General features: G+C 38.3%; 10 protein-coding genes, 1 long non-coding RNA gene and 1 pseudogene across 28 annotated transcripts in view; 8 read left to right on the top strand and 4 right to left on the bottom strand.

The window, feature by feature from the left end:
* LOC149768408 (AMSH-like ubiquitin thioesterase 3) overlaps positions 1 to 10,798 on the top strand; it is a 12,596-nt pseudogene extending 1,798 nt beyond the window's left edge.
* Positions 10,799 to 16,228: 5,430 nt separating this feature from the next.
* LOC103712448 (uncharacterized) lies at positions 16,229 to 19,824 on the top strand. The gene is made up of 3 exons (XM_008798970.6): positions 16,229 to 16,873; positions 17,126 to 17,255; positions 18,867 to 19,824. The coding sequence occupies exons 1-3, from the start codon at positions 16,741 to 16,743 to the stop codon at positions 19,549 to 19,551; spliced, it is 948 nt and encodes a 315-aa protein (XP_008797192.3). The 5' UTR covers positions 16,229 to 16,740; the 3' UTR covers positions 19,552 to 19,824.
* Positions 19,825 to 23,840: 4,016 nt separating this feature from the next.
* On the top strand, positions 23,841 to 31,644 carry LOC103712449 (sucrose-phosphatase-like protein). 9 transcript variants are annotated; one of them, XR_015975845.2, is made up of 9 exons: positions 23,841 to 23,977; positions 24,069 to 24,141; positions 26,233 to 26,458; positions 26,716 to 27,087; positions 27,186 to 27,445; positions 27,744 to 27,981; positions 28,675 to 28,737; positions 29,662 to 29,723; positions 29,971 to 30,321. XR_015975845.2 is itself a non-coding variant. In XM_088716998.2 (7 exons), the coding sequence occupies exons 1-6, from the start codon at positions 23,923 to 23,925 to the stop codon at positions 27,979 to 27,981; spliced, it is 1,224 nt and encodes a 407-aa protein (XP_088573124.2). In that variant the 5' UTR covers positions 23,841 to 23,922; the 3' UTR covers positions 31,511 to 31,644. The 9 variants fall into 9 exon arrangements, 5 of the variants coding, with proteins under 5 accessions (XP_088573124.2, XP_026662495.4, XP_017699609.4 ...); XR_015975843.2 differs by lacking the exon at positions 28,675 to 28,737; XR_015975844.2 differs by lacking the exon at positions 29,662 to 29,723.
* On the top strand, positions 31,371 to 45,085 carry LOC103712447 (protein disulfide isomerase-like 2-2). The gene is made up of 11 exons (XM_088717000.2): positions 31,371 to 31,802; positions 33,225 to 33,309; positions 33,534 to 33,631; positions 33,726 to 33,781; positions 39,082 to 39,199; positions 39,296 to 39,323; positions 39,452 to 39,543; positions 40,962 to 41,118; positions 41,205 to 41,329; positions 44,501 to 44,600; positions 44,727 to 45,085. Exons 1-11 carry the CDS (start codon positions 31,639 to 31,641, stop codon positions 44,793 to 44,795), a joined length of 1,092 nt encoding a protein of 363 aa, XP_088573126.1. The 5' UTR covers positions 31,371 to 31,638; the 3' UTR covers positions 44,796 to 45,085.
* An 11,025-nt stretch (positions 45,086 to 56,110) lies between these two features.
* On the top strand, positions 56,111 to 59,617 carry LOC103712446 (replication protein A 14 kDa subunit-like). Its single transcript, XM_088716992.1, has 3 exons — positions 56,111 to 56,330; positions 58,167 to 58,425; positions 59,306 to 59,617. Exons 2-3 carry the CDS (start codon positions 58,170 to 58,172, stop codon positions 59,368 to 59,370), a joined length of 321 nt encoding a protein of 106 aa, XP_088573118.1. The 5' UTR covers positions 56,111 to 56,330; positions 58,167 to 58,169; the 3' UTR covers positions 59,371 to 59,617.
* Positions 59,618 to 60,653: 1,036 nt separating this feature from the next.
* LOC103712444 (uncharacterized) lies at positions 60,654 to 75,189 on the bottom strand. Its single transcript, XM_017844128.5, has 3 exons — positions 74,489 to 75,189; positions 66,716 to 66,813; positions 60,654 to 61,466 (listed from the first exon to the last, which is right to left on the bottom strand). The coding sequence occupies exons 1-3, from the start codon at positions 74,642 to 74,644 to the stop codon at positions 60,923 to 60,925; spliced, it is 798 nt and encodes a 265-aa protein (XP_017699617.3). The 5' UTR covers positions 74,645 to 75,189; the 3' UTR covers positions 60,654 to 60,922.
* On the top strand, positions 67,246 to 70,530 carry LOC148714926 (uncharacterized). The gene is made up of 2 exons (XR_015975839.2): positions 67,246 to 70,183; positions 70,291 to 70,530. It is a non-coding gene; the product is annotated as an uncharacterized LOC148714926 (long non-coding RNA).
* A 1,557-nt stretch (positions 75,190 to 76,746) lies between the features above and the next one.
* Positions 76,747 to 85,237, bottom strand: LOC103712442 (protein transport protein SEC13 homolog B-like). Of its 5 annotated transcripts, none has more exons than XM_088716988.2 (3): positions 85,082 to 85,237; positions 83,158 to 84,120; positions 76,747 to 78,894 (listed from the first exon to the last, which is right to left on the bottom strand). In XM_088716988.2, the coding sequence occupies exon 2, from the start codon at positions 84,073 to 84,075 to the stop codon at positions 83,167 to 83,169; it is 909 nt and encodes a 302-aa protein (XP_088573114.1). In that variant the 5' UTR covers positions 84,076 to 84,120; positions 85,082 to 85,237; the 3' UTR covers positions 76,747 to 78,894; positions 83,158 to 83,166. The 5 variants fall into 5 exon arrangements, with proteins under 5 accessions (XP_088573114.1, XP_088573115.1, XP_088573116.1 ...); XM_088716989.2 differs by having other exon boundaries at positions 76,747 to 78,071; XM_088716990.2 differs by having other exon boundaries at positions 76,747 to 77,262.
* A 10,175-nt stretch (positions 85,238 to 95,412) lies between these two features.
* On the bottom strand, positions 95,413 to 96,892 carry LOC120110186 (stress response NST1-like protein (DUF1645)). Its single transcript, XM_039124485.3, has one exon. It carries the CDS (start codon positions 96,768 to 96,770, stop codon positions 95,571 to 95,573), a length of 1,200 nt encoding a protein of 399 aa, XP_038980413.1. The 5' UTR covers positions 96,771 to 96,892; the 3' UTR covers positions 95,413 to 95,570.
* Positions 96,893 to 100,815: 3,923 nt separating this feature from the next.
* LOC120109154 (uncharacterized) lies at positions 100,816 to 109,724 on the bottom strand. Of its 6 annotated transcripts, none has more exons than XR_015975838.2 (8): positions 109,224 to 109,589; positions 108,511 to 108,667; positions 108,346 to 108,404; positions 106,498 to 108,276; positions 102,957 to 103,098; positions 102,186 to 102,747; positions 101,610 to 101,692; positions 100,816 to 101,518 (listed from the first exon to the last, which is right to left on the bottom strand). XR_015975838.2 is itself a non-coding variant. In XM_088716985.2 (7 exons), exons 2-6 carry the CDS (start codon positions 108,608 to 108,610, stop codon positions 102,209 to 102,211), a joined length of 2,742 nt encoding a protein of 913 aa, XP_088573111.1. In that variant the 5' UTR covers positions 108,611 to 108,667; positions 109,224 to 109,547; the 3' UTR covers positions 100,816 to 101,692; positions 102,186 to 102,208. The 6 variants fall into 6 exon arrangements, 4 of the variants coding, with proteins under 4 accessions (XP_088573111.1, XP_038978830.2, XP_038978831.2 ...); XR_015975837.2 differs by having other exon boundaries at positions 102,186 to 102,870; positions 109,268 to 109,476; XM_088716985.2 differs by having other exon boundaries at positions 100,816 to 101,692; positions 102,186 to 102,870; positions 109,224 to 109,547.
* A 13,683-nt stretch (positions 109,725 to 123,407) lies between these two features.
* On the top strand, positions 123,408 to 128,358 carry LOC120110191 (phosphoribosylformylglycinamidine cyclo-ligase, chloroplastic/mitochondrial-like). The gene is made up of 8 exons (XM_039124508.2): positions 123,408 to 123,975; positions 126,581 to 126,675; positions 126,755 to 126,856; positions 127,010 to 127,069; positions 127,187 to 127,359; positions 127,512 to 127,623; positions 127,718 to 127,876; positions 128,017 to 128,358. Exons 1-8 carry the CDS (start codon positions 123,636 to 123,638, stop codon positions 128,185 to 128,187), a joined length of 1,212 nt encoding a protein of 403 aa, XP_038980436.2. The 5' UTR covers positions 123,408 to 123,635; the 3' UTR covers positions 128,188 to 128,358.
* A 13,173-nt stretch (positions 128,359 to 141,531) lies between these two features.
* The window catches only part of LOC120108365 (phosphoribosylformylglycinamidine cyclo-ligase, chloroplastic/mitochondrial), a 4,870-nt gene continuing 3,444 nt past the window's right edge, over positions 141,532 to 142,957 (top strand). Inside the window, exon 1 of the mRNA XM_039121952.2 lies at positions 141,532 to 142,017. Coding sequence (XP_038977880.2) covers positions 141,678 to 142,017 — 340 coding nt within the window. The 5' untranslated portion in view covers positions 141,532 to 141,677. The remainder of the gene's footprint in view (positions 142,018 to 142,957) is intronic.

Raw genomic sequence — 142,957 nt, 5'->3', positions numbered from 1 at the left:
TTCACAGTTTAGACCCGGTTCAAAGTCTGGTTCACCATTAAGGCACACATTTCAAAGCAAGGAAAAACACCCAGGCCGAATGAAGAAGAAGAAGAAGAAAGAGAAGAAGAAGAAGGAAGAGAAGAAGAAGAAGAAGAAGAAGAAGAAGAAAGGAAAAGGAAGAAGGGGGGGTGGCTGGTGGCTCCGGTCGGCCCTCGGCGGCCGACCGTGGCCCTCGGCGGCGGCGCTCGGCCCGCCGCCGTCGGCCATCCCACTGTCACAAGCCGAGCGGAGGAAGAAGAAGAGAAGAAGGAGAGGAAGAAAGGGAGGAAAGAGAGGGAGACCGGGGCTGGAAGCCCGGCCCCCGTTCACCCACCTCCGACCGAACCCATTTCGGCCGGATTGACCCCGGCCGGCCACCGTCGGCCGGCTGAATCCCACAAGGATTTCATCTCCGAAATAGGGAAATGAAAACGAAGACCTACTCCCATTCCTTTCCCCTTAAATTCATAAAAACAATAGTAAGAGGTTATCTTCCTCACCTCCGGTCGCCGACGAGTGGGTTCCCGGCGGCGATGGCGGCGGCGGTGCTCCGGCAATCCTCTCACGAAGGGGGAAAAAGAGGGAATGAAGGGTTAGATTTTTAGAGGGATGGGAAGGGATAGGGTCCCTCTGAGGGTTTCCCAACCCTCTTTTTAACGAGAAGAGGGGGAGAGAGAATAGGGGGCGGGGCTTTCGCTGGCCGTTCGGCTGGCGTGGTCGTCGTGGGGATGACCACGATGAACCCACTGAAGTCGGCAAGGAGTGCCGACTTCAGTTCGTTGGGCCCTAGGACGGGCCCAATTCGGGTCTTCACACTCTAACCAACTAAAAAGAAATTTCGTCCTCGAAATTAAAACATACCTCAATCCAAGAACAAGGCAGGAAACTTCTCTCTCATCTCCTCTTCCAGCTCCCAGGTAGCTTCTCTCTCACTGTGATTGCTCCACTGCACTTTTACATAAGGAATCGTGCGCCTCCTCAAAACTTGGTCCTTTCTATTTACCACACGTATTAAGTTCTTTTGATCTCCTTCAAAAGAATTCCAAATTCCCAACGTTGGATTAAACTGTCATAATTATATCCCAAAGAAATTAATTTCTCTTAATTCTACCCAGAGATCATAATTGGCTTAATAGAAATAGGAGAAATCTTTAGTATCAAATCCTCTTAATATTCTATAATCATTTTTTTTTCTTTTCTTTCTCCCACATCATTCCAACAAATAAGAGATCCATGTTAAAACATTCCAAGTCTAAGACCAACCAAAGAATCATCATCCGTAAATGCTAAATTTAACATGCCCAAGATTCTCCCAAAAGTTGTCAACAATAGAAGAATCCACTGGTGAGAATTACATAGCTACCTTTAGATCATCCATAGAATCAACAACGGTCAATATTGCTAACACATATTGCTAATAATGAATCAATAAATCAACATATGCAAGATACATGTTAGAATTCTACTTTAAAGCAACGGTCACCTACCTGGGTTCGCTTAAAAATCCCTGTCACAGATATCACGAACCCCTGATTAAACATAAATATTAATTATTTAATTAATTTAGAAACATAATTTAAACTAATTCCAATCCCTTAAATTCCTAAGTTCAAAGATCCAAGAATAAATAGACTAAATCCCAAAAATCAGAATCCTTTAACCCAAAACCAATTGTGGCCCAACACAGATTAGGCCCAACTGAACCAAACCAGATTATAGGTCCAGATCAGATCTCGGGCCCAAACCAACCCAGCCCACAGATCCAATCAGGCCCAACTCAGCCCAAAAACAGTTCCCTAGCCCAACCCAAACCAGGTCTGATCAGACCATAACAAAACCCATTCATGAAATAGGTGGAACCGGTTCACAATATAAACCCGGTTCAAGATCTGGTTCCCAAATAAAGCACGGATTTCAAAGCGAGGAAAAACACTCAGGCCGAATAAAGAAGAAGAAGAAGAAGAAGAAGAAGAGAAGAAGAAAGAAGGAAGAGAAGAAGAAGAAGAAGAAGAAGAGGGAAAGGAAGAAGGGGGGGTGGCTGGTGGCTCCGGTCGGCCCTCGGCGGCGGCGCTCGGCCAGCCGCCGTCGGCCATCCCACCTTCACGGGCGGCGCCGGACGGGAAGAAGAAGAGAAGGAGAGAGAGAGAGAGGAAGAAAAGGGAGGAAAGAGAGGGAGACCGGGGCTGGAAGCCCGGCCCCCGTTCACCCACCTCCGGCCGAACCCATTTCGGCCGGATGGACCCCGGCCGGCCACTGTCGGCCGGCCAACTTCACAAAAAAAAAATCTTCAGAAACAGGGGAAGATAAAACCGGTTGATATCCCTCATTTTCCCCCTTAAATCCATAAAAAGTGATAACAAAAAAAATATCTTCCTCACCTCCGGTCGTCAGCGGATGAATCCCCCGCGGCTCCGGCGGTGACGGGGCTCCGGCGACGGCAGCGGCAGCGGCTCTCAAGGAAGGGGAAAGAGTTAGAGGAGGAAATGTTAGATTTTTTAGAGGAATAGGGAGGGGTTCCTCTGATAGTTCACGAAGGGAGAGAGAGAGAGAGGGAGGGAGAGGGAAGAGGGGGGGCTTGCAGTGATTTCGCTGGCCGTTCGGCCGGCGTGGTCATCGTGGTCACCCCCACGACGACCCAACTAAAGTCGGCATCCCTTGCCGACTTCAGTTTGTTGGGCCCTAGGATGGGCCCAATTCAGGTCTTCACACTCTAACCAACTAAAAAGAAATTTCGTCCTCGAAATTAAAACATACCTCAATCCGAGAACAAGGCAGAAAACTTCTCCCTCATCTCCTCCAGCTCCCAAGTAGCTTCTCTCTCACTGTGATTGCTCCACTGCACCTTTACATAAGGAATCGTGCGCCTCCTCAAAACTTGGTCCTTCCTATCCACTATACAGATAGGCTGCTTAACATAAGAAAGATCTGCTCGGAGTTGCAAAGGTGCCACTTCGATCACATGACTGGGATCAGCAATATACTTCCTCAACATAGAGATATGGAAAACAGAATGAACCCTCGATAAAGCAGGTGGAAGTGCCAGCTTATAAGCAACAGCTCCAACTCTCTCGAGGATCTCGAATGGTCCCACATATCTCGGGCTGAGCTTACCCCGAACTCCAAATCGCATCACCCCTTTAGAAGGGGACACTCTGAGAAAAACATGTCTCCGATTTGGAATTCCAGTTCCCGCCTCCTAATATCAGCATAACTCTACTGTCTGCTTTGAGCTGTCCGGAGGCGTTCCCTGATCAGCTGGATCTTCTCTACTGTTTGTTGCACAATCTCGGGGCCCATAATTTTTCTTTCACCAACATCATCCCAACAGATAGGTGATCTACACTTTCTTCCATATAGAGCCTCATAAGGTACCATTTGAATACTTGCCTGGTAACTATTATTATATGCAAACTCAACCAAAGGCAAGTGACAGTCCCAAGAACCTTTCATATTCATTACACAAGCTCTTAGCGTATCTTCCAAGGTCTGAATGGTTCTTTCTGATTGGCCATCAGTCTGAGGGTGGAAAGCTGTGCTGAAGCTCAGAGTGGTCCCCAAAGCTTTGTGCAGACTACCCCAAAAGTGAGATACAAACCGCGAGTCCCTATCGGAAACAATGGATACGGGTACTCCATGCAACCTTACTATTTGTTCAATGTAGAGCTCTGCAAATTTTTTCCAAGGTCATTCCTACTTTCGCTGTGCAACTCTGATCAATATTCTCCAAAATTTCTTAATGATCCCAGATCATCAACATTTTTTTATATATATATATATAATATCCAAGCAAAATTTTATCCTTGCTTCCCAAGTACACTAGGTCATGATTAACCCTTGAGATAGTTGCCGTATTTGTACCATCACATTATCAAGTAATCATATTCTAGATCCAAATTTGAACTAAGCCAATTCTAGTTTTCCTTGGCAATTCCATTATACAAGTTGATATTTATTCTAAGCTTTGATAATTAAAAGATTCTAGATTAACTTACTCAGGAGCTTACTCAATCATCCCGAATCTTTTCTTTTAGGCTAAACTTATTTGGGCCTCTAATGAAATCCCACTTGCATTTCTCATATGGTGATACAAAATCCACAATCAACTCACAGCCTTGATTAATAAATATTTAACTCACACAAATCTAATAATCTGGTTCAAAGATTTACAAGAAATTCCTCCAAGATATAAGCTCTATGATTTTACATTGAGATCAATTCCTTAAATAAGTAAAATATTTTTTATTTGCAATACTGCAAATATTTCGGAATCTTGTAAACTACTAGACTTAGAGAATCTATTCAAAACACCACAAACTCATTAACTATTTTATCCCTTTAGTAATAGTTCCCATTTTTTTTTAAATATATATATTGCAGATAAAAGAATCTACTAATAACTCAATGATATCCATATTGATCAAAATCAAAAACACTATACTTTACAACGAAATTTTTCATTAACAAAAAAAACCATCAAGAACTTTTCCAAATCAAAGAGGACCTATTTTCGACCAACCCAAAAATATTTTAATACTCTAATATTCTCAAGACGTACTAATTGACTTCCCATCATAATACCAATCTTAATTGTAAAACGAAAAGATATAAAATTTCAAGTCCCAAGTAGAGCCAAAGAAGAACTCTTGAGTCTCATCCTTAAATATATTTTACTTATATATAACAATTTCATGTTTGATCCGACTACATATTTTAACCTCGAAGAATATCATAAAATCTCTCCTAGTTCAAGCATTAGACAACTTCCTATGAACGAAACTTAACTTGCCACCAAATAATTAACTTCAAACTAGAAGTAATATCCACAATACCTGATATCAAGTTGAACTTCCAAAATAATTACATTGCACGATAATATTCCATGATTAACATTCCTTCACTTAATTTAATCAAAATCTAATTAATCATAACTTGAAATACAAATTGTTCTACCAAGAATACTCTCGGAATAGCTTATTCACACTTCGGTTACGACCATAATTAGGTTGCATTCTAATTTTAGCACTTCAAAATTATGATAAAATAACTCAAATTTATCAATAACAAAAGCAAATAAATGCCTTCGTCTAATGGCCTAATGTCTACCCATCTCTCAAACTTTCCGATGAATCCTAAAGATCCTAAAACTTAAGCTCCATTTGACTATTTCAAACACAATCCCTAGGAATCTGAAACCTGAGCTCTGATACCAATAAATTTGTCACGCCCCGAACCCGGGGGCTCGGGGCGCGAGCAGACGCCGCGCACCTGCAGGGCGGACCCCGCAGGCACGCAAGGCAGATAAATCAGATTCCACATCAATAGCTAAACAAAGATAAATTCCAACTTTCAATTCAAATGTCCATATATACATAAGTCAAAAGAAAGTCCATATCTACTAACTAATTACATCATGATCACTCTATCCCGTAATCCCCATAATCATATATCATCACCTGCAAAAATGTAAATGGTAGGAGTGAGCTAACAGCTCAGTAGGCGACATCATGCAATCAAGTCGTCATATAACATGTCATAATGCATATAAAAGCAGCTAAACACATAAATCCAAAAATCCACACAATAATCTGTAAACCCAATCCGAGACTCAAAATAACTCAACCGCATGACTACGGCCACATCACCCAGTGGCATGGTTACACCGAAGTGCCAATACAACTCTCCGAAGAGCCGCTCCACTGAGCCAACGCACCACTGTGCCGCACCCCCTGGTGCCAAACTCACGCTCCACCGAGCCGCTCCGAAGAGCAAAATGCACCCCTGTGCCGCCACTATTCTATCACCGGTGGTCGCGGTGTCAGAACTAGTTCCTCAGTACAAGTCGACAGGGCCAACGTATCATCCCATTGGCGGGGTCTAGACTATAGTCACGCGGATTTTGAAAATCAATAAATCAACTTTCTATATCAAAATCATAATCATACTCCCCACAGTAAAGCGCATAACAATTTATGAAATTAAATATTTAATTTTAATTCTAACACATATTGCTAATAATGAATCAATAAATCAACATATGCAAGATACATGTTAGAATTCTACTTTAAAGCAACGGTCACCTACCTGGGTTCGCTTAAAAATCCCTGTCACAGATATCACGAACCCCTGATTAAACATAAATATTAATTATTTAATTAATTTAGAAACATAATTTAAACTAATTCCAATCCCTTAAATTCCTAAGTTCAAAGATCCAAGAATAAATAGACTAAATCCCAAAAATCAGAATCCTTTAACCCAAAACCAATTGTGGCCCAACACATATTAGGCCCAACTGAACCAAACCAGATTATAGGTCCAGATCAGATCTCGGGCCCAAACCAACCCAGCCCACAGATCCAATCAGGCCCAACTCAGCCCAAAAACAGTTCCCTAGCCCAACCCAAACCAGGTCTGATCAGACCATAACAAAACCCATTCATGAAATAGGTGGAACCGGTTCACAATATAAACCCGGTTCAAGATCTGGTTCCCAAATAAAGCACGGATTTCAAAGCGAGGAAAAACACTCGGGCCGAATAAAGAAGAAGAAGAAGAAGAAGAAGAAGAGAAGAAGAAAGAAGGAAGAGAAGAAGAAGAAGAAGAAGAAGAAGAAGAAGAAGAAGAGGGAAAGGAAGAAGGGGGGGTGGCTGGTGGCTCCGATCGGCCCTCGGCGGCCGACCGTGGCCCTCGGCGGCGGCGCTCGGCCAGCCGCCGTCGGCCATCCCACCTTCACGGGCGGCGCCGGACGGGAAGAAGAAGAGAAGAAGGAGAGAGAGAGAGAGGAAGAAAAGGGAGGAAAGAGAGGGAGACCGGGGCTGGAAGCCCGGCCCCCGTTCACCCACCTCCGGCCGAACCCATTTCGGCCGGATTGACCCCGGCCGGCCACTGTCGGCCGGCCAACTTCACAAAAAAAAAATCTTCAGAAACAGGGGAAGATAAAACCGGTTGATATCCCTCATTTTCCCCCTTAAATCCATAAAAAGTGATAACAAAAAAAATATCTTCCTCACCTCCGGTCCTCAGCGGATGAATCCCCCGCGGCTCCGGCGGTGACGGGGCTCCGGCGACGGCAGCGGCAGCGGCTCTCAAGGAAGGGGAAAGAGTTAGAGGAGGAAATGTTAGATTTTTTAGAGGAATAGGGAGGGGTTCCTCTGATAGTTCACGAAGGGAGAGAGAGAGAGAGAGGGAGGGAGAGGGAAGAGGGGGGGCTTGCGGTGATTTCGCTGGCCGTTCGGCCGGCGTGGTCATCGTGGTCACCCCCACGACGACCCAACTAAAGTCGGCATCCCTTGCCGACTTCAGTTTGTTGGGCCCTAGGATGGGCCCAATTCAGGTCTTCACAACACAGTGGACTGTCACTCACAAATGGTTAATTAATTTTTTGAGCAACTACTGGGCAGTATTATCTTGCCAATATTGCAATGCATTAATCCATGTTTCTCAAAATCCTTAGATAGAGTCTTATATGGAGTCTAAGGTTGTGTTTTATCATATATCTATTTTAGGTTTCCGGTTCCTTCTGTATATACATAATCTCTCTGGAGTAGGTAGTGCTGCTGGCATGGGACACATGTTGTGCTGCAACAAAAATAATGTAGCACTACAGAAAAAAAGACCATTCCCGATGCTTTCTAATGCATATACCAACGCTTATAAGCGTCGGTATTTTTATTACCGATGCTTTCTAAAGTGTCACAAAAGCGTCGGAAATGTTAGCGTGGAAATTTTATTTGCCGACGCTTTTAAAAAGCTTCTTTTGGCTGAACTGTATTGACCTATGCTAAACCAGCATGAATTGATGCTTGCCAAAGTGTCCAGTGCATGGTACTGACCTAGTGAGGGCACTAGTCTGGCACAGGTCACTGGAATTCATGGTAGTTGTATGTTTTTAGAATTCTAAGATCTGTTCTGAAATGCTCATACTTTCATTCTTCTTATGCATAATTTTTCTGAAGATAACTATTTATTGGCAAAGGGAAAAGATGGAGGGCACATGATGCTACTATAAGTATTTCTAGTATGAAATTCATAGTAATATTAAAGAATTTCATGTAAATGATCAATGCTTAAGACATTTGATGAGACGTGTCACCTCTCATTTGTGAAGGAAATAAAATTAACTGTTTCCAGCTACATGTTTATATTAGAACTTGAGGAAAGAAGCTAGTCAGGGAAAAAGCTGAAATAACTGTTTGCAGATTATTATGCATTTTTGGTTTTTTCAATGTATATAGGCCAGTCTGTTTTGTTATTGTGATAGCATAAAATCTTCAACAAAATCCTTTTTCTAATACTGAAACTCATTTTGGTCATATTCTGTTTTTCCAGACACATCCAACATAGACCTGCTTCATGTCATCAATTGATCTTCACACTCATTATTCATATCAGGTAATATGTGATCGCTATAATCTATCGCTACCTTTGTCTGTTTTGAAGATGGCATTGTTGCAGTACTCTTAAACTTTATAAATAACTTTTGGAGTTCATTCATTGTAATATAATGTCTCAGTATGACTTTTTAGTTGGTCTATTTTGGAGTAAAAATGCAAGATATAAAATGGTATCCCGCCCTTGTCTGCCATTTGTCATCAGCGACAAGAACTTAGCTACTGGTTTCTGTTAAAATAAGCAGGTTTTTGTTATCTCAAGAACTGTTTTCAGTTATTCTGCCATTTTTGTGCAAATATTCTTAAATTGCGTGTAAAATTTAATCTAGTAAATTTGTAGTTATTATGATTTTTTTTGTTGAGTTAAATCATTTGTTTCAGCTAGTGATTTTCATATGTTTTGGTTTTTCAGGGAATTGGAGAAAGCAAAAAAAAACCCAAATTCCATGTCATGAAAAGCATGCAACTCTGCTTATTTGAGATTCATTTCTGTTAATTTTGCTTCAAGTACTATTCATTGTAAAAACTTATTGTATATCTTTAAAGATCTTCTGGACTCTGCTGGTTCTTTACAGGTTATGTTACCGGAAGCAGTTGCAATTGTTATGGCACCAACTGACACATCTAGGTATGTTCTGTTTCTTACTTGATCAAAATTTAATTGACAGTGACTTGTTGGTTGCGTCAAGGAAAAAATTAACAAAGCTCTTAAAAAATACTAATATATCTGAAGGGTGGGCCTGAGGAGGAATATGTGAAGAAAACTGCACCAAAGTAAGGGATGCAATTAGGTGACTGTATGAAAACTATTAGAAACATTCACATTTCTCTGCTACTGCCACCCATTATGTTGTTGGCTATCAAATATCATCAGTCGAGGACAGCTCAACAGGCCAGAAGGAAAATTGTCATTTTATTTCCAACATCTATGTTTGGATGACTATGCAAAGTGATGACTGTGCTTTTATGTTTTAATAAATGTTTTTTGAGGTGCTTATTTTTTTGAGCATTGGTGAAATGGAGGAGAATATTTGACCATTTGGGACAATTGCTCACAGCTTGATCAAAAGTATGAATACAACAGGAAATCCACAGATCATGGTTTGATGCCTCATCTGCTAGTTTGTTTTTGACTGATTAGTTTGAAATAAAACATGAAATTAGTATCTGCAATTTTGTCAACTTGGAATGTGATATAAAAGCATTTATTTTTGGTTGAAAGGATCTTCACAACCTGATTTCTGCATGCAGAACCCATGGCATATTCCATCTGATGGATCCAAATGGTGTTTCTGTGATACGTTGGCAGCCCGACCTATGAACACTGTTTGCATGTTTACATGAACCCCAATCTTAAGTTTGTTGTCATTGACCTTCATAACTCATAATCACCCATTGCACTGAAGGTACATGTTCAGTTTCAGCAGGCAAGAGATTGTAAGGTGGCATATGGCATAGCATCAAACTTCCAGGATCTTGCTTTAGGTTTGCCCCATTTATTTGGGACTCAACTGATCTACAAGTGTTAAGAATTGTTGATCATTTCAATCTACCAAATTAAATGCTGAGGCTCCACCGAGGGTTCAATGGAGCTGAACATACTAGGATGCCTTGGTGGTTTCTTCAACTTCACAAATGGTGAGCATATAGAGGTCATCTAGTATTCATGTTTGTTTGTATAAAAGAAATATGGTCTTCGGACGCCATTCATACAACCATAAGAGTTCATGCTAGATGTAGCCACTGTGGAAGAGGCCTCTTCGCAGGTATTTATTGTAGAATGGTTCCAGTCATTTCTGGACATGTAGTAGTTGTTGTGGAATCAATCTGTCTTTGCTGTTGTTTCTCATTTGCCTGTAGTTTATTGTGGTTTCTTTCTTAGCAATCTATTTGTTTTATCATTTTGTATTTGTATTTCTCTTCCAGTTATGTTTGAACTAGTTATTATTCCATATGAATCATAGGTTTTCTTTCTACCCTCATTTACTTGTTTGTTCATCTCTTTGTTGGTCTATAAATGATGCAATGAGCCGATGCATTTGCATGTAGAAAGCCAGTGATTAAAACATCTATGCGGTATTTATGTGTAGATGCATATGGTTATGTGCTAGTTCTACCAAACTTGGTAGAGGTTTTGATGACAGGTGCCATGGAGATCCAATCTTTTAAACCAAATTGTCTTTGCTAACATATTATTTTAATATACTCTCCCCGTTCAAGCCCTGATATCCTCGTCAGGTTAAGAGTTCCAATCAATTCAAATCTAATCACAAACACTACGATCGGTGTGTGGTCGGTCCCAATGGATCCATGCTACTGTGACTTCTAGTCCACATAGGTTATGGGCTAGATTCGCTCTTATATCATTTATAATAATTTAGAATTTTATCCAAAATGGCTAGCTGAAAAGTATTATTTGGGTTCATTGATTCTGTACAAGTATCCAAAATCTATCCAGTAAATAATCGATGTGGGACTAAATGCATGTCCGCACGGGTTCAGATCCACCGCTTAGTTAGTGGACCAATCCAACTGTAAAGTAACATGCACAATGATGGGTTGAAAAAGGACAACAATGCAAGATATGCGTGCTTATGCGTGTTGCTTTACGGTTGGACTGATCCACCAACTTAGCGCGGTAGATAGGTGGATGGAAAGTAAAGAGGAAGAGAGAGGGGATTGAGATTGAGATGGAAAATGGTGACCTCAAAGACATAGGACAGATGGAGGGATAGAGAAAGAAAGAGCGATAAGGATTATCTTAGCAAGCATAAGAATTTGATGGAGGCATCCAAAGACCATCCATTTCAACTCGTTGCAATTAGGTTATAATCCCCTCAGCTAAAATGAAATTTGACCTATTTCATCTTAGTGACCAAAATTTGGCCTCCTTTGGTTCTTTTTATTTTCAATAGCGGAATGGTGGAAAGAATACTTTATGTCCTTGAATGTGTTAGCATCATTAGAAGTACTTGGACGGTAATGGTGAGGAATTCATGCATGACAAGGGCCATCTAGGGATGGCAATCAAGTCGAGTTGGATGCAGATTGGGTCAAGAATTCATCAACCCAAATTCGACATATTTATTAAACAGATCAAAATTTCAAATTTGAATCCAACCTGTTTATTAAATAGGTAACCCGATCTAACCCATATACTCATTTATTAAATAGATCAACTCAGGTTAAACGAGTTAAACATGTTACAGATTTTTAATAGGTTAAATAAATTTAAATAAGTTAAACAAGTTAAATGGATCGAGTTAAACAGGCTAGAAATAGGTTAAACAGATTTTAAATAGATTAAACGGATTGGATATGATCCAATCCAATTATTAAACGGGTCAAAACAAGTTAAATGGGTCAAAAATTTAAATCTGAATCTAATTCATTTAATAAATAGATTTAGATATATTATCTTTACGATCTAAAATTATTTATGTCAAACTCAAATTCACTTATAGTATGTTGTTTGCGGATTAGATTAGTAGATCGGATCATAAATTATCACTAACATCACTGACAGAGACACCATTATAATATATATATATATATATATATATATATATATATATATATATATATATATATATATATATATATATCTTAAAAAACTCTCCTCTAATCTTTTCCGTGTGTTGCTTCCTAACTGGTGGAAGCCCGGTCGAAACATGTTTTACTTTCACCAAGCCAAGCCAGAGTCACCAAGTTTTAAAATTAGTTAGAATTTTAAAATCAAATTGCTGGAAAGAAAGCCATCTTGGATCCATGCATTTAAGTCGAGAGACTAATCGACATCGCATCAATTGATTGATAGGAATCGATTGATAGGAAGTGCCAGATGAAACGACAAATTGACCAACTGACTATAAATATTAAGCTTCCTCGTTCGGCACCTGCGTTAAATAAAATGACAAGAAATGCACGCATTACGCGAAGAGTGCACAGGAAATGCATTCATTGCATAAAATGACAAGCGAAGTAGAAACCGAGATGCTGACCCAGGCATTAAATGATCACTGTAAGTGCATGGCATTTAAATCAGAGCTACGAACTATCCCTGCCTGCACTGAGAGTTTATATGCTGCAGATGGTAACGCCTATCATGTATGTGTCGCAGAAGAGGCGAAACATCATACTAATTATAAAAAAAGATTGGATTCAACAGTGCTTGTTGAGTCTTGGGTGCTGACTGGATGGAAGGGTAAAGTTTTTGACTAGTTGAATGGTAATCTGGGTTCAACTCTGCCCACAAAAAAAAAAAAAAAAGGGTCACAATGGTCGATGCAAATTGACCAGTCCACTCTTCCCTTCAACTTTCTCGTCGATCCTTCTACCCTTGGCCACCTAAAGGTAAATTTTAATGGTAATCTGCTAAATGATAGAGGTTGTACTAAAATTGCATTTGTGATCAAAGATCATGATTTCAAACTGATTGCTGTAGGAGGATGGCGTTTCTTCGAGACATCGGTTTCTGAAGGCATCATTCTAGAGAAAAATTCAGCAAAGATAATCGAGCAGATTCTACAGAAGAGGCTGAGAGAGACAGATCATCCGCTTTTAAATGACATCTGGAGGCTGCTGAGAGAGTGTGATGTCTTTTAAATTGTATATATATTTCAGGAGGCGAATAGAGCTGTTGATTAGGTCGCCTTCTTTGCCGCTCACCATTCCGAAGAAATCTTCTGAATCATTTTGTATATGTTCCTCCACCTCTGTGGGGTATTCTTTTTCTTGATTCAGATAGCAGTGCTCACATGAGATTAGTGTGAGCAGCCGAGGTACAAATAAAAATAAATAAAATAAATGTCATGTTGTTTTTCTTTATTATTTTTTGGTAAGGATTTTTTTTTTCAAGCCATGATGTAGGCTGTTGGAGTATTTTATATTTTTTTGATTTTTTATGATTTTGAAAAAGGTTCAAACCTTAAAAACTTTGATGTTTTTAATAATTTCGTATTAGATAATTTAATGCAAATAAACATGCATTTCATGAAATCCAATATGACCTAATATGGTTTTGTGAGTTTTGGGTTGGTGACCTCGGTCCCTCGGCGTGGCTGGCCGATTAGTCGTGTTATGCTCGAGATAGGCACATTCTTAACATTTTTGCCTACACTCCTATTTGATTCAAATTATAAACTCTAATTTGATTTAAATTTGAGCTGCCAACCATTTTGATTTTACTTTATATTTTGCGCTTGCATGTATAACACTAAGACTATCGACCTTTATAAGAATTTATGGCATTCATGAATCATGAGGTAGTCGTTAATGGCCTGCATAAGGAAGCTAGGCTTTGCAAGCCACCATCATAGGCTGGTTTTAATGGCCTCTCTGGAGGTAACCTAGACTTGATGTCTTTACCTTGGAATAAAGCAGTAAGCTTTGCATCTCTATGAGAATATTATTCTTCTCCTTCCCTTCTAGGTAATTAAAAGAGTATTTCGGGTCAGAACTCCACATTCTGCTTATGATTGGAGGATTCAGACTGAGCTAAGTTGTTATACCTCGAAGATGATAATATCATGAATACTGCAAAATTCATTCTCGAAGCAATATTTCTACTTACCATGATTCTGGCTACACCTTATGATATTAATTTTAGCGAAGTTTTAGAGTTGACTATTTCAATTATTGTCGGTCTAAGAAAAAATTTCACTATTTAGTAGTTGCTAATATTTGCATGCTTCAAAGGTCTAAAATAAAGTTCTATTGTTGATTTAAAATCTGAAATTTATAAACTCTGTAATATTGCAGCATCTAATTTCCAATATATATATGCTGCTCTGAAATCTTTGCATAAAGATAGTACCAATTTTATATTTCTGTTTTATAACTTATTTCTGCTGCTCTAAAAAATAGCACAGAATCTTTTGTTGTTCTCTTATCTCATACGTGCGAAAATCTTTTTCAGTTTTTACATTCTGTCAGGAAAGTTCTTTTTTTAAAAAAAAAAAATAAACCTCTTTTATATATTCTGTTCTGAAAAACAACACAGAAAATTCAGTTAGTTTTCAATCAAACCCCTTTGATTCTGCTGTTCAGCCCATTTGCAAAAAAATAAATTGGTTTTAACTTAATTCAGTGTTTTTGAATAAAATTCCTTTTAAAACCTGCTGTTCTGAAATTCTGCGCAGAAAAGTGTAATCTAGTTTTTAGATCAAAGTTCCTCAAAACCTGCTGCTTTCATGTCTGTGCTGGCATTACTTAGAAATAATTAATTTTTCAATGAAACCTACTTTTTGAAAGATCAGAGATGACCACATCTCTGAAAAAAAAACAAAGCATTATTGAGAAACCTAACTCCTCCCTTTGCTCGTGTTTTGTGTACAGCAAGAACAAAAGAGAGAGAGTCGTTTAATGCGAGCAGTGAGAGTGACAGTGACAATATCGCATGAAGGAAGGGCAGAGAAAGCGGATTCAAGAGATGAGACAACTTCACCTCAATTCATGGAGTGACCTGGTCCCTCAATTCATGGACTTTCCTGCTCTCCTCCTGGCTTGCCTCTCTTATCAATGCTCTGTTCCATATCTCCAATAATTTTGTTTTATTAACAGCCATAGATTTGAGCCATTGATGGCCAGATATATCTATTATGAGACGAAAAATGCTGCCGATCGAGTTACCTCATCATATGTGGTGAAATATTATAAAAAAGTTTTTTAGATCGCTCTGTCAGCTGTCTCAATTATATTATGTGTTATTTTACTTTTTAATTTTATTGAATATATTCATGCTAGATATATAAAATTCATCCGTTTAATTAAAAAAAAAGTATATAGCAAATTTAGGTAAACTTGGAGAACTCTCTTGGATCCAATACTGTGTAGCGTGACAGATAGAGGAGCAAGCCAAAAGTTGGACACTGAGTGAGTGACTTCCAAGTAAAATTGTGTTAGCAAGAAGTTCATAAAAAACTGGAAATATAAAAGTCTTTTCTTTTCCTCAGAAAGAATTATTTATATGTTTTCTTTTTCTCAGAAAGAAAAAGATTTATGTGGTGTTCCTTTCATTTATGTGTATAGAAGCCAACCCCAAATAATTATACTCGTCTTTAAATTGTTGAGAAAAAAAAGCCAACCCCAAATTGTTGAGATAGAAAGTTTTAGTATGCCCCCACTCATCTTCAAATAGTGGTTGCCAATATGGATAGCAGAAACTCTGGATCTTCTATAGTGTATGGTGAATAAGTTAATCCAAATAAGTAATACATGAAAGCAAATAAAAAAATCCTGAAGAATCAAGGTTAGCTCCTAAGAATTGTTCCTTCTAGAGGGTATCACCCATGCACCCCCCTAAGTATGTGCTCACTATGGTCCTCTATTTTCATCATGGTCCTCTATTTTCATCTTAGGTAGAATGTTTCAATATGAGTAGAGTAAAAATTAGAGAAGAAAATTAAAAGTGAGCCCATTTTTTCCTGTAGGGTCTTATTACCCATTTTTTCCAGGAAAACCAGATTGGAGTAAGCTAGCTAAGAGGTACATAAAAGCATTTCCCTTTGGCAAATTAGTGATCTTTTTTTTTTGAAATGTAATGGAGGCAGATGGTTATGAGCCATGTCACTTGAAACTTCAGGTTATTTACTTCTTTTTTTTTTTCAAAACCAATATAGCTATTCTCTTACATGAATTTATAACATATGCATCAGGCTTGGCTATGAGACTTGTCATTTGTTAAAAATGAGAATCCAACCTACATCCTGACGCATGTCGTACATCTTGCTGATGCACTAAAAAAAAAACAAACATGATGCTGTTAGCCTAGTTGCATTTATCCTGCATTCACTCATGGATCATTATTTGGACCAAAAAACAACTTAATGGCATCTCTTGTCACTGCAAATTGGTACGATTAAAGCGCCGAGCTGGCTAAGTTGCTGGAGAGCTTGGCGATCGTTTATTCGAATTATAGAGGTCGGTAGAAGGTCGTGATACCATCACTGTTCTTCAAGAGTCTGTCCAATTTAAGTACTGAAGAATTTCCAGTCCGATATTTTCCGACAGAAAAACTTTTTTATTTTACTATTTCAGGTCGAATCTAGTGCCGAAACGAAAGTCTGAATACGATCTCTCTTTTCTAGCGCCATCAAGCACATTGCGACCTTCTACCGATCTCTACTGTCTGAATGGTTAATTATCGAGCCCTTGGACAACTTAGCTAGTTGAGTACCTCGACCGTACTGATTTCCACCGGCAGCAGCTTCTATTCTCCTTTTCCAGTGCTTCATAAGACAAGTAGAACCCCAGTGCACGCCCTCGGTGTCAAGTCACAAGTCACACGGTAAGCTTAGAAGGGAGGGAGAAATCTAATTCTCTGGAGAAGATGGGAAGAGCGCCGTGCTGTGAAAAGGTGGGGCTGAAGAAAGGGAGGTGGTCGGCAGAGGAAGATGAGCTATTAGTGAAGTACATCAAAGCTCATGGAGAAGGCTCTTGGAGGTCACTGCCAAAGAATGCAGGTATCTCCTAAGAAGCATGATCATTCTTTCTTCTTTTATTGTGCAGAATCTTTATATATATATATATAGATATGGATCTTTGCTCTACTTTCTCATATCCAAATGGTCTTCTACTTCAAATTTTCTACATGCTACTCTTCACATCAATACTACATTGTTTCCTTGAATGCAGCCATCTTCTATTTACTTCGTATATGCTTGGCTATGTGTCATCCTTGAGTTTTTCTCTTGGTTTTCTGGTGTTTATGGAAGGCTTGTCGAGGTGTGGAAAGAGTTGTAGACTGAGATGGGTGAATTATCTGAGGACTGACCTGAAGAGGGGCAACATCACTCAAGAAGAAGAGGAAACCATGATCAAGCTTCATGCTTCCTTGGGAAACAGGTAGTAGAAGGTTTTGTGAGTCTACTGACTCTCTTCTTCCATCTATCCATCCTTGATAACTTTTTTCCCTCCCTTCTCTGTAGTTAGTATATCTATGTATAGCTTCTTTCTGCAACTTCTATTCTCTTATCTCTCCTCCTTTTTTGCCTCTTGTTCTACTGTAAAATTGTTTCCTACATTGGGATGTAGAAGAAGAAGAATCACCTAGATGTCTTTGGATCTATCAAAATGTGGCATGAATCCAAGTTGCGGGAAATTTTGTACCTTTTTTGTGTTTATGGAGACTCTGCTGCTAATAGATGTATCCACCTCTTTCTTTGGAATGGTTATGACAAGCTCTCTTTTTTTATTTCTTTTTTTAAGGTATGAATATGTGTGTGTGGTGGTTAAACAACTTCATGCCACTAGTCCAACAGTTATGGAATCTCAGCTCAGGTATCTCAAAACTCTAGGTGTAATAACCTTAAATTCCTATAAACTAGTTTAGTTGGTAAGGTTGATGAGTGTTTGCATCTGTGATATCTGTTTGCATTCTCTCATCCAAGTTCTTTGGAAAAGAAGAAAAAATTTTAAAATATATCAATAAAACATGTGAACTAATGGCTACCTATGATGAAAAGATGATCATCATTTGGACTAAGCCTAAGTTTGATCGTAACACAAGGTTATAAAAGCCTCTTTACTTTTGTAGAAATGTTCAAATCATTTTCCCATCAAACACAAGGTGCCCTTTGTGTATGAGAAATGGTGTGCCCAAAAGAAACTTCATGAATCATGAAGGTGCCCTTCTTTTTTCTTTTTTTTTGAGTAGTCACAAGTATGACAGTAAACATAGCTATCAAGACTTGTCCTGCTGTCATCACCATGAGTCCATATTGTCAAACCGACAGCAACATCCTATTTCTTGTGACAAGATTAATTAAAATTTCATCAGCAACTAGCTTAGGTGGGAAAATTCAAATTTTAAGGGAAAATGATAAGGCCTATAGGAACTCAGAAAATTATGTACATACATTATATAGGAGAAAGCTGGTTAACTATGACTTTACTTGTTCATTAAATTCTACTGAGTAAATTTACAATCGGCACAATCCATCTTTGCATAAGTATGCACTATATGATATCATAAACATGAAACAAATCAATACATATTTACGAGATTTGTTTCAGCAATGTGTTTCCACAATTTTTATTATAATTTATGTCTAAACTAATAATTTGGTATTTCATGAGTTCTGCAATCGTATAGATTGTAAGAAGATAATAAATTAAGTTGGCCTCATTGAGGAACAGAAAAAGAATGCTGCATTGAATTTTTTTCATTGTAGACCTAGACTTAAATATGTTCCTAAAATTGTGATGCCTAAGTTGTACTGAAGGTCATCAAATGATACATGCTCCACCGCCTGTGTCAAAGTTCCAACTATAATGCATTTAATGCCAAATATCTGACTTACCTCCAATTCAGGTGAATATGATTACATAAATTTGTTCTTGTTTCCCCTGCAACTAGATATTGCTTTAACATGAATTTGTGCATGTATGCAATTTTAGAAGTTATATTAAGTAATCTATAAGAAAATTCATGGGTCCCTTTTTGTTCTATGATAGGTGGTCAGCAATAGCCGAGCATCTCCCTGGAAGAACTGATAATGAGATCAAAAACTACTGGAACTCCCACATCAGCAGGAAAATCCACACCTTTCAGACTGCTGATGGCACCAGAGTGACTGCTGCCCTCAGCAGGATCGGCAGCGGCGGAGAGCGAAAGGGTGGCAGAACAAGGAGATCAGCAATGAAGATCAGCACCACTTGTCGGAGCAAGAGGAAGGAAAGCCATGAGAGAAACGGTGGACATCCAATTTCCTTTGTCCATGGCAAGGAAAGGGAGAACATGGCTTATAACTTGGACCATTACAAGACTAGTTCTACAGAATTGGTTAATCTTAATGAAGGGGTGGCGTTGGAAAGTGGTTTAATGTGCTTCAATGAGCAGTTAAGCCCAAGCCTTTTTGTGGGAAGTGGATTTTGTACAAATAATGTGTTTGAGGGGGGGCTTTTTGGTGCAAGTGATGAGAGTGGGACCATGAACTCAAGTGAAGAGAGAGATGGTAAGGACAATATCCTTAATGATGACGGGGAGGGTGTTGAACTTGGTTCAAAGGAAGGGAGGGGAGGGGAAGTGGTGGCTTTAGATTGGGAGGAGATGATGTGTTTGGAAGTGGATAATTTGTTGAATTGGGAGGGGATGTGGGATGGACCAAGAGAAGATGTGGACATGTTTATTGGAGTGTGATAGTGGGAAGTCTGATTGCCAAGAGGTGTGATGTGTGCCATTTTTTCCTAGGAGGCTTCTTTCAAATGTCGCATAAATGGCTTGTGGACCAGAGACTGCCTAGGGAGCTTGAGAAGATCTTATTTCAAAACTTTACCTAATGTCTTATTGTATGTTTTGTTCAAGTGGTCTGTCTAGTTGGTTCCATTATCCACCAACAAAAAAAAGGGGAATTGTAAACAGCTAGCAATGCTAGAGACTAAGAACTTTTATATCTAGCAAGCATTGAAGCAATAATTGTGCTATTTTTTTCGCTTAAATCTTTGGATGTTATTTGTCCCAGTGACAATTTATATTATTCCCTTAGGTAGATCTTTTAGTGATTCTAGCCTCACTAACAATTATGAATCATCATATAAATACAGTTAGTAGGTGTGCTTCTTAAACAAATTATCTTGCTTCTCTATCTCTGAAATTATATTCCATCTGATCAAAGGATTAATCTACATCAAAAAAAGAAAAAGAAAAGAAAGAAAAGAAACATTATTGATCTATTACAAAAGTCTGCCTGAACTACGAATCGATCAGAAGCAAGATGCAATGCAAGGATACTACACAGGTTGCGACACGCCTGTTGCTTTCTTTGAACCAGAAATTGCAAGTGAATTATGCATGGTCACAACCCCACTTAGTAAGCTCAAGACTAGCTAGCAACTTTAGGCTTTTCTCCCACTATCATTAGATCAATAAAATTAGATAAGCATATAGGGATTTTTTTGAGGGAAAAAAGCCTACACAGGTGCATTTTATGACTACTGCCATTTAATTATTAATCCTCAAACAATTAGCTAGATTTTTTGTTGGGTCACTAAATGTTGTTAGACCTATTTTTACATCGATCTGGAAGCACAAGGGATAGAGACAGAATAAACAGTGAACGAAATAATATTTCATTTAATCTTTTCTCTGTTAACTATATTACAGAGGACTCTCTCTCTATATTCAAGCTATGACTCAAAGCCAACTCAAGCAACCATGTGGAACTGCTACCTCTGTAGGTCTATATTACTATAAAACAACAACCAAACTATAAAATATATTACTATATTAACTAAAGGCAGATATGGAGGGAGTCTATCAGTGCATAGATATAGTTGATTCATTAAAAGAAAAAGGGAGGCCAGTGAATTAGATTTAAGACCAATGCTTTTAGACATCCATAATCCACAAAGAGCAGGATGATCAGGTAATGCCATTCACCTCAGCTGTGAGAGTGTATCTTATTACCCAGAGTGAGTAGTTGCAGTGTTACTGTAAATTTAATATGTGAAGGAAAATATTCTGAAATTTTTATCTTTTCTAGTTATTGGTTCACATATTTAATGCCATGCCCCCATGAAAGTTGGAATGCACCCTTTTTCCCTGTTGAACATGGCTGCTTGAAATAGTGGTTCCTTGCATTGAATATTTCATATGTGACATCTAATTGGTGGTACATGAAACAGTTGAGAGCTTTCAAAGCAATCTTAAAGTAGAGAGCACAAATTCAATTGAGCAAAGCTTTGGCAATGCTTTCTTATCTAGTTACAAATGCTAGATGCTTCTTGATTTGGTAGAACATCAGCAAAGAGTCCATTCCAGGGACTTCTTCTTTCCTATGAAGCCTTTCAGAACCATCCCCTTTAATGCGAGTCACCTGATCAGCAGTTACCATCATTTGTCATTGATGTCAATCTTTGCGCTACTTGGTTTTGCCACATACAAATCTTCATGAATGGGAACCAACCCCACCACAAATAAATAAACAAATAATGGGATTCACCCATAAATGAGTATGAAAAAGATTAGGGTTTTTTCACTGCTTTTGAAAGTAAGTTCTTGTCCGATATGTTTATAAACCAAGAAGAAGGATACAGACTGGGATTGCTAGGAATGGAATAAAAAACTGAAGTATGTGGAATTATGAAATATTATTAGGCCATGATTGATATTTTAATGCATATATCAATAGAAACTTTTTAAAATCACTTTTACGACTTGTATCTTATGATAAAATTGTACGAAAATCAAGTTTCATGGACAAAATTCTTTCTATGAAAAAAAATGCTAAATAGAAACACTAATATAAGGAGATTTTTGACTTTTTCTTTATGCGCGCTATGTAGCAATATAACATTACAAGATGGGGTGGGTATAGGTTGAAGTGGACTTCACCTAACAAGATAGCAGCATGAATGCTACACTTCTAAGGGCACACTCAACTTGCTTAAGACTGCAAGTCATTTCAGTTTTATTTTTAAGATGTTGATTTTAAGCGGATCTTAATAAGCTAGGTTTTTTTTCTAGACAATAACTTTAAGATATCGATAGAGCACCGAATATGAAGCTCATAGTAATGAACAAATATCATAGATCGATGAATACATTTCCTTTAACAACTAAATGCTTACTCGTGAGGTATCACCCTTTGCCCTTACAAGGGGAAGGAGGTTAGATTCTGGCTCGAGACAGTCACAAGGGTAGGTGGATATAGTGTAGCAAAGCTGGGGATTAGCCCCTAGCCTAAAAATTGGATGATGAAGAAGAAGAAGAAGAATAGTAAAAGTGAGGACTAGAAGAATACTTTCCTTTTAGAAGTTGGGGGCAGAGAGGAGGGGGGTTAATTTGGGAATCTAGCTATCCAATGCCAATTCATATATTGTCAATGTAAAACATGCATAATAACAAAACATCAAACCATAACAGACTTGCTTGTGTTGTATGAGTGTAAGCAGAATAATTCCTTACTTAATAACTTGGATGGTGCTGTGATTTTATAAACAGAATAATTTCTTATTTAGTAAACCTTGTTTGGTGATATTCTAAGAATCATGATATCACCTGACACACAATTCCTAAAAATTTTGGACCAAATTCTTCGTAACCATGCATGGGATTAGGAAGGGAGGATTAGCCCCTCCTGCCCTAAAAATTAGAAGAAGAAGAAGAAGAAGAAGGGGAGGAGCGTAATATTGTGTTATATGATCATAAACAACATAATTTCGTACTTGGTAACCTTATATGATGACGGGCTATGACCCATGATATCACTTTACATTCTATTCTCAAAAGTTTGGGACCAAATTACATTAAATATATTAATCATGAAAATTAACCTCAAACCATACGACCAAATTTTTGATTGAGTTTGGTCCAGTATCAATCAACCTGGTTGTGTTTTCTTGCACGTTAACATATTCCTATGCCATGCCTCAATTAGACCATGGACAAGTCCATGGCTTTGTCATAGGGCTCATCTATCTTCTATCCAAAATTTCAAATATTGAAGAGAAGACCCTGGCAGTAGTGCTGAGCTTAGCCAATAATGCTCGGGGATTTTAGACCAGAGACCAAGGCTACAATCTATTTAGTGATAGGAGTAGCCCTTCTCAAATACCTCTCATCCTTTTTTTTTTTTTTTTTTTTTTCCTGGGTACATCAGCGCCTCACACAACACAAGTGAGTACAACCAATAAAGTCAGAAAAAATAAGTTGGCGAAGAGAGTAAAAATTATCCGCTTGGTTCCCCTAGAGAAATTCATCAGAATGATCCGCTGCAAAGGATGCCGCTCAGTCAGTCGCACTATTCACCTCCCGATAAATATGGGTGGCCCAGAAGGAGCCACATCCTCTCACAAGTCTCCGGATATCGTGGAGCAGCGACTGCTCGTCCGTAACAATATGTCAGCCTCGAACCTACTCGATCACCGTAGTCGACTCTCCTTCAAGATAGATGCAGGCCACATCTAGAGTCTGCCTTGCATAGAAGATATCATCCCATACCGCTCTCAGCTCAGCTCCAATGATAAAGATGTCAAAGATCCATCGTCCCCCGGCCGCTCTCACTCTTCGAACTCCAATACAACAACTACAATGGGGCTCCACCAAGTTGGTACCATCTCAATTTGTGTTTTCTTAATTCTAAAAAATTCACACACTTTATGCAATGACTATAAGGCTTGAAGGCTAAGGTCTAAGAAACAAATGTTATAATGCTATAATTCATGATTATGGAGTAGGGACTTATAATGGAAGATTAGGAGATAACCTTTAAAAAAAAAAGCCAACTTGATCCACCTTGCTCGGATTGGAAATCTTGCAACCAAGATGGAAATCAAGTGCAAATAATTTTATTTCCTGAGCTGCGTTGCATCAAATCACGATAATATATTTTGTTATCTAATATAGATTTGATCAGCATTGAGATCAAAAAAATGGCCGTTACTTCTGTTGCAATCTACAGTTTCTGGAAAGGCCGTTACCATGGCGTCTGATAACGGCGTTACTAAAACCCTGGTTAAAACGCGCCCCCTCTGGCATCCGTGGCTCCGGTTTTTGCCGCCGTCGCCGAAAATGCTCAGGAGATTGGTCGGATTCAAAGCTTCGCTTCCAGCCCTCTCCTCCTCCGGTGAGAGGCCTCCCAAACCTTAACCCTAACCCTAACCCTAATTTCATGGCTCGTAATCTCTTAAAACTCTCTGCTTCCCGAATCTTCGCAGGTGGGAGGAGGGATGTTTCCGAAATCGCGTCCAATTTCCCCTTCGCGAATGGTAGGGAGGGCTCCAAGACTAAGTACAGATTCTTTCTAGGGTTTCTTTCCTTCAATATTTTCCATCCTGGATCTTTCTGAGCCTAAATTTGGTGTTCTATTTGGGTTCCCTACGGATTTGTCGAAGCACTTAGGATTTTGGCGCTGTTTTTTAGGGTTTTTGGGAAATGGAGAACTGAAATTTGTGGAGGAGACATTTGAGGTTTCATTAACAATTTTGTCCGTCTTAGCATGGGCTTCTCACTAGAATTTGGATTCTTACATTTTTTGTGCTCTGTTTTTTGTTTCTAGGGTGTAATATAAGCTATTCTATGGCTTCAAAATCCATACTTTATAGTTCCTTGTAGGCAGTTGCAAGTCTATCAGAATGGAAGGATGCTTGAACGTTGCCTAGAGTTTAATCTGGCTTTTGTTAGTTTATACAAGTATCCATAGACCATTTAAACTCAGCGGTTTTGAATGGTGTAAAGAAGATAACATTTTTGCAAAAACTGATATATTAATCTCTGTTGAAGATGAGAACAGCAAGATGTGTTAAAAAACATGATCAAACGCTAGTTGCTATCCGTCAGTGGGATGGTTTCGTCATTACGTTCTTTATCAGGGTTTAACAGTATTTAGGATGTTTAGTTTCTGGAATTATATTGATCTCTTCTGATAAGTGTTACGGTATATATTTTGTGAACATGAGATTAGCATTAGTGGAAGAAGAGGGGACAAGGAAATATTTGATATAATATGAACATGTTTGATATGGGTCAAAGATGAGCTCTGCCAAGGGTGGTAAAGAAGAGGGGAAAGAAAGGAACAAAATAAGAATCAGGCCAAGCAGTATGAAATGATTTAATGTCCCATTATTTCAGACGAATAGGCTTCACATCGAAACTAATGATGGAAAAGAAATCATAGAGCCAGCCTTGAAGATTTGACTATATCATGGTTACCCTGCTTAAGATTTTGATTAACATTAACTGTATGATCAACGGCATTATCCATTCACATGAGAGGCTATTGCATCCAGTAGCATTGTTGGTCCCATACATGGTGCATTTGGATTCTCTTACATCACATTTATTTTGTCTCTGATATTACACTGTTATCTTGTGCTGATACTGATGCCATCAAGGGTGGGAGCTCAGTTATTTCACCTTTTTACTGTTGGTCCCATATATGGTCCAGCTGCATTCTTTAATATCAGTTGTTTTTGTCTCAGATTTTCTGTAAAATGTTGACACTGTTGTGTTGTGCTAATATTGATGCTATCAAGGATTACATTTACATAAGCACACTGCACCATTTCACCCAATCTGAATCATATGACTTGTTGATGGCTCTTATATGATGGTAAATGCAGAGGTAGCCAATCCAATCTATATTTGTGTTGGTCCCTATTTCATTTTCCTTATCATGACTCTTAAATTTCCCCCTGCATAACAGTACTTTCTTTCCCATTCATGTTATGGATAAGCTTTATTTTAACTTTTCCCCTTTACGGCCATTTTGTAAAAATCTCCACTGTATTTGTCAGGGGAAGTTTATCTCCTCTATGGTCTACGTTCAAACTCACTATTTATCCTATTTTTATTCTCGCCTTTGGTTTCTTACCCAAGCATCTTGTTTCAATGACTCCATTTTTCATGCTATAAGCAAAATGCTTAATGTCTAGTTGGTCTCTATTTGACATGTAAAGTTTCACACTGGAAGTGTCAAATTATTCTCCTTACACATTGAAAAGGCCTTCCACTTTGTTGGCTTTCTTATGAATGTTTCGTACATAATCATTTCTTTTTTCTTCCAAGTTCAAATTTTTATACACTTTGATGGTCGTTTTGGTTTCAACATCTCGATTTCCTTGGGAACAATCTGAGGCTTTGATTTTTATCAATAGTCACATGTTTCTGTGAGTAAGGTCCTGAAATTTATTGCAATGGTGATTGTGGAGAATTTGCCATCTACCATTCTAAGTTTCTTGTTCACAACATGACCGCACTGACTCTAATATCCCTATATATACCAAAAAACAACACTGAGGATGATATATATATATAAGTGGATTCTAAATTAATGCTCTCTGGTGGGATTAGTTATTATAGTGGAGTTAACCATTTTGTCAGCTCTTCTTTTGAGAGAATTCATAATACGGGACCATGGAGGAAGCTGCGCACTGCCATGTCTTCAACAAATCAGTCAGCTTCTCCAAGACATGAAGTTGAAGTGGCTGAAAATCTGAAGCCTTCACCACCAAATTCCGTTGGAGATGAAGATGCCTTTGCTGAATTGGGTCCATCAATATCAGAAAGTGATGAGTTGGGCTTTGGATTGACAAAACAAATGCATAAGGTATCTTCAATATGCCTACCACATCGGAAGGTCAATTTTGCCACCTTTATCATGTTTTAGTCTATATTTTTTATGTCAATTCTCCTCTGGCATTGACTTTTCTTTGTCACAAAGAGGATGTGGCAAATAGTTTCCAAAGAGGCCTACTTGTTTTTATGCACGACAGATTGTGAGATCCACTGAGATTCACACATCCTGCCTGCTATGCATGTTCCACTTATGTTGACTTCTGACTTCAGAATTGCCATCTCATTCAGTCTGCAGGACCTCTAAGCATACTCTCAGCTAATGAATCTCAGAAATCCACTGTAACTTCACAAAGGCATGATATTCCTAGGAAGATGCCTTACATTAGGACTTCCCTAAACCAGGAAAGTAATCATCCAGGTACAAGTTCCAACCTCGAAGGCTGTAAGAATTTTTTAAGAAACAAAATTGAAGCTGAAAAGGGGAAATTTGCAGCTGAGAGTACTGAAAAACACACAAGCTCATCCTCGATAATTGTTGATAAGGTACCCTCAAATATCAGTCTCCTAGATTTGAGGAAAGCAGTCTCAGTGTATGGAGAGATTCTGAGTGCTTCTGTGAGAACTAGACAAGATCTTACCAGCTGCCATGTTAAATTTAATGTATGTGCATTTTTTTTTTGCAATTTAACTGCCAAATTTTATTAATTTAACTGCAGATTTGTTGTTATATTAAAAGATGAACCATCAAAATTTTTCAGGATGTGGAATCTAAGAAGAGAGCACTTGCAGCTGGGTGGATCACTGTAAAGAACTGTCACTTACCAGTCCGAGGTGTTCAATCCCCAGAAAATATTGCAATTAGAATAACCAACATTAGCATGGAGACAGCTGAGCCGGCTATACATTCAACATGCATGTCATGCGGGCACGTTTGTGGTCTTGCAAGGACAAAAGAGGGTGCTGTTGATGTCGTGTTCAGAGTTAAGGATAACTCGACTGCACAAACCATAGTGGAGCGGTAGGAAACCTGACCATCATTACTTTTTCTTTCCCCCATTAATGTTAAATTTCTCTACTTAAGCCTTATTTTGTCGATACATGCAATTTTCTACAGCGTACTGCTGTATTTGCTGCATCTCTTTTCTAGTCACACATATAGATGCACACAGACGCAACCACCCCCTGAACATTTAGTTTTTTATTCTGTTCTTCCCGGAAATTTGTGCTTCTCTCCCTTGTATACACATGTATAGATGTATGTAATTGCTGCCCTAATTTGCTGTTCGTTGACCTTTCCTTTTTTTCTCCTTTTCCAGTCTGAATGATGTTTGCCTCGATAATTGTCAATGGTTGGCTCAGTTGCTACCGGAATTTGGTCAGAATTTAAGGAGCAATGTATCTGGTTCTCAGTGGTCTGTTGGGTCACAGATTAGCAATTTCATTGGGACCTTTCGAAAGCAGCTCCGCATGAAGCAGATCTATTTGGAAGACCTAGAAGAGCTTCATCATGCTATATTACACCTCAGGGATAAACCTGTTGATATGAACTCATAGGTTTGTCGAATCTCTAATGTACTTTCCTCCACATTTTCTGTCTGCTTAGGATTCTGCTCTCAGAATAAAGCACCCTTCTAATTGAATTTACTTATGAAGGAAAGCAAATACCAATTTTATACCCTTGAAATTGAATCTACTTTGAACTCTTGATCTTGCACTTTTAAGTTTAAAAGTACATCACTGTTTTTAAGTTTAAAAGTATATCTCTGTTAACCTGTGTTTGCAGAAAATTCAGGAATGAGACCCAAAGATTGCTATCGTAACACAAGTTTAATATCACCATTAAACTAACTTGCTAATCATGACAAACTTTTCAAATTGAGGCCTAAAATTCTAGTTCTTAAGCATTTGTACAGGGTGCTGCCTCACTGTTATGGTCATGTTATAAAGCTCCGTCTTTTCCACAGAATTTAATCCTCTTATTGCGAAATATCAATAGCTTGCATGCATTTGGCTGCCCCTGTTATCTGAATGCTTCGATTGCCACATACATTCACGCATATGTATACATATGCACGCATTTATATATGTACGTACGTGCATATGTATGCATGTTTATTTACCACATGCAACATGCATATGCGTTAAATGCTAAATAAGAAATAAATTAGGGGAGATGCATTTTTTATTTTTAATCTAGTTTAATTTAATTTAATTTAATTGTTTTTTGGCCTCTGGGATGGGATCAAGTGGAGTCTGAAACTGGAGGGGTGAGAGGATGTCAATTTTTTCCCGAGACTCTGATATAATCTGGTGAGGCTTGCCATCTCTCTCTCTCTCTCTCTCTCTCTCTCTCTCTCTCTCTGTCTCTGTGGGAGAGAGGCTTCAGGCTGGCTGCGCCGTTTTAAAATTTAGCAGTTTTTTCATATAAAAAATTTTATGAATATAATATAACCAAAAGATTTTTTTTAAAAAGTAGTACCATCAAATCTATCATACCTCTAGAAAAATGATTAAGAATCCGAAGTGTTGATATATCTATCAATTTGTATAACAGCATAGTATCTTTTTATTACCATCTTTCGTCTAATGTATGATAAAATTAGAAAGGATGGGATGAAAAGCAGGTATATCTAAATAATCTATAAAAAGTTGTAAAAATTAAGAATAAAGTTATGGAGAATTGATTGAGATACTATAGGGATTCTGCTAAGAAGATATTTTCCAATCTGTATTGAAGGATGTAGTAAGAAAAGAAAACATGAGATATTAAGGTTAATAAAACCGAAAAAGTTTGAAATAACAGTGGAGATGATTTTACATAAAAATTTCTAGTAAACGAGGTTTCATAGAAAGCGTCCTAAATAGATGTGATAAGGCTTGATATTTTAGGGTTATGCTCTCGCTTAATTATGGTGGAAGGACAAAAAGGATTTTTTGCATGTATATCCTTACAAATATCCAATGTTGTATGAATACCTTTTAAAAGATAGTAGTATGTATGCTCAAAACCTTTTCAACTTGCATATATACCTCTCATGTCACAATTCCTTGGTCTATAGGTTAATCAGGATTTACTTGAGTTATAAAAAATTAATAAGACTTGCAATTTGACTGTTTTGTCCTTAGTTAAATTGTTAAGCGCTCAAGTATTTTATCATTGGATCAAGGGAATTTAAACCTTTTTATTGTTAAACATCTAATTTTTGACAATATTGGGTGGTTGGTTAATTATAGGGCATATCAGCAAATAGGAAAAGGATTCGAAAGGTACATCGACAAATTGTGCTATTGGAAAGGTATCTATGCAAAATAGCATATTTATGAGAATATACATGCAAAAACCTTTAAAAGGATGAAATCTTTCTATCTCTTTGATGTCTGGGAGTGTCTAAGACATTGGTGGAGAAGCAAATTCGGTGTCTTAAAGTCATATGCATTTTTGTGTGAGAAGATAGTTCAGCAATGTCCGGAAAAAAAAAAGGCAGAGAAAAAGAGAGAGAGAGCTCATATACCGTATACTGAATTCAAGGTAATTGAGTGCAGATAGAGGAAGGTCAGTATGTCTGAATTCTAGCATGTTAGAGCTCGGAAGTGCGCATTCCAATCTTGGTTCCGGCGATCAACGGAGGAGAAGAACAAGACGAACCCGAACCAATGCACCTTTCTCACAGCGACGGCTGGGTTTTGTGCTCCTTTATGGGATTGTCACTGATGACAACAACAAGGTTTTAGGCTTGGCTGAATGGCCGGTGCTGGAAAATGGACATTTTTCATAAACGAGTCATTTGAGTATCAGGGCCCAACTCCAGCTCAGTCCCGTCATTTTTTTTATTTTTCTTATATTATTTGTTTATATTTGATGGACATGAAGATTTAATTGGTAATTATTGTTGATATATGAATTTAATAGGATAGTTGATATATTATACAATATTTAAGTATTTATATCCAGTATTTTCTTTAAAATATTTTTTGATATTTTTTAGTATTAAAAAAATAAAAATGATCATGAAGCTTGAAGTTTGACCTAAAGTCGCACGTTTAGATCTATAATGTAGGCCTGAAGGCTAGGTTAGGTCGGGCTCATGCCTGAGTAAATTATGATGATCTTTAAGCAAAACCGATCAGAGCTGACTTGGCTCGACCCATGAGCAAGTTTAGTACATTTTAATAGACGTGTTGTATATATAAACAATTGCCTATTCTATTTATATATATTTAAAATAAAGCTCAATCTATACATAATATGGGGATTAATGGTGCTGATATTAATGTATTGGCTATTATTAAAGTTCATTACTTAACATGTAATAAATATTAATGCTATTGGTATTAACACAATTATACATCATTAAAATTTATTAGCAACATAAATTTAACTATCAAAACGTTTTATGAATTATAATTTATGATATTATTGTATTGTATTTTGAAAACTGCAGGAAAAAAATGAAAAAATATACCCACAGGGGCAATATTAATAATGCAATGCAGGATCGTTATTAATGATTCCGGTATTATTGATGAAGTCTTAACTTGTGCAAAGTTCGTATATTAATGTTAGTAATTTTTGTTCGACCATCATTAAAATTCATTACTTAAATATAATAACAATTTAGTTATTAAAATTTTATATTTATTATTATTTATTATATGGCTATGTTGTTATATGCCAATATGATACAATATTATAATAAATTTTTTGTCTTTTTTTTCATAATTGTTTTCAAGTTTATATTTTTCTTGGCATTTCTCAAGTGTACTACTGCCCCCTAAATCAAACTCTATAATTTTTTACATGAAGATGTTAGAGAAATACTTTGTCAAAATGAAAGAAATGCCAATAGACCAATCAATTAACCTCATTGCTCACGTTTCCAATATGAGTTATCCGGGCTGGGTCTATTATTAGAGCATCATAAAAATTTCACACAAAATAATTACTTAATAAATGTGTAGCTTTCTGAAAGCGCTGACTTATAATTTCAGATAATTTAGTTTCCTTTTTCTTGATAATTATAATTAGCTTAAAACTCCTTCATCAACCCTATCTAATCCAAGAAGGTAAGCTCACCGGGTGCAGGGCTCGTCGGTTGGGATTTGATGAGCCCGTCCTCGCCCTTCCTCGCCGTCATTCTTTTCGCACCGGGATAAAAAGAGGAGGAAAGAAAAAAACATTTGGAGGGAAGAAGAGATCCGAAAGAGCGAGAGATGGAGAGATCTCAGATTTTGGTATTGTTCTTCGGAACCCTAACCCTAGCTCTCCTGTTCGTATCCGCCCTCGCCGACGACGACGTCATCGTGCTCACCGAGGCCAACTTCGAGGAGGAGGTCGGCCAAGATCGCGGCGCCCTCGTCGAGTTCTACGCCCCTTGGTAGCCTCTGATCTCATCTTTTCTTTGAGAACATGGAAATTATTGTCCGATCTCGTGAATCTGCTTTTGTTTTGTTACTTTCCCCGCGTAGTGGTTGCTTTTCGTGATCGGATTCTTTAGGAGTTGGCATTAGGATTTGCAGATTTAGGGGTTTGACGTGTAGGTCTTGATGTCTTTGAGCTGGATGAGTGGGTGTTGACTTGGATTTGGATGTAAATTTATCATTTTCTTCTTTTTATAAATTCATGTGAATGGATTATTTTTGGACCTATTTGGATGAAACGTCAACTTATTGTGCCATCTAATTGGTGCAATTTCTGAAACTTGAGATTTATATTTGTTGGATTTGTCACTTTTCTTGATTGGGATTTGTACTTGTAGAAAACAGCTCGATTAGAAGGTTAGAATCTTTGAGATCGTTTTTATATAACGTCATATTGTTTCATATCGAGTGTGCGGATGCTGTTGAAATTCTCCAGGGGATCCGATCTTTTAAATTTGTCAGGTGATGTGGCTAGAATTTGTGCTTGTAGGTGACAACTTTGGCAAAAAGATTAAATCTTTGAGATGGTTTTTTTTAGCTTTATGTTGTCTCATGTCTAATCTGTGAAGTTGAAGTCGCTCAAGGATCGAATCTTATATATTTAGCCTAAGCATTTCACAGATTGGCGTTTCATAGATTGGCATGTATTAGGCTTTGCACCATGTAAATGGTCTATATCGGCAGCTTGCCTGGCCGGTCGTATGTCATTGTAACCTCAATCCCATGTGTAATCAGAGCAGTACCTCTCTTTCAGTAAATTGTTGAAAAACGCCTTTTGTAGTTGGTTTATTAATGTTTCATTATTGAATACTGCTGTTGTGAGGTATTACTGGGTAGTGTTGCTCTGGCAGTGGTACTGTAGTTTTCTTCTTCTCTTGTTCTTGATGTTCCAAGCCACTTTTAACAATATAAGGACAAAATTAGCTGATTTTGGTAGTTTGCATAGCACAAATAATACTGATTTAGCCAGTGAAAACTCTTATGGTAATGCTTTCTGTCTAGTTCTAGGTAGTTTTTTTTCCAGGCAGACGTCCTAACGCAATTGCAATTAGCTGATTTTGGTAGTTTGCATGGCACAAATAATGCTGATTTAGCCAGTGAAAACTCTTATGGTAATGCTTTCTGTCTAGTTCTAGGTAGTTTGTTTTCCAGTCAGACATCCTAACGCAATTGCAATTAGCTGATTTTGGTAGTTTGCATAGCACAAATAATGCTGATTTAGCCAGTGAAGACTCTTATGGTAATGCTTTCTGTCTAGTTCTAGGTAGTTTTTTTCTAGGCAGATGTCCTAATGCAATGGCAGTCTCTTTTAATAAAACTTTTCAACATTCTTCACTATGGAAGCGGCACCATTTACTTACTTGTTTTCTTGATGGCAGGTGTGGGCATTGTAAGAAGCTTGCCCCTGAGTATGAAAAGCTCGGCTCAAATTTTAAAAAGGCTAAATCTATTTTGATTGGAAAGGTCAGTCTTGTTTCTAATTGCGTGTACATGTTGTTTCTCTGTCCAGTTGACAGCCTGTCAAATGTGCTGGAATTAAACAAAAACAGAATAAAAATAGAAAGATTTAGCCTTTTCTTGATTAGATTGGACAAACGAAACCTGGCTGCTCTAGTGAATCTTTACAAAACACTTCTGAGTGTATATCAAATTGTTGGTGTCACTTTAACTTCTGTTTGTCCTTATAGGTGGACTGTGATGAGCACAAGAGCTTATGTAGCAAATATGGGGTTTCAGGATACCCAACAATCCAATGGTTTCCAAAAGGCTCCTTAGAACCAAAAAAGTGAGCATAACATTTATTATGGCTCTTTGTATTTCTTTCATTTAAGTATTTATGGATTTATATGTGACACTAACAAATTGATATGATTATGGAGGTATGAAGGCCCACGGACTGCAGAAGCCCTTGCTGAATTTGTAAATAATGAAGGAGGTAATGTTTTGTTCTGTGATGCGCAAGGGATGTATTAGATTTCCATTCTTGCAACTTATGGCTATCGTATATGTTATGTCTTTAGCATATCCAGAGTTGTGGTGTAGAGACTGATTATTATTAACAATCTTGCTTTTATACAGAAGATTTGATGCTTTTGTCAAAAGGAAAGTGATTGGGTCTCCGTTCCGAACCCTGTAGGTAGATCTTACTGGCATGGGTCAGGTAGGTATAGTACACCCCTGTACCAATGCATGATATGCTGTTGGAAGAGAGGCTGCAGCTGTACCATGCTCTGTTATAGTATTGTATCGAGCCCTCATACCATACGGTACCTTATCAGGTCAGTATGGTAGGCCTGTTACCGCACAAGTTGGTATAGAAAATTTTGGTCTCATTGATGTTAAAATTGAATGAAAAGGGGCACAGGCACTTGGCAAAAACTTATGTGATGGAAACTCAAGATTGTGTTCTCATTCTTCTTGTCCTATTGGTACAGTTGAGGGGCTGTATATTAACCATTTTAGTTGGACTTCTAGGGAAGGAGCCATGGTGAATGAAAGACTATTAACATGCTGTCATTTGTTGCAAATGAAACTGAACGTGCCTTAGTTTGCGAAACATTAAGCAGAAGTGAAAACTGCTAAGCGGATGTGCGATGAATGAAAATGGCATTTAATTAGGCACGAATATTCAAGTGATATACTTTGCTGACATTTAAAAATGGTAGTATTTTGGACGTGCATTATATGTGATTTATTCAAGAGAAATACAAAAACATATGATGGACGGCAGTGATCCCACTGATTAGGATTTTTTAGACTATGTTGACAAGCAGACTGCCTGTTTACCCTCATGTGCCTACTGATTTTCTCTTAATTATTTGAAAGGAAGTTTAGAAAGATGTAGATGCTAAAAAGGGTATCCATCGAAAATGAGGAAAGGAAGAAGAGAGGAATCCAAGGAGTCCACTCATGAAATTTCTTCTTGGAGATGGATATGTCAATGTGGATGCGGAGATGAATAAGCAAGGGGTAGAGACGCATGTGCCCCACACCAGGAATTTGCGTTGTAATAGGGAATATGGTGAGATTTGTAGATCTTAACGAGGAGGTCTGATTGCTTTATAGTTTTTAAAGCTTTGAGAGATTTCTTTCATGTGAACAACTGGAATGTCGTAGTTTGCTTTTTTGTCAACATAGAAAGCTGCTTGTTATCTGATCTTCATTTGACACATGAGAGGTCACAAGCTATCTAACAACATCTAGTGTATATATTATTAGGACTCCATTGGCCAACATACACTGGTAAGATTCTGTCAAGTCTGAAAAGATTTTCAGTTATCTTTCTGTTTCAATCTACAACAGACATCTGAAGCAGTTACACAAGACTCAGAAGTCTTTTGTCAAATTGGATCTGACTGGCTGTGTTTTCAGACTCGCCGCTTAACCTTTGCGTACCAGTGCTGGCACTACATGAAAACTATGGGTATGGAATATGAGTTGGCCCCATTGTAAATACTCTCGGACATCTGAGAGCAGAGATGGACAGGGAAGAGCAGAGATGGAGGGGAGAAAAGAGGAAGCAAGGATCTCTGATGAGAGAGAGCGAGAGAGAGAGAGAGAGAGGGCTTTCATATCACCCACCTCTGATGAGGCCGGCTGCCACTGGGCTCAATTAGGATGATTGTGTAGCTGGTGGATGGTGGAGAATGGCCGTCAATCATTCTGCTTGTTGAACAGGATATCCAAGGAGGTTGCAGGCAGCCGAGTTTGAGCCATCAAGAGAGATGAGAAAGGGAAAAGGCTTAAGGTTAGCTCACTTTATTAGTAAGCTGATGGCACATGAGATGCACTCTATTTAATAATAGAAATAAGGTGAATGGTTGTGATGCCATCCACTTAAATTAGAAGTTTATATTTCTGTCGCTGTTTCACCTACAGTTTACTATTTAGATCTACCCTTCTTTTGATGCAAATTTGCTTTTTAATTCCTGACTTATGTATAAAGAAAAATAAGTTTCTATCAATTAAATATAATTATGTATGCCACAACCAAAAAATTTCAAAATATGCATCATGGTCTAAAACATGATATGATGGAGATAACATGTCCACATACTCCTATCCATTTTTGGTTCCTTTTTAAAGCAAGTCCTCATATCCTAAGGGATATGATGGATCTGACCCCTAAACACATACCCACACCCGACACCCATACCCGAACCCATGTAACATAGCTGACTGGGGACTGACTTGAATGTGACCATCAAAATGGGTCCATTTGACCTAATACACAATTCTAGTTAAAAAAACTTTGCTTGGTGCAAGCTGAGCTGTTCAAAATGTATATGTGCTAATGATTCAGATCAAATCCAACTTTGTGCTATTCAGAGATGGAACTGCTTAAAACATACAAAAAAAAATGCATTCGAAAACAAGCATATGTAAACATAACACCAGTAAAAAAACTCATAATCACAAGAAAAAGATACTAGTATGATAAATATAGTTATGCTCACATCTGACTTCATTTCATTATCTAAATCATACTTGCATTTAGTACATCAGTATTAATTTTGTATTGTTTTTTTGTATGTTCATAAACTTAATCCAGAAGTATGCATGTCAACTTATCTTATTACATAGTATAGAGAGAAGTTTATAGCTCATCAAGTGAAATATGATCATAGCTTTCTTTTTAAAAATATTTTTTCCTGTTTTCCCTACTAATTGAAAAATGATTGCAAAATTTGCTATTCTTTAAGTTACAATTTTTGAAGGGTTTCTGAAGGGCTGTAATTATCCATCTTAAATGCAGGAACTAGACTGCTCTTTATGAGATAAATGAATTCAGCTTGTTCTATCTGTATTAGGTGTAGCTGGCACATATAATGTTGCATATAGTTTATCATACTGTATGCTGCGATCAATCTGATGTTATATATGATAAATAGTACATTATATATATCTGGACTGCCAGGGATTGTAAGTGACGAAGAAATAGATGTGAATGAAACTTCTTGCTTGATCTTTCAATTATTCGCTGACTAGTATATGCATGTGTCATTCACGTGCTTTGTTACTACTTTGGCCTGCTTACATTTTTCTTTCCTTCTCATTTTCATTAGCAATTATGAAAAGATGAACTATCTTGCTGGATGCCAGCCGCATCCAAAATATTAAATAAATGTTAGGTAAAAGCTTCAGAGTCTAGCATATTGCTGGACTATGAGGCCTTTTCCCCTTCTAATATAGCAGACAGTAGATTTTCTAGGATAGGAAGGTGCATCTCCTGCTCAAATTCCTGCTTGGTTGTGTCTTTCCTGCATGTAATGTTGAAAGTGGATTTTGCCTTGCGACAGTCAGTAAGGCCCTGTTTGGGGGAGCTTTTGGAGGGCCAGAAAGCACTTTCTGGCCCTCCAAAAGTACTTTTAGATTAAAAACTGTGTTTGGTAAATTTTTCAAAAAGCTGTTTCAGCTTTTGCGGGAAGCTGAAAACAGCTTTTGGGAGGAAGCTCCAATTTGGAGCTTTTGGGGGAAAGCTGTTTCAGCTTTTTCGGAAAGCTGTATTTTTGACAAAAATGCCCATATTAAAATAACATAATTACATAGTTTGTCCCTTTATAAACCTAAATATCTGCCGGAGCCAAGAACCCTAGCCGTCAGACTCCCTTCCATAAGAAAATGTATTTTTCTTTTCAATTTTTGTATGCATCTCTTGAACCACATTTTAGAAGAAAAAAATTTTAATCCTTTTCCATACCTTCCAAAATCAATCTATTGTTTTTTTTTTTAAACATCAACCTCGCGGCCCACGCTGAGGTCCTCCTCGTGCGTGGACCACGAAGAAGAGCCCCTGGACCGCGGAAAATTATTTTATGGAAAATTATTTTATACTAATAATTATAATATTTTATACCTTTATTTTTGTGTTATACTATAAATATAATATCATATTATATTATATCATAATACATTAATATGTTATGTTAAATAATTTAATATTATGTTATATTATGGAAAATTAATTTATACTAATAATTATAATATTTTATACCTTTATTTTTGTATTATACTATAAATATAATATCATATTATATTATATCATAATACATTAATATGTTATTTTAAATAATTTAATATTATGTTATATTATCGAAAATTAATTTATACTAATAATTATAATATTTTATAACTTTATTATTGTATTATACTATAAATATTATATTATATTACATTACATTATAATATATTAATATGTTATTTTAAATAATTTAATATTATGTTATATTATAAAAAATTAATTTATAATAATAATTATAATATTTTATACCTTTATTATTGTATTATACTATAAATATTGTATTATATTACATTACATTATAATACATTAATATGTTATTTTAAATAATTTAATATTATGTTATATTATGAGAAATTAATTTATACTAATAATTATAATATTTTATACTTTTATTATTGTATTATACTATAAATATAATATATATTATATTATATCATAATACATTAATATGTTATGTTAAATAATTTAATATTATGTTATATTACCAAATATTAATTTACTCTAATAATTATATTACTATTATGCTATATTAACATAATATTATTTTATATTACAATAATATTATACTATATCGTATATTTATGTATTAATTTATATTATGTTTTATTATGTTCTGTTGTATAATACTATGCAATGTTCTTTATGGTAATTTTGTCATACAAAAGTACTTTCTCAGTTTGTTTACCAAATACAAAACAAAGTACCACAGCACTTTACGAATGTAGTTACCAAACAGCAAACAGCTTTTTATAACAGCTCTACTTCAGACAGCTCTACTTCCAACAGCTCTACTTCTAACAGCTCTACTGCCAACAGCTCTCCCAAACAGGGCCTAAGTATACTTGAGTTGTCTTTATTTTGGTACTTTTCATGTTTTCCCTGGATTCTTATGCTACTTGTGGCTTAAAAGGTTCAAAGAAGTTCTGTCCATTACTACTCACCCTGTTATAGTTAGTTGCTGAATGAGACATGACATTACTGCGTATGACTGCATTGGCATATTAATACCTTCTGTTTTCCTTCTATCCAACATTTGAAGCAAGATGGTTCCCATGAGTTTGTACATTTAAATATCTGTTTTCATATTATCCAGTTTCATGAGCTGAAAAGTTCCATATATCATCTTGTCCTTGATGAGATAGTTCATGCATGTCAACAAGTGGATTAAAAAAGAGTTGATGTTACCTAACAGATTTATTGGTCTATGATTACAGGGACCAATGTGAAGGTGGCAGCTCTTCCTTCTAGTGTAGTAGTACTGACACCAGATAACTTCGACCAGGTTGTCCTTGATGAAACTAAGGATGTCATTGTGGAGTTTTATGCACCATGGTTAGTTTAGCTTCACGGCTGTTTGGCCCTAGCTATGTTTGCTTCATTGGATTTTTTACTTGTTGACATATAATCTTATGATTGTTTTCCCAACAGGTGTGGCCACTGCAAAAACCTTGCTCCTGTAAGTAAATAAATATAACCAGGAAACATTGGAAAAAAAATGGCCCACTATGATGAGTAATAGCATTGTCATGTACTTCATCTTTTTGTAGCTTTACTAGTTTTTAATCATCTTTTGTTTCTTTATAGACATACGAGAAGGTAGCTACTGCATACAAGTTGGAAGAGGATGTTGTAATTGCTAACATTGATGCTGACAAATACAGAGATTTGGCTGAAAAGTGAGTTCAGAATTTGTAATTATGTTTACAAGTCCCCAAAATTTTAAGACCATTAGATATCACAATTATATTTGTCTTGTTTCTTATGCTTAGTATTTAAAAATAAATTTGGTTCCCCAGTTCAGTTTTGTTACGTTATCAGTAATAAAGGGACATGAGAGTTATACCTGCTGACTGTAGTCAGAAATAAAGTTGCTAACCTAATATTGCATTTCAGTGTTTCCATTGCAGCCCTACAGACTAGGATATGATCATGATTCATGATTCATTATATTGTTGATTTTCCAATTTTCAATGGGATTTAGGTTCTTTCCCATGTGCCCATCAAGAGAGCTTCCTAATAAAATTTATAATGTCTACTTTGCATTCAAAGGAAGCATGACTTTCACTTTATTTGCTCTCCTTCAATGAAGTCATTGGATTTCAGCTTTAATATATAGTTTTTGTGGACAAAGAAAAATTCTAAATGCACAGCAACAATTCGGACAAGCTTTATTCACTTAGATAGCATTGATTTTGCACATACTGTTTTGCATTTCATTCGGAAAAGGCTGTTTTCTTCATGTTTGTGTTTTAATGAAAGTTTTTTTTTTCAGTTCCTCTTTTTCAGACACTATGATCCAAGATCTGTGCCCATTTTTTGACTTTCATTTAGATGGCTAAACTATTTCATCTGGTTCTCTATTGTCTGATCTTTATTATTCTTGTGGACAGGTTTGTTGATTGTATTAATTTCTTGCTCGTTACTCCTGTGCTGCTTCAAGCTCCTTATTTTCTTTTTCCCTGGAAAACAATTCATGCAACAGCAATTGCATGTCAAATATTGGCATGACATCCTTTTAAGTTCAATACCTTGACATATATGATACAATTGATATTATTGCAGATAGAAACATAATTTAGTGTTATCCTATTGAGGATTTCTGTACTCCACTTGTTGGTTCCTATTCAATGCCATGGCCTCCAAAATATAAATATTAAAAAAAATAGGTCCTATATTTTCTTTCGAAATCTCATTTGCCCCTGATTTTTCCACAACTGAGTATTCATTTCTTTTTTAATTTCCAGCTGTTGCTGTATTCGGCCATTTGGATGTGTTTCTTTACCTTGTTGTGCAGTGCAGAATTAACAACCCTTGCTTGTTTTATATTTTGAGTTTACCATTGATCGCACTGTTTTGCATCTTATATTGGTGCATTATTGATGGATGCTGTAGGTAGATTTCTTGAAAATCCATACAGTGAAGCAATGATGATTAGTTGTTAAAAATTTTACCAAATAATAGAGTTTATGCGGAAATATTTCACACATCATAGTATGGCAATGTTGTCATTATTTTTGGTTTTTATATTTCAATTTAAATTGCTAAGACTATATGACTTTTTTTTAACACTGGTATGCATGCGATGTAATTTCAGATATGGAGTTGGTGGTTTTCCTACACTAAAGTTTTTCCCAAAGGGCAACAAAGCTGGTGAAGACTACGATGGTGGCCGGGACTTGGATGACTTTGTTATGTTCATCAATGAGAAGTGTGGCACAAACCGTGATGCGAAAGGAAAACTTACTTCACAAGTTTGTAGTAGATACGAATTTGCAAACCTACATTTTTTGTATTTTGTTAATGAATTTGCTTTAATAGTCAAGTTTGATTACTGTAGGCTGGTATTGTAGCGGGCTTGGATGCTTTGGTGAAGGAATTTGTGAGCGCCAGTAATGATGAGCGGAAATCAATCCTATCTCGGATGGAAGAGGAGGTTGAGAAACTCAAGGGTTCTTCTGCAAGGTAACATCTTTCTTCAGTTGAATCTTCAATACTAATTGGATTGATAAATATTATTAACAAATTTGAAATTTATTCTCAATTGGATTTTGCAACTCTTGTCCTGATTTTTTTCTTTTTTTCTATCCTTCCTGTAAATGTTGTATTACTGTCTCCATTTTCGCTGGCCAAGAAATGAATAAGCCATCACTGTTCTGACAAGCATGTTTATTTATCCGGTTTTTGTGTTATCATTAAAAACAAAATAGGACCTTATTCATATGGCTTGCAGTATTGTTGGAATGATGTATGTTGTACACAAAATTGAAGGGCTGATACATTCTTGTCACTTCTGGTTTTCTTCTTCCATGTCCTTCGTATTCTAGTGAGAGTAGGACTTTTTTTGGTTTCTTAGCCATGCTGCTAAGCCGGTCATCACTAAGTCAGAAAGGTGTTTACTAGGAAATGATTTAACCCAATTGGTAAAGGAATGTATTCCATGGATGCCGAAATAAATCACTTGATGCAGAACAGTGTTTGTGTCTTTTCTTCTTGCAAATAGATGCATATTATGGAGAAAACTTGTTTTTCTTAGGGGATGGTCAATGGTAAAAATTTTGACACAAGCTGGCCTCGTGGGCTCCATTGGTCTGCATAATAGGTGTCTTATGTCTAGGGAATTTCATTTCCTATTTTACTTAATAGTATCAATAAAAATAGCATTTCACCAATTATTTGAATAGTACAATCCTTGTATAAGGAAATCCTCATGAATATGAGAAACAGAAGTTAACTCTCTGATTTTAGTTTGTGATTTTTTGTTATTATATGTGTGGTATGAACGTCATTGGTCATCTCAAACTACCCCGATCTCCCAGACTTCCAGAGTACAACCAGCCTTCACCAAAGTTAAGCACAAGTTCATTAGAAGTCTTCACAAAATAATGATCTTAAATTTAATTAAATATGTACCTATAGCTGTAGATTTTTCTTGATTATTAATCTCCAGATTTCTACCAGAACACCCAATATTAAAATATTTGTCCTTCTGCTTAAGTCAAAAGAAATTGCTCCTCATTCGTTCTTTGCAGAATCTGTCTCCACAATGCTCCCTACAGTTATTTATTTACAGTCATGTATCTCCTCAATCTCTCTTCATCGTGGACCAAGCGTACCACTGTACACATTGTATTGCTGCACGTGTGAGGAAGCGAGCTTACTGCGGTACATAATGTACTGGACTATGTACCACCTTGTATTGCATGTTGTACCACATTGTACTGGCAAATCATGAGCAAATATGGGGGTGGGGGCGTACCACAGTACACACTGTACTCCTTGAATAGAGTCAGTTTAGGTCTGGGCACCATGTTTCCATGGGTTGAGTAGGTGTATCTTTGACCGCAATGTAGCCCTTGGCCCTTTTATCTTCTAGTCAAATGAGAAAAAAATATATATGTTACATTTCCTCCTCATGTGCCTGGTATGGATGAGATGGTAGCTTGATATCGGAACATTTCCTAGTGGGAATCATTTGACATCATCTCTTCAGGGACCTGAAGTGGAAATAGGGTGTCGGTCGTTGAGTTTGTACTGCATTTCTGGTTGTTGGGAGGTAGGGTATGTGGCCCCAGTATTGCTTTTTTTGTTGCTTTGGACTAGGCATTGGGAAATGCAGGATGCATCGATTTTCAAAAAAGAACTTTTTATATTTATTTCTAATGGGAAATTTTCTATATTAATTGTTCATGCAATTGAATTGTATTAAAACGTCTGCAGTATCTTGTAATAAAAAATACATCAAGTTATTACTAAGTTTGGTAGGCATTTGTTTTTTCTCTCTCTTAATAATGGAGCTTAAAATTAGTTCTGTATTTGCTTTCACTGTGGATGCACATAAGGTCTTGATCTCCGTTGACTAAACCAAGCAACAACATTACATCCAAGGTTTGAAAACTGATAATGGATCGGTTTTGGCAGAGATTGGTCCCAAACTGATTGAAATTTCCAATTTTATGGTTTCAGCTGGTTTTGACTGGTTTCACCACTTCTAGTAGGGCAAAACTTATATTTTTTAATCTTTTCCTTTTCATTTAATAGGTATAAATGTTCAATATTTTTGTTTTGTTTGTAGTATTTGTTAATGGTTTTCAATTTCATATGCATTTAAGGCTCTAATGATCAAATTTATGTTATTCTTGGCTATGCTTTATTATTGTAGTGTGCAAAATGCAATCTTGATGTGTATCTTTACTAGTCAGGGCCTGTAGGATTTTTCTATAGGATTGGGCTGAAAATTATATAGGATTCGTGGATTGGACTGCTCATTTAAGCATAGCTCTATCAACCAAACATCTCCTAGCTCAAATTCTGTGGGACCCATGGAGGTTCTTTTTTCTTTCTGCAGTCCAAAGGTTGAGATTTGTGTAGGCTTTTAGAACATGCATGCTAGATGGGCTAATAGGCCCGAATCCTGTAGGATTTTCAGCTCAATCCTATAGGAATATCCAAATAGGCCCCTAGAAAGTATTGTGTACTCTTATAGATCTTTTTCTACTTAAGCAAATTTTCTTTTTTCTTGTTTTAGAATAATATGTTGTATGAAATGAAATAGTGAAATATTTTTTTTTTGGATGGATCATTTTATTTTTGGCTTAATTTGGCTGTTAATGAAATATGCTTAAATGGTTTCTCTCTTGCTTAGATGAGTCTCTAAAATGAGATAAATGAAATATGCTTAGATAAGAGTCAAATGTTAGAAACGAAGAAAATATGCACAAATCAGGAAAATAAAATGTTCAGAATTTATTCAAATTAGAGAAAGTGTGGGATAGTTATATAAAAATTAGAGAAGGTATAAATATATTTAATATAGTAAGCTTTAAAACAGTTTAGTTTTTACTTAAAGTTGTCTAACCTACACATACGATTCTAAATAACTCAAAATATAATGGAATGACATGAAGTAACTCTTCTTCTTCTTTTTTTTTTGTTCTGATATTTTTTTGACTGTTTTTCCCCACTGAAGCTTTGAAAGTCAGTGTGGAAATTGAAACTCACCTGAAGGGATGAAATGAAAATCGAATTAGTGCCTTAAAAACCTCGATTACATCCATTTGCAGCCATGTTTCCAGATGCACTGCTAATTAATTGATTCTTAGTTTACTTGGAAATTTGACTTGCCGTCTATGTCAGGTATGGTAAGACCTATCTGAAGGCTGCAAAAAGCTGCATTGCAAAAGGTTCTGAGTATGCCAAAAATGAAATTGAGCGGCTCCAACGCATGCTGGATAAGGTGGGTGGCACAATTTTCCTTTTCCTTTTAGTTTGTCCGGAAATGAATCTCAAACATATTAGATATTTCTAAGCTGTTATATATTGTTCTAAGACGGAGAAATATTTACTATTTGTCTGATGGCAGTCGATCAGCCCGTCCAAGGCAGATGAGTTCATCATTAAGAAGAACATTCTATCAACTTTTGCTGCTTAGGGACATGCAGGCTTCTTTTATAATTTAATGTTTTAGAGAAACATTTTGGGGTTAATATGACTGGGACCAAGTGAGTTATAATCGATCAGCCCATCCGAGGCAGACGAGCTCATCATTAAGAAGAACATCCTATCAGCTTGGGGAGATGCAGGCTTCTTTTATAATTTAATGCTTTAGAGAAACATTTTGAGGTTAATATTACTGTAACCAAGTGAGTTTATGTGTAGCAGGGCCTCATGTTAGACGTTAAAGTTTGCATAATTATTGGCAATTACCAGGGATTTTAATTACGTTGTTTTTAAATGATTTAATCATAACTTACAGAGATTGGCTTACCTTAAAACAAGCAGGGCGGATCCTTGTGTTATTTTCTTGAGAGCAGTTTTAAGTGTTCCCCGCCTCGTGTATGGTAGATTACGAAAGCATTTCATTTGAGCATCCATGGACTGGTTCTCTCTGGACCGGAAGATCCTGGCTGTCCCGGTTGGTGCCGGCCTGGAAAGACGGGAACGGTTGCATCCTAACATTTTAGATAGCTTGGTGTCATGCAACATAATTTTCTAAATTTTTTTTCTCTTCGTACTTGTTATTAATGGCCATTGTCTTCCTTCTGTTGTTCCCTGATGATCACACCAACGAGGGACGGATGGACCAAGCCAGAACCGTTACTAATGCCGGATTAGTACCGATTCTGGCTCTTGGATTGAAAATATGGTGGAAAAGTGACAAAGTTCGCTCGCCATTGAAACAGTGTGTGGAGTAAGAAAGGAGCAATGAAGAAATTCTTTGTCTGGATTACCTTATTTCTCTCTCTCTCTCTCTCTCTCTCTCGCCCACCACCGGGGACTCCACCATTGCCTCCCATCTCTGCTCCACCACGCCGTTGTCACCCCACCATCACCAATCCGTCTCCGGCCAACCTTTCTTCCACCTCCTCCCATCCCTAATCCACACCACCTCTCCATCCTCATTGTCGATGCTGTCTGCCGCCATTCTGGCGAGAACAACCCCCAGAGCTGTCGCTCAATCACTCCGCTGCCTCTCTCTCCCAACGCCGTCCTGAAGAGCCTCAGGATCGACGACCTTTGTGCCCTCCTCTTCTTCTTCTACTTCCTCCTCCACCTCTTCTCGTTCCACCACACCGGCTTTGTCGAGGCATCCACCGCCTCCTCTCCCTCCGTTGCTGTCTCGACTTGCCTTCTCCTCCCTCGCCCCCCCCCCCCCCCCCCCCCCACCTTTGCCATCATCGCCTGACACCACCTCGCCATTGGCAAGCTCGGGATTACCATCCACTCCTTCCTCTCCATGCCTCGCCTCGGCTGTCCCCATAACCTCCCTCGCCTTCAACTCCCTCCGGTGCGTCGAGAAGGGATTAGGGCGATGCAGGGATTAGCGTCGTTCGGTTTGAATAAATAAATAAATAAGAAAAGATAGGTGATTGGTTGGAAACCAGATGAAATGAATAAGGGTATAATAGGAATTACACATAACTTTTTTAGGAAGGTGGATGGTCAACCAAACATAAGCACTTTGGAAATCTGTCACTTTTCCATGATTAACCAAACATATCAAAAGTACTTTCCCAGGCATCCTCTTTTTAGGAATCTGCTTCACAGGAATCATATTCCTAGGAGGGAAAATGCTTCCCGCGAGCCAAACGAGCCCTAAATGCAAGGAGTGGAGCCTTTTATGATCGGTTTCGGTTTCGCACCTGGCAACGGCATTACAATTTGCTATCGTAAATTAAAAGGAAGCCACCATTGCTCAGCTCCGGGATGCAGACGTTGATTCTTGGAATGGAGCAGCTTCGTAGAAAACGGTGGAGTTACCTGCCAAGTCAATCTGGAAGGCAGCAATTCATCAAAAGATCCAAATCTTTGCCATGGTTTAAAAGCCAAGAGTACTGGATTCCTGAGCTTTATCCCACTTCGTTGCTGCTACTGCTTCAAGTCGGTTTTTATTTCGTTCTCTGTTACATGCTACATCTTTTTTTTGTTTTGTTTTGTTTTGTTTTGTTTGTTTGTTTTCATGGTTACTGTCATCTAATTATCTTTGCCACTATTGAATGTAACATTACTTCATCGCTATCATTGTGTTCATATGATATCTGCCATTGGTGAGTCCTCATCCCCCTTTTTTTTCAAAAAAAAAAAAGGAAACGAGTGGTTGTTTTTTTAAGCTACCACTGGGATATAGAACGGCATGAAAGATTACAAGATTTTCCTTTATAATTGTTACAAGAAATCTATATTCATGATGTCATGTCCCTCATCTAGCTGCCATTTTAAATAAGATAGAAGTGGTGCAATTGAAGTGCTGCTCTGCTCCTGGAATCTATTTATAAAAGCTAAAGCAGATGGAATATGGATGCTGGAAAAGTTTAGATAACCACTTCCCTCTTGAGGAAAGCTGAAGGAAATAGCAAACCAGAGTGAGTGCAGCCACCATGGCATCAAGTGAACTGGGCCCATCACCTCTGGAGCTCAGGCTTGACTCTTCAAGTGGCAGGTACAGAAATCAGTTCAATTAGAGAATAGGGTAAGCAAAACTGAGTTTCTAAAGTTGAATCAATTAGAGATTATGAAGGCTTAGCAAAGTCTAACATCCCATAGCTTCTCATTGAATCAAAAAATATGAAATTTGTCAGGATATTGTTCAAATGAAAAGGAAGTTACAATATTGTTTGAGTCCCTCTATGACGCCTTTAATGGTAAAGTTTAACAATAAGGCCCTCCAGTATTCATCAATTAATGGTGATCCAAAAAAAAAAGGGGTAATTAATTCCCCACCCTCCAAAAGACCGCGTTATAACAAAAAGTTCCCGTTGACCAGTGTTAAAATGTTCCGTCCAATATCTCCACCAAGTTTAAGGGGGGTTCTATATACACCCCCCTATTGCTAAGGACACCCCCCAAAAACCAAAAAAAAAATACCCAAACTAACCTTTAGTGTAATTACCATATTGCCCTTGAAATTTTCTCAGTACACCCCCCCTTCCTCCTCCTCCGTTTCGTTTTGAAAAGAAAAAAAAAAAACACCCCTCAAACCCCCCTTAAACCCCTCGATCCATTTACATTGTTTAGGCGATCTTTGAAGGAGATTTAAGCCCCATTCGAAGCATGGACAAGCAACTAGTGATTTGGGATGAAGAATCGGCCGCAAAGGTACGTGTTCCACCTTGTTTCGAAATTTTTTTTTTTCACGGTTCGTGCTCCGTTCGGCACTGGATCGCCGAACAAAAGGCTTCTGTTCGGCTGAACAGTGCCGAACAGAAGCCTTCTGTTCGGCAACCCTCAACCGAACAGAAGCCTTCTGTTCGGCTGCACAGTGCCGAACAGAAGGCTTCTGTCCGGCACTGTGCAGCCGAACAGAAGGCTTCTGTTCGGCTGCACAGAGCTGAACAGAACCCTTCTGTTCGGCACTGTGCAGCCGAACAGAAGGCTTCTGGTGCCAAATCGCGTGCCGTGCTGAATTTTGTGCCGAACAGATCCTCTGATTCATTAATTCTTGGTGATAAATTATTTTATATGTAGGGCTATGCTACAACCGAATCGAGTATAATTGGATCAGAATTTGTACTGGATTACACAAGCGAATTTACAACTTACGAGGTATTATAATGTATTGTGCAATTTTGTATTAGTTTAGCGAGCTATTTTTACAACTGTGTACTTACATAAATTGTTTAATGTGTAGATCTTCAAGAGTAGAGAGGACTTGTGTAATTGGTGTCGTGAAGCTGGGAGGCGAAATGGTTTTGTTGTTGTAATCAAATCATCCGATGCAGGTACCATTTCTAAGAAACCCAGAATTACGTTAGGTTGTGAGAGGGGTGGGACGTACCGAACCAAAAAAGAAAAGCGAATAAAGACTGCCTGTGGGACAAAGAAGTGTGGATGCCCTTTTGCATTAAGAGGAAAGAAATTGGATACTGCGGATGATTGGATATTACTGGTCGTATGTGGAGTGCACAATCATCCCGCTGCAGAGAATCTGGAGGGGCACTCATATGCAGGGAGATTATCTGAGCAGGAGACGGAATTGTTAGTGGATATGTCGAAGAGTTTGGTTCGTCCAAAGGACATATTATCCACATTGAAGGAAAGAGATGCCCTCAATGTTACGACTATCAAGACTATCTACAATGTACGTCAACGATTTAAGGTTGTAGAGAAAGCCGGGAGGTCTGAAATGCAACATATATTAGGTAAATTATCAGAGGCTAAATATATTGAGTGGCATAGGAATTGTACTAATACGGATGTTGTGCATGACTTATTTTGGGCACACCCTGGCAGCATTGATTTGTTCCGTGCATTTCCCCGTGTGTTGATAATGGATTGCACGTACAAGACGAATAGGTATCGTCTTCCGCTCTTAGAGATTGTGGGGGTGACATCTACTGACATGACATTTTCAATTGCTTTTGTATACTTAAATTCTGAGCGGGAAGAAAGCTATACTTGTGCTCACCCTATCCAGATCCCGCAGTAAACACAGATACGCTATAGGCACCCTGGTCCCACTCTTATCAGCAAAGAGTGTGCAACCTAACAAAAATAACAAATAGGCTCGTGCTGCACACTCTATCCTCTGCTGGCTGTCTCTATCAGATACAGAGTGAAACTGAGTCCTCAGCCACTCCATCCTCACAGACTGACCGCGCGATGACAGTACCTCCTGACGCGCGTCTCCAGCTGACACCCCCAACAACTCCACAAGTAGCTCCTCAGCATCCCGATCACTCATCCTCTCAGGAGAAACTGCTACTGAGGCACCTGCGACAGGAATCCCTAAAATGGCGGATACATCATCCAACGTGATAGTGATCTCGCCAAATGGTATATGGAAGGTGTTCGTCTCGGGCTGCCATCTCTCTACGAAGCCCGAAATCAGAATCTTATCGGTGAATCGATAAGAGCACTGTACTAACTCTATGAGGCCCGACTGCCTCAATAGTGCTTTGAACCTGGTATTTGGTTGGTTTGAAGACCACCACTTCCATTCACCAACCTTGGCAGTATGGTTCATGCACTTTAGTGGAGCCCGTTTCTGTAATATAAATGTATAATTACTACTACTTTATAAAACATCAATAAACAATCCTAGCACGACGTCTCCTAGCTGACGCCGTAGGTCTAACTCTGGAGGGACCGGGATCCATGTCTGAAAATATAGAAATTCAATGTTAGGCTATATCAAAGAAAATAATTCAATTGCATACATAAATGATAAATGATAAAACAAGCCAAAAAAGAAACAAGTTACTTCTTGGAATCTACATGATTGGGTTTTGTGATAAATAATTCAATGTTACTTCAATTGCATACATAAATGATAATTCAAAAGTATACGACTCGTAAACTCAAGACATAACTCAATAATAGACTTTACCTAAAACTATGCCGCAGTTCTTAGTTTTTGTTTTTAGTTTTTGTTCGTTAACTAATGTTGTGGTTTTATTATTTGATAGAGCATTTGATATGAGATAATCATTCCAAGATCAAGAATGACATCGATGAAGGTAACAAGATCATCATATTTGGATGCACCATGTTAATGCTATATGATAATGATTCTAAATTATCCCTACTTCTCAAATTACTATCTAATCTAGTAATGAAAAACTTGTCCTTGATGTTGGGTATCCAATTCACCCTAAGGACGTGATCTAGGCTAAAATTTGGGAATAAAAATAATCCTTAGTCTAGCAACAGAAAAAAAAAAAAAATTGGATTCGGCCCCATGGGGACCAAGATACATTGGGTCGGCCCCATGGGGCCGAACCAATGTATTTTGGTCGGCCCCATGGGGCCGACCCAATTGCAGCGGGTCGGCCCCATGGGGCCGAACCGAAGGCACTGGTTCAAAGAACCAGTGCCGAACGATTTGGGGAGGCGGGGGGGGGGGGGGGGGGGGAGCTACCTCGAGGTGGTCGTGGAGGCGCCGGCGAGGTGCTCGTTGCTCGGGAGATGGCCAGGGAGGTGGTTCCGGGAGAAGCCGGCGAGGTGGTCGGAGATCGGGAGAATGCCGGCGACGAGAGGGAGAAGGGGGAACGGGGGGGTTTTGGGCGTTGGCGAGGTGCTTTGGGCGGAACAGTTCAAAGGGAGCAATTTAGGTGAGGGGGTGGGGAGGGTGGGGGGTAATTTAGGAATTTTTAATTTTTTAGGGGTGTCCTTAGCAAATGGGGGGGTGTAGAGAGTATTTAATTTTTTTTTTAATTTTTGGGGGGTGTCCTGAGCAATAGGGGGGGGTGTATATAGAACCACCCCAAGTTTAATTCCCGTTCCCTGAGCCTCTTTTATTTTTTCAAAAAATGCCGAAAATACCCCTGCCCCTCTTGATCTCCTATTCCAAGAAGAAGAAGGAGGAGGAGGAGGAGGAGGTACGGACCGGTTGACCATGGCCCGTCCCTGCCCAAGCTCCCTCCCGCGGCCGCGACCGGCCCCGGCTCGCCCCCTCCCGTGCCCCTGCCCCTCCTGATCTTCCGTTCCTAGAAGAAAAAGAAGAAGAAAAAGGCCTGGCCGCCGCTGACCGCGGCCCGCCCCCGCCCGAGCCCCCTCCCGCGGCCTCGCCCCCTCCCCCTCCGAGCCCCCTCCCACGGCCTCGCCCCCTCCCGAGCCCCCTCCCACGGCCTGCCCCTGCCCGAGCTCCCTCCCACAGCCGCCGCCCGCCTCGGCTAGCTCCCTCCCACAGCCGCCGCCCGCCTCGGCTAGCCCCATCCTACGGCCGCGCCGCTAGGAATGCCCCCGCCCCCGCCCCTTCACGAGCCCCCTCCTGCGGCCATCGCCGGCCACGACTCGTCCTCCTCCCGCGTCCGCCGCGGCTTGGCCCATTTCTGGAGCCGCCGACCTTGCGGGAGGAGAGGCGTTCTCCACTGGCCAGCAGCGGCCGTCGCCGCCGGCGGCCACGCCCCCTCCCGCGGCTCCCTCTAACGGCCGCCACGGCCCGGCCCCCTTCCGGCATCGCCGGCTTATGAGAGGAGAAGAAAGAAGAAAGAAGAAGAAGGGAAGAAGAGAAGAAAAAGAAAAAAAAGGAAAGAGAAAGAAAAAGAAGAAAAAAAAAGAAAGAAATATATATATATAAATCAACGAATAAATGAATAATATATTTTAATAAAATAAAATAATTATAAAATAAATAAATAAATAAAGCCACCACGGTCAAGCCCTCTCCTGCTGCCCCCTTTCGGCGCCGCCAGCTCGCGGGAGGAGAAGAAAGAAGAAGAAAGGAAGAAGAGAAGAAAAAAAAGAAAAAAAAGAAGAAAAGGAAAGAAAAAGAAAAAAGAAAAGAAAAGAAAAAAAAGAAGAAAAGAAAAGAAAAAAAGATTTAAGTGTATGCAAAGAAGACTTAATTGTGTATAGAGAACACTTAACTGTGTGATCTACATAGTTAAGTGTTCTCTCTATATAATTAAGTTTTCTCTACACACTTAAATATATGATGCATAGAATATTTAACTGTATGCAGAGAAGATTTAAGTGTGTGCAGAGAAGACTTAATTGTGTACATAAATTATTTAGTTTAACTATGTGATGTATAGAATACTTAACTATGTTGAGAAAAGATTTAAGTGTGTGTAGAGAAGACTTAACTGTGTACATGTGCAGAGAAGGGAAAGAAAAAGAAAAAGAAAAGAAAAAGAAGAGAAGGAAAGAAAAAGAAAAAGAAAGAAAGGGAAAGAAAAAAAAGGAAAGAAAAAGAAAAAAAAGGAAAGAAAAAGAAGGAAAGAAAAGAAAATGAAAGAAAATGAAAGAAAAAGAAGAAAAGGAAAAGAAAAGAAAAGAAAAAAAAGAAAAAGAAAAAGGAAAGAAAAAGAAAACAAGGAAAGAAAAAGAAAAAAAGGGAAAGAAAAAGAAGAATAGGAAAAGAAAAAGAAGAAAAAGAAAAAAAGAAGAAGAAGAAAAAGGAAAGAAAAAGAAGAGAAGGAAAGAAAAAGAAAAAAAAGGAAAGAAAAGAAGAAAAGGAAAGAAAAAGAAAAAAAAGAAAAAAAAAAGAAAAAGGAAAGAAAAAGAAAAGAAAGAAAGAAAAAGAGCACTTAACTGTGTGATGCATAAAACACTTAACTGTGTACAAAGAAGATTTAAGTGTGTGTAGAAAAAATTTAATTGTATATAGAGAATACTTAACTTAACTGTGTGATGCATAAAATACTTAACTATGTGCAGAGAAGATTTAAGTGTATGCAGAGAAGATTTAATTGTGTACAGAAAAACTTAACTGTGTGGTGCACACAGTTAAGTATTATCTGTACACAATTAAGTATTCTCTGCACATACTTAACTATGTGATGGAGAGAACACTTAACTATGTGCAAAGAAGAAAAAAAGAAGAAAAGGAAAGAAATAGAAGAAGAAAAAGGAAAGAAAAAGAAAAAAGGGAAAGAAAAAGAAGAAAAGAAAAGAAAAAGAAGAAAAGGAAAAAAAGAAAAAAAGAAAAGAAAAAAGAGAAAGAAAAAGGAAATAAAAAGAAGAAAAAGGAAAGAAAAAGGAGAGAAGGAAAGAAAAAGAACACTTAACTCTGTGATGCACGCAGTTAAGTATTTTCTGTACATAATTAAGTATGTGCAAAGAACATTTTTAAGTGTGTGCAAAGAAGACTTAATTGTATGCAGAAAATATTTAACTTAACTGTGTGATGTATAGAACATTTAACTGTGTGCAGAGAAGATTTAAGTGTATGCAGAGAATACTTAATTGTGTACAGAGAATACATAACTATGTCCAGAGAAGATTTAAGTGTGTGCAGAGAAGGCTTAATTATGTACAGAAAATACTTAACTTAATTGTGTGATGCATAGAATACTTAACTGTGCGCAGAAAAGAATTAATTGTCTACAAGAAACACTTAACTGTGTGATGCACGCAGTTAAGTATTCTCTGTACACAATTAAGTTTTTTCTGCACATACTTAACTATGTAATGCAAAAAATACTTAATTGTGTGCAGAGAAGGAAAGAAAAAGAAGAAAAAAAAGAAAAAAAGGAAAGAAAAAGCAAATAAGGAAAGAAAAAGAAGAATAGGAAAAAAAGGAAAGAAAAAAAAAAGGAAGGAAAAGGAAAAAAAGGAAAGAAGAAGAAGAAGATAAAAGAAAAAGGAAGAAAAGGAAAAAAAAAAGAAGAAAAAGGAAAGAAAAGGAAGAAAAGAAAAAAAGAAAAGAAAAGAATAAGAAAAAGGAAAGAAAACGAAGAGACGAAAAGAAAAAGAACACTTAACTGTGTGATGCATATAACACTTAACTGTGTGCAGAGAAGATTTAAGTGCGTGCAAAAAAGACTTAATTGTGTACAAATAATACTTAACTTAACTATGTGATGTATAGAATACTTAACTATACGCAGAAAAGATTTAAGTGTGTGCAGAAAAGCTTGGCACATAGGTAATATACCATAGCACATATTTAAGTAAGCTTGGCACACAGTTAGTCAATGTTTGAACACTTAATCTAGCCTGATACATAGTTAAATCTTCTCGGCACACAGTTAAGTAGGATTTAACTATGCGCTAGGCTGGATTAAGTGTTCAAATATTTACTAACTGTGTGCCAAGCTTATTTAAATATGTGCCATACTATATTATATGTGTACCAAACTTACTAACCTAACTGTCACTCACTAATCTTTTTTTTCTTCATTTTTCTTTTCTTTTCTTCTTTTTCTTTCCTTCTCTTCTTTTTCTTTCCTTTTTATTTTTTTCTTTTCTTCTTTTTCTTTCTTTTTTTTCCTTTTCTTTCCTTTTCTTTCTTTCTTTACTTTTCTTTTTTCTTCTATTCTTCTCCTCCCTTCTTATTTATTTATTTTTATTTTATTTCATTGAAATATATTTAGTTATTATCTTAATTATTTATCTATTTATTTATTCATTCATTCATAGATATAATTATTTATACATTTATTTATTTATTTATTTATTTTCTTCTTTTCTTCCTTTTTCTTCTTTTTTTTCTTTTCTTTTTTCTTCTCTTCCTCTCCTCCCTTCTTATTTATTTATTTATTAGTTTATTTCATTGAGATATATTTAGTTATTATCTTAATTATTTATTTTTTTATTCATTCATCGTAAATATATTTATTTATTTATTTATTTATTTATTTCTTCTTTTCTCTCTTTTTTTTCTTTCCTTCTTTTTCTTTCCTTCTTTTTCTTTTTTTTCTTTTCTTTTTTCTTCTCTTCTTTCCGAAGCTTCTTCTTCTTTCTTCCTTCTTCTCCTTCCCTCCTTTCTTCTCCTCCCGCGAGGCCGGTGACGCCGGAAGAGTGCTGGTCGTTATTTATTTATTTACTTATTTATTTATTTATTATTTTATTTTATTGAAATATATTTATTTATTATCTTATTTATTTATTTATTTATTTGTTCATTCATATATATATATATACATTTATTTATTTATTTTTATTTTCCTTTTTCTTTCTTTTTCTTTCCTTTTCTTTTCTTTTCTTTTTTCTTCTCTTCTTCCCGATGCCTCTTCTTCTTTCTTCTTTCTTCTCCTCCCTCCTCCTCCCACAAGGCTAGCGGCGCCGGAAGAGTGCCGAGGCCGGTGGTGGCTCGGCGACGTGGCCGGTGGAGTACGGCCGAGATCCTTTCTTCTCCGGATTCTCTCGCGGGCGGCGACGGTGGGGAAGAAGCACGGGTGGAGGTCGAGGGCAAGGGAGGCGGCGGCGGAGACGGCGGCCGAGAGGGAGTCGCATTTAGCCTGGAGATCGGAGCCGATGATGCGGAAATGGAACGGGCACACGCGGACCTTACGGGATGGCTTGGAAGGAATAGGATTCAAAACAGGGGAAGAAAAAGGGGAAATGAAGATGAAGAAGGTGAAGGGCATTATGGTCTTTTTTATGAAAATTTATTATGCATTGGAAATGGGTATGGACCGGTTGTTAAAGTTATGTTCAACAGGGATTAAATATTACAGTCCGGTCAAAGAATGGATCGGACATTAGTTTTCCCAAAAAAAAATTCACTTTTTCATGTGGTGATCTCAAAACTATTCTAGGATAACCATATAACATCGAATAATTTGATAATTCAAAAAATTCATGTTTCCATATGGTGGCTCCAAAACTATTTAAGGTTACCATACGTACAACTTCTTTATGAAATTCAGCAATAAATCCCTGAATTATTTATGAATTAGATGGCGGCTAAAAAATTAGTGTTTTCATGCGGTTTATCTTATAAAAATTGAGTGAAGTTTCTAAAACAACATTTTATAACCTCAACTATATGCGGCCAGGGTGATTAACTCAGTCTACTCAAAAAAAAAAAAAAAAAAACTCAGTCTTCCTTCCATCATCAAGCCAGAGCGTATCTTGATGCGGTGGGGTGGTTGATGGCCGACCGCGCGAAAGCCATATTATGGCGCGAAACCCGAACCCTAGGCGGACCAAGCGGCGCCGAATGACGAAAACCTTTCGATTTGATTCCCTGGCTGCATTTCGCGGCGCAAACGTCAAAACCTAACTTCATCAAAAGTTCAAAACCCTTCTCCGCTCTTTTCTTCCGATCGCTGCTTGAGGGTTTCGACCCATCTACAAGGTATTGATCTGTTTCTCCCCCATTGCAGCTTTCTAATTTTGGTCTTCTATCGAAATTTGAGCATCTTTCCTTCTCTCCGTGAAACATTTTACAATCTCTAAATTGTTCCTTTTAGAGGAAAAAAAATGTTTTCTTGGTACCAAAACATATCTATTTAGGTCAGTTTCTTGTGGATTTTTTTTTTCTTTTCTTTGTTTTATCCCTGGATTGGACCCATTTATATGTGATGTGATGTGCCATAACCGCTCCTTTTTTTCTTATAATACGTGTTGTTAAACATTTTGTTTTGTTGATTTTAGTATTTGTTGTGGTTTAAGAACGGGATATGTTGCTGTTCTTTCATTGAATTAAAACTCTCTGATGCCAAAAATTTTGATGAAAAAAGATCTATACGTTATATTTCTCTTGATCTGACTGTTTGAAGAAATTTAGAATAACAGTCATTATTCATTACTTTGTATGTGTATACATGATGGATAATATAAATGGCTGGAAGTTAGCTGCTATCCTGTTACAATGGCTGTTATATGGCATGAATAGTGACTATTTTTGGATATTTTCTGTGTTCCTCCACTTGAAACATTGTTTCTTATATTCAAATCATCTTTTTGGTTCTCATCCTTCTCAAAAAAATCTCCATATCAGCTCTGGAAGGAATATTTGATTTTCTAAGCAGTGAAATAATCAAATAATGCCATTATTTTACTATCATTGGACATCATTTGCTGCCAGGCGATGTCAACTTCACTGCAACATTGCAGTAGACTAGTTGATGCTGCCCGGTGCTTCTGATACAAATATTAATTTTGGTGGAGGTTGAGCTTGCAATTATAAGAGCAACAGAATGCCATTATAAGTGTATTTAACATGGTCATCCTACACGATTATATATTATCAAATTGCATGTGTAAAAAGAATTATATGAGCTTGTTGAAATGTTAAGGACATTGTCACTCCACTTTGCAGTTTGTTCATATTCATAACATAGCTGTAAATTTTACAAGGTGATGTCTCGAGTTTATTTTATATGGTTACATTAATTAACTATAATGTTCCATTATTGTCTTTATAATTTGGGCATTAGAGAGAACTATTAGTTAGAAGAAGTGTGGTGATCTTTAGCTGTTCTTGCAACAATCCCTTAGCAGTTGAGTGACAATTGCTGTATAGGACTGTCCAGGTTATCAAATTTTGTGGTGATATGTTTTCACAACATAAGGGTAATGTTTCATTACAGTCTTCATGTTTCGGGCATTAGAGAGAAATATTAGTTAGGATAAGTGTAGTGATTTTTAGCAAATCTCACAATAACTCCTCTGCAATTGAGTGACCATTGCTGTATAGGTCTGTCAACTGTCAAGGGAATCATATTTTGCAGTGTTATGTTATGCATCGCGACACAAGGGTCAGAACACTTTATCTGAGAATGATATGCATCGCGACACAAGGGTCAGAACACTTTTATCTGTGAATGAATAGAACATTAATCTAGTTCTTTCACAGAAGGAATCTTTATGACTAGCTTCTAAGTATATCTATGAAAAGTGATCAAACATCTGTTATTGACTTGAATTCTTAGTGTCCGTATAAGGATTTTTATCTGAGAGTGCTTTTTTATTAGCAATGTGTTTTTCTGTCCTTTGCTTTAGCTATCTCTGCAAGCTGCCTTGTCTATCTCAGTGATTTATTCTTTTTGTTTCTTTACTGTTACTAAATATATTCCAGTAAGGGGACTTAAAGTTACTGACATCAAGCATTTGGTATGCAATTGTTGAGCATCAAAATTTAATACCTGAAGTTTGAAGCATTTTCAATTTTGCCTAACATGCTTTGCAGATAATGGATACATCCAGCCCTGCCGTTTTCGTGAATGCAGAGCTTCTGAAGATGTACCAGGGACGGAGAGTTCGGGCAGTGGTTCAAGTTATGCGAAATGAAGGTGGGCTCACCATAGGGCAATCAACTGATGGGGGTCAGTTAACTGTAAAGGTTTCTCAAGCCTTCCCTCTGTCACATTTTGTCGAGGTTATTGGTATTGCTGATGGAAATCAATCAATTCGTGCTGAAATTTGCACTGACTTCGGTGATACATTTGGTAATTTACTTTGAGCTGCTCTTTTAATGTTTTATTTGCTTACTCTGTCCCTCTTTTTTTTATCCCTCTGTGCTCCTGAAACCTTCAAATCCTTGGTATGTCAACATTATTGTTTATTATTTCTACTGACATTTTCCACATTATTCTGATTGGGATGAGAAATGAGCATAGGTTGATTATTGAAAGAGAAGGAAAATAAAAAGAACAAAGAAATGACCAATTGTTAATCTTACTAGGTACCTTTGGTCCTATATATTGAATTCGTTTTATGAAAACAACAAAGTGGCATTCATCCATGGTGGTTGCTGGAACTTTTTCTTAGTCAACTGTTTGTTTAAAATTAACTGATATATGAAGGTTCCCTTTACATGACATCTATCTATAGAAAATAGACTTATTAGTTAGTTTTCCATATGAATTTTCGTATTGGTCCCTTTAACATATGCCTTCTTCTTTCTAAATTAACAGCTATGAGAGCAACCTTACATCTTCATCCTTAACTGGAGCATGGATTTTCTTATACTATATATTTTTCAAAATTATCTTGCTTAATGGAGATAAGCAAGGAGCTAAGTACTTCCATAAAATTTTAAAATAAAAATAATAAGGAAATGTCCTTTTCTACATACTATTGGATCTCTTATGTTGGTTGCAGCTACGATCAGATACTTTGTTCAGAATTAGTATCTGTTTGGTTAAAAAGTCATTGTGATTTCTTAGTCTTTACTTGCTATTCAGGCAGTGAAAATTCACCAAAATTTAAACTTTGCTTACACTATAGATCATTCTCTTAGCATATGAGTTATCTTAATTTTTTTTTAAAAAAAAATCTCGTGTTATTTTTTCTGTCTCAAAAAGTTTTTTTTTCTCTCTCTTGCAGATACCTTAGCATATAATGGGCTATGCCAGCTTGCAAATGGCAAATTCAAGAACCTGTTCCTTTGATGCATCGGGGCTGGACTTGATCCAAGAAGATAGAAATATGTAGTCATTCTGGCCTCCTAATGATGTATATTTCCTTTTAACAAGGGATGGCATCAACAGCCTAATTTTGCATGGAAGAACCTTAAATGACTTGGTTTTTTCGAGGCCTCTAGCCATCTTACTGTGGCAAAGATTGCACTCTGGTCCTAGCCTGTGCATACTGATATTAAAGTTCAATTGAACTCTTTCTAGGTTTTCACTGTTTTCACTGAATGAAAGCTTGTTGATACTGAAAATGTTTGCGGACATGGTGGTTGGTGCTGAAAGAAAGTTTAGATGGCATGGTTGTTGATAAATGACCTGCTCATACAACTTGTTGATATGCTTACTTATGGTTTAGTCACCATGATTCCACCTCCCCCAAGAGTCCAGATATTGTTGGTGACACAATAGATGGAGAACATGTGAAGTGGGTAATCAAGTAAAAGGAAACAAAAGGGAAAAATTTCTCACCATGGTGACCGAACCAATTTGTTAATTGCGGGTGATCTTAGAAGTTTTCGATGTGTAATAAAAGAGATTATTGAAGATTGTTGACATCTTGGATCTTTGTTTCTGCTGGTGCCAGATCCTTGCAAGTCCAGATGAATACTTCCCAGCGAGGTGGACAATAATAAGGTAATGGTAGTACCCAAGCACAGTGCTGTTAGGCCTCTAGTCAATATGAGGTGTATCAAGTTACTTCAGAGAGAAGGAAAAGAAAAGCACCTCATTCAATCCAATGCTCTAAAGCAATGCTGAAGCTGGAAAAAAATTGTAATATTCTTCAAAATCCATTTAGAAGTATCATCTGAAGTTGCTGGGACTTGTGACATGGGATTCCAAAACTTCACGTATACCAAAATATAGCCCCCACCGGCGAACCGAAATTATCACTAGTGCAAGCTGTTATGACTTGGATGAGTCACCTACCAGAAGCTCTCTAAATTAACCAGATGCACTTCCAGACACACAAGGCTTTTGGCTTGTACTAAATTAATACTTCGATTGGCAAGCTTAAATGGACAAATAAAACAAAATTTATAAAATAATGACACTAGATACATAATATTGCCACCAAATTCACAAATGATGAACCACTTGGGGACATTTGATATTCATGCTCTAAAAACAGCAAAACCTACACAAGCCAGCAAACCTGAATATTTTGTTCAAGTGATATCAGAACTAACTTGCATCTGAATTTTAAAGGGCAGTGGCACCTCATAAAGGAATACTTGACCTAGTTCCTGCATGTCGAGCAATTTTAACAATCAAGCAAAGTTCAAGAGCATTCCTTTGGCTCCAAAAGTTAGCATGTAGATTTGTACAAATAAAAAAGAAAAAGGATCAACACGCCTCCCTCCAGATGTACAAGAGAATTCTGGCGAGTCCATGAGTCCAAGAGAAATATCTGCATCATCTCTTGGAACAAGCTGAACTGTTGATCCATTTTACGACACCATTTTCCTTCAGTGCCTTCTCTTCCACATACTCTCTAAACTTCCCATGCCTGAATAACACCACATGATATTTACACTTGGCTAAGCTTCGACTCTGAGAGACCCTCCATCGATGAGCAATCCTCAATGAAATCTGCTTCAGGTTCCGGGCTTTGATAACCAGTTTCATCATCTAGAGTTTTAATACATGAGAAGGACCGGTCTTCCCCATCTTCTACACTCTGAATATTCTCTTGCCCGCCATTAAAAGGCAACTCATATGCAGGTGGGCAATGAGGCTGTGCTCTCATCTGCACCGATCTCAACAGCGCAGCCCGTCTGAGGTCTGCTGTGTGGCACACATCATTTGGTGAAGATGGGAAGCGACCTTCTGAGTCTGATCCACGTTGGTGGCGTGGATGGGAGCAGACAACAGAGGCAAGGGTGCAGCTAGGAAGAGGGTAAGGATTGGAAGAAGAGAACACCGTCACTTTCTGATGCCTGTGGGGAGAAACTGGACTGGTAGGGTTACTCATGACATCAGACTGGATGGCGGTGGTGTTTAATGGGGTTTCGCAGTATCGGGAATCATCTGAATCTTCTGACATTGGAGAGTACTGTGAGGCAAACTCATCCCTGAAGTAGAGGATAAGTCAGTCATATGTGCAGGAATTCATATAAAGCTACTGTAACTGCAGTAGGCTGCTTCTGTTGAGGACTATCAAGACTAGATAACATAAAATTAGCGGAGTCAAAATGGTCCATCATTGTGAGATGGATTGAAGCTTTTCCTGAAAACCTTAGGATACAACTTTTAGCAGTAGATAACATGAAATTATCATAGTCCAAATCGTCCACCACTGTATGCAAAATTGAAGCTTTTCCTGAAAATCTTAGGACACAAACTTTAGCTACCATCTGCTTCAGCAAAATCATATATTAGCCCAACTTAACCAAGACTTATTCCCAAAGAATTGTCCATAAAAATATTAAGAACAAAAAGGAAAAAAATTGCATGTTTACTGAGCATGGTATGCAACATTCTACAATTAAAAATAACAAAAATTGAGAAGTATACACACAACAACATCATACAATATAGATTGTCTAAAAGGCAACTAAATAAGAATTGTAATGAGAATATAACTGAAAGAAATACCAAAAATCTAACAGCCTCCATGATATTGCAACTCCAATATTCTTTTTGAAGATCAAAACAATTTCCCCAAAAACATCTTTTCCAGACAAACAAAATAGTGGACTGCAAAAAACTGATTGACTGAGACTCAACAGTCAACATGATTCCCTTAATTGTAACTAGAAACAAGCCTTCCATTTCAATTACAGCTATAACCTATTCTATTACAATAAGTATGAATTTACTTCTCTTACTTAAGACATACACAAATAAGAACGTTTCCTCAATGAGTACTCCAGACTCTAATGCACAAAACAGTATCATCTGAAATAATCTCTCTCCGTTATCTTGTTCTCCATTAGGATGACTATAAAACTTGAACCATGTGCTCGTTTTACTGAATGAAGAAAAATCTATCTTACTGATGCCAAGACCATGTGCACAAGCCATCTTTATGGCTCATCCTTCGGCTCCAATTCATAAAACATCCTATGAGACTTTACCTCAAACTGTAGTAGCTCATGATAAAGCTACTGAAACATACATCTTATAAATGTAAACCAACAATGAGATCATTATGCAACTAATTCCATGATCAAATATTAACGACTTTTTCACATCATCAAACCCTTCATTTTGCAAACATTACGTGATGCTTAAAGTTATTTCATCTTTGTCATGGCCTCTAGAAGCGACAAATAGTGAGGTGGTCATCATTAATAAACATATAAACTTGAGTATAGTCCTCACATTCTCCAAGGATAGACACTATGGCCCATTATAAAAATATTCTGTAGAGAAGGTCCACAGGTACCCTTTCACCAATAGGGACTCCATATAAAGATACATCACAAACCAAGGCTTTTTATGTCTAATCATGCTAGCATCATATATACACTGTATTATACCATGTTGACATTCACATGCTGACAAAAAAAAAAATACATAACACTGCCCAGCATATGCCAAAGGAAAAATATCTGCCAAAAAGGCTAAAACTTTGTTTGCTTTAAGTTGTTATCTAGGAGGAGTTAGAAATTTTTCAGACTTTAAGATAAGAAGTTTTGACCCCACAACTTACATAAAATTAAACATAACTTGAAGTGTTGATGAAGTATAAGACATGAAGTTCTATCACTTAAAGAAATCTAACCCAAACCAACGCAATTAACATTGCATAGAACTAACCAGTCCAAAAGTAAAATAAAGAACAAGCATTTAAAGATGAAATCTTATTAATATGTCTGGCCTTATTTTATTAATCAATACTTTATGTAAAAATTATATACATTAATGGAGTCTGCAGACAACCCATCAAGCAATTATATTTCACAAACAATTGGATGACTTTACACAAGGTCAATCTACAGAATTGTGGAATTTTAAGGTAAAAAGAAGGAAAAAATGTTCATCTAAAATTCCTAAACCCTGTCCATGATTTGACCATTAATCCATGGACTTATTGAAGAGTATAAGAATGAAGGCTTATTCAACATGTTTTCTTGATTCTAGGAATAAAAACCCTAGCATTTTCATGTGACAGAACACAAAATCTATGTGCAGTCTTGAACCTTAAGAGAATCCTCTCTCTCTCTCTCTCTCTCTCTCTCTCTCTCTCTCTGTAGCTTGTTCAATGACTTTCAGATATGTCTCAGGGAGTAAAGGTGGAAAGTTGAACCTAACTTGACAAATTACTAATTCACGACGACCACCAAATATTTTAGTGATAAAAGCAGGAACAATCTATAGTTACCAACAGGTATTGGCCAATACATGATAAAGAACCCTGCATCATGCAAGTAGACTTGCAAAATGCCTCCAGAGGGTATGATATGGGTGGTCACATAATTTTTCAACAGAATATATTCTGCACCTTCGTTATTGTAGAAACAAGTATATTTCTCCATGATCTTTTCCCCATATTGATGTAGAAGCACTCATATTCAATAAATATTGTTTTATGGTCAATAAAGTCGATCACCTTTCTTAACTATTTGAACAGCTAACCTGTTTGCATCCTTTACTATGATGTATTAACGCTCTAAATGAGAACAACGCTCCCAAATCTCAAGAGAAGAAAATGAAAACCGGGCAGCTCATCACCATGCCAAACTTTTAGACATTAGCTATATATATAAGTAGTTCTGGATTCTGATTCCACAATGTTTACACTATTCTTAACTCCATACTCTTATTAATCATATATAGTTCCATTCTTTTAACCTCCTTCCTAGGTACTCTTACCAAATGTCTCACTTTGGGCATTTAACCACAATTGGCAAAGCCATCCAAATTCTCATTAAATGCAAAAGAATCAGCAATACTGAAAATGCATTCCTGTAGATAACCAAGCAACCCAAACATGCAGACGACCAATAAATTGTTTCTTAAAATAGTTACAGACTTTCCCGCAATGACCTTAAATCAAATGCAGATACCATACGAGATTATCAATTTCATTGAAGGAAATATGATCAATGTGGGTATCATTTCCTCTCAACCCAGAACTCAACCACCTCTTGCTACCCAAGATATCAACAATCTAATTGTCAGAATCTCAAATAAATGACGACTGTGCAGGTTTCCAATAAGAGTGCTAATGGACCAGGCAGGCTTGATCCACCAAAAGACCCAATCTGAAAAATTTGAGCTTGGGGCCAAGATTCAAAAGGCTTATGGCTGAGCTTGGGACTGAAAATTAAGGCTTGAAAGTTTTGCATCCAAATGCTAAACATATTTTCACTCTCAAACAAACCCTATAAATAGCCCTAGCAGATCTCATGTTGAAAATAATACTAACAAGGGTGTTATTGCCGATCCTCGAACCACTTATGTGGATCGCCTCTGTGGATCTGCAAGACAGTAGCTTGGGACTGTTGGTGGGAAAGCGGATGAAAAGCCATGCCACATAGAAGGAGAAACCTCCCTGACATGTCTCCCATTACGTCCCATGGTTCCCAGAGGGAATCCAACCTCCCCAATCACGATTGTCAACACCACTGTTGTCGTCGTCGTTCCGAGCGCCGGTGACTATCAAGCAATTCAACTGGCTCAAGTAGCAAGTCTAGGCCTTGACCGACTTGGTTAGGGGTCTGGTCCCGGAATGGAGGGAATCTACATCAACAATCCGAGGATCGGCAACAAGAAAGGGTACATAAATATCATTCTATATGTAAAACCCTAAAGCAAAACCTAATATGAAAAGACCTCTTATCTCCCTCCGTCTCCCTCTCTAACTCTACAACAGTCCATTCTCCCACAAAGCACCATTCATTTCTCTCTAGACATTACATGAAGACTCAAAGAGGTGCATGCATGGATACACCAACTCCCCATGGTTTCTTTTGGATCCAAAAATCCAATTTCACCAATTGACATGCATACTCACATTCCTGTCCTCTTATTTTCCATCTCTTCCTCTTTTTGAACAAGCCAGATTCAGAAATCTATTGTGATCATTGCTTTAACATCATGTAAGGCTTTTAAAAAATGAGATGACAGTCATCTTGGTGGATGACCGAGACCGACATGAACCGAGATCGTAGTTTATCTTGACCAAGATGGATGTTGGAGAGTTTGGAAAGATCCAAGATTTTCCGAGATCCCAACCAATATTTTAGAACCTAGATATTGAAAAATCAATTAATATGGTAAATCCAAGATTAGCAATCCTTTTTAAGCATTGATTTTGAAATTTACTAATTAAATAACCTGAGGCAAAATGCATTTAAAAAATCAGCCAATATGTTTATATTGTCTTGGCCATTACCATGAAATTTATTCGTTTATATTGTCCAAGATAATAGGGGCCGCAATTTTTTCTCTATTATATTGGCTGCTTGGCTGGAATGAAAACCTTGATGTCATGGAGGGGAGGATGAATCCAAGAAATTGGGAAACATTTTGTGTTTTAGAGTTCAGATTCTAGGATTAGAAGTAATGGGCCCTTGTATTCAGCCGCAACCTGAACAGCAAAGAAAACGATTAAGATCAAGCATAAATAATAGGAAATTAATAGAGATGCCACAAATACACGTGCATATGTACCTAAAATGATCGAACATATACATACATACAGAGCAAAAAAACTATTGCCCAACTTAAGATTATATAAGATGCAGATCAGTTCACATTGTATTGCAAAACAGCTATATATAATAAATTAAAATACTAATGTTGCTCCATAGAAGTGGAAGAAGCAGTGTGAAGGGGGGCTTTGATTTGCTGTAAGTGCTCTCAAGGCTGAAGAAAAGAGTGGTGCACTGGTTAGAAATTTGATAAATCCATCCCTTTGTGGGGTACATATTGTCAGAGTTAAGACAATAAATTTATTAGCTATGCAAGTCAATGGCTTCTATAATGTAATTAAATCATGTCTGCTGGGTACATGGAGAAGAAATAAATTATACATCAGAAGTGGAAAAAGAAAAGGAAAGAAAACAAAGAACAAGACTTGTTCATGTGATGGAAAAAAAGAGATGAGAACGACAGCCTATATCTTATTTCCGTACATTTATTTACGATGGTATATACAATATCAATCAAGAAGATAATGAACAACAGCTTCCATGAAATTACAGTAATTGTTCTTGTTGTACCCTTATATACTCTGACATTATGACACCGTTCATAAAGTAAGAGATAATGTTTAGATATTCTTTTTATATATTCTTGGACTTGGAAGCCTTGGTATGGAAAAGAATATAGAATAGCCAACTAAATATGAAGGATAAAATATTAAGCATACCTGGGGTAACATATGCTTTCAGATCTTGCTGGGGATTCCATGAGATTCTCAGGGAGGGAATCCCCCACTGACAATCCATTCATACTGGAAGCCATTATCTAAACCACAATAAAATAACCAATCATCATCATCCAACTATGAATTAACAGGTCCAAAAGACGATCTCTTCGAAGTAAAAAAGATAAAACTTTTATAGGAAACAGAATATAATTAATTAATTAATTAATTAAGCTCATCAACTTCTCTCTCTTATTCCTTCAGGTAATATATTCTACATTGAGTGAAATAGAAGAGAGGCAAAATACTGAACTTGGACAATGAAGAAAACCAAAATGTTGAAGCAAACATAATCGATCTACCATGGTCGACAGGGGAAGTAAGAACAAACCTACAAGCACTAAAGCATTAATTTTATACTCTACCAAAGATCAATTTTTTTTAAAACATTCGTAGATCATCCATCAACCAAACAAAACTCTAAACCACATAAGAGAAAAAGAAAAAAAGCTTCGCGGCTGTAGAATGATATATATGTTGGGTTTTGACCCACATGACCACAACGTGGTCAGTTACAGAATGAATCCCGTAACTGACTCCTAGAGAAGTGGAAACTCCCTTAATCCTTGATGGAAGGATAAGGCTTATGGGTCTCACCCTCTGCCTATTGATCGACATAGAACCAGCCATCGTGGGTGTCATTAACGCAGGGCCAAGAGGGAGATACGAAGAAGGACTTGATCGTTCATCAGATTGCTTATGGATCCAGGTATGCTTCCTTTCATGATTGGTTCATGATCCTATTTATAGATGTTTCTACATGTGGTATCAGAGCCTGGTTCATCCTAGAACCAGATCACTGTAAAGGGTAGAACTAGATCATGGTAAAAGGCCCATTTTTGACAGTCTATGGATAGTCCTCCACGGCCGCAGGGACTTGGCAATGGGATGGTCCGACCCTGTGATGGCCGGCAAAACTTCCCATTCCAATGCCGGATCTGGTCGGCATATGGCATATGGCTTCCTTCCCATCCCAATGCCGGATCTGGCCGGCATGTGGCGCCGAGAGCCATCAAAGGATCCGGCGCAACCGCCGGCCATGGCCTCCATTACACACACACAAAAAAAAAAAGGATGACAAACTTACCGGATGATCACCGTCGGGCGGCGGATTCCTGCGGGCGACTCGATCGCCCGGGTAGTCGTCGTCGGGCGGCGTTGCATCCGGCGGCAGGCGGCATGAACGCCGATCGCCGCTCCTCACCGCTCCTAAGGGCCGACGAGTTGGGTTCGGCGGAACCCCAACCCGTCGGCGTGCCCCTGCTGGCGTGCGACCGTCGGTGGGCTCGCCATCGGGCGGCGAGTCCACCGGAAGGAGGCGGCGCGCTCGCCGCCCGGAGACCGGAGGCAGGCGGGCTGGGTTCGGCGGAACCCTAGCCCGCCGCTAAAAGAGGAAGAAGACGGGTCGGGCCGACCCGTCTCCTCTTCCCATTTAAAAAAAAAAAAAGGGTTAATTTATGCTCTAACGGGTTTCGGGCATGGGTTTCGACCCGAACCCGGAATAGGTAACCCGTCTGCATATTTAAAAGGGGCATAACAGGCATAACGGGTTCGGGTGTTTGGGTTTCGATCCGAAACCCGAATTCGTTTGACCAATAAAAGAGGAATTTTCAGTTAAGCCCCTATGGAACATTTTATTTATGCATACAGCCCTTCCAGGATGTTAAAAAAGAATGAAAATGTTTCTGTTAAGTACCTGTAAAACATTCTATTTATATTGAAGTCTTAGAGGGCTGTTAAAAGATGAAAATGTTTCTATTAAGTCCCTGTTAAATATTTTATTTATACTGAAATCCTTAGAGGGCTGTTAAAAGATGAAATTGTCTCTGTTAAGACCCTGTAAAACATTTTATTTATGCTGACATCCTTCCAGGGCTATAAGAAACAAAATATTTTGATTTAGTCCCTGTAAAGCATATCACTTATTTAGAGGTCCTCAAAATATGTTAATTTAGTCCCTATAAAACATATTATTTATGCAGAGGTCCTTGTAGGGTAATGTGATAAAAAATTGTCATTTATTTTACATTTTAGTATACTTGATAGCATGATATGGCATATGTACTGATTGTATAGATTAGTAAAATATTAAATACATGTTTTATTTTAATTTGTCATATTATGAATTGTCAATTATGTGCAATGTCATTATTTTAATTTGATGTCTATATTATGAAATAGTTTGGTAGTTGCCAAAGTAACCCAACTAGAATGTTTAATAGACATCAAGTCATCAAATACTCTAATCCCAGGTATTAAGATAATGACTTTGCAAATTATGACTTACAGTTTTTCAATCATGAGATATTATGGATTGGCCCAAAGGTGCACCACTTTCAAATGATTGATTTGCTGAGTTAGGATAATTAATGAGTATTCTTGATTTAATAGGTTTTGGATGCTCAAAGGCAACAGACCTATTTGAATTTTGGACCTATATCATTAATTATTCCTAGGTGAATTGGGAATCACCATAATAGTAATTTAGTGTTTCATAATTACAACCCAAAGGTGTATTATGGTAATACTGTTTATGTTATTCATCATTATTGCTAACTCAAAGTGTTAATGTTGTAAGCATTTTCTTATTGTTAATTTTCTTATTGCAGTATCTATTCCTGTTTCGCTTCATTCGCAAGCTTCATCTGTTACGATCTTTAATGGATCTAATTTCTCAGAGTGGAATGAACAAGTCCAGTTTCACCTAGGTGTTCTGGATCTTGATTTAGCACTCCGATCTGAGAAACCGGCTGACATTACTGATTTGAGCAGCTCGGAAGAAAGATCTTTTTATAAGACTTGGGAAAGATCGAACAGATTGAGCATTATGTTTATGCGGATGAGTATAGCGAACAATATCAAGTCAACGCTTCCTGAATGTGACAGTGCTCAAGCATTATTGAAAACTGTGGAAGAACGTTTCCGATCTGCTGATAAGTCTCTGGCTGGGACATTAATGGCTAAACTTACCACCATGAAATTTGATGGTACTTGTGGGATGCATGAGCATATCCTTGAAATGACAAATATAGCTGCTAAGCTGAAGGCTCTTGGGATGGATGTGAATGAATCCTTTTTAGTTCAATTTATTTTGAACTCCTTGCCTCCTCAATTTGGATCATTTCAAATTCACTATAACACTATTAAGGATAAGTGGAATGTGAATGAATTGACCAGTATGCTTGTACAAGAGGAGACAAGACTTAAGCAACAAGGATATCATTCTGTCAATCTTGTAAGTCATGGAGCCAAGAAAGGGCATGAAGAGTGGACCATCCAAGGGTAAAGAGCCTCATCATGATACTGAGGTTCATAAGAAGAAACAAAACAAAGATAGATGCCATTTTTGCAAGAAATTGGGACACTATCAGAAGGACTGCCATAAACGCAAGGCATGGTTTGAAAAGAAAGGTAAGCCTTTGGCTTATGTATGTTTTGAATCAAACCTTACTGAAGTTCCTTCTAATACTTGGTGGTTTGACTCAGGTTCTAATGTTCATGTTTCAAATACGATGCAGGGATTCCTTACAACCCAGATGCAAGATCCAAATGAGAGTTTTATCGTTTTGGAGAATGGGGTTAGAGTTCCTGTAACAGCTGTTGGAACCTATCGTTTGCTTTTAAATACTGGTTGTCATTTAGATTTGCTTCAGACTCTTTATGTTCCTTCTATTTCTAGAAATTTAATTTCTGTTTCTAAACTTGATGTTGAAGGATATTTCTTTAAAATTGGGAATGGTAGTTTGCGTCTTTTCAAAGACAATGTCTTCCTTGGTTCTGGTGTTTTGTGTGATGGCTTATATAAAGTGAATCTTGATAATCATTTTGCTGAAACTCTTATGACCTTGCATCGTAATATTTGAATTAAACGAAACATGATAAATGAAAGATCTTCTAACTTGGGGCATAAAAGATTGGGTCATATATCCAAAGAAAGATTAGAGAGATTAGTAAAGGATGAGATTTTGTCAAACTTAGACTTTACTGATCTCGGTATGTGTGTAGACTGCATTAAGGGAAAGCAAACCAAACACACAAAGAAAGTTGCCACAAGAAGTGAAGAACTTCTTGAAATTATCCATACAGACATTTGTGGGCCTTTTGACTCTCCATCATTTGGTGGAGAGAAGTATTTTATCACCTTTATTGATGATTTTTCACGTTATGGTTATGTCTATTTGTTGCATGAAAAATCTCAGGCAGTGGATGTCCTAGAGTTATACATTACTGAGGTTGAAAGACAATTAGATAGAAAGGTGAAAATTGTCAGGTCTGATAGAGGTGGTGAATATTATGGTAGGTATGATGAAACAGGACAACACCCTGGCCCATTTGCTAAACTCTTAGAAAAGCATGGCATACGTGCTCAATACACTATGCCGGGAACGCCACAGCAGAATGGAGTAGCTGAAAGGCGTAATCGTACACTTATGGATATGGTTAGGAGTATGTTAAGTAATTTTCCGTTACCCATATCGTTGTGGATGGAAGCCCTTAAGACCGCTGTATACATATTAAACCGGGTTCCTAGTAAGGCAGTTCCAAAAACTCCTTTTGAGTTATGGACAGGAAGGAAACCGAGTTTAAGACACCTGCATGTTTGGGGTTGTCCGGCGGAGGCCAGAATTTATAATCCACATGAAAAGAAATTGGATTTTAGAACGATTAGTGGATACTTTATAGGTTATCCCGAAAAATCCAAAGGGTATAGGATTTACTGTCCTAACCATAGTACGAGAATTATAGAGACCGGTAATGTCAAATTCATTGAGAATGGTGAAATCAGTAGGAGTGATAAACCACAAAATGTGAAAATTCAAGAAGTTAGGGTGCAAGTCCCTTTACCCATGACTTCTAAGAAAATTGTTGTTCCTACAGTTGTCACACAATTTAATAACAATGAACAACAAATTAATGATCAAACACTCCATAATGAAGTTATCATCACTGAACAAGTTGTAGAAGAACCACAAGGGATGACATTAAAGAGATCTCAAAGAGAAAGAAGATCTGCCATTCCAAATGATTATATGGTTTATCTACAAGAATTTGATTTTGATATAGGGACAAGAAAAGATCCGGTTTCTTTTAAACAAGCCATAGAAAGTATTGATTCGACTAAATGGATTGATGCCATGAAAGATGAGTTAAAATCAATGGATCAGAATGAAGTCTGGGATGTTGTTGATTTGCCCGAAGGTTGTAAAACAGTTGGGTGTAAGTGGGTCTTTAAGACCAAGCTCGACTCAAAGGGTAATGTTGAACGACATAAAGCCAGACTGGTGGCCAAAGGTTTCACTCAGAAAGGAGGCATTGATTATAAAGAGACCTTTTCTCCTGTATCTAAAAAGGACTCATTTAGAATCATTATGGCTTTGGTTGCACATTATGATTTAGAGTTGCACCAAATGGATGTAAAAACTGCTTTTCTGAATGGGAGTTTAGATGAAGAAGTCTATATGGACCAGCCCGAAGGTTTTCCATTAAAGGGAAAAGAACACATGGTTTGCAAATTAAAGAAGTCAATATATGGTCTTAAACAAGCTTTCCGACAATGGTATCGCAAGTTCAATGATACCATCACTTCCTTCGGTTTTAAGGAAAACACTGTTGATCGGTGTATATACCTGAAGGTCAGTGGGAGCAAGTTTATCTTTTTGGTCCTATATGTTGATGATATATTGCTTGCCAGTAGTGATCTTGGCTTATTGTATGAAACTAAGGTTTTTCTCTCAAAGAACTTTGAAATGAAAGATATGAATGAGGCAACCTACGTGATAGGCATTGAAATATTTCGTGATCGATCACGTGGATTGTTAGGGTTGTCTCAAAAGGCATATATAGACAGAGTTCTAGAGAGATTTGGTATGGAGAATTGTTCAGCCAGTGTTGTTCCAATTCAGAAAGGGGATAAATTTAGTCTCATGCAATGCCCACAGAATGAATTGGAACGTAAGCAGATGGAAAATATACCTTATGCTTCTGCAGTTGGTAGCTTGATGTACGCTCAGACCTGTACCAGACCGGACATCAGTTTTGCAGTTGGAATGCTAGGAAGATACCAAAGTAATCCAGGGATGGATCACTGGAAAGCTGCAAAGAAGGTGATGAGATACTTGCAAGGAACAAAGAATTACATGCTTACATATAGAAAGTCAGATAGTCTTGAGGTGATTGGCTATTCGGATTCAGACTTTGCTGGATGTGTGGATAGTAGAAAGTCAACGTTTGGCTATTTGTTCCTATTAGCTGGAGGAGCAATCTCATGGAAAAGTGCCAAACAGACAAGCACTGCTTCGTCCACCATGGAAGCAGAATTTGTGGCATGCTTTGAGGCCACGGTTCATAGTTTGTGGCTGCGTAACTTTATCTCGGGACTTGGGATTGTCGACTCTATTGTCAGGCCGCTGAGAATCTTTTGTGACAATACTGCAGCCGTCCATTTCTCCAGAAACGACAAATATTCTAATGGTGCCAAGCACATCGAACTTAAATATTTTGTTGTCAAGGAGGAAGTTCAGAAACAAAATGTGTCTATAGAAAATATGAGGACAGAGCTCATGATTGCAGATCCTTTGACGAAAGGTTTACAACCGAAGACTTTTAAAGAGCATGTTGAAAGAATGGGTCTTAGTTGTAATCCATGATATTAATTGAGAATTGTATTATGTTTATTTCTTCGACACTTAGATATAATTGATTATGTTTCTGTTTTTCCTGTTCTTCAAATATATGTACATGTATGGGTTTGAATGTATGATTACAGGAATTGTCTCTGACAAAGACATAATGTTTGACCATTAAAGATACTTCTCATTTATGGACTGTGGTTAAATAATTTGCTAGTATTGTAGTACTTGGAAGGAACTATGTCATTATGTTGATGTGGAACCGCCTTGACTCGCATTAGTAAGTTGTTTAATTATGGTATTATGATGACCCAAGTGACTATGGATTAGAATGATGCGCGCCTAATGTTTATATCATTCTAACTAAAGTATGGTCATATGGGCCAAGTGGGAGAATGTTGGGTTTTGACCCACATGACCACAACGTGGTCAGTTACCGAATGAATTCCGTAACTGACTCCTAGAGAAGTGGAAACTCCCTTAATCCTTGATGGAAGGATAAGGCTTATGGGTCTCACCCTCTGCCTATTGATCGACATAGAACCAGCCATCGTGGGTGTCATTAACGCAGGGCCAAGAGGGAGATACGAAGAAGGACTTGATCGTTCATCAGATTGCTTATGGATCCAGGTATGCTTCCTTTCATGATTGGTTCATGATCCTATTTATAGATGTTTCTACAATATATATATATATATATATATATATATATATATATATATATATATATATATATATATATATATATATATATATATATTGTACTAATTTCAGCAATACAAACAAAATCCGACTTCCTTGAGGAAGAACAAATACTCAGAATATATTTCCTTTCATCATTGTGATAAAAATTTGGGCAGCAGTTAGATGTTAATTTTTCTCCATTAACAAAACCGCTTAAGAATAGAATCCCAAACCAAAAAAGATAAATGCTTTACTTTTTTTAATCCAAATAAACAAAATTCCGCCCTATTGAAAGAAAAACGAAAACCAAATCCAAGCGCAAAATCCCAAAGCATTACGTAAATTCCTTTTTTTCTTTAAAAAGAAGAAGACGAAGAAGAAGATTCGGCGACGAAATACAAACCTCGCTAAGATAACGCTTGTGGGAATGGAAGTTGTCGAGGTAGACCTCATCCTCCGGATCTCTCCCCCTCTTCCCGTTCGGCGACGCCACCGACGGCGACGACGAACACGCGCTCGCTGCCGCCGACGCCGCCGCCTCCCCGCCGCCGCCTCCCATCTCGCCGCTCTTCTTCCCGTCTCTCGTGACTCAGTACCAAAATATATAAAGGAGGGAAAAAAAGGAGAGAGAGAGGAAAAGCATCTCTCTCGGTACCGCTCCGGGGGGCCTCCATGTTAAACATATGACGGTCAAAAAAGTTCAGGTTTAATCAACTTAATTTACTACCAATACCATTATTTTTCTGTTAGTATTAGTCTAATAATATTCACTATCAAAGCTATTAGGGAAAAAATTTTCAATTAGGACCTTTGCGGTGCGGGTTGTGGACCACAGAATACTCTGCATCTCTGGATCGCCGTCTATCTTCACCATCAAAAAATGGACGGCTATCCACAATTATACAGCATTCCACGGTGCCACGTGCATACCATGCATGTACTTGGCTAAAATTTAAGAGTTTTTTTGTGTGAATATTTTTTTACAAATTTAAATTTACTTAAATATTTTATAAAATTTATATTTATTGCTGTATTTTTATAAATACTATTTTTGTATATAATTGTTCTTCTCAATAAAAATCATATTTATTTTAATTAAAAATAAAATAAAATTTTGAAATTATATTTTTGTTTTTCATTACGACCATTATTATGCATATTTTTTTACATTTATTCGTTAAAAATATTTTAATTATTTTAATTTAAAATTGTTAATTTTTTAACGACATTAAATAATATAGATACATATGCAAAAATAAGAATAAAAAATAAAAGAGTAAAATGAGTGTTTAAGAGGATATATATATATATATAAATATTAATTTTAAAAAGATATTTATGTAAAATTTGATATTAGAAAAATATTTATAAAAAAATCAATAAATTAATGAAATACTTTTCTCTCCCCGTTGGTACGCATCTATTGCTGGATCATGAAATAATCGCTTTAAGAGCTGTGCAATCCAAAAAAAATTGAAGCGCTTTAATATATGTGTGGAGAGATCCATCATTTTGCTGCGCGAAAGATACAACCGAATCCGTAGTTGCCAGCCTAACGACGCCACCTCAGCAGCAAAGGTGGTTCGTGTTTGAGCCCTTTAGCTAACGGCTTCAGAGAATAGGGATCCAAGGGAAGCCCTCTCCTGTTTACAGACGTCCCCATGCGGCGCGCAGTCGCCGAATCCATGGACGAAAGAGACGGAGATTTCGATCGGACGGCCAACGTTTTTTTGTAAGCCCATATGATGGTTGATGATCCGTTGGATGAGCTGGTTACACTTCCATAATCGAAGAAAAATCATGATGCCGGCTTGCGTTATATGGGGTTCTTGGAATAGGGGTGTATAAATTTCTTTCTGCTTCAACTTGCATGTAGAACTATTTCCCCAGCATAGTATATCATGTTTGATTAAATCTAGTTAAGCCAAGTCCTTCTGAAATCTTGATCAAAGTAAACAAGGGTTTGGTCATGAAAACTAGCAAAAGGATTGATTTGTACAAATGGATAACTTTACATGAATATTGATATTTGTATGAAAAAACAGTGGGACTAATATGCAAAACACTTATTGCCCATTCTGTCCAACATAAGCTCTTCCAAATCAATAGAACCATGTTTAAGTTTGACTAACAAAATTCAATAATTTAACCACACTTCACCTCTGTACCAAAACAAGGCAAAAGATCTTGATTACATAGGTTATGCAGCTATAGCACTCGACCTAATCATGAAATATTTAGGCTACCAATTCTGCATCACTTACAGATGAAACTATGCAACATAATATGTAGTTGGACAGAAAAAGGTTAGCAAGAAGGACCATGGTGATCTACTAGAGTGGTACAGCATCCACCCAAGCTGAAGCTTAGCTGAAGCCTTAATCATGTTTGCAATAAGCCACTTTACAATAACCAGCTTTTAACTACAACCACCTTGTCAGGAGAAAAGATGAGGTAAAATTATTTTTAAAGGAAAAAAAATAGTTCAGCAGAATTATTTGCACATAGTGTCTTCTAAAAGCCCTTCCAATATGTGTACATGGTTCATGGAAACTATGAAATTATTCTAGAGCCATGTCAAATGCATCCTTCAAATGAGTTCGTTCATCCAAACTCTTAAGGGGGAAAGGAAGGGAATTATTAAGATCCTTGCACAACAAATAAGCCTAAATGGAGATCTTATTCCATGCAAGTGGGTACACCACAGCAGGGTGTTTTAATGCAATTTGTCATCAAAAAAGTCATATACATCCACATAAGTGTCCCTTAGAACCTAAGTACTGGGGAGAAAAGGCTAAAGCCACAAGGGTGCAAGTGCAACCATTCACAGATCAACATATCCTGCAAAGGTAATTATAAATGATGTCAATAGTCACAAGACAATATGAAGTGACATTATCCTGGGAGTATAAAAAACTGAGAACAGGTCACATCATTGGATTGTGGCCTAATATGTCAACAACTGAAAATCGCCCCTGGCTGGCTGGCTGCCTCTCAGAATGTGGATGTAGAAAACAAATAACTATAGCCAAAGACTAGGGCTCATCGCCCAAGATTTTCCTACGCTTCTACATTCAAGACTTTTAAGCCAGTACCCCATATAAATGGAGAAGGGAATGATCCATTAGACATAAGGTTTAAGATTGAAATGCTAAAACCTAAGCTCCCTTTCTCTCCCTGCAAAAGACGACATGTGGAATGATGGAACTCATTAGACTGCATTAAAGTATGCAAGTTATGACAGTCAGAAGAACAGATTTTAAAGTAACTATGATTTACCAATGGAACTAGCTCCTAGGAAATACTAGATGATCAGATACTCAAAATTTCAATCTCTACAATTGATTACCACGACTACCATCCATCATAGCAATGAGCATAAATGCTTAACCAACAAAGACATCAGTCCAAATTCAGATGTGACCTTACTTCACCAGAATCAAGCCAACAAATTAATTGACTTTATTACTTAAGAATGATGTGAGTGATGCCATCTTTTGAAGCAAGGTCCATACAAATATCAAGAGGAGGATCTAATTAAGTTCAGAGAAAAATTAACTAACTTAGCTAATAGTAAATTGATATTCTCCTTCAACTCAAACATCAAAAAGATCTATAAGGGAAAGGAACTTTTGTGTAGTTGAACTACACGTGATGTTTAAACTCAGGGAAAATGATAGATTTGGCCTGATAGCAGGAAAATCAGAATGCTTCATGTTCTAACAGGTTTTCTAGATTTCTTCAAAATAACCCCTGATTCTGAATGTTTGTTGTTACTGATTAAAGGAAGAGAGAAGGAAGATAAATATTATGCAGGCGCAATCTTTAGGTGCGACCTGTGTAAGTGATAAATAACTGAACTTTTTTGCTCTTTTCCATCACCAGGATTGACCGGAGCATCGTCTAATACTTGATTTGAGACGTGCAATGTCAGTGGTTCTTTCTCAGTCCAGGTTGTCATATATGTAATACTTTTGCAGACGAGTCTGCATAATCAACAAAAAAATGTTACAATATAATGATACCATGCAAAAATCAAACATAATGTAAACAGTGGTCATGTAAAATATCCTCCAGGAGAATCTTCCTCAATATGAGAAACAATGAAGAAAAAGTGAAGCACTTCTTCCATTGGACAAAATCATGGGCAACTCTCATAATTTGCCTTTATTTAAAGAGGTTTGGCCTTAATTATTTTGGTTTAAATGCTTGACCCCTCTAGGTTGTGAAGTGGAACATGATTTACTAGCTCGAATTTTGAAATTGACCCCATCAGGATGATTTCAAAAAAGGATATGATGCTTGGTACCCATGTGATTTAGCAGGAAAATTGCAAGGAGAGGAACTTGAGGGATTTTAGAACACAATTTATTTTGTGGACACTCTGTGGCATGTGACCATCCACCATTTGTATTGAGCATTATAGAACTTTTGAACTTCTTCTTTCTATGTTTTTTACTCTTCATTGTTCTTCTCTTTCCTCTTACTCTCTTGGTAAGGAACAGAGAAGAAATTTTTGTTCTTCACCTTGATAATGAATGCTTTTGACACATGCACACAGAGGATAAGAATGAAGCATAAACGTGTCATTGGATCTCATACATGTTAAAAATTCCCCTTAATTTCCTCACATTCGACAATCCCACCTGGTGCCTCACAGCCCATCATAGGATGAGAGTTCTTAATAGTTAATCTCATCCATCCATGTGGAACTACACATGGCACCTCGTATTTACAGATCATCTCATGCCATGTCCTAGATCCTAACTATCCATCCTACCTCCACAAAATAGTGCCTCCAATCAACCCCTGCAAAAAAGAAGAAAAAAAAAGAGACACTTTCAAGGAAAAAATTAGCAAATTGTAGGAGGCTCTACTACTATTCTTTTGGAAGACCTTTACATTCTTTTGCAAGTGGTCTGAAGGAAAAAGAGCCACTGTCACCTCCTTGGTTAGGAATAAACGTAGATCCAATATGAAGAAGGTTTGGGTGGGGGAAGCAATAAAGGAGTAAGTGACTATCATGATTGCCAGATATCTCCTATGCTGCTTCCTCTCTCCTTTCATCATTTTTTTTAATTTTCTTTCTCATTTCTTTTCTCATTGAAAGCCTAAGAAAATTTAGTTAGGGATCCATCTTTGCCGGTAGAGGGATGTTCCTTAAGACCGTCCCTCGTTTTAATCAATTAAGCCCATTTCTTTGATTTTTAAACTAATCTTAGAATATCAAAGAATCTAAATCTGATGGGGAAACCTGTGAAACTATAGTAAACATCAAATATCTCGAAGGTCTTACAAAATAGTGAAGTAGCTAATCCCCCACCAGCTAAGATGGGTCTCTAAATAGGTCTTTTTAGGCATTCTATGTTGAGGTAAAGATAACGCGGCGCGGGGGGGGGGGGGGGGGGGGCGCGAGCGAGCGAGAGAGAAACAAGAAAAGAGAGGAGAGGTAAGATGTCTCATTCACTTCCTCCTGCCAAACCTCCTAGCTATTAGGTCTCTATATGGTAGACCCCTAACCAAGGAGGTGGAGTCTTTTCCTCAAGTTGCCCTCAAAGGAGCCATGAGGTCCTTCATTGTGTAAGGTTCTAGGTAGAGGAGGGTGAAGGCTATGGTAGAACTAAGAAAAGGATAGCAAAAATGGTGGAGAAAATCCTCAATTAGAGAAGTATAGCATATGGTAGCCTCCTTGAATATCTAAGTTTCACCTTATTTTCTGTCTTAAAAGGAGAGGGGTTTTTTTAGGGGGGGATGGGGGGTACTTACAGAGGAAGCTAGGGAAGTTTAAGGATTAGAATGATATTGTAGAAGCTTATTGGCTAGAAGAACAGTGCAAGGATTGCTTAAAGGGGTGGCATGAGATGATTAAGGATAGAGGATGCCATAAAATTTGCTCCATGGATGGTTGAATTAGCTTCTTGAAACTTCTCATCCAATAATGGAGGATAAAAGGTGTTTTGGAATATGGGGGTGTTTGCTCCATAAAATTTACACCTACATGGAATTTAGAATATTTGGTTGTTAAGACAAAAGATGTTTTCTTGGGGGTAAGACAAAGGGCTAACCCCATAGTGGCTAGCCTTGAGAGGCATCCATTTGCATACCAATGTTCTGCATAAGTTGCCCTTGTCTCAGCCAACAAAACACTAACATCCCATAATGGAACAGAGGTAGCACAAGAAGTTGGCCCATGTGATCATAATAGCAAATTATCCACCAGTAAATCCTATACTCATGCAAAACCATCAAAATATGTTTTCAATCAAATAGTTGGTTGGCCAAAAAACGAGAAGGTTGTTAAAACACAGTATGGGGAGTTTGTCACTACAACGAATCAGCCAGTACCAACACTGTAGCAGCATGATACCAATATTGGTACCGAAACTAGTACCGCGAATTTAGGCCTGACCAAATTCACAAGGGGGGAAGGAGATAATAAGGCCAATATTCATTGACAAAGACAAGTGCCATCCTAAGCATTCCTTCAACAATTAATAATGCACCCTCAAAAAACTTTATATTTATACCCTTCCAAAATTGCCATGATATATTAACCAGCCTAGTCCAATTACAGTCATCATTCGTGTCGGTAGGTGTTTGATTGAGGAAAGCCCAAATTGATCCTAATCAATTAGCCGATGAACCCATATATCAAAATGAGTAACCAAGTAAAGCCTCCACAAAACATCAGCTCGAGCGCAATGGGAGGAAATTTTTTTTGAGGCTTCAATGTTAAAAGAACCATCAATGCAACCATGTATGTGAATGCAATCTCTTGATTGCACTTCCAATATGTGGTTACCATATGCCACCGAGCTACAAATGAGCCATATAAGAAAGCTACCTCATCATTATGGGCCAAGTGTGGTTAACATCATATAGCCACATATGCAGCTCGCTTAATATTATGCTGCCACATACGCAGCCTATCATATGTGAGCAGATGTGAACAGCAAGGATTTAGTCAATTGGTGGTAGGATACAAGTTGTCTGAGATTGTCATAAGCATTGTTAATAATATCAATTCATCAATAATATTAAATAACTGCTATTAAATATTAAATATGAAGTAGTATTAGTAAATGGTAGTTATTATTGTTATTAATGTTACTATCATTATCATTTGTATTTTTCTACATCTGTATTTTTATTTATTTAAAATATTTAAACTCCCACCCAAATATGCATCTTCGCATATGTGACATGTAGTCCCCTAACTGCTTGCATACTGTAGCTTCCTTTTAAAACATTGCAAGACATGATGACAATTTTCAAGAGAGAAGAGGATATTGGAAGCAAAAGCAAAAAGGAGGCAAAACATAGAACATTCAAAATGGCAAGTCCATGTATTTTTTTTATGCAGGGCATGTTGTTAGTACATATGGAAGTTCATGAAAGAAAATCTTGGGCTGATTCTCTAACAAGTGGCTCGGATATGTGGGGAGAGCGTCAAAAGATAAAAAATTAGGGCAAGAGGGTAATGCAGTACGAGGGGAGAAGTAGTGAAGCTTGGCTGTTGAAATGAGCTGACACCTAAAATCTAGATTAAGGAGGGTTGTGTGGTGTATTCCTACAATTAAGTTGGTGGGTAGATGGGAGCAATCTTAGGTGGAATAGAAATGGTTTGGGGTGAGTTGATTAATATGAATGGATGACTCAGTAGGTGATGATGGGTGAATTAGAACATAGATGAATAAACTAGTGCGTGTAGATAGGTGAATTAGAGAGCCTCAAGGTTCGCCGTCTCGGTACCGGATCCCGTACCGGTGCCACACTAGTATAATGTCGGTATGGTATGATATAGTATGGATTTTTTTGGGCGTATCGAATGTCTGTACACCACCCATACCGGTACCGGTACCGAACTGGTATGGTACCGTACACCCCGTACCAACCGGTATGGTATGGTACAGCATACCAGAGAGAGCCTAAATAGATTTATTAATAACCATAGATTGATGAAACTTCTATAGATATTTATTGTGATTGAACCCTAATTAATCCCCTAGAATAGATTAGCTTTGCGTGGGATTAGCTTCAGAGTCCATTAGATACCATTTATAACAAATAATGATAAGTTGTTCCCAAAATTTCAATGATGGAAAGTCCTGGAAAAAATCAACAATCGTGTGAGATGATTTCAACAAGCTAATTTTGTAAATCCACATATATTTAGCTTCCTTGTGGAATAGATAAATCTAAAGGAAGAAGAAAGCTAGAAAAGTAATACATTTTTGGAGTTTGCATTTCAGGATTGAAGTGAAATAGGGACTGAATTCATTGTCACAAAACAAACTTTAATATCTCCCATCTAAAGGTTAAAAGATTTGCATATTATGTGCTCACATAATCAGTACACCATCCAAACTACTGCATTTTATTATTCATAGTATATAAATCAAAAAACAAAATCCTTTATGTCCTATCTGAGGCAGAACAAGATTATATGAATTTTTCTAGTGCTTAATTAAATGTTATTGAAGCAAAATGAAAAGGTCACTGACCCAGCTACTATGTTTGCTGCACTACACTAAGACCTGGCTCTGCACTCTTGTTTCTCAATATAGTTACAATAATGTTTTGAAGTAAAACGAACTCAGTCTATGCTAGGATATTGAATCACCAGATAAGATCATGTTGTAATTAAAATAAGAACCACTATTCTATTTTGCAAATCCAAACCTCCTAATGCCTGGCCTCTATATAGACATAAAATTTTAACTAACATACATTGAAACAATAGTCCAAAGAAGAAAAAACCCACATAAGACTTCCAGTAAGACATGTTGAGACATGAAGATTAATAAGCCAATGGCTTTTTAATAGGCACTGTCGAGGATAACCTCATAAAACTTATGGCAAAGAAAATGTCAAGGTCTAGAAAATGCACCTCCTGCAGAACTAAGAATTAGTTAATGCCAACTAGAAGAACCTCAAACAATGATGAGAAGAAAACAGTAAGTATAACAACACACACAAAGAGAAAAAAGGGAACCAGGAAAACAGAAAGTAAAATGCACTGAACCAAAAAAATGAAGATAGTTCTGGTGAAAATACAAAGTGACTAGGAACCTGAGTCTCCTATGGCTCAACTGTTGTCACCTGCTGCCACTCGCCATCCACTGCCTCTTTCCACAGTGTAACATTGTTGTTGCCATCCGCCACAGCCAATATATTCCCAGTCAATGACCATGACACCCTCCAGACAGGGTTCTTGAAATCATTCAGAACCTTACCCTCCCACTGCTCCCCCTCCTTTGCCATTGTCCATATAACCACCATACCATCCTGTGAAGCACTTGCCATGGTCGACTTTGGAAGGCCTAAATTTGGTGCCCAGGCCACATCCCTCACCCAATCCGTGTGCAACTGAAGGGCAGGAGAACAGTCCAATTTCCAGCTCCCATTGTACAATCTCCAAACCTTAACCGTGTTGTCACAACCACCAGATGCAATCTTATATGTAAGCTCTCCAGACCCAATAAGTGAGCCAGGGGGTGTCGCTGGCGCCCACGAGACAGAGGTGACACCAACTGGATGTGCCAATTCGATCCCCGTGGTATCCCAACTGCCATCAGACTGAGCTGTGAAGACTGATATAGACCCATCTGAGGACCCACAAGCAAGGCAAAGGCCGAGCTCATAAGGAGCCCAGGCAATCGAATTGACGGACGATTTGTGGTCGGTGAACACATGGAACTGCACCCACTGGTTTGAGGTGGTGCCTTCCTTCCAGATGATCACACGGCCATCATAGCTGCAGGAGGCAAGGATGGAGCCAAACTTGGGATGGGCCCATGCAACCTCCCAGACAGGTCCTTGGTGGCCGCTCAGCGTGGCCAGAAGCTGAGATGGGGAGGAGGCGCTACCAACGGTGATGACATTGATGGTAGAGTCAGAGGAGGCTGTAGCAAGGCGCTTGCCATAGTAATCCATGGCAACATCATGGACCATGTCCTGGTGACCGGTCTCAATCTTTTGAGAAGGCATGATTCCAACTTATAGAACTGACTCTATAATCTCTGCTCCCTTATTCTGCTCATGGTAAGAAAATCAGAAATTAGTTTCCTGAAACGAATTTTCATTTTTAATGTCTAACAATTCAAATCCATAGAGAATTGCAACCTACAAAACAAAGATGGATATCAATTACAGATTTCACAGAAATTTTGTGTTATTAAAATAAAATCCTGTCACCTTTATCAATCAAGAGATATAATCTATGTCTCAGCTCACTCTTTCGCCAGTTTCATCCAGATCAAGACTACTTCTCCGCAAGCAAAATTATCTTTTTTATGTCTTTTTGTAAATTTCTAACAAATCAGTCCCACTTAGTGTTTCAATTTACACCGACCAAAAAAAAGATTAAAAATAATTGATTTCGCATACGTTTTTGTTTTTCGAAACAAAAAATCTGTTATTTTTACCAAATAACGGATTCAACATTGTGAGATGGCATGACACTAGCTCTTACTTCCAAAATACCTGGGCCTCTGCTCACTTTCCTCGATTGCGGTGATCATATCAAACATTGTTTTCAAGAAAAAAAAATCATCATTATGTTCCACAATTCAGATTCGCAAATGAATTCAGGAAGCGATCAGACAAAGATGAATCAGACCATTAATTTCATGCAAATTTCGTTTTTTTCCTGAATAAAAGATCGATCGTTCTCACAAAGCAACTAGATCCTAAATTTAGAAATAACTAAAAAATCGAGAAAGACAGCGGCTTCCCTAATAATCCAAGAAAAATGGCACGGCGGATCGTAAAATCTCACTCAAAATACGAAACACAAAAATCCGAATCCATCTGGCTCGCGTGGCCCTTGGATCAACCAGAATTGCGTTTCTTTAGGGCTTTTTGGATCAGGGAAACCCTAAACTATCCAGAGGCAGCTGGACTCCGATCAAACGGAAAGAGATTCCGATCACACAAACCCTAACCCTAGATCCTACTGAATCTAATTAAGAGAGAGAGAGAAAGATGGAAATACCTCGCGAGATCGAGATGAAGACGGAAATCGAGCAGAGCTCTCCGATGCCGGAACAGGAGAACGCTTCGGATTTTTAGGCCTTCTTCCGCCTCCGTTTGCTGGCGTCGTTCCGAAAAGGATGCGGAAAGCGGGTCCGGAAGGATCCACTTGATCCGACCCGGACTCGAGGGTTTGGACTTTGGACCCATTTGTTGGGTTTGGTTAGTAGACATGACGCGGTCTAACACGCTTGAAAAATAGCCCAAAAATGTGAGCATAGTTGCAGACCATAATGACAGCTTTGGTGCACCCTACTTAGGTTGTAAGCTTATTGGTGATACAATAATTTGACAACTATCATAACCAAGTCATGATTATTATAATAATTTCACGTAGCATATTAATTTATTTTTTCTAGCTATTTCACTGATTATTTATGAGTTATAATTTTTGAAATAAAAATCTTGAACTTTTTTTTTTTCGGGAGGGGGGGGGGAGAGATTGGTGCAATAATATCATCTCGAATTAGCACTTGTAGGGTCAAGCTACAATCACATTGTCTGCTGCACCAATAATTGACAATAATTCATGTGATGATGAAAATTTAGAACAAAAATTTTGATTTTTTCAATCAAAACATGATATGTTACATCATCATAAGGATCGATAAGGATTTTAGACTAGGTCATCGAACGAGGGGGAGAGAGAGAGAGAGAGAGATTGGTGCAATAATATCATCTTGAATTAGCACCTGTAGGGTCGAGCTACAACCACATTGTCTGATGCAGTAATAATTAACAATAATTCATGTGATCATGAAAATTTAGAACAAATATTTTGATTTTTTCAATCAAAACATGATCTGTTACATCGTTATAAGGATTGATAAGGATTTTAGAGTAAGTCATTGAACAATTGAATAGAAAATTTAGATACGATGCGGACTTAGCAAGATTGTGTATCGTATGAGTCCAAATATTAGATGAGACATCACTTAAAGCCGAGTTATTCGAATGCGGGCAAGCTAAATGCTTGCACCTTGTTCACACGTTGAGGTTGACTCCATGGAGAGATGAACTGCCTTAATTCCATGTACATTGTCTATGTTTACTACAGCAGTATTTATAATAGGATATTGCTATAACTTTCTTGAGCCAAAGTTGTATCAATTTATTTGATCTTTAACCTAATTGTGGCAGTTTTTTTTTTCCACTTCCACAGCTTCCAAAGTCCTCCCAACATATATTGCTAATTTCTTCTAATGATAGTCTAAAGGCCTTGAGGCCCGTGAAGAACTTGGTATTTTGTATTTAATATTACCATTTGGTATTAAAGTTTTGTGTCCCTTTTTTTTTGGTACAAAAGAGGCATGGCCTGTAGAAAATTACATCCTTAGAAAACTAAGTCTTTGGGCATCAGGTGCAAGTTTTTACTAAAATGACCAAGGAAACAGATCACTTGCCTGCAAGTTAACATCAACCTCCTGTGCATGCTTGGCAAAGTTTTGTTTGCCTTTATTGGAGAATGAATTCAGTAATCATGGTTGCGTGCAAATTCCTTGCCATTGATTACTTTTGGTTGGAGAAAACCATTGCATGCCAGTACATTTGAGATGCAAATTAGTCTAACTTGTTCTAGATTGCAGCCAAACAGTGATGAATTAACCACTTTAGAATCGTAGGGAGTTAGTGCCCAAACATCACAAGGAGGAGGGTTGTATCTTTAGTTCAAAAGAATGATTCCCCTTTCTTTGCACGAATCCACCGATGGATCGCCCACCACATATATAGATCTCAAAGCGGTTCAAACTCTTTCATACTCAGTCATTCATCCATCAGCTTGAGATCTATATGGTACATGATCCAACCGTGGATTTGTGCAAAGAAAGATGAATTCTTCTTTGATATGAAAAATACACTCCACATCACAAAACCTAGCGGCTAAGTTGTGCTTTCTATCTTGTGTCCCTTACCTAGGGTCACCGCCCTTCTTCTTTTTTTTTTTTTTTTACTTTTGATGATGGTTATTTTCCATTACTTAAATTTGAGCTCGAGACCACTCGCTTGACTGTTATTCGTATTGTCATTTTGAATGTTAATTTTTTCTCTAGTTCGTGTCTCGTCTTCTCTCTACTACATGCACAACTTATACAACGATTTTGCAAAAAAAATAATAAAGTAATTCAGGGAGATAATAATAGCTCTAATATTAAAAGAAGTATATGGAAATGGTGAAATAGTTTGGTACAAAAGAAATGGATAAGTAGAGAGATCATGAATCCTAGCACGATATATGATTGGTGACATTCAAACCATCAAATAATTTGATGAGTTACAAGACTTACCCTGTGTTGGTGTGGTCCCTCCTCATGTGGGACCCACATCATTTAAAATAAAAAAAGGGAAAAGAATGAAACTGCGGTCTGGGTGAGGATAATCGCAAAGAAACCTTTAGGCGCGGGGCTCTACGTAACAGGAGAATAAAAAAAAATAGAGGAGAAGAAAAAAAAGGTGTTATTTTGTCGGATGATCGGATAGTTGATTGTATCTAAATTTGGCTGAAATTTTAGTATGTTATTTCGACACTGAAAGCTAAAGATTGAACGGTTGGAACAACCTTGAAAGGTCTTTTCTATTGATTATTTCAAGCATCAACACTGATGAGATCTATTCCCTATTTTGATGTTTATTGTTGAAATCCGTCTAATTGGTGATTAATGTTCTTATTGTGGAAGTCAAAATTAAATTTTGTTGATGCTGGTGCAGCCTCTAGTTGAACTAGCGATGATCTATTATAATCTCATTATTCTATATAGTGGAAGTTTTTAGCTAGACTGGATCCCGTAGTTTTTTTCCTTCACATAAAAGGGTTTTCCACGTTAAAAATTGTGTTGCCTCTTGTTTATAGATTGCTTGATTATTTTATCTGCTAATTGCTTGAGTAGATTGTAGAGATTATTGTTTCTTGGTAAATGATATCCTATTTAATTACACAAAGAGGAAAAAAAAGTTTGTGGCATCATTATTTTTTATTGCATTTTTTCTAATGAAGTGGTATCAGCGTAGGTTGCTAGTAACTGAAATGTTTTTGTGTTGATTAAATGGAAGAGCATTCAGGTGGTAGTATGGTTAAATTTACATATTCTAATTATTCAATTTGGAAGTCTTGAATAGAACATTTACTATTTTGCAAAGATTTATATGATCCTATTGAAGAAGACAGTACCAAACTAAGTGACAAAACTCTGCAAATGTGGGAGAAAATGAATAGGAAGATGGTTGGATTAATCAGGCAGTGAATAGATGATAGTGTTTCATCATGTTGCTATGGAGACTAATGCCCATAGTTTATGAAAGAAATTAGAGTCTCTATGAGCGGAAGGTTGCACAGAATATGTCATTCATGATCAGAAAGCTTGTGAATATGAAGTATAAGGAGGGAAGTTCAGTGGCCAAGCATTTGAGTAAATTTTAGGATATAATAAATCAGCTAAATACTATGAAGATGACATTAGATGATGAGTTGCAAGCATTATTATTGCTCAGCTCTTTGCCCGATAATTGGAAAACTCTGGTTGTATCACTTAGTAATTCAGCTCCTAATGGTGTAGTAACATTAGGAATGATAAAAGCTTAATGAAGAGACCAGGAGAAAGAAATATGGTGTTACCACACAGTCAGAGGCATTAGTTATAGAAAGACGGAAGAGGAGTAAAACTAAAATCTTGCACAATTCTAACAATCATGGTAAGTCAAGCGGAAGGTCTAAATTCAGAAAAGAGATTAAATGTTTTTAGTATGGCAAGCCAAGAAACATGAAAAAAGAGTGCAAAAAATTTAAAAGAGAACGTATAAGGACAAGAGGTGAGAAAAAGAATAAAGAAAATGATACAACAATAGTTGCATTAGATGGTGATGTCGATATTATTTGTGATGATGCTTATATAAATCTTACATGCCAGAATTATACTTGGGTTGTTGACTCATGTGCCTCTTTTTATATTACTTCTCAACAGGACTTCTTCACATCCTACACTAGTAGTGATTTTGGCAATATCAAGATGGGAAATAATGGAGTAACTAAGATTGTGGGCATGTGAGACGATTGCTTGGAGACCAGTATTGGGTGCAACTATTACTGAAAAATGTGAGACATGTTCCAGATATCTGCCTCCACTTGGTTTCTACTAGAGTACATGATGATGAAGGTTACCACAACCACTTCAGTGAAGGAAAATGGAAGCTTACCAAAGGTTCTCTAGTAGTAGTAGCAAGAGGAAAGAAATCAAACACACTTTACATGATGCAAGCAAAATTGTGCAAAGGAGAGATGAATGCAGTTAAAGACTCCTCCATTGAATTATGGCATAAGTAGCTTGGACACATGAGTAAGAAGAGACCTAATATTCTGGCCAAAAAGAAACTCCTTTCTATAAAAGATACGTCCCTAAAGACTTGTAATCATTATTTAGCTGGCAAACAATATAGAGTTGCATTTCATAAATCTCCTCCACATAGAAGATCACATATTTTGGATTTAATTCACACTGATATTTGCACTATGGATGCTAGAACTCTTGGTGGTGCTTTATATTTTGTTACTTTTATTGATGATCATTCCAGAAAAGTATGAGCCTTTGGTTTAAAATTTAAAAACTAGGTGCTCGATGTATTCAAGCATTTTTTATGCTAGTGTTGAAAGAGAAATGGAAAGACAACTAAAATTTATTCGAGCAGATAATGGTTGTAAATACAGAGGTCCATCAGGCTTAAGAAAACTATTCCTAAAACACCTCAACATAATGGAGTTATTGAGAGAATAAATCGTACTATTTGTTAAAGAGTTCGGAGTATGCTCTCTTATGCTAAATTGCCTAAATTTTTTTGGGGTGAAGCAATGAGAACTGCAGTGGATTTGATTAACCTTTCTCCTTTAGTTCTTCTTCAATGTGATGTACGAGAAAGAGTATGGATTGAGAAAGATGTGTCATATAATCACTTGAGAGTGTTTGGCTACAGGGCATTTATTCACATTCCTAAAGATGAGAGATCTAAGCTTGATAGCAAGTCTAAATAGTGATCTTCCTGGGTTATGCATATGAAGAGTTTGGTTATAGATTATGGGATCCAGTTGATAAAAAAGTTATCAGAAGCAGAGATGTTGTGTTTCGAGATGACCAGACTATTGAAAATTTTGAAAAGGTTGAGAAGCCAAAGTCTATTAGTAGAAATTATGTTGATCTGGGTCCAGTACCTCCAACCATGATGAATGATGACAATAGAAAAGATGCATAGAAAGATGATGGTAACACAATTGATGAGCCCACACCTGACAATAATGTGCTGGATGAGCATGTTGAGCAAGCCTCTCCAGAACTACCAGTTGAGCCTTAGTTGAGAAAATCTACTAGAGAGCACCGACCTTTTCAGAGATATTCTCCTCATGAGTACGTGATGATCATTGATAGGGGAGAACCAGAATGCTACCAAGAGGCTATAAATCATGAACAAAAGAGAGAATGGTTAAAAGCTATGCAGAAGGAGATAAAATCCTCGCATCAGAACTACGCATTTAAGTTGATGAAACTACCTAAGGGTAAAAGAGCACTCAAAAATAAGTAAGTGTTCAAGTTGAAGAATGAAAAAAAGAGTACATAGCTAAGGTACAAGGCATGGTTGGTTGTGAAAGGTTTTGGTCGGAAAAAAGGGTATTGACTTTAAAAAAAAATTCTCACTTGTGGTCAAAATGTCTTCAATCCGAGTTATTCTTGGTTTATCTACAAGCATAAATTTAGAGATTGAACAACTTGATGTGAAAATTGCCTTAGTCTATGGTGACTTAGAGGAGAAAATTTACGTAAAACAGCCAGAAGGGGTCATAGTTAAAGATAAAGAACATCTCGTGTGCAGACTAAAGAAGAGTTTGTATGGACTCAAGCAACCACCTCGGCAGTGGTATAAAAAGTTTGATTCATTTATGATGGACCATAGGTATAGTAAAACTGCTTCTGATCATTGTGTGTTTATGAAGAGATTCTTGTATGATGATTTTATTATTTTCTTGCTTTATGTGGATGACATGTTGATTGTTGGTCATGATGCTAAGAAGATTGAAAGCTTGAAAAGATAGTTAAACAAGTTCTTTGCCATATAGGACTTGGGGTCGGCTAAACAAATTCTTGACATGAGAATTACTCGTGACAGGAAGAATGGAAAGCTTTGGTTATCTCAAGAGAGATATATCGGAAAAGTGTTAGAAAAGTTCAACATGAGCAAGTCCAAACTAGTTTGTTCTCCACTTTCAGGTTGCTTCAAGTTAAGTTCCAATTAGTGTCCTACAAATTAGAAAGATAAAGAAGAAATGAAGATGATTCCTTATGCATCTGTAGTTGGTAGTTTGATATACGTCATGATGTGTACAAGGTCGAATATTGCTCATATAGTTAGTGTTGTAAGTCGGTTTCTTTCTAACCCTGGTGAGAAACATTGAGCAGCTGTCAAATGGATTTTCAGGTATCTTAGAGGCATTTCTAGAGTCTATCTATGTTTTGGTAATGGTAAACCTATGTTGGATGGGTACGCAAATGCAGATATGGCTGGTGATATAGATTTTAGAAAGTCAACATTAGGGATGACTTTTTCAGGGGGAGCAGTGTCATGGCAATCTAAGCTAAAAAAAAGTATTGTTTTGTCCACTATGGAGGTCGAATATATTGTAGTTATAGAAGCTTGTAAAGAACTTTTGTGGATAAAAAATTTTCTGCAAGAGTTGGGCCAAGAACAAGAGAAATATATACTTTATTTTGATAGTCAAAGTGTTATCCATCTCTCAAAGAATCCAACATTTCATTCAAGATCCAAGCATATTGATGTAAGATATCATTGGGTTTGGGATGCTTTGGGAAGTTACTGTGCCTTGAAAAAATTCATATTGATGATAATGGGTCATATATGATGACTAAAATCTTATCTATGGAAAAAATTATTGCTTGTAGAGAGAAAGCGGGCTTGGTAGAACCCCCCACATGAGTCGGAAGGGGGAGATTTGTTAGTGTGGTCCCTCCTCATGTGGGACCCACATCATTTAAATAAAAAAAGGATAAGAATGAAATCGCGACTTGGTGAGGCTAATCACAAAGAAACCTTGGGGCGCGGGGCTCTACGGAAGCAGGAGAAAAAAAAAGAGGAGAAATAGAGAAGAAGAAAAAAAAGGTGATGCTTTGTCGGATGATCGGATGGTTGATTGTATCCAAATTTGGCTAAAATTTCAGTAAGTTGTTTTCAGCATTGAGAGCTACAAATTGAACAGTTTGAATCATTAAAAAATATTTTCTATTGATTATTTCAAGCATTAACACTTGGTGATATCTATTCCCTATTTTGATGTTTATTGTTGAAATTCGCCTTATTGGTGATGAATGTTCATGTTGTGGAAGCCAAGATTAAATTTTGTTGATGCTTGTGTAACCTCTAGTTGAACTAGAAAAAATCTATTGTAATTCCATTATTCTATATAGTGGAAGTTTTACTTGGTGAGTGATATCCTATTTAATTACACAAAGAGAAAAAAGAAGCTTGTGGTATCATTATTTTTTATTGCATTTTTTTCCACCACCCCGCAACTTATTTAGTTTGCCATGAGCTAGTTTAAGCCTACCAATCAAATTACCCAATAAGTCAACCAGAAAATCTAGGTACCATTGAGCTAGTTTAAGCCTACTTTTATATATTTTTTTTAGAACAAAATATAAATTTTTGTATTATATTTAAAAATATAGATATATTTGGTATAGTTAATTACTTTTAAAGCATAAACATATCATTCATAACATTGATGGTGGCAGTGTAGTGAAGAGATGGCTGTGGTATTATTGATGGTGAGGTGGTGGTAGTGCGGTTGAGACAATGATAGCAATGACAAAGCGATAATTAGGAGTGGCAAAATATGATCCGATCTGCCAATCCGATCCATGTTCGACCCACCATAAACATGTTTGGGTTTGGCCTAAACAGGTTCGGGTCGTAAACAGGTCGATCCATTTAACCTATTTATTAATTGGGTCGGATACGGGTTTTAGATGTTTGACCCGTTTAAACCGTTTAACCCGTTTAACTGTTGGGTACGTTAAACAGGTCTAAACAAGTTAAACGGGTTAAACAAGTTAAAATGATCTAAATAGATCTAAACAGATCGGGTTGGGCAGGTTAAATAGGTTGGGTTGGGCAGATTAAACAGGTCTAAACATGTTAAACGGGTCAGGTTGGGCAAACAGGTTAAATAGATTGGGTCGGGTTGGGCAAACAGGTTACCTGTTTATTAAACAGGTTAAATGGGTCGGATCGAGTTACCTGTTTATTAAACATGACAGGTTCAGGTTGTAATTTTTGACCTGTTTAATAAACAGGTCGGGTTGTTTATGATTTTTTAATCCGATCTGCATGTGATCTGATCTATTTATGACTCGACCCAATCCGATTGCCACCCCTAGCGATAATGATGGTAGCAATGAATGATGACTATGATATGGTAGAAATGGCAACGATAATAGTGGTAACGTAGAGTGATGGAGTTAGCAACGGCAAGAGTGCCAACATATAACAAAGGATGCAAAAATAGCACTTGTGGCGTGGCAAACGTGATGGCCAGTGAACAAGAGTAGCGGCGGCGGTTGTTGTGATGTGAGAGTGATGGAGACAATAGCGGCAGCGGCAGCGGTAGTTGCGATGGATGTGTTAACAACAGCAGCACGATGATGATAACAATAATAATAATTAAATTAAGGACAACGATAGCAATAGTAATAAGAATATTACTTTATTATTTTTTAAAAAATAGAAGTAGAGATTATCTACTTTTAATTTTAGAAATAATAAAAATATTTTTTGAGAAATAAAGTAGCAGCACCAAATTTATCTTGATTTATACATTTTTTAAAAATAAAAGCATTGCCAGGTAGAGCTTTCTGATATTTTATTAGAAATCTCATCTGATCGGCCAACTTCACTTTGTTTACTATTTGACCTATTCCGTATGGTCGGAGTGACGCTCATTTGGTTCCCATGATTTTGGTGACGGGTGCTGAATTTGGTACAGCGTACCTCCAAATTAATAAAAAGAGAAGCAAAGATCAGAGCCATCCCCACTAAGATCAAGAGGCATCTAGCTATATTCTGCACTACAGTGTACCGCTCATTGGAGCTGAGCGTAATAGACCGGTCACTAGAACATTTAACAACCCATCAAAGGTGCGAGTTAAGTCTGATATGAATATTCCTGCAAGAATCGGGATCCATATACCTACCCAATCTGAAATCTTCTAAAGCCTCATCCAAATCCCTGTATGTGCTGGCCTGTGAGCACATTAACTAGAATGGAGAAAAAAAATAATCAAAAATTTTCTCTCCTACAAAAATCGAGCGATAAGAATTATTCTTAAATGAACTGCCTAATCTACGAATTCGATTACACAAACAATCTAGGATGACCTAAAAACATGTTTCGTCAACGGCCTCATCACCGCCGCTTGCCCTCTCCTCAAAACCCTAAACTGGCACAGAATCTAGAATATATGTTTCTCTGGTAAATGTAGAAATATATGTAATCTGAATATATTTATTATGATCTGTGAACACATATTACGATTTGTGTTTGAGGTAATTGTCATCCCAATTTCGTCCAGCAGCAGCGTCCAGATCAAAAATCTTTAAACCTAGCATGACACGGCTCAAATTGATTGGATCAAGCTTCGACTCAAATTTTGAGGCTTGGCTCAGACCAACACCCAATCCAACCACCTGCATGGACCCACGGTCCTCAAGTCTAATAATTAGCTACACTGCTCGCATCTACGCGCTGTGGAGTGAAGGATGGTCCCCTGATCCAAGTCTAGTAACTTTAAGAGGAAAGTGACAACTATTAGAACCCAAAACCAAACACAAAATCCAACAGTCGCCATCAATGACATAAGCTTAACTTATCCCATACCCATATAATCGTTTCCCGAGCGCATCTCCCCGTTTCCCACACATTGCAATGAAAGGAATAGAAACCTTTCCAACGTTTCGTTCGGTTCCCGTTTCCCCAGCCAAGGAATAAAATGATGGTTACTCATTAGTGAAAGCGTTTAATTACGTAATCTAATGCGTCTAAATACCGCCCCCAAACATGTCACGTGGTCGACGTCCTTTTCTCATCAAGAGACGAAGTAAATCCGGACTTAAGTACCAGCTAATTAATTTTTTTTTGCATTAATTAATAATGCTTAACCACCTAGCTGGCACCGTTTACATCCCAAACGGCTCTTCTTAACGGAAGAAAGACGGCGTTTACTTCAAAAAAAAAATTCTTAAAAGGGCCTGAAATTACCAAACTAACATTAATCTCGCTTTTTTCAGAACCATAGAGACTGGGGATTACAGCAGTAATTCCACTGATAAAGGAAAAAAAAAGGGAAAATATACAACTCATTTAGTGGGTTTATCTGGGGATAACGGAAGAGAGACGGCGTCGATTACCTGGAGGAGACGGGGTGAAGGGTACGGGCGAGGCCGTTAATGGCGCCGTAGCTACGGGAGCTGAAGCCCAAGCAACCGAGAAGCCCCTGGCGGTAGGGCAGGAACGTCTTCCGCCGCATCTCCTCCGCCTGCGCCCGGTTCGCCGTGTAGTGACGCTCGTGCGGCGACGGCGTCGGGCCCCTCCGCCGCCCCAACCCGTTCACCGACTTCGCCGCCGTCCTCTTCGAAGACCGGCCGGTCGCCGGCGGCGGGTTCTTTGATTTCGTCTTGTCCTCGCCCGAGACTGCGGTGGCCGGCGGAGGGTTGTTGGAAGAAGAGCCGGTGGCGGAGAAAGGTCTGGATTTTTCTTTGGATTGGGAGAAAGAGATCGTGTGCCAGAACTTCTCTAGGGTGTGGCCTCTCTCTCTTCCCTCGCTCCTGCTTCTGTAAAGGAGATCTTTGAGGAAGATCCACTTCTTGGAGGTTCTTCCGGAGGAGGAGGAGGAGGACGTGGAGGAGGAGCGGGAGGACGAAGCCGAGACGGAGGGAGTGGCCGCCTCCGCCTCGAGCTGCTTCGGATCTGAATCCGGATCTAGATCTTTGGCTCTCTCTTCTCGTTCTTCGACCTCCATTTGCCAATGAAGCGGCGCGTTCCGAAGGGGAGAATGGGATCTCGCCCGCCGGTGGATCGATCGGCTCCGGAGCTTCAGATCTCGGCCCCTGGGGGCCATTTCCGGCCGGCGACAGTCAGATTTGTCGTCATCGTCTTCTTCTTCGTTGAGATCGAAGAGCGGGGCAAGGACCTGGGGCCGCTGGAGGTGGGAGGAGAGCTTCATGGGCCGGATCTGGCCGTTGAGGAAGAGCTCGTCGGCGGAGGTCATGGATCCAGGGGCAGATGCGGCGGAGGATGGGAAGCGGGCGGAGAATTCAAACTCGAAGGAGTTGCCGACGGACGCGTCAGGGAAGTCGAAGGAGGGGGAGCCGCCGGCGGAGGTTGCGGCTGGAGAGGAAAGGACGTAGTGCATGGGGCTGGTGGGGGCGCTGAAGAAGTAACAGCCGGAGACGCCGCCGCGGCCGGGACTAGAGGGGGCGCTGACGTAGGGGGTGGAGCAGGCGCTGTCAATGTCGTCGGGGGGGTCGAAGTGGGGTTCCCCATGGCCGGGGTTTTGGAGGTCGGAGCTCGGCGGATCGCCATTGCTAGGGTTTTGGAGCTCCATTCTCACTCCAACAGTCTAACTCTATTTCTCTTTCTCGCTCTAGAGACTATGAAGACAGAGAGGGAGAGGACGGACGCGGAGGGCGCCGGCTTCTTGTTGGACACGCAATTGTGGCGGAAGCCGGGGATGGAGTTTATAAGAGAGGAAGAGGGGTGGTTCTATATACACCCCCCCTATTGCTCAGGACACCCCCAAAAATTAAAAAAAAATTAAATACTCTCTACACCCCCCATTTGCTAAGGACACCCCTAAAAAATTAAAAATTCCTAAATTACCCCCCACCCTTCCCACCCCCTCACCTAAATTGCTCTCTACACCCCCAAACCCCCCCCCACCCCGCTCTTCCCCTCCAAAACACCCGCCGGCGGAGGAGGAGGGGGGAGGCGGAGGAGGAGGACGGGGAGGCGGGGGGAGGCGGAGGGGGAGGTGGGGGATGGGGAGGAGGAGGAAGGAGGACGGGGAGGTGGGGGAAGAGGAGTGAGAGGAGGTGGCGGAGGAGGAGGGGGGAGGCGGAGGAGGAGGACGGGGAGGTGGAGGGGAGGTGGAGGGGAGGACGGGGAGGTGGAGGGGAGGAGGGGGGGGAGGTGGGGGATGGGGAGGAGGAGGAAGGAGGACGGGGAGGTGGGGGATGGGGAGGAGGAGGAAGCGGGCGCAGGGGGGAGGGGGGGAGGAAGACGAGGCGGAGGGGTGATGGGGGAGGCGGAGGAGGAGGAGGAGGAGGCGGAGGAGGAGGACGGGGAGGTGGGGGATGGGGAGGAGGAGGAGGAGGGGGAGGGGTGATGGGGGAGGCGGGGAATCAGGAGGGATAGGAGGGGGGAGGCGGAGGAGGAGGACGGGGAGGTGGGGGGATGGGGAGGAGGAGGAAGCGGGCGCAGGGGGGAGGGGGGAGGAAGAGGAGGAGGAGGGGTGATGGGGGAGGCGGAGGAGGAGGAGGAGGCGGCAGTGAGGAGGAGGGGGAGGGGAGGAGGCGGCAGTGAGGCGGAGGAGGAGGAGGAGGAGGCGGCAGTGAGGAGGAAGGGGGGTGTACTGAGAAAATTTCAAGGGCAATATGGTAATTACACTAAAGGTTAGTTTGGGTATTTTTTTTTTTGGTTTTGGGGGGGGTGTCCTTAGCAATAGGGGGGGTGTATATAGAACCACCCGAGAGGAAGAGGTGAGAGAGAGAGATCTCGAAACGCTTTTTGGGTTAATAGCCTTAGATTTGCATTAATTATCAAAACAGCCACTAAAGATTTGTTTATTATCTTATGAAAAAGGTGCATATACTTTGCAGATGAGCCCTTCACTATTTTATTATTCATTATAGCCACTTTACTTGGTACCAAAAAAGATCAAGTTTGAAACAGGGAAAAGTATAGGTAGTGGTACGTAGGCTACGAAGAATATAAATTTAAGATCATATTCGTGACGAGGACTGACACGACGGTGGCCTCAACGTCAGCTGACGTGGCTAAGTTGCCGTCCCGAGACCAGATTCTCGAACGGATCCGCTGCGCGACCTCTCAGTTCATTCGCCGTTCCACGCTGGACACGTCGCCGTGTATTTCGATTCTCTCCAGGGTCGAGAAGCCTCGCGAACGTCGGAAGCAACCGATGCGAGACCGTTAATGCCGTCGTTCGGGCAACCGCCGCGTGACAAGTGGCTGCGGTGGGACCACGCTGTCCTGTTGCCGTCCGATTTAGATCGTACAGTGGATCTTCGCCATATCCTATCGGAAAGGACAGTTGTAATCATTCAGTCCGATTTAGGCCTCCGAGGCCAGGATCCTTCCGCTACTTCTATGCAAACCGGCGTTCTCAGCTCGCGCATAGAATCTTCCATGCGTTTACAGATCTGCCACCGTTAACGGATTCAATGGATCTGCCCTTACTTCAGCTTCTCTGACTGTTATATATATATATATATATATATATGGTCTTTTCTTTGGTCATTGTTTATGTTATCTTATTTTGAGTTCTCATATTAAGTCAGAAAATGTTACATTACAACGACATAACTAAAAAGAATAGGTTGCTTTTTATCATTGTTCTACTTTTGTTTTTATTTTTTATTATATGATATTAAAGTATTGATCATCAATTCACATTGTTTTGACCTATGAAAAACTACTCAAATGCTAGAGTCAAAGACTATACAAAAAAAATGGTTATTGTATTTTTCTTTCGTGTGATGTATATTTGTTTTGTGAGTAATGGTTTTCAACAAGTGCTTAGACAACATTATAAAACATTATCAAGGCTCTTCATCAGTTACAGATATAGTTTATTTTGCAGTATCTAATATATAATAAATAGATCCATAATGGCTATTATTTAATCAAGCATGTCATTATGATAGGTATTGCGATAATTTTATTATTTTATCTAGCCAAAGATATTTTTATATTTTATTGGATAGAAATGATTTATAGAGAATGACCTATGTACTAGGAAGTCTCCTGGTGAAGGTGAGATTGCACTCTAGATTATTTTAACATAATTACCAAAAATTTTATTGAAGCATTAAGTCGTTAGCTTTTATTTTAACCAAGTTTAAGATCAAGCTTAACTCACAAAAGCTTAAATATAGCTCAAGTTAAATAAATTAGGCTTGATTCGACAAAATAATCTCAAAATTAATTTCGAGTCGAGACAAAAATCAATTTGATTTTGTCAAGCTCTACTCGATAAAACTCTAACACATTTATATGATATCATAGATGATAGACCATTGGATTAAGATTTCAAGCATGGTATCAATCAGCATACTTTTAATTATTTCAATCAGTGACCAAACTAGATTGTAGTTTGAATTCTTTCGAACTTGATTCAAGATTATCAAATTTCATTTATTTAGCGCTGTGTCGAGCTCTCTTCGAAATTACCTACAAATTGAACTCGGAATAGTGGTAAATAAATGTGGCCTCGGAGTTTAAGATCCAAAATTAATTCCAACTCCGAAGTTCTTCCGATTCCCGCATAAATGATACTATGCGTGCACTTGTACTTTCTTTCCATCCACTGGAAAAGACGGGCATCCCCACGCGAAGCCCGAAGAACTTTCGGCATTCCCAAAACGGGCCGGTCGGGATCGGGGGCATTTTGGGAAGAAAAAAAGGACAGAGAGAGAGAGGGAAGAACGTGGGAAGGAGTTGGGTTCCCCAGGCCGGCCCGGAGGCAGCAGCATATGATGCTGACCTTTTGTGCTCGTTTTTCCAAGCAGTGCAACCTCCCCTCCACCACCTATAGATCCTCTCACACTAATTTATTAATTATTAAGCATACACCTCAACCTTACTCAAAATAAAGAAAAAATTGTTCAGGGATTAACATAACAAATCCATAACACTATATGCTCCTTGTTTAATCTAATTTAAGTAATAGTAGGGTGCTAGGGGTTGTGGACTTGTAGATTTCAGTGCAGGATTCATGAATTACTTAGTTGAATAGGCATAGACCTAGGCAGTATAATTGACATGGGAACCATGTTGGCTTATATCTATGCATTAATAAAAATTTGTAGCAAGGTTATCCTCACTGCACTTTATTTTATTTTATGGCATATATTGTGGTCCAATAATTGATGTAAGAGAACATTAGTTTTAGACATCATATGTAGATAAGGAGGGAGAGTCATTAGCATGACACAATGTTTTGAGATAGATTTATCGAGCCTAGGTGAGGAAAATGAAGAGCTAAGTTTTAACGAACTTGGCCTCGAGCATTGTTCATATCCTTATCACAGATGTTAATACTTTGTAAGCTTCCTTGACCTACCGATGCGACGTGTTAGCACGCTGATAAGTACATACAAGATGTGGACCGCATCATCGATGAAATAAGTTAATGTTACCATGAGTAGGTGACCAACAATTATCGCATAACGAATTGTACCATATACCAATAAGGACTTTGTGATTCATTCTGAAAACAATATCGAAGGCATGCCAAGTTCCATGTTAATACAGAAATGCTTATTGGAATTATCCAAACTAGTAAACTCCTAAGTGCAATGCATTTGATGAATTGATGCGATTCCATCATATTTCTTACCATGAGACCATTGTAAATCACTTGTAAATTGATAGATTCAATCATCATTTCATTGAAATGTGCCTCTCAATGCATGGCTCACAACCATGCTGAATTGTCACCATCACGCATGGCAACATATGCCTTCTAAGCATTACAATAATTGAAGGTCTCTGAAGGTGCCAGCTAGCTTGTAGGTGAGAACTCTTGATTGTTGTACCAGAGAATTAAGATCAAGTCTCACCTCCATTAGAATCAAGGACAAGTAGGAGTAACAGGGGAGGACTCACCCTTGGTGTAGCCCAAAATGACATGTGGGACTCTACCATCCAAAGAGTGTACAAGTTTGTGGACATACCTGAAATCCTCTGCTTTTGTACCATATGATGACAGATTGAGGTCCCCACAAAATTGAAGGACAATTTGATACAAGGGATTTAGTGTCATTGAGGGTGGGGGAGCCTGATGTCCAGAGTAACACCTAAAAAAAATTTAATATAATCTAACTTCACATGTCAGGATCTATTAGTTTATTGATATCCTTGGGGAAGTCGAGGGGCAAACACAAGAACAGGGACAGAAATATAGTTTATGTAAGGTTAGAGACAAAATATTTGTTCAATGGTGAGGGAATGCTGAGTTCTAAGTCAGGACTGCCGAGTGGATTGGATCAGCAATGCCTAGAGACTCAGAATAGCCAAGTCCAATCCAATCCATTGTGACTCCTCTGTTTACTTCTGTTGAAAATTAAATTTTAGCATGAGATCAAGAGTAGAAAATATATTTCACTTATGGCAGTTTTGTTGGAGAGTAAAACACCATGCTTGCCTTCATGGACCATAAGTGGTCATAAAACTACTGGGAGACAAGAAACTTCATGAGTGGTCCACATAAACCTTCGACTGTAGACTCTGTTTAATGGAAACAACTAGAGTCACCAAAAGAAAATACCAAAGAAGTGGTTACAAAAAAAATTGAGAACCGCAAAAATATCTGTTAAGCTGAGAATTTCTTCCCTTTGAGATTCACAAATGAACAGAAAATGTGAAAGACGAAGTAACATGACATGTTTTAAACAAACTAAATCATTTTCCAAGAGAAAACAAATTTAATTATTGCCTGCACTTTGGACAAAGTTCTTTGAACTTTTAAAATAGAACTGCAACTCTCATATTTTTAAATGCAAAATCTCAATAAAATTGCAATCTCTTTTTTTCTTTTGCCTGGAAATTCTCTAGAACAGAAGTCTTTTTGTCCTATCACAATGTATAGAGCAGTTTGATGTTGACACAGGGCAAAAGAGATCGGCTAAGAACAACGTAATTAGAATAGTCAAAATATATGGGCACCATATTTTGATTGGAAGAAAGAAAGAAATATATATATCTTAAGTGGGTAACTTACAGTTGAGTGGAAACATAGGCATGCTACAATTGAACTTGTATCATAAAATCAGCAACTACTTCATCAACCAAGGAGTTTAATATCCCCATCCCCATCTCTACTCCAGCTTCAAATGTTTCAATTTCAAAGTCAACCCACCTTCCCAAGTGATTACTCATGTCTCTCTCAACAAGCTCATCCACCATCCACTCTCCCATGCTCCTCCACCCTGATATCTCCCTGTATAGTTCTTCTGTCAAATCCTTCATGACAACTGCCATTCCTTTAGCCCACATCCGATATCCAGCATGGAAGTAGCGACTACATTTCAAATCCAAGCACTCATTCACACAATCAAATAACATTTTCCTTCTCATCCTGAAGTCCCTTTCCTCTCCTTCCTGTGCAGTCAGGCTTCCACCGGTTTCCAACTTGTCGAAAAGAAGCGGATCAAGGATCCCACTGTCATGGTCCATTTGACACAAATCTAAGTTCTTAAACAGAGATTTCGTGTTGCTTAATATCTCTCTCACATATTCCTGTTCCTGATTGCATGCATTTGTATGGGCCGTCCTGCTGATTTCTGTGGACGATGAGGAGATTGAGTCAGATAATTCCATTTCAGCTTCCACTGAAGGAGTTTTGTTGAAGCAATTCAAATCAACAATATGTTGAGCCTGAATTGATGAATCATGCATCTTGCTTCCTGGAAAAAGAAGCATCATTTCATAATATGCCAAACATCAAACTAAAGGATCAAGTAACATTCTAAATTGTCTGCTTAATTTTTACCATTTGAACTTTCCCAGCTCTCTGATGAGCTGCAACTTTCATTTGAAAAAGGAGCTTCGAAAATGGAAATAGGACTCTGATGTTGATGCTCCGGCACCTTTCGGTCCTCACTGCTGCTGCTACATTCCATCCTTTCTGCCTCCTGATAACAGAAATGGTGCCATCAGAAGTTGTCAGTCAGCCAAGCCATTCATCAACCCAGTAAAAGTAACAAGAAATAATCTTTACTCTAAAAATCGTCCTAAACAAGTGATGGAGTAAAAATATTTGATAGACATGACATGCTAGAGGAGACAATGGTTAAATCCAACAGATCTATGGCTTGAGAATCAAACAAAGAAATATATGACTAATAGATGCAGTATTGCATCTTCAAAAATTATCATTAGCAACGTTGCGGGCATCCAGAACTTTCAAGTTGTAAAAAACCACTAGCATAAGTTTGAAACATGGTGAAAAAAAGGACAGCTAAGGCAGATAAAGTAAAAAATTCTGAATATAAACAAATCAATTGTGCCAAGAGAAAATGTTTGGCTGAACAGGAAGTATTTTTAATAGGTCTATAGATATACAGAACTATATGCTAGCTAGCATGAATGAACTATGCACGAGGGAAGCAGACAGTCAAACTACACCAGATTCAGTTTAGTAATCGAACAGATTGGCATGAACAAACATGGTGTATGTTCCTGCTGAAAGACTAAAGTAACTAGAACTGTTCTAAGCTCTTTGGTTCAATATAGTCTTAAAGTCTCAAAACATATGACATGAAAAGTTAAATGTGCACCCACTAATTAGTATCTATAGTCAGCAGACCTAAGATTTATTATGCTAGAGAACAAGCTGTCATTTTGCAGTTCAATGAAATGATTTTTCATTCTCAAATCTTATGCCTCACATTTGATACTAATTGTCTTGCAACAACAACAACAATATAAATGGGAGTCCTTCAACATTTCATTCTTTTTCATCCTTTGTTTTAGCCACTCTAATCGAAGGTTTGGTGTTCCAATTTTGATTTTGGAACATGAAAGGTAAAGAAATTTGGTTCTACTTGACTGTGGAACAAATCCTTGATAACATTTCATCTGCACACGCAATGTCTGCTTCACATTCTTTTAAGATATCTTCTTCATCTTCTCAGATAAGCTTGCCTACTGCATGCATATGCAGAAGAGCCACCTACATTGATAGATTTGTTGTCATGAAATTTAAGGTGCAGCGAATGGACTGTTGTTCGGCCATCTTGGACTTACTATCCATCTAAGACCTCTATGATCATACTGCCTAGAAAAAACTGCCCTCTTCCAAGTAATCAAAATCACCATCAGCTTGGCTACCTACTTTATGGAATCTGTAATAGACGTTAGAAGCAAAGATATTTAATTACGCTGTTGACCATTCCCACTGCTTTCCTAGTTATGCTCCTCATGCCATTATGAGCAAAATAAAATTTATTGTTCCTTTTGTCATATGCTATTCAACTTGCATGCTCCCTGTGGTTAAGATATTTGGTATTGAAAGTGTTACTTCAGCTTGAGGACAAACCAAGCCATCACTCGTCTCTGTATTTCAAGCAACTTGCTTACAGAAGGAATAAATAGGATTCATCTGCATAATTTTCAATGGTACACAATCCTTAGTTCGAGGTTAATGTTGATAGAGGACAATATAATAATCACGACAATCTTCCTTTTAAGTTTTTCGGACATCTAAGTAATGAGTGATTAAACTTGAACTTTTCATTACGATGCACATGCATAGCCTTTTTGTTTTATGTTAACATTAATTTGATCTCGTCTCCTGGGACGATCATGTAATCTAGGAAACTCCTTACAGTAGTGCAAATCAATAAACTTGATTTGAAGTCGTTTCCTGAGTTTCAGTATTAATCTCAATTTGTAATCTGACTATCAAAATCTTACTCCCTAAAAACACATCAAGAAGGTTTTCTCATATTTCCTCATTTTTGGATCACATGTAGGCATACCAGAATACAAAACAAGGCTTGATTACCTTAGCCACATCAACCCCATAAACATCCCAAATTCCTATAACAGTTCTAGGATGATAGCAACAGGTGAAAACTATGCACTTTGTATGTTTTTATACGTGCTATGTTTCTATTTCCCTTTCCTACGTAATTACCTATATACATTATGATAGTAGTATGATATGTTTTGAGTATGCCGAAGTTACTTTGATCAAATATGCAAGTGCAGTGGAATCATCTATCATAGTTCTTGTTCCACAATTGATCAAATTATCCATGATAAATTGAATAAAAAGTTACTGAATCAATGTTCAAAAGTGTTGACTGTATTGATAAACTAAAAACAATAGTGCTTTACAGGATTATGCCACAATTATATTGTTATATATCCAAACATCATTAGACCCAAAATTTGTTCATTCGCTAACCATCAAACCCACAAAATCTATGCAGGTGTAAAATCCAGTGACTGGTTCTCGTGTAAGCTGCATGGTAATGGTACAAATGTGGAAAGTGACCACATAAGGGAGTCCCTTGAGATGCCAGGTGGAGTAGCTTAAATTGACTTACATATTGCATAATAACATCCAGTAAATATTATAAACAATAACCTGTAGAAAAACAAGATACAAGCTTTGACATTTTACCTGGAGCCAGCTTTTTCAATGTTATCTCAAAATTTGTTCGCTTACAACATGTACTTCTCTGAATTCAAAAGTAACTTTTCAAAAATTAATCTCACTATTTTAATGTGATTATCCTTATTAATTTCACCCTCAGTTCTTCAATCAACCGTACAGTTGGCTTTCTAATGATTTCCTACTTTCCTCATTGACACTTCAATTTATATGCTTGCTTGTTTGCCATTACCAATTTTAGCTTTCCCTTTCATTTCTTAGGTTTGGTCCAAATTTCCATTCAATTTGAAACTAATTGGTCTTTCCATCCTAAATATTCAAAGAAAAACGGTTGATTTTTCATGCTCTCCCCGGTGGTTAGCAAGATTAGAGGATGTCTGCATTAGTGGTCAAAAGAAGCTCTCACTTATATCAGATTCAAGTGCATCTGTCACACAACACATCTTATATTACAAAAATCTGAGACATGCTATCATTATTTCTTTGCGACACTAAAAGAGAAGTAATCAGTAAAAATGGCATGCATTTCTGAGTGAACATAAAAAATGAGATCCTTAGAGGGTTTGAAGGACAGATATATAATTGACCTGAGTGAGGGCATGCATCTAGACTTTGTGTTTTATTTTGTTACAAGCCTATATCAGTAACTTAAAAGGTCTTCCTAAATTAAATATATAAATTTATTTTAATCTTACAGTGATATATCAAAATAAATTTGCAGACATCCAAATGACCTACTAAGATCAAGTGCCAGCTGCATTATATATTATCTGTCTGCTTCTTGTTAGTATAGTTTTTACCTATTTGAACAATGCAATAGTAATTTTGTGCTCAAACAACTACAGGAAAGGGTTTAGGAAAAGCAAAGCATTAAAGCCATCATAAATAAGTATAAATAAGGGCAACATACCAACATATGATGGCTCATATTCAACATCTGATCAATAGGTAACGAGAAGCTAGACTCCATGACTTCACCCGGTTCATCTTTACAAGAACTGACAAAAGGATCCCTTTCACGTTCCATAGGTGCAATTTCTTGGATATCAACTGCAGATACTGAATCTTGCGAAACAGGTGCAGCAGCTGTGATATTACCTCTGACTAATCTACGGTAGGGTGAGTCAGCTCCAGATGTTAATTCTCTCAACTTCTGTTCCAAAAGAAGGCCCAAAAATTCCCCTCCTATCACATCCGATCTGAGAGATGATAGGTTTCTGTTGTCTGAATCGAAAACATTCTTTTCACAATCAGTATCAAAACAGTGCTCATTATGCTTGTCTTCTTTTTCCACCACATTAGTAGAGAACTGAGATCCAGGCAATGGTTTTATCATGGGGGAGGTAAATGTAAAGGATACAACATCTGTACCATTTCTTCTTTTATCCCCACTCCATCTTGGCTGTTCATCCATCACCACGGTATGCTGAACATGCTTTACATGCCTATCCACTAAAACACCATCAGAAGCCTCAGAAGAGGAGCCCCGCTCTATCAATCTTTTCTTGCGAGGCAAGTTCTTGCTATCTGACGACAACACTTTCTCTGTGTGGTCAGGAGTGACTAAACCTTCCTTCTTGAATCCGATTCGGGTGTTTCCTGAAAGCTTATTCACAATCTTGTTCTTTCCAGAAGAAGCATCTCTGGATAGAACTTTTCTTCCCTGCTGGTCAGAAACCGATGGTTTTGAAGATAACTTGTGTTTACTTGCCAGGCAGTTCTGCTTCTGATAATTTTGCCTGAGCACACAGGAAACATTGGTTGCTGCCCTTTTCTGCAGGTTATTCTTTGGGTTACTTGGTTGACTTTTTAATAGTTTGTTTGATTTACATTTATTATCGTCCATATGCACTGATGCACTCCTATTGCTCATGCTTAAACCGTCCCTTCTCCGGACATTCACCTTAGCCTGAACCGCAAGCGAGATAGATTTTCCCTTACTTTTTGCACCAGCTGGATTGGTTTCAGCTGTACTTGGAGAGGGCCTATAAACAATAGTTTCATCTGAACCAATGCAACTTGTGCTCACAGGTTGTCCTCTAAGAGACCTTATGACAGCTGATTCAACAGATCTTCTGGACGATTCTGCAAGCTTTGTTGTCCTCTGAGAAGCTGTCATTATCTCTTGTGAATCGCGAGCTTTTATAGGATTTGGAAGTGACACCAAAGACTGAAATCTACACTTTGTACCTGTCTGAACCTCAGGCTCAAGAATCTTTGCTGCTGCTTCCATGATACGAGCTGCATCCTTTGCTGAGATGAAACCAGGATTTTTTGTCGGCGACAGTAACTTGTGGCATGTAATTGGGACAGATTTTGCTAATCTGGGAGGCAATGCTTCTGTTTGGAACCTCTCAACTGGGCTGCTTGGCATCTTTTGGGACCTCAATCCCACAGGTTTCCTTGAATAGGCCTCAGATCTCTTAATCGCATGATTGAATTGATCATTGATGTAGAACTCGGGACCTCTTCGCTGACTATGGTTATCTTGAAGGGATCGCGAGTCATGTAAGGGGGTGGAATAGGGTACGGAAGCGCCTGATATGGGCATGGAATCCAAACCCATAAGCCTTGCTACCACTCCTGGGGCCCTAGTCGCATTTCCTTCTTCATCAGTCACTGAAGAAGTACAACTATGGTCACTGCTTCCCCTTGCACTTGATACTCCAATCATCTCATCCTCATCAATCTGGTAAATTAATCAGGTAAAATTAGCAAAGCTAGGATACAGCTGGTACAAAAGACATATAAATCTCACCAGGCGAAGCTGTGAGGTTGATGTATTATCATCAATTTTCTTCCCTTGTATCACCCCTTCTGTAGAGAAAACAAAAGGACAGAGTGAGATGTAATTTTCCCATGAGAGAAAAAAATGAACTTTCTCGCTCAGTATATCTTTCTGAACCAAAGAAAGCAGACTTACCAGACGAAGCACTTCCATTGGAGAACAATTTCTTCTTCGGCTTCCTATTCCAATCAAACAAGTTAAAGAAAGCACTCGAACCTCCCTTTTCTGCCCCCATTTTCTCACTCTAAGATCAACAACAGCCACTGCTACGTTACTAATTACAATAAACCAGCTGCACAAAAAAAAAAAAAAAATCAATTTGCCATACCATCGGCACCTCTCAAATACAGATGAATTAAACACAGCTAGCTGATCATATATGAATTATATACGAATTCAGATTCCTCAAAGCGACTAATTTCGGGGGAAAAAGTAATGGTTGTCAAAAAAAAAAAAAGTTTTTTAACGAAAAATAAAATGCTGACAAATAGATAAAATCCAGTGAGACGTATGATGGAACAGCACAAAAAAAACCCTCAAATGGAACCCAATTTAACTTCGCGTTGAAACGCCTCAATCAATACCCAGATCATTCAATACCATTATATAGAATCCTCCATAAAGGCAATAACAAAAAGCATTTTGACCAACTGAAGGAACAAAACTAGCTTAACTGCATCGAATCAACCCACATTCCACCCAGATTTCCCCAAAGCCCTAACCTCCAAGCACCCAAACTAGATAATCAGAAGCGACAAGACCAAATCGAACTGATCCCTACACACTCAGTTGCAACGAAGAAACTCAAACCCTAAAAAAGAAGAGGGGGAGAGAGAGAGAGGGCTCACGGCGTCTGAGATGATGCGAGCGCTTCCGCAATCACCGTTCTCACCTCCAATGCAGCTCCTACGAGACGATTTCGGTTCGCCTTGGTGCCAAAGCTAGGGTTAGGGTTTCAGTAGAGGAGAGCCGAGGAAGGAGCCACGAAGGCAAAAGAAAAAGAAAGAAGCGTGACGGCCGAAGCCATTAATGGCGCTCAGAGAGAGAGAGAGAGTAATAAATTTTAAAAACTCAGGATTGTATGACTCGCCGAATTACGCTGATAGTTAGAATAACGGAAGGGTGATAAGGGGGAAGAATTGAGGAAGGTGGGATTTCAAATTCCGAATAGTGACGTATTAGACGTTTGGGATGATCAAACAAAAAGGTGGTCCAACTTAAGTGTTAGGAACGACTAAGATATACCTTGGGACCCGTACATGCTATTTGTCCCATGCATCCACCATGACGGTGGGATAGGAGAAACATGATATTGCTACTGTAATTCAGAACTAGCTATCCATTGTCCCGGCGTTCACCTCCGACAAACATCCCAATAATTTAGGAGACAGGAGCAGCTGATTTTATTGACTCCAAGATCACATGTAAGCTTAAAATGGTTGGGGAGTGGAGGTTTTAAAACTTCTCACAAAAGAGTTGTTAATTTTTTACACGATTGTTGCACTTGCTGTACTTTTTATGAGTTGTACCTCAAGTTATCTTCCACCAAGCTTAGAAAAATAGTGAATGTAACTTGCATGATTTATTGGATCCATGCTACATGACGTATGTTTAGTTTTCACTTTACAACTATTTTCGCCGGGCCAAATTCATGCACAATATGCGCTTGAATTAGATGGAATGCTTGAGATCAAATACTTCCAAAATTACTTTTATAAACTAGTTGTTGTATCTATAAAAATTCGGATGGGCATAATATTTGGGTAGTTATACAGAATTCAAAATTTTAAATAATATCTTTCGACTAGTTTTTTGAATGGGCTCTTAGATTATAACAAATGGTCTTAGGGCTATTCTGATTTATGGCTTATATAGACTAAAAAATATGGCCATACAAATTTATGAAGGTTGATTTACGCCGATCGTGATACTTGTGGTTAGATTTGAATAAATTTAAATTTTTAATTAATAAAAATAAAATATATATTTAATCTCATATTGATTATTAAATCGATAAATTTTAAGTCTTCACAGGTTTTAGACTACAAGCTACCTAGAATTGTAGGTGGTTCCATTTATTTGGGTGGATGAGAGCAGAAGGCGTAAGTGTCGACAGGGGCAGAAAATCAAATCAGTGGTTAGACGGCATGAATGTGGGAATGTGGAGAAGGACGGGGAGAAGCACCAAACCGGAGAACCTTTTTGGCTTTTCTTGCTGCAAAGGCAGTCACAAAGAGGTCAAATCATAGAGCTTCACATGCCACATGTCGCAAGCTGCAGCGGACTGATATCTACGTCACGAAGAACTGCTAATTGTTTTAAGCAAAAAAAAAAGAACTGCTAATTGTTTCACTGCATCAGCTTGGTGGTTGCCAGATGGAAATCTCTTAAATTATTCTCCTGCTCACTTGCTTGGCACATGATACTTGCTTATTCTTTAAACCCTAATGGATGTGTGAGATCTCTGACTGTGGCTTAAAATATGTAATGTTTATGGCCCAGCTGTTATTGATTGCTTAATATTATGTCTGTGTGCTCTTGGAGTCAAATGAATTAAGTGTGCTTGGGCAGGAAGCTTCTGCAGGTAAATATATTGAGTTCTTTGGGAGCACATTCTCATGTGGGCCTGTTTCTGTTCCTATGAGAAGATGATACTCTTCTGAGAAGTATTAGAATAATTTTAAAATATAAATTTTTATTGATTATTTATTTTTGTTTTATAAAATAGATTGGACGTATGGCTTATAACGGTACTATGATTAAGTCCAATATAATGTATGATCATTTTATTTTGTAGGCTTTGGTGCATCTTGGATATATAGGATTGAGTCCTATTTATTGTGAAAATTTTAGTATGTAGTCTAGAAAATCTAATTAGAGTTTGGAGCCCTTATCGACATAAGATCAAAAGTCTCAGGCTCCATGCAACTCGTAAGATCAAATGAATTATGTGTGCTTGGTTACCTCAGCAGGAAGCTTCTGCAGTTAAATATACTGAGTACTTTGGGAGCACATTCTCATGTGGGCCTGTTTCTGTTCCTATTGAACAGTGGTGGAGATGACACTCTTCTAAGAAGCCTAGCCATGTGTACAATATGATGGATTTCTACAGGTTGAGATTGGAAACTGATGAAATAAAAAAAATGTGGTGGTCTTGGACTTGTTTTGTTTTTTTTTTTTTTTATAGAAAAAAAGGTGGGGTGGGGTGCTATTTGGATCTCCAGTGACCCTATATCCATGTGAGAAGCAGGGTGGTTGTGGTAGCCAGCCAAGAATACATGCTCTTGTTGGGCCGACAAGTTTTCCAATCAGTCTGGACATGCATGATCTGTCATGCAGACAAATTTTGCTTTGATGGACACTTTATTCTTGTTGACTACTCCTGCATCAGTCTATGCTATAAGGATGGAAGTTGTTGAGGAGAGGGTGAAAGATTAAAGAAAGAGAGAAGTGTAGAATTGCCATAAGATCATTTCAACCTTAGCTTTGTTAGATAATGAACTTAATTTTAATAGGTGTTCTTTTGCACCATGAAACTCACAAAATCATTGATTTGTTCTGAGAGAAGGAAGAATCTGCTCAACCCACTCAATTCTAATCTCTCAAAAGAAATTTAGAAAAACAATAAAAAAGTTAGAGAAAGTAGAGTTTAGGTCCTCTTTCTTTCATTTATGATTCTCTGAAAACTGATGTCTATGGCCTTTATTTATAATAATGAGATTCACCATTGTATAATTCGGATCGGATTCTTCTTCTATTCCGAATAGGACCAGCTTTCCAAAAATAAATATAATTTATAGAAATAAATATGAAAAACTAAAATCATGTATGAGGTAGACCTCAACTCGTACATAAACTTTGCGTTCTATCACTCTGTCTAATTCTTCATAGATTAGAAAATACACTCGGTCAATTTTTTTTTTTAAAAAAAAATTAGTTTGGTTGGTTTATTTCGGAGCCCAAATGATAGCATTGGAGCCTGATCGCTGGCTACGCGACCACTTGAGGGTGTGCCATTCATAGATCTTGAAAAGTTATCCAATTTTTTTTTCAAAAAAAAAAATCTCAATCGGGTATCATATGATCAAGTCATTGTGTTTGAAAATTTGGCATGTAATTCAGCTTCTGGTGTGACGGATCTTGGTCCAACTCCATCCATTGCAGCTAAAGTAATCCACATCGACTCTCGTTGATGGGGACATCAGAGCCCTTCATCCAGATGATCCTGAGCCTCCGGATTGAACCAGACTCGTTTATTTGCATATTTATTTTATTTATTTTATTTCTGGGCTTGTTTGCATTTTAGGGCTTATTTGTGTTATTTGTAGGCTTATTAGGAGTTATTTTTGTGTAAGGGGGTTTTATGCAAATTGTGTATTTGGGCCCTATATATAAGGAACTATTTTCATGATTAGGGTTTAATGAAGTGATTTGGAATTTTCTTCCCCCTACGTTCTTTCTTCTTCTCTTTTTCTCCTCTCCTCCGCTATTCTTCCTGCGTCTCTACAACCTCTTCTTCCTTCTCCTTCTCTTGTTCTTCCTTCTCCTCTTTCTCCGCACTTGTGCGGCATCAATTTGGTATCAGAGCTACGGCTTTGCCCCTGCTGCCAAAGCCCCGATCCAGACCTTAGTTTTTCCGTGGGCTGTCTTCACGTGAAGACGGTGTTGGGCACGGTCTTCTCTCAGCATCTTCTTCCAAACCGAGATCCAATAGAAGAACACACACACACACAAAAAAAAGAAAGAAAATCCTTTCTTCCCTCTCTCGGTTCTCACATAAGGAACAGGCCCTAAATCCCTTCGCCAGGTCCACCCCACCCGCCGTCACACCTGCGCCCACCGCCGCCACCAGTCGCCGCCAGCAGCGCCGAGCTACCGTCGGACGTCTTCGCCGCCGCCGCTGCCGCCGTCGGAGGATCCATATCCCCACGGAAACCCGCTGCACCTGGTCCGACGGAAAGCCCTTTCGGCTGCGACCTGCCGCCACCGTCTGTGGCCGGATACGGGAGAGGAACGCCGCCAAGGGTTCCAACCACGCGGTCCACAGTCGGCCGGAGAAGACCCCTCACGCCACCGGCCGCCGCCCGCCGCCGCGGATGATAAGTGCTGATTAATCTATAATTTAATATTCTTTTTCCAGCACATGTCAACGTTCTTAAACGGATAACTACTTATTTTACTACAAAATAGAACAATCTTTGAAATAAATTTAAAATATGATAAGAAATAAATAATTCACATGTCCTCGCCTTCCGAGCATACCAGCCAGCACATTTCAGTTCAATAACACTGGGTTCGAGCCCAATGCCCAACTGACATGCATGCACCCAAGCACTGTCCACCGTCCGTGGCTCCCCAAGTGATCCAACGGTTCAGAAATTCCCGTCTCCGCATCATGTTTCCAAACTAAGCAAAATAAGGGAGACCTTTTAAATTCATATATGCCCATTTTCACGTTAAAATAGAGCAAGAAAAAGAGTTTTTTCCCAAATGCTGAAAATACTGTTCATATGAACAGTATTCCGAGATGGCACTGTTCATATGAACAGTGTTCCGTGAAAACACTGTTCATATGAACAGTGTTACAAAAAAAAATATATAAAAAAATGACTCAGCCACTGTTCATCTTCTTCCTCCCCCGATGAACATCTCACGCGCGGCGTCTTCCCGTTGATCCCGCGGCTGCCCACCGTCCGCGGCTTCCTCCCGACGATCCCGCGATCAAATCCGCCGGCGACCAGTCCTCCGTGATTCCAGTCGGCCGCAATCAGCCGCATGCTCACCGTGCCCGTGCGGTCGACTCTTCCCAGCAGCGGAGATCCAACCCCTTTGCCATCACATCCCGCGTCTTCAGCCGAGATCCAGCACCACCGCATCAGCTCCGTGCCAGCCGCATCAACCGCGTGCCATCTGCCGCCCGTTCCACCTCCCAGCAGCCGGAAATCAGCCATTTCCTCCAAGCATTCCAGCCATTCTCCCAGCATCACGCCCTCCTCCCCTCTCGGGATCCATCGCTGGTCTTCGGCGATCTATAAAAGGAAGACGAAGAAGAGGGGAGGGGGGAGCTCGGTTGAGAAGAAAAAAAACAGGGGAGACCCCTGTTTCGGTGAAGAAAAGAAGCCACCAGCCGAGAGAAAAGAGAGAAAAAGAAATAAAAAAAGAGAGAAAAAGGGGAGGAAAGGGAATGTTTTGTGATATTTTGGGAATGATGGATGGTGAAGGCTTTCATTTGAAGATGGGAGGTCGTCCGGAGGCCATGCTTGGCTAAACATCCAATCTAGGGCTGGATGAAGCCCTAGCAATATATCAGGGCATTGTGGTTCTTATTTTTTTTATTATTTTGGAGCTTGTTTAAATTCTTATCTTCAATGAAATATTTCTTTTATGATGTTTAAACCTTGAGCATGCCATTTACTATTCGTGTTTGCTAAAGTAGTTTAAGATAATCCATGCCTAGGAAGATGAGGTGTGCTGCACCCTAGATTAGCATACTTAGGTAGACACTTCATGCTATACCGAAGATGGATTTTCTTAAAACTCTTTATGTTTTTATTTTAAAAGGCTTGTAGCCAATTTGCATGCCTCTCGAAAAGATAAAAATTAAGAACACAATCCCTAATGCCATGCTACGCGGTGGATTCCAAACCCTAGATCCATCTACTTTGATAAATTTCAATTCGTACTCATAGATTAATTTAGTTAAATCAAGTTAGCAAATTCTTCTTCGTGATTTATTTTTAAAAAAGAAAAATAACTTGTTTCCAATCCCTGTGGACCGACATCCGTAATCACTATCCTACAGGATACGTGCTATTGCGTGGTTTATTTTTAAAATTGAAAGAACCGATCAGCGGACCACGGAGCCGCAGCCGAGATCACCGCTCTCCGCCATGGCCATCGGAGCCCACCCCGCCGCCGCCACCGCGAAGTACGGGACGCCCTCCCGAATCCGTCGGGAGGTTGAAGAAGGTTGGGGCAACAGGTAAGTCTCAGACCCGTTAGCCTGCCCCCACTAGCCCGGATCCGTTCCGGAGAAAAAAAAAACACGTGCCTTGCACGTGAGGAACTAACGGGTTATCGGAGCGGTTCACGCCCGATAACCCGAATCCGACCGGATCGAAGGTTTTAAAAAACACACGTGATCTCACGTGTCTAAAAAAAAGAAAAAAAAAGAAAAAAAAAAGAAGGAAAAAAAAAACCTTACCTCTGTAACTGTTCATCTTCAACCTCCGCCCACGCCGTGAACCGCACCGCCGTCGTTGCCGAGTCGCGTCATCACCGAGCTGCAGCTGCCCAATCGCCGCCCACCCGACGAGCAGCGCCGCCGCACCGCCCAGTCGTCCCCGCTGCCCCTCCGTCGCCACAGCGCCGCCAAGCCATGCGCCTCCTTCGCCGTGGCCGACCGCAGTGCCGCTCCACCGCTTTAGCGCCGCCTCCGCTGGGCCCTCCGCCGAGCTTTCCCTCTGAACGCCGCCTTCCCCAAGCAGACCGCCTGCAGCGCTTCTTCGTGTCCTCCGAGCACGCCGCCACCGAGCCGCCCCACCTCTGTGCTTCTTTCTCGGCGCCGAGATCCATCCCCCTGCCTCTGCTCCGCCGCCGGCCATCCCCATCCCGAACCCCATCATCTTCCACCTCCCCTCTTTCCCCTCATCCTTTTTTTTCTTCCTTCGGCCACTGCAACTCCCCCGACCCAACATCCCACCAAAAAAAAAAAAAAAAAAAACTCACCCGAGTCCCATCAGCCCCCATCTCAGCCGCAGTCCACCAAGGCCTTCGGGTCCAATTCCCCCAAGCCTTCTCTCAAGGTCCATCAGCCCACTGTTTTACAGGACCATAGCTGCAGGCCCACCGGTCAGTCAGGTCTTGTGCCACTGATTGTCTCCCCGCCAAGTTGCTGTAATCAGGTCCGGTTGAAATCATTTGCCGAGCCTACTTGCTGTGTCGTACTCTGGTCGTCTGCTTCACGACAGGTGATAGGTTTCTACTTTCTTAGGCTTGTTCATTTAATTATGTTCTAGTTCTCTTGCATGATAGCCACATTTTGAAAACTTACTTTTGCTGTCAAAATTCAGAACATAGAACCCCTACTTTCAAACCCATCCTATTTGCCCTTTTAAAATCTAAATATTAAATTAGCACACCCTAACAACTGGATGCTTTTCAACATTCTTCGATCAGATTGATTTAGGATCAGAACAACTGTACTACTTGATTGCAATCTAACTTCTTAAATTGAATAATCTTAATCCTTAATTCTGAATAACCGAAGTAAAAATCAGCAACATTTAAATTTTAAGTTATTATTGTGAAGACTTGCTGATCTCTGAAATCATAATAGATTGCATTAGTAGGTTGTCCTGCATCAAATTTGGTCCTACATCATAGTTATTAGGGTTTCATTAGTGACACTGCATTTCACATCATCACCCAGTGTCATCATTGCATGCCAACCTGTAGTGATATGGAGTACTATCTCAGTCAACCTAAAACCTCTGTAGCTATCATGAATTCCGACATTTTGAGGTCTATCAAGGAACAGATCGTTGCCATGCGGGCTGGATACAAGGAATTCACACAAGAGATCCGTGAGCTCATGCAAAATTCTAGGACCCCTACACCGCCAACCCCTGTTGCAACCCAACCTAAAATCGGTTTGGTTGCGCCACCTGTAATCATTCCCCATTTTCTTGGGCACCAAACCCAATGCTCAAGATGTCAACAATTCGACCACATAGCATCCCAATGTTCCATTAGGACCTACCGAGTACTGAACCAGAAGCTAGGAGCCAAGAGGTCGAATATGTCGAAGAAATCTATGAACCAAATATAGAAGGCTATGAAGAAGACTTTGAAGACGAACCTATAGCATTAGATTTTGTTCAAAATGATTCCCAAAGAGAGACTATTGATCTAAGTACAACCAAGCCACTTCACATCACTACTGTGGAAGAGGTAGTGACAGATATTGAGAGCCAGTCACCTGAATTGGCACTTGTAGCTAAAGATACCCATTTGGAGTCCAATCTTGAACATTCCCCTATAGTAGTTTCCCTTCTAGAGAAGTTTAATGATGTAGTCCCTGATGATCTTCCGGATGCACTTTCTCCGATGCGTGATATCCAACACGCAATTGATCTAGTTTTCGGAGTATTTCTGCCCAACCTTCCACATCATAGGCTCAACCCAAATGCATATGCTAGGACCTGGGATTTAATATTATCGACAGTTGAGTTTGCATATCATAGTTCGGTTAACAAGTCCATATGTATCAGTCCATTCGAACTGGTGCATGATTACAAACCTAGGCAACCCATAGACTTATTTTTCATCTCTCATCAGTATAGAGTCGTTGAGTCTGCACAATCAATTGCATCACATCCATATTCATTGCATCAAGAAATCAGCAATTGTAGTCACTTAGATAACTTAAAATATAAATTCCTTGCTGATTTACACATACGTTATAAAGAGTTAAGTGAAAAAGATTACGTCATGATAAGAATTAGGCTTGAACGATTTTCTTCCGATACGTTTAAGAAATTGCAAACTTGTAGTGCAGAACCGTTCAAAATCTTAAAGAAAATTAGCTCAAATGCATATGTTGTGGATCTTCCTGATGACTATGGGATTAGTGCGACATTTAATATTGAAGATTTAGTCCCATACAAAAAAGATAATATTAATGCTTTCTAACCCCTTTATTGATATACATGCCCATGTTGGACATCCTGATCTATTACCTGCTGTTGAGCCACCACCTCCCAAATTTCATGCACGCAGAGAACAAATAGAACATATATTAGATGAGCAGGTTATTTCAACCAGGAACGGTGGTTACCAACATTACCTTGTTCGGTGGAAAGGTCGACTAAAGTCTGATGTGACGTAGATTTCCAGAGCACAGTTGTAGCGCCTTGATCCCGATCTTCTGGAGCAGTACGACAGCCGGCCAGACTTGTACTCGACGGGGTCGAGTTTTTCTCATCCGGGAGGAGTTGATGGGGACATCAGAGCCCTTCATCCAGATGATCCTGAGCCCCCGGATTGAACCAGACTCGTTTATTTGCATATTTATTTTATTTATTTTATTTCTGGGCTTGTTTGCATTTTAGGGCTTATTTGTGTTATTTGTGGGCTTATTAGGAGTTATTTTTGTGTAAGGGGGTTTTATGCAAATTGTGTATTTGGGCCCTATATATAGGGAACTATTTTCATGATTAGGGTTTAATGAAGTGATTTGGAATTTTCTTCCCCCTACTTTCTTTCTTCTTCTCTTTTTCTCCTCTCCTCCGCTATTCTTCCTACGTCTCTACAACCTCTTCTTCCTTCTCCTTCCCTTGTTCTTCCTTCTTCTCCTCTTTCTCCGCACTTGTGCGGCATCACTCGTGATTCTCCTGAATCAGTCGCCACTGCTACCACCAAATTCATCTTCATGTTGTTGTGGGAGATATCACTAGGATAAGTAGGCTGCCATCGCTATATGCCCAAAATATATCTTTCATTTTTTTTTTTTCATTTTAAAGCTCGCAAGAAGAGAGTAGAATTGATTCTTTGAAAAACAATCATTCTAGTAAGAATGCTAATCGTTTGTAGATAAGAGCTAGATATATATTGGTAGTACAGGTTAGCTGGTTGACAGAACATTCCTAATTGGTGCCTATAGCTTGTTTTGGGTGGTAAGAGTTAAATTTGTTGGGTATTAGCAATATTGTACAAGCATTTACAATTAGTTCAATGCAAGCATTTTAACAAAGTATTCTAATGAAACGAGTTACTTGAGTTGAGGTATTCAAATGCAAAATTCATCGACATAAAGCATCAAAAACAACCATAAAAAGAAATGCATATGCATGTGTATGCAAAAGCATGCTAGAAGAATGTTCGCCCGAAATTAGTGTGCTTATTCTATAAAAAGATATGTTGCAAGTTTAGTTTGTATTGTTGAACAAATTGATGAGATAAATCTAGCTTGAAAGAGAGATTTTCTTTTTTTTCCTTTCGATAGAAGAGAAAATATGAGAAAACAAAAGCCAGTATAGGAATAACAACGGACAAATGTTGTTACGGGACATATACAGGTTGTTGAAAAGATGTCGCTTCTTTCAGGCCACTCATGTCTACCGAGAGGCAAACAGGGCTAGTGACTGGGCCACCTTTTTTACTGCTCAACATTCGAGAAGGGTCCTTTGGAGAATTACAATCTTTTTTCTCTTTGTCAGTTTCTTTTTTTTTGACTTTATTGACCATACTTATGCAAGATCGTGTGTGAGTTGCCGTTGTATCAAAAAAAAAAAAAAATACTTTTCCAATTTTCATCCTAGCCACACTGATCCATTACAAGGTAGATAAGGGATAGGATTATGAAACATGATCATCCAAGCATTTCCCTTCTTTCGTGTTGCCACGTAGGTAATCACATAGGTAGTTGTATAGCCGAGAAATTTAACTTTATATCTATGGTAATCATCAAATCTTTGCGATCATTGTTTTGATTAATTGACCAATCACCATCCAATTTTAATTAAAATAATATACTTCATTATACAAGTTAAATATTCTAGGAATTGTCCAGCAACTAAAATTGTTTTATCCACACAAGCATGGTGATGTGAAACTCTCCCTCTAATATCCTTTTCCTATTTCGATCTGAGCTGGCTTTGACAGCTAACAAGAGTCATTAAATAGATGCCCCTTTTTTATGAATAACAAGAATATAAAGCTTTCATTAGACTCCCATATGATCCTTCAGCTCCAATATTGTGGCCTATTGTGGCCAATGCATCTTGATGCTCCCAATACGCACCTTAAGGCCAGAATTTCCTTGCGAAAGTTCAAGCCAAGTTGAATTCCATGCGTGCGGATCCTGTACCTTGCAGATAGTGGGCACTTGAACATTATCTAACATATAGAACTTGTTGGGTTTGCGGAAAAAAAGAGAAAAAAAAGTGTGATCAACGAAAAAATTAAATTTTTTTTTAGTTTTTTAAAAGAAGAGAGGTGAAAAAGTAATATTTTTATAAAAATAAAATTTTCATATTTCACAGAAAAGAAAAATTTATAAGAAATATGGGAAGGTTACTTTCCCACCTATTGAAAATTGAGTTTTTTTTCAAAACTGTCTTTAATCCATCAAAACTCAAGGATAAATTTTTTTTTATTATTAAGAGTATAATAAATATTTCAGAAAGTAGTTGTTCGGCCAAATATAAGTCAATTTAGAATATATCATTTTTTTCATGACCAACCAAATATGTCAAAATAATTTTTTTCAGAAAAATCAGCTTTTTAGAAAAAAAATATTCTGATGAATTTATTTATTTTTGGACCTGTGTGGGCGTGTGTTTAGTCCCATCTCCATTATTCGTTGGGTAGATCTTGGGTACTTATACAGGATCAAAAAACCCAAACAATACCTTCTGGCTAGCTATTTTAGGTGAGATCCTAAATTGTTACAAATAGTATCAGAGCAGACCTGGCTCATAACTTATGTGAACTAGGAGACATTGCCGCACAGTTTTATTGGGGCTGATCACGGGCCGATTGTAGTGTTTGTAAATAGATTTGAATGGACGTCAAAACTTGAATAGGAGGAGTATGTGAGGACCCGTGTGAACGTGTGTTTAGTCTCATCTCGGTTATTTGTTGGGTAGATCTTGGATACTTATACAGGATCAAGAAATTCAAATAATATATTTTGACTAACTATTTTGGGTAAGGTACTTTGCTGTCACAAAATGAGTTCATAATGAAACAATAGAGAGAACTATTTTGTTAAAAAGTCAAGAATACGACAAAAACTAATTATAAAACTAAATGTTTCAAAAAGTAGATGGATATTAAGCTGAATGGAGCAAAGCAAGAATTTACATATAAATTCTGATTTACTTTGTCTCTTTTCCCTATCTCTTCGGTAGTTACTCTTTTGCCATCGTAAGGATTGACCGAAGGAGCTGATGGCCATCACCTTTGCAAAGATTTCTTGTCCTTGGAAGGAAATTTATAATAAATCCCGGATATAAACTCTGTGAGTTGGCAAATTATTTTATTGGTATGGTGAGCTCAAATGTAAAGCCAATGACTTCTAAATCTGAAGTAGGCAAGAAGTTGTGATATTTATTTTTTTAAATACCGGCCACTTTTGTTGACTCATAACTAATGGGAGGTAGCGTAAGTCATAGAACTTGGAATCCATACCCGAAGGATATGGAATGCATCCAATAGAGGGTCGCTAGGAAACGATGGTTATTTCTCAATGTGCCTTTAATAATTACCTTTTATCTACATAAAATAATGTATAGCACAGAGTTGTACAGTAGAAAGTTGCAACACTAAGTCCTTGTTTGGATATTTTTATAGGATTGGACTGAATATCCTTCAGAATTTGTAAATTGGGTTGTCCAACCAACCTAAATCTTGTGAAAAGAAAAAAAAAAAGAAGATCTCTATAGTTTTTTTTTTCCTTTCTGCGGCCTAAAGGTTAGGATCTAAATTGGATTTAATTAGGTTCTTAGAAAATACAAGCTAGATGGGCCAACAGGCTCAATATGTACAAAAGTATAGTCTATAATCTTATAGAAATATTCAAACAGGAGCTAAATGGTGGAGAAATACATTACCTTTTGCCGATACAAAATAAATGCCTAACCCTTGCCCTCTAGCCGTCCAAGTTAAGCTATCCTTATTCTCAACTTCTACCATAGCCCATACTATGGAGAACATATTGTTACTTCCATCCTCTGCAACTTCTATCAGCAGCTATCAAACAATAGTTCCTTTCAAGTGGCACCTATCCAAGCCAACGATGGATCTCCATCCTGCTACAGACCCCTTCTTGCAAGCTGCAAGGCATACTAATTTATTTTATGAAAATGATGGCCCATTCTTTCTTGGTTAGCATTTCATCAGCAACATTGTACAAGGATTTGGCAATACTCCTAAAACTTGCCATATTGACCCCAAAATAGTGGGGTTGAGGCAGATTTTTAAGACACCCATCAGGGTACAATTGGGAACCAAACAAGCAGTTCATGCCTGTAGTGTTAATAGTGCAAATCATAAAGAAAGGTTAAGACAATAGGGACCACTTATCACTCATGCCACTAATACTTGACATCAAGTATTCAACAAAATAGTGCACCAAATAACCTGTGGTTAATCAGTGTATTAATGTTATGTGATGAAAAAAAAAATGTTGGTTGCCTAGCCTACCATTGTTGGCTCGATAGAAATGCTCAAGTCTTCGAGAGTGGCAGTCCTCATCTAAAACTAAGGGTGGTGGCGGCCAGAGCTCTATTACATGCATTGGAGATCATTGGCACCACTGCGACATCACTTACTGGGTTGGCTAGGGACATATGGGGACCCCATTATGCTCTTGCAGCATCCAGGCCTGTACTCGTATCCTGAGTGCCCCCACCCCCTATTTTTCTTAAGGTGAACTTCAATGGTAACATGGCCGAGGACGGAAGATGCGGAGGTGTAAATTTCGTCATCAGGGATCATGACGCCAGACTAGTGGCGGCGGGGGGTTGGCGGATCTTCGACTCATCTGTGGTGTGCGCCGAGCTTAGAGCCGCCTGGGAGAGTATTTTCAATGCTAGATGGACACCGGGCGCGGACGGCCTCTTCCTCGAGAGGGATTCAGCCACGGTAATCGAGTGTATCAGGCGAGGACCGACCGCTGCTTCACGATATTCGCAGATTACTGGAGAAGTGTGGCTCTTACCAGGCTACGCACGTCTATAAGGAAGCAAATGGTGTCGCAGATTGGGTTACTACCTTTGCGACTCACCACTCTGAAGGTTTCGTCTGAGTGGACCGCGGGTCAGTGCCAGAGCCCTTAGATAGTTTTTTTATTTTTCGATTTTGTTAGCCGCATCCACACTTATCATGTGTGAGCCGCCGTTGTATCAAAAAAAAAGAAGAAAAAAGATAAAAAAGAAGAAGAAGAAGAAGAAAGGAACATGTTAGGATTAGGTTAAGCCAACTGATTTTAGAAATCTGGTTTTGGATTAGGATGGGGAAATACCTTTAGTGTCTAGTTTCAGTGCAAGTGTCTCAGTCCCCTGGATTTATTTGAGGCCCATAAATTTAATCAAAGCATCTGCACTGCGCGTGCTGGAATCCACTAAACTATAACCAAGCCAACCCTGTCGCCCTCTCTCGGCCTTTCTTTCTGGTTTTTTTTTTTTGTTTTTTGGGTTAAAACCTTTCTTTCTGGTTCGAAAGCCCTAAATCTCTGTGTCTCACCCTCTCCCGCCATGAGCGCGAGCTTCGGAGCGGCGGCGGAACAGCTCTTCCGCTGCACGGCAGCGGCGGCGGGAAGGCCCGTCGATCGGCAGCCGTCTGCTTTCGGCGCGATTCCCGTCAACCGGATTCGGCTGCCCCGGGGGTCGCTGCGGATGGCGGCGCCGGCGAAGGACCGGAAGGAGCGGAGGAGGATCGGGGGATTGGAAATCTCGTGTTCTAAGGGCGGCGATGGAGGTCGAGGTCTCACTTATAAGGACGCCGGCGTGGATATCGACGCCGGGACGGAGCTGGTTCGGAGGATCGCCAAGATGGCCCCCGGGGTCGGAGGGTTCGGCGGTCTCTTCCCTTTGGGTATCTCCCTTTCCTTAGTTCTGATTAGAATTTAGTTCTATTATGTGAAATTTTATCTTGTTTTGGGTTTTCTTTTTTTGATGTTTTCCTATAAAGTTCTTTTTTGGGAAGCATAAAGGTTGGGTTTTTGAAGCATTTTGTACATATAAAAACCAAAAAATCTTTTTTTTTTTTTTAAATTTTGGATTGTGTTCCGGTTGTGGTTTATTTTGATGGCCTTTACGTCCAGATTGTTGGTTATTTATTACGTTGGACGGTAAATTGCCATTACATGCTGAAAAAGAAATATAGGTGGAGAGGAGGCTTATTTCATCATGGTCGAAATATGGTCGTTGGGTGGTTGGAGACTGATAAATCTGAATTCCTGGATTTAGACTAATGTACTATGTTTTATAATATGAAATGCTAAATTTAAGTTCTTCGACTTATACTACTATACTAGTATACTATTTTATAATATCAAGTTTCATGGATGTTGCTATTAAAAAAATGTTTTATTAATCATTAGGAAGTGCCAATTTTAAATCCGTGACATATTTTCAGTTTTTTTCCCTCCCCATTGCAATGATAAACATGTTGCTGCAGCTTGTGATTCTGGAATGTTAAGAATTTTTTGAATGTTTTCCATCAAAGAAGAAGTTTGATCCTTAACATCTGGCAGGCAAGAAACTATGAAATCATGTGTCTAGGAGCTAGGGAACTCATTATTAGTTCTTCATTTTGTTGTCGGAGCTTCACCTATGCGCATTCTACTGCTTTGCTGTTTTGTAGACTTTAACCATGGATATAATGGGCATGATACGTACCCATAATGCCCTTGTTGCACTTTGCTGTATTATGATGATGTCCATCTATATGTTCTCTTTTGTATAACTAATTTCATATGATGAACACAACTCTCCTATGTATAATGCATAAATTTGCCAACTACAAATGAAAGCTATTACTCTGCTTTTCAATATTCTTACCGTAACCATGTTACTAACCTCTTCTTGAACCCTTTCTTTAGGCACCAAAAATAAGTTTCTAAGGAAAAAAGCTGGCAAAACTGTCATGTTGGCAAGACTCTGCCAGTCATTTTGATCATTGACAGGATTCTGTTGCAGTGCAAGGTGATTGGTTCATGATGATTGTTTCGCATAATAGAGCCTCTGGCTCATTGCATCTTAAAAATATTTTAGTAGCAAGGTGATTGGCTCAAACAAAATATTTGGTAGAATATTTTAACGAGCAACTTATTTGGTCGATTATTGCAATGCAACATTCATTGACAGAAAACATTGTAAGCACACATATAGGAAACATACAAATGCAAGTGTGCATGCATGTTCATGTCTTGCAGGAAAATTTCTCGCCCAGATATTTTTCTTATAAATTATGACAAATGATTATTTTAAAATTATATTTTGCATACCTAAAAAATAGGCGGGAGAGTCTCTTTGATGAAAGAAATCTTCTTCTTCTTTTTTATAAAAAAGAAAAAAAAAGAAAGTTATAGCTCTCTTCCTGTTTTCCATGATTGTCACATTAGTCAATGCTGAGTAAATAAGGAACATGTTTAGTTCCAAGGAACATGGACATCACAAAATCACTTTTCCTCTTGTTTTTATTCCACTACTTTTTAATATTCATACATAAAACTTATGATTAAACCTAGTCTTAACTTCCCCTTGAACCCATTGTTGAGGCACCAAATATCAGATCCCAAGACAAAAAAAAGCACTCTGATTGTCTTTCTAAAATGAACAGAAAAGGAAATAGTGCTAGCTATTTTTCTAATTGACAGATCAATGTATATTGAGCAATGCCGGAACAGTTTTGATACCTTCTTGCTTGACCGTATATATCTACAAGGATATGTCGCATATTAGTGTAACTCAAAACCTCAGGCATACCCAACTAACACTTTTCTGTCATAAGAGGTAACCTAAGAGAAATGCTATGACTATGCAATCACTCAATTTCATGTAACTAATTTACAATTAGATGGATGCAATCATAATGAAACCAATTAGATCAGTGTTACCACAATTTAACTGCCGTAACTTTTCTAATAAACCAAATTGCTACATCCTCAGTATGGGTAGTTCTCAGTTTAATTACACCACTTCCCATAATTTAGGATCTCTATGCTTCATATATCTTCCCTCGTGTCATTCTCTAAGTACTAAGCATCATCCTTGTATTGTCTCACTGCTACCTGTAGGCACATATAATATCACTGTGTTTTGATGCAAATATATGGGCATGGCTGTATGGTGCTGCCTGATACTGTTCCTGTAGTATAATGAGCATAAAGCATGGGACGAATTTTGGACCAAAACTTAACTCATATATATTTTACATGTCTAGTATTGTACTTCAACATTTTAAAATTTATGTTGATCTTACTGCAAAATCTTTTACTCATTAATATGCAAAGTTTTTGATTCTTTTTTCAAGTACTAGACATGTAGAACATATAGATTGAAGTCTAAATTATATGGTTCATAAAGAGTTATACTTCAAGCATATTAGTTGTTTATCCTGATGATTACAGGCGGTTCAGTGGATACTCCTAATACATTACCATTTTCTGATTTGACTTCTATGTTCTCTTGGACAGGAGATTCGTACCTTGTTGCTGGCACGGATGGTGTGGGCACCAAACTGAAGCTTGCATTTGAAACTGGTATCCATGATACCATTGGGATTGATTTGGTATATCCATGCCTTGTTTTGCATAGTTAATGTAGCTTTTTTTTGGAGGTAACTAAAAATTAATTGCGCTTTCTAATAGGTGGCCATGAGTGTGAATGACATTGTTACCTCTGGAGCAAAACCATTATTCTTCCTTGATTACTTTGCGACAAGTAATTTAGATGTGGATCTTGCGGAGAAGGTATTCAGAAACACTATCTGCTTTGTCCTATCGTAACACTCGAATGCTGATAATTAAAATTCCTCTAATCTAGATTTGTTTTGAACTCTAGACATATACACGAACAGGGCCATAAGGAACTGGCAAACTCATTTTCTTGTTTTTATCATGTAGGTAATAAAGGGGATTGTTGATGGATGCCAGCAGTCTGATTGTGTTCTGTTAGGTGGGGAGGTAAGCTGTTGGCATTTAATAAAATGTTGGATTTTCAGTTGAAACTTCTGAGAACATGAACTGCATGTGTGTCTCTTAAATTACCTCTTGTAATGGATAATGTAATTTTTCTGGCAGACAGCCGAAATGCCTGATTTCTATGCAAAAGGAGAATATGATCTTAGTGGTTTTGCTGTTGGCATTGTTAAAAAGGATTCAGTAATTGATGGGAAAAATATCAAGGTTGGAGATGTTCTCATAGGTCTTCCATCAAGTGGTGTTCATTCGAATGGGTTTTCTCTTGTGAGAAGGTTGGTAACCATCTGTTACTGATAGCCAGCTATTCATCGTGTTGCTAGAACGAAATAGATGATTAAACATTCAGAACTTTTTAGTTGTTTGAAGTAAATTATGCCTACATAAATGGGTTATGTCTTTGATTCCGAGTTACTTGTGTCTACAGGGTTCTGGCACAAAGTGGTCTCTCTTTGAATGATCAGCTTCCTGGAAATAATGGCAAACCTATAACTTTAGGTGAAGCTTTAATGGCACCTACTGTTATTTATGTTAAGCAGGTTGGCGTTTAGATAAAATCGTTTGTAATTGGTATCGAAATTAACTAAACCAGCATATAAAGGTGTTTTAACCTTGTTGGTGAAAAATGTGAAGGTGATTGATATTATTAGCAAGGGAGGTGTGAAAGGAATAGCCCACATCACTGGTGGTGGTTTTACAGACAACATTCCAAGAGTGTTTCCTTCAGGCCTTGGAGCTAAAATCTTAACAAATTCTTGGGAAGTCCCTGCTGTATTCAAATGGATGCAAGAGGTCAGGAAGCAGCTCACTTTGCAACCTTTGCAGACATAGATTCATCATTCCCTTAAATAACAAACCGAAATACGTTAGCAATTTTTAGGACTTACCAGTTCAACCCTAGCATTACTGATTTTTTTTTTCCTTTTTGGCAGGCTGGAGGAGTTGAGGATGCTGAGATGAGGCGGACCTTTAACATGGGTATTGGGATGGTTCTTGTTGTTAGCCGCGAGGCAGCTGATAGAATACTTTCAGAATGTCAAGGATCTAGTACAGCTTATCTCATTGGGGAGGTCATAACTGGTGAAGGTGTCGAGTTTGCCTGAAATCTGTGTAAATTGTTTTCATTTGTGGATGGTGAATGAGGCAAAGGAGGCCAATTTTGTTGTACTGGTTTCAGAACTTATATGGAGTCACCATTACTGAGGCAACCAGTGAATGCTGACTCTAAACCGTAGTTTCCAATAAAATCATAACTTATTTTGGTTTTCGGCTTATACTGGTATATATGGTTTATTCTCTACTTCTTTTGTTGCCAAGCGGCTGCATTGTTGCTATGGTGGTGTGTTCTCCTCGTTTTGACCTATGACCTGGAATGAGTGACATGACTACTCTGTCCTGTTCAACTTGCATGTCGTTTCATTCCAACAATCTCACAGAGAGAGAGAGAGAGAGAGAGAGAGAGAGAGAGAGAGAGAGGCACAAATCTATTATCTACATTCTATCTTGTTTTCCTTCTCTTTTTCGTTACAGGAGGACCATTCTTGGGTGTTGAGTTCGGATCCATTTCTTGTTTAATCTGGCTTGCACCCTCCAGTGACAGGGAAGTCTGTGTGTGTGTTTTCAGTCCTAACTCTGAGCCTTACTAAAATGGAACACTGAAATCTCTCATAACCAATTATCATCAACCAATGCTGTCAAACAAATTGATTTGATTTGCCAAATTCTCGAACTTTCAACATTTTGTTGTATTGACTTGGTCTCAACTTTCAAATTCGAGATGCAGGCCTCATTTGTTAGAAGGTCTGGCCTTGATGTAGATTACATGTCTGGTCCGTGGCTGCGGTTTGCGTCCAACTACAGTTGGAGTTTTAGTTGCATGGCCCGCTTGCACCACCACCACTTCATCCTTCTTGTCGTTAGAACAAGCTACTTCTAGCTGAGCTTAAGGTTGTTTTAGCTCAGATAAGTGATATCGATGCAAGATTCAGATACTTGGTAGCTTCGATGTTAGAATTCGTTTGGTTTGTTGGAAGAATTTTTTCTCACTAAAACGTTTTTCTTGAGAAGGTGATGTCTAGATAAATGATGCTTAGAAAATTAGTTTATTTTTGCATGTTTGGTTGATCGTGGAAAAACGACACATTCTATAGCAGCTTATATTTGTTTAAGCATCTAATTTTCTGAAAAAAATATACAAAATAACTGTTATATTCTTAATAAAAAAAAATTTATTTTATTTTATCTAAAAATTTAAGTGCACTTTTGAAAAAATAATATCTTACATAATTTTTTTTCATGAAATATGAGAATCTTATTTTCATGGAAAAATTACTTTTCCATCTCTCTTTCTTAAAAACTCCAACCAATATAAAATATTTCTTTATTAATTTAAATAAAAATATTTTTTTTTGTTGACCATATTTTCTCTCCTCTTCTTCCGTCGTACCAAACTAGTCCAAAGATGATTGGATAGAAAACGCAGCCCCAATATACTATGCGAGGCCCATTTCATCATTATCGTCGAGCAATTGGAGGATCGATAATCTTTCATTTAATTTGAACCGGGAGAAAACATCCTGAGCCGGCCATCTTTGGTATTATTTAAAGATGAATATTTTACAATATTTAAAGTTAGAAAACAAAGCCCGTGAACTAAGGGCACTAGGTTTGACTCCTGGTCTATTAGCCTGCCGCTCAGCTCAGGTGAGTAATTTGTGCTTGATTGACAAGAGAATCTGGATGTTTTGTGGCTCATGCATGATTGTTTTGATGTCTTCACTATGGAAGTATTTAGATACGTTAAACTGGACTGCATGTTTGTAGTGGTAAGCATGATATCTTTTACTGATCAAAAAGATGTGTTTCACTATTCTTACCTTGGGCTTTGACATATAGGTTTAATTGATACGGCATCATTCTTATCGGAACAGGAATTTTGATCATTCATAAATTCAAGGACTGTTCAATGTTTTGTTTGTAGGGTGTTGCCTTCTCTGTTATAGTCTCAGATAAGCTCTAATTCAATTGGTTGGTTATCAGAACATGAATCACTTTTAAAATAGAAGATATATTTTTTTTGATTGCATTATTTCGGCGCTATTTTTTCTTTATATATTTTGGTCGAATCTCATTTTAGGTCAGCTTTCACGCTTGCTTTACCTTGAGATGCATTCAGATTGCAGAGATTTTACCATCGTCTAAAGTTTCTTTCAAGGTCAGCCGTACCGATACCGGTCAGCATACCGGACGCGGCCCGGACCGGTACGGTACCGGTCCGTACCAGCATGGTACCGGTCCGTACCGCTCTGTACCGATTCCGTTGAATGGCCGAGATTTGGAGTTCCGCATACCGGTTCCGTACCGGCTCCATACTGGTCCCATACCGGTTTTCCAACGATAAGCTTCCGATACTATATTCTACACTGATCCGGTATCGGTTCAGGACCGTACTGATCCGTACCGGCCAGTACGGCAGACTTTAGTTTCTTTTAAGTACATCATCATCAAATTTGCATTTGCAGCTTCTTAGTACAAATTTATGTTATCATTCCATGGGAAAGAACATATAATGTGTTTTTGGTTACCTTAATTTATTTATGACCTTTTTCTGCATAAGTTATTTCCATATAGATATGACATATAGATTCTTCCATCTGCGACTTTTAGCATTTTTGGACTTATCAGCTGCTTAGCTATCAAATTTTGATCTCTAAGATCCTGTTGAATTGGTCCGCTGCAATTCTTCCTTTTTGATTTCTGTCCACAACCTTAATTGCTACATATCTGTTGCAGTCAATGATACCATGTTTAGTATTTCTCAGTTTAGTCTTGAGCTCCTGAGAGACCATGAATCTTGAAATTTCTTTAAGTTGCCACTTCTCTTTCTCAATGCTTGATCTTTTTCTTTTTCTTGAATTTTATTTTAATCTTTAACCCCAAGTATTTAAGATCTACTTTTCTTTAAATCTTCAACTTTTTTTTTTTTGGTACAACGGTTGATTGGAATATTAGAGATCTATGGGTTATTCAAAAGTCTAATATTTTGGCAGGTTTCCAACCTGCCAATAAAAAGCCTCTTGCACCCACTTGGCTTTTGAACAAACAAGCCTCCAAATAGGAGATGCATGAAAGAGAAACTTTCACAATTTTGTCATGTCCCAGTGAGTTTTTGTGCTTACAAGTGCTTTGTGACTTTAATCTTCAGGGATCTCATCATTGGAACTCTACTTGTGCTCAATAGGCTGCTAATATTCTTAACATCCATAACGTTCCAAACATTTGGCATGTTCCACTCTTACTTGGGTGACTTCAATATCCTGCAGTTCAAAATTTTACATAATTTATGCTTTTAATAAAATGATAAGTGTCACCTAAATTCAAATACTCAAATAAAATGCTTATATATTTTTGGCTCAAGATTCTGACTGAGGGCCTTTCTCCAGAACCAACATGCAGATGAGGCTATCTTAAAGCAGTTGGGTAATCTCAGGTGAGACACATATGTTAGTTTGCACAAGAATGATACCTTCAAGCACCATATAAACTTTTAGGCATGGTCTGTCATACCACCATGTATAGGGCGACCGCACCGTAATGAAAAATCGGTACCAAATATACCTTCAAGCTGGTACAAGTCACGTACTGCCTGTACTGAGACACCGCTCTATACCGAGGTGTACTGACCTGTAGTGAGGCATATCGAGGTGCATACCGATCCGTAGCGAGATAAAAATTGAAAAAAATAATTATAGAGCTATTTTGGTACAGAGATGTATCGTACCATACCGTACCGTATTAATAAGTTATCGATACGGTATCCAGAACCGAGATTACGGACCTTGCTTGTAGGATTATTTATCGAAGCTTTGTTTCAGTATTGCTACTCCCCAGATTTAAGAGAGTGGACACCAATGGTAGAGACATATGAGAACCTCACCAGCTCTGTTAGTATTATCAACAACCTGTCATGCTGTGCGCTGATATTTTTATTTTCTAGTCCTATGACCGATAAAGGCACCATTATTCTGCAGGTTAAAATTGCTATGGTTGGATAGCATACTGGCATGACAGACTCTCATTTATCTGTAATGAAGGTGCAACTTGAACTATGGAATTCATGTTTTGATTTGGTTTTTCTATGGAAAGGTTTCTTAGCACCTATCATTATGGCAGCTTGCAGTTTTGAGATGCTAAAACTGCAACTTTTATGCATGAAGAATTTCATCAGTCTTATAATTCTAGTAAAGTAATTCAGGTACTTTAAGAATCATAAAATTTGTAGTGTATAAGTGTGGTTAAAAATTTGCAATTTAATGTCTTTTTTTGTGTCACAACCAATATAGCAGTTGCTTTTACAATTTTTCAAAATCACAACATTTTAGGATGACTGTCTTGTCAGCCAAAGAAAGGACCGGCTTCACGTATTGCACTAGTTATAAGGAGCTGTGCGAGCATGTATTTAGCCGCCTCTTGGTTATTTGCTTGGTAGATCTTGGGTACTTATACTGGATCAAGAAACCCAAATAATACCTACCGGTTAGCCTTTTTAGGTAAGATCCTGGATTGTTACAAATGGTATCAGAGCGAACCCAGCCCATAACCTATGTGGACTAGGGGACACTACAACACGGATTCCTTGAGGCTAATTACGGGTCGATCGTGGTGCTTGTCATTAGATTTGAATGGATTTGAACCATTAGCCTAACGAAGACGTTAGGGATTAAATGAAGGGAGTAATCGGTTACTCGCTGGGTAGATCTTAAGTACCTATATAGGATCAAGGAGTCCAAATAATACCTTCCGGCTAGCCTTTTTGGGTGAGGTCCTGCTTTACACTAGTTCCATCAAATCTATACTGATCCCACCTTTTCAAACCCTTAAATCCTAGTTCATAACTCTTGTTTTACTAATAGAGTTCAATCTTGTTAGTTTATGTGATCACAGAGTTAGTTAAAAATTAGTAACACATGTTCCTGGAGTAAAGTAAGTGGCTGTTCCATTGGGAATCAAATGAATGTGCACCCAGCTGATTTGTGCATGTTGCTTTTCGTATCCGTCAGAAACTCACCCACTAAAATTTCTACTTCAATTTATTTTCTCTTTGAATCAGATTCACATGCTGGATGGCATTCGCATATGACAAGCTGGACCATCTATCAGAAACAAGAACTCGAATAGTATCTCCAGTGGAAAAGACAATGTAAGAAAAGAAAATCAAAATAAATAGGTAGAGTTATAAGAAAATAAATATTATGTTTATATCTCCCTAATGTTACATTATTTTCACTCTTTTTAAATATTTATCAGTTCTTCCACATGCAAAACCTGTTGACTAGTTTCTTATAAACCACATAAACGAGCTACAGATGTGTTTATCTTCGTTCCCGTTTCTTCTCAGTCAGCTTCACAAATTTTATCTGGAAAGGTTTCTTCATTAAAAACTTCGTAGAATATAGCCGTTATTTGAGCTAAGACTACTGAGGCTGAAAAGTGATGTCTAATTGTATCTTTTGTGCCACGTAAGAAAATATAAAATATATAAATAAATCTATCTCATTTTATCAATTTAAGCTTTTGGGGCAAGTCGTAATTTTAACATGATAAATTTCACATGTTGGGCTCACCTATTAAAAAAAAAAATCCGGCTCACATATAAGAAGAAATATCAGAAAATATAAAATATATAAATAAATCTACCTCATCCTATTAGTTTAAGCCTTTGGAACAAGTGGTGATTTTGACAGCGTCGTACTTCACATGGCAGGCCCTTCTAGATGCCTATGTTTCTTGCTCATTAGACCATCAATTCAATGGATTGCGGCATCTGACCTCGAAGATGAAAGTGCAAACTGTAAATTTTACTTGCCATTTACAACAAAGGATGTCTGGTGTTACCTTTTTAAATTAATATGTCTTATTCTGGGTCTCTTTTCTTCAAATACAGACACCAGAGGAACATGCTGTGGCATGGGAAGCTCTGAAGGTCAGAATATGATCAATGTCTCCTACCTTCTTGATAGCACAAATTCTGTAGAATGTCCCAAAAGCATTTTTTTTTACGTAATAACAGGTGCATAAGCTTCTACACAAGAACGCAGTTTAGTTATGTGATCCAATTTTCTAGAGTTCTTCATCCAATTTGGTGCCTCGTGGATTTGGCGACTGTGGGAGCGCATGGAATGATATTGGCTGCAAATTATGCTCTAGAGAACGATGTTCCATATCTAGGCATTTGCTTGAAGATGGAGATTCTGTGATTGAAAGTTTTTGAAATGTATGTACATTATTTGTAACTTCCATTCTTTTTCATCCTGTCCTCTTATTCTGTGAAATTTGTTAGGTTTTGGGTTTGGAAAAAGCAAACAGTGAAGAGTTTGATTTTGTGGATACATATATAGAGAGAGTTGGACCTGGCTACACTCAAGCGGATCTCCACTCGAATCCGATCAGATCTATATTGGACAACAAAAGTCCGACATTGATGATTTAAGATGTTAGATGTGATCTACTACCTTTAAACTATTTATAGCTAAAAGTAATGTTATTTGATGCACAAGTTAGGGATCTCCAAATCATATAATTCCTAGTATATAAATAATTTAGAGCTAGTAAAATACATCTAACATCTCCGATCATCGATGTGGATCTCCTATCATCCAATACAGATATGAGTGGAAATCCACTCGAGTGTAGCCAAGTCTCTCTCTACACACACACACACACACACACACACACACATATATATATATCAAGCCAAGAGTATAAAATCTTACTATTTGCCTAGCTATGTCTCGGTCAAATCAAATGAATTAGGTATCATATTATTGGGTTTGCTAAGGACTTCATGCTTGAGTAATCCAAATTTGCAATCATACATTGTATTTGTTGCGGGAGAGGGGATAGCAGGTTATGAATCTATGATATCTAATGCACATAAGAATATTCAAATTTGTCGATAAACATAATACATTCCATATATTATGAAAGTTACATTGTCATCTTTCTTTTGTTTTATTTTTTTCTAGGCATCGCAAACCTGGTTAAAGTGCCTTCTATATTAGTTGCATGTTGTGCAGTGGCCTTTTTGCATGACTTAAAATTATGCCAAGCTAGGCTCGGACTACGTCAAACAAGCGCGAGCAATGTCATTCTCGTACATCTGAAGCACACTAAATTACATCTCATCTAATCAAATTGCCATGCTCACCCGTGCTCATGGGCTAACTCGCGACCCCTATATATATATATATATATATATATATATATATATATATATGTATGTATGTATGTATGTATGTATGTATGCATGCATGTGTGTGTATATATATATATATGCATGTATGTATGTGTGTGTGTCTATATATATAGGATATACTTATTCGCGCACACATGCGCGCTGTAATGACACCCTGAGATCAGTTCTTGGTGCTCGCTGATCCATGAAACTGGGATTTTGGAATGAACTATGGTTATTACTACAAAGATGACTCAAATTACTTTTTTTTTTATTGCTTTTTTCGTATCCTACTCTGCAAATCCCATTTTCCGCTCAAGAAGAGTACTCACATCCCTATGATATAAGATGAGGCGATTATAGATCGCCTAAACTGTTTCGGAGTAGGATTGTCGCTGCCTGTGAATAAACTACATTTTTTTATCAGGAAGCTCGGGATGGGGATCCAGATCCGCATCGGGACACGGATGAGCTTGAGCAGCCTCCTCCTGCTGCTCCAATTCCCACCTGAGCCAATTCGAGTACCGGAGCTCGCAGTAGAGCCTGCGGCAAAGGCAAAGTTTTTGGTTACATTTCCAGTTGCAGTTCGAGAACCAATGCCAGTGGGGATTTCTCGGCGCCATGAAAAAATTATGATAAGGCTCGATGACTACGTACTTTCATTCAAATCTCGATATTTAACGGAATCGGTATCGAACAAGCTCGGGATTCACGCCTTGATTGCCCGCAAAAGCCGTAGCCCTTTAATTGCTACCCGTCTGCGGCCCTCTTTTCTATTCTGTCGAGAGTTCGGATTGCTCCACCTAAGTAGAATGAAAAGGAGGAATTGGAAATTCAAAAGGGGAGCCAGAACAGAAGCTTCGCTTCCGGTAGCTTGCTTACTCTCCTAGTTAGAAGAAGGCTCTTTGGCGGATTATTTAGATCTGCGATTTCGTCTAAAAAGTTAAACCTTAAAATGGCACATAGTGTCATTACAATGCGCATGTGTGCGCGAATAAGTAAATCCCCCTAAATCCCGCCTCTATTCATTGGCTTTTTCATTTGGTTGACCGCCCTGCCAGAGCATGGTACAACAATAAATCAACCGTTCGTGCCCGCTTTAGATTTTGACGATCTAAGGCGGACAGCCAAAGAACCGGAAGAATAGGAATAGACTGATCAGGTCTACGCCGCGCCGGAAACAATGGAAAGAATCTGCAACTCAATCCTAACCAAAAAAGATGTCGCGGTCAAGACGAGCTTCAAAACTACAGGGCGTCAATGTTCGGATCAACTCCATAAAAAAGTGGAGCACTATGAACTATCCGCTTCAAAAGGATAGTTGGATTGAACTCCATATATGAGCTCACTCACTCAACCATTAGATAGAGAAGCAAGCATCTCTGCTAGAGTTCAAGAAGACAGATTCAAAGAATGCCTTTGAGAATTTGGCATGTAATTCAGCTTCTGGTGTGACGGATCTCGGTCCAACTCCATCCATAGTAGCTAAAGTAGTCCACATCGAGTTTCGTGATTCTTCTGAATCAGTTGCCACTGCTACCACCAAATTCATCTTCATGTTGTTGTGGGAGATATCACTAGGATAAGTAGGCTGCCACCGCTATACGCCCAAAATATATCTTTCATTTTTTTTTCATTTTAAAGCTCGCAAGAAAAGAGTAGAATTGATTCTTTGAAAAACAATCATTCTAGTAAGAATGCTAATCGTTTGTAGATGAGAGCTAGATATATATTGATATTACAGGTTACCTGGTTGACAGAACATTCCTAATTGGTGCCTATAGCTTGTTTTGGGTGGTAAGAGTTAAATTTGTTGGGTATTAGCAATATTGTACAAGCATTTACAATTAGTTCAATGCAAGCATTTTGACAAAGTATTCTAATGAAACGAGTTACTTGAGTTGAGGTATTCAAATGCAGAATTCATCGACATAAAGCATCAAAAACAACGATAAAAAGAAATGCATATGCATGTGTATGCAAAAGCATGCTAGAAGAATGTTCGCCCAAAATTAGTGCGCTTATTCTATAAAAAGATATGTTGCAAGTTTAGTTTGTATTGTTTTGAACAAATTGATGAGATAAATCTAGCTTGAAAGAGATATTTTCTTTTTTTTCTCCTTCCGATAGAAGGGAAAATATGAGAAAGCAAAAGCCAGTATAGGAATAACAACGGACAAATGTTGTTACGGGACATACACAGGTTGTTGAGAAGATGTGGCTTCTTTCGGGCCACTCATATCTATCGAGAGATAAACAGAGCTAGTGACTGGGTCACCTTTTTTACTGCTCAACATTCAAGTAGGATCCTTTGGAGAATTACTATCTTTTTTCTCTTTGTCAATTTCTTTTTTTTTGACTTTATCGACCATACTTATGCAGGATCGTGTGTGAGTCGCCGTTGTATCGAAAGAAAAAAAAAAATACTTTCCCCATTTTCATCCTAGCAACACTGGTCCATTACAAGGTAGATAAGGGATAGGATTATGAAACATGATCATCCAAGCATTTCCCTTTTTTCGTATTGCCACGTAGGTAATCACATAGGTAGTTGTATAGCCAAGAAATTTAACTTTATATCTATGGTAATCATCAAATCTTTGCCATCATTGTTTTGATTAATTGACCAATCACCATCCAATTTTAATTAAAATAATATACTTCATTATACAAGTTAAATATTCTAGGAATTGTCCAGCAACTAAAATTGTTTTATCCACACAAGCATGGTGATGTGAAACTCTCCCTCTAATATCCTTTTCCTATTTCGATCTGAGCTGGCTTTGACAGCTAACAAGAGTCATTAAATAGATGCCCCTTTTTTATGAATAACAAGAATATAAAGCTTTCATTAGACTCCCATATGAGCCTTCAGCTCCAATATTGTGGCCTATTGTGGCCAATGCATCTTGATGCTCCCAATACGCACCTTAAGGCCAGAATTTCCTTGCGAAAGTTCAAGCCAAGTTGAATTCCATGCGTGCGGATCCTGTACCTTGCAGATAGTGGGCACTTGAACATTATCTAACATATAGAACTTGTTGGGTTTGCGGAAAAAAAGAGAAAAAAAAGTGTGATCAACGAAAAAATTAAATTTTTTTTAGTTTTTTAAAAGAAGAGAGGTGAAAAAGTAATATTTTTATAAAAATAAAATTTTCATATTTCACAGAAAAGAAAAATTTATAAGAAATATGGGAAGGTTACTTTTCCACCTATTGAAAATTGAGTTTTTTTTCAAAACTGTCTTTAATCCATCAAAACTCAAGGATAAATTTTTTTTTATTATTAAGAGTATAATAAATATTTCAGAAAGTAGTTGTTCGGCCAAATATAAGTCAATTTAGAATATATCATTTTTTTCATGACCAACCAAATATGTCAAAATAATTTTTTTCAGAAAAATCAGCTTTTTAGAAAAAAAATATTCTGATGAATTTATTTATTTTTGGACCTGTGTGGGCGTGTGTTTAGTCCCATCTCCATTATTCATTGGGTAGATCTTGGGTACTTATATAGGATCAAAAAACCCAAACAATACCTTCTGGCTAGCTATTTTAGGTGAGATCCTATATTGTTACAAATAGTATCAGAGCAGACCTGGCTCATAACTTATGTGAACTAGGAGATATTGCCGCACAGATTTATTGGGGCTGATCACGGGCCGATTGTAGTGTTTGTAAATAGATTTGAATGGACGTCAAAACTTGAATAGGAGGAGTATGTGAGGACCCGTGTGAACGTGTGTTTAGTCTCATCTCGGTTATTTGTTGGGTAGATCTTGAATACTTATACATGATCAAAAAATTTAAATAATATATTTTGACTAACTATTTTGGGTAAGATACTGTGCTGTCACAAAATGAGTTCATAATGAAACAATAGAGAGAACTATTTTGTTAAAAAGTCAAGAATACGACAATAACTAATTATAAAACTAAATGTTTCAAAAAGTAGATGGATATTAAGCTGAATGGAGCAAAGCAAGAATTTACATATAAATTCTGATTTACTTTGTCTCTTTTCCCTATCTCTTCGGTAGTTACTCTTTTGCCATCGTAAGGATTGACCGAAGGAGCTGATGGCCATCACCTTTGCAAAGATTTCTTGTCCTTGGAAGGAAATTTATAATAAATCCCGGATATAAACTCTGTGAGTTGGCAAATTATTTTATTGGTATGGTGAGCTCAAATGTAAAGCCAATGACTTCTAAATCTGAAGTTGGCAAGAAGTTGTGATATTTATTTTTTTAAATACCGGCCACTTTTGTTGACTCATAACTAATGGGAGGTAGCGTAAGTCATAGAACTTGGAATCCATACCCGAAGGATATGGAATGCATCCAATAGAGGGTCGCTAGGAAACGATGGTTATTTCTCAATGTGCCTCTAATAATTACCTTTTATCTACATAAAATAATGTATAGCACAGAGTTGTACTGTAGAAAGTTGCAACACTAAGTCCTTGTTTGGATATTTTTATAGGATTGGACTGAAAATCCTTCAGAATTCGTAAATTGGGCTGTCCAGCCAACCTAAATCTTGTGGAAAGAAAAAAAAATTTCTTTCTGCAGCCTAAAGGTTAGGATCTAAATTGGATTTAATTAGGTTCTTAGAAAATACAAGCTAGATGGGCCAACAGGCTCAATTTCTACAAAAGTATAGTCTATAATCTTATAAAAATATTCAAACAGGAGCTAAATGGTGGAGAAATACATTACCTTTTGTCGATACAAAATAAATGCCTAACCCTTGCCCTCTAGCTGTCCAAGTTAAGCTATCCTTATTCTCAACTTCTACCATAGCCCATACTATGGAGAACATATTGTTACTTCCATCCTCTGCAACTTCTATCAGCAGCTATCAAACAATAGTTCCTTTCAAGTGGCACCTATCCAAGCCAACGATGGATCTCCATCCTGCTACAGACCCCTTCTTGCAAGCTGCAAGGCATACTAATTTTTTTTATGAAAAATGATGGCCCATTCTTTCTTGGTTAGCATTTCATCAGCATCATTGTACAAGGATTTGGCAATACTCCTAAAACTTGCCATATTGACCCCAAAATAGTGGGGTTGTGGCAGATTTTTAAGACACCCATCAGGGTACAATTGGGAACCAAACAAGCAGTTCATGCCTGTAGTATTAATAGTGCAAATCATAAAGAAAGGTTAAGACAATAGGGACCACTTATCACTCATGCCACTAATACTTGACATCAAGTATTCAACAAAATAGTGCACCAAATAACCTGTGGTTAGTCAGTGTATTAATGTTATGTGATGAAAAAAAAAATGTTGGTTGCCTGGCCTACCATTGTTGGCTCGATAGAAATGCTCAAGTCTTCGAGAGTAGCAGTCCTCATCTAAGGGTGGTGGCGGCCAGAGCTCTATTACATGCAGTGGAGATCATCGGCACCACTGCGGCGTCACCTACTAGGTTGACTAGGGACATATGGGGACCCCATTAGGCTCTTGCAGCATCCAGGCCTGTACTTGTATCCTGAGTGCCCCCACCCCTATTTTTCTTAAGGTGAACTTCGATGGTAATATGGCCGAGAACGGAAGATGCGGAGGTGTAGACTTCGTCATCAGGGATCACGATGTCAGACTAGTGACGGCGGGGGGTTGGCGGATCTTCAACTCATCTGTGGTGTGCGTCAAGGTTAGAGCCGTCTGGGAGGGTATTTTCTATGCTAGGTGGACACCGGGCGCGGACCGCCTCTTCCTCGAGAGGGATTCAGCCACGATAATCGAGTGGATCCGGGGTCGGGGATGTACAGGCGAGGACCGACCGCTGCTCCACGACATTCGCAGATTACTAGAGAAGTGTGACTTCCACCAAGCCATGCACGTCTATAAGGAGGCAAACGGTGCCGTAGACTGGATTACTACCTTTGCGACTCACCATTCTGGAGGTTTCGTCTGGGCGGACCGCGAGTCAGTGCCAGAGCCCTTAGATAGTTTTTTGTTTTTTAATTTTGTTGACCGCATTCACACTCATCATGTGTGAGCCGCCGTTGTACAAAAAAAAAAAAAAAAAAAAAAAGAAAGGAAAAAACAACGAAGAAATAGGATTAGGTTAAGCCAACTGATTTTAGAAATCTGGTTTTGGATTAGGATGGGGAAATACCTTTAGTGTCTAGTTTCAGTGCAAGTGTCTCAGTCCCCTGGATTTATTTGAGGCCCATAAATTTAATCAAAGCATCTGCACTGCGCGTGCTGGAATCCACTAAACTATAACCAAGCCAACCCTGTCGCCCTCTCTCGGCCTTTCTTTCTGGTTTTTTTTTTTTGTTTTTTGGGTTAAAACCTTTCTTTCTGGTTCGAAAGCCCTAAATCTCTGTGTCTCACCCTCTCCCGCCATGAGCGCGAGCTTCGGAGCGGCGGCGGAACAGCTCTTCCGCTGCACGGCAGCGGCGGCGGGAAGGCCCGTCGATCGGCAGCCGTCTGCTTTCGGCGCGATTCCCGTCAACCGGATTCGGCTGCCCCGGGGGTCGCTGCGGATGGCGGCGCCGGCGAAGGACCGGAAGGAGCGGAGGAGGATCGGGGGATTGGAAATCTCGTGTTCTAAGGGCGGCGATGGAGGTCGAGGTCTCACTTATAAGGACGCCGGCGTGGATATCGACGCCGGGACGGAGCTGGTTCGGAGGATCGCCAAGATGGCCCCCGGGGTCGGAGGGTTCGGCGGTCTCTTCCCTTTGGGTATCTCCCTTTCCTTAGTTCTGATTAGAATTTAGTTCTATTATGTGAAATTTTATCTTGTTTTGGGTTTTCTTTTTTTGATGTTTTCCTATAAAGTTCTTTTTTGGGAAGCATAAAGGTTGGGTTTTTGAAGCATTTTGTACATATAAAAACCAAAAAATCTTTTTTTTTTTTTTAAATTTTGGATTGTGTTCCGGTTGTGGTTTATTTTGATGGCCTTTACGTCCAGATTGTTGGTTATTTATTACGTTGGACGGTAAATTGCCATTACATGCTGAAAAAGAAATATAGGTGGAGAGGAGGCTTATTTCATCATGGTCGAAATATGGTCGTTGGGTGGTTGGAGACTGATAAATCTGAATTCCTGGATTTAGACTAATGTACTATGTTTTATAATATGAAATGCTAAATTTAAGTTCTTCGACTTATACTACTATACTAGTATACTATTTTATAATATCAAGTTTCATGGATGTTGCTATTAAAAAAATGTTTTCTTAATCATTAGGAAGTGCCAATTTTAAATCCGTGACATATTTTCAGTTTTTTTCCCTCCCCATTGCAATGATAAACATGTTGCTGCAGCTTGTGATTCTGGAATGTTAAGAATTTTTTGAATGTTTTCCATCAAAGAAGAATTTTGATCCTTAACATCTGGCAGGCAAGAAACTATGAAATCATGTGTCTAGGAGCTAGGGAACTCATTATTAGTTCTTCATTTTGTTGTCGGAGCTTCACCTATGCGCATTCTACTGCTTTGCTGTTTTGTAGACTTTAACCATGGATATAATGGGCATGATACGTACCCATAATGCCCTTGTTGCACTTTGCTGTATTATGATGATGTCCATCTATATGTTCTCTTTTGTATAACTAATTTCATATGATGAACACAACTCTCCTATGTATAATGCATAAATTTGCCAACTACAAATGAAAG

The sequence above is a fragment of the Phoenix dactylifera genome, chromosome 2, assembly GCF_051530095.1.
Source record: "Phoenix dactylifera cultivar Ajwa chromosome 2, Ajwa_hap1_PhDact_Kaust_v1.1, whole genome shotgun sequence".
In the NCBI taxonomy this organism is placed as follows: domain Eukaryota; kingdom Viridiplantae; phylum Streptophyta; class Magnoliopsida; order Arecales; family Arecaceae; genus Phoenix; species Phoenix dactylifera.
Note: the sequence above shows the minus strand (reverse complement) of the source record. Positions and strands in the feature narration are given on the sequence as shown.

What these genes read in the sequence shown, in the direction of transcription:
- LOC120109154 (XM_039122902.3), bottom strand. Translation starts at nt 108,610, where the DNA reads ATGGGGGCAGAAAAGGGAGGTTCGAGTGCTTTCTTTAACTTGTTTGAT. An exon ending in CAATGGAAGTGCTTCGTCTG is followed by an intron (nt 108,405 to 108,510) that starts GTAAGTCTGCTT and finishes TTTTCTCTACAG; the next exon opens with AAGGGGTGATACAAGGGAAG. An exon ending in GAGCTGGGAAAGTTCAAATG is followed by an intron (nt 102,871 to 102,956) that starts GTAAAAATTAAG and finishes TTCTTTTTCCAG; the next exon opens with GAAGCAAGATGCATGATTCA.
- LOC103712448 (XM_008798970.6), top strand. Translation starts at nt 16,741, where the DNA reads ATGGGAAGAGCGCCGTGCTGTGAAAAGGTGGGGCTGAAGAAAGGGAGG. An exon ending in GTCACTGCCAAAGAATGCAG is followed by an intron (nt 16,874 to 17,125) that starts GTATCTCCTAAG and finishes TGTTTATGGAAG; the next exon opens with GCTTGTCGAGGTGTGGAAAG. An exon ending in CATGCTTCCTTGGGAAACAG is followed by an intron (nt 17,256 to 18,866) that starts GTAGTAGAAGGT and finishes GTTCTATGATAG; the next exon opens with GTGGTCAGCAATAGCCGAGC.
- LOC120110191 (XM_039124508.2), top strand. Translation starts at nt 123,636, where the DNA reads ATGAGCGCGAGCTTCGGAGCGGCGGCGGAACAGCTCTTCCGCTGCACG. An exon ending in ATACCATTGGGATTGATTTG is followed by an intron (nt 126,676 to 126,754) that starts GTATATCCATGC and finishes GCTTTCTAATAG; the next exon opens with GTGGCCATGAGTGTGAATGA. An exon ending in TATTCAAATGGATGCAAGAG is followed by an intron (nt 127,877 to 128,016) that starts GTCAGGAAGCAG and finishes CCTTTTTGGCAG; the next exon opens with GCTGGAGGAGTTGAGGATGC.
- LOC103712442 (XM_089929194.1), bottom strand. Translation starts at nt 84,075, where the DNA reads ATGCCTTCTCAAAAGATTGAGACCGGTCACCAGGACATGGTCCATGAT.
- LOC103712449 (XM_088716998.2), top strand. Translation starts at nt 23,923, where the DNA reads ATGCTCAGGAGATTGGTCGGATTCAAAGCTTCGCTTCCAGCCCTCTCC. An exon ending in TCCAGCCCTCTCCTCCTCCG is followed by an intron (nt 23,978 to 24,068) that starts GTGAGAGGCCTC and finishes GAATCTTCGCAG; the next exon opens with GTGGGAGGAGGGATGTTTCC. An exon ending in TGACAAAACAAATGCATAAG is followed by an intron (nt 26,459 to 26,715) that starts GTATCTTCAATA and finishes CATCTCATTCAG; the next exon opens with TCTGCAGGACCTCTAAGCAT.
- LOC120110186 (XM_039124485.3), bottom strand. Translation starts at nt 96,770, where the DNA reads ATGGAGCTCCAAAACCCTAGCAATGGCGATCCGCCGAGCTCCGACCTC.
- LOC103712444 (XM_017844128.5), bottom strand. Translation starts at nt 74,644, where the DNA reads ATGGGAGGCGGCGGCGGGGAGGCGGCGGCGTCGGCGGCAGCGAGCGCG. An exon ending in ACAAGCGTTATCTTAGCGAG is followed by an intron (nt 66,814 to 74,488) that starts GTTTGTATTTCG and finishes ATTGTGGTTTAG; the next exon opens with ATAATGGCTTCCAGTATGAA. An exon ending in GAAAGCATATGTTACCCCAG is followed by an intron (nt 61,467 to 66,715) that starts GTATGCTTAATA and finishes CCTCTACTTCAG; the next exon opens with GGATGAGTTTGCCTCACAGT.
- LOC103712446 (XM_088716992.1), top strand. Translation starts at nt 58,170, where the DNA reads ATGGATACATCCAGCCCTGCCGTTTTCGTGAATGCAGAGCTTCTGAAG. An exon ending in TGACTTCGGTGATACATTTG is followed by an intron (nt 58,426 to 59,305) that starts GTAATTTACTTT and finishes TCTCTCTTGCAG; the next exon opens with ATACCTTAGCATATAATGGG.
- LOC103712447 (XM_088717000.2), top strand. Translation starts at nt 31,639, where the DNA reads ATGGAGAGATCTCAGATTTTGGTATTGTTCTTCGGAACCCTAACCCTA. An exon ending in ATTTGTAAATAATGAAGGAG is followed by an intron (nt 33,782 to 39,081) that starts GTAATGTTTTGT and finishes CTATGATTACAG; the next exon opens with GGACCAATGTGAAGGTGGCA. An exon ending in AAGGAAAACTTACTTCACAA is followed by an intron (nt 41,119 to 41,204) that starts GTTTGTAGTAGA and finishes TGATTACTGTAG; the next exon opens with GCTGGTATTGTAGCGGGCTT.